General features: G+C 44.9%; 1 protein-coding gene across 6 annotated transcripts; it reads left to right on the top strand.

The window, feature by feature from the left end:
* The first annotated feature begins 1,351 nt into the window (after positions 1 to 1,351).
* Positions 1,352 to 55,169, top strand: RRM2B (ribonucleotide reductase regulatory TP53 inducible subunit M2B). 6 transcript variants are annotated; one of them, XM_039526113.1, is made up of 9 exons: positions 1,352 to 1,644; positions 14,841 to 14,996; positions 20,082 to 20,198; positions 22,460 to 22,593; positions 23,661 to 23,755; positions 28,358 to 28,494; positions 32,718 to 32,822; positions 33,474 to 33,587; positions 39,067 to 41,635. In XM_039526113.1, exons 1-9 carry the CDS (start codon positions 1,477 to 1,479, stop codon positions 39,346 to 39,348), a joined length of 1,308 nt encoding a protein of 435 aa, XP_039382047.1. In that variant the 5' UTR covers positions 1,352 to 1,476; the 3' UTR covers positions 39,349 to 41,635. The 6 variants fall into 6 exon arrangements, with proteins under 6 accessions (XP_039382047.1, XP_039382051.1, XP_039382048.1 ...); XM_039526117.1 differs by lacking the exon at positions 39,067 to 41,635 and adding an exon at positions 54,555 to 55,169 and having other exon boundaries at positions 1,354 to 1,644; XM_039526114.1 differs by having other exon boundaries at positions 1,360 to 1,644; positions 28,358 to 28,491.
* Positions 55,170 to 121,896: the final 66,727 nt, after the last annotated feature.

The following is a 121,896-nucleotide window of genomic DNA, read 5'->3' as shown; positions in this document are numbered from 1 at the left end:
GTAGGAGTGCAGGAAGGGGTGCAGTCTCCAGCTGGGGTTGCGGGCTCTGGGGTGGGGCTAGGGATGAGAGGTTTGGGGTGCAGGCGAATGCTCTGGGCTGAGATTGAGGGGTCTGGAGGGCATGAGGGGGGATCAGGGCTGGGGCAGAGGGTTGGGGCGTGTGGAGAGGCTCAGGGGTGCAGGTTCCGAGCGGAGTTTAAGCAGTTCCTGGAAGCAGCAGCATGTCCCTTCTCCGGCTCCTATGTGGAGGCACGGCCAGGCGGCTGTGCATGCTGCTCCATCCGCAGGCACTGCCCCTGCAGCTCCCATTGGAGTGCTGGAAGGGGCCCATTGGAGCACAGAGGAGCTGGAGCGAAGCCATGCCACAGCTTCTGGGAGCCATGTGGTGTGGCCTGCGCTCCGCCTGGAGCGCCGGAGTGGGTGTGGCTTCCAGGAGCTGCATGCTGTGGCTTCCAGGAGCCGCATGGAGCGGCCCCAACCTTGCACCCCAGCTGGAGTGCCGGATTGGAGCAAGCCCCAGACCCCGCTCCCCAGCAGGAGCTTGTGGGCCATAGTTTGCCCACCCCTGCTCTAAAGGCTCAGAAACAGAATGGCAAAGTAAGAGAAACCCACATGTATGTATTTCACTTTCATAACTGTTGTATGTATAACTCATGATTTTTGAATACTTGTGGTTGTCAGTCTAGCTCATGGTTGTATAACTATATTGTATGTTGTATAACTATAAAAATACAGTTGATATTTGCCTAGAAGTATTTCATTCAAGATAGTATAGGGCCAGGTTTTTAAAGATATTTAGGCAACTAATTTTCAAAAGTATCTACTAGGTACTTTCCCTCTTTAAAAATCTGGCCTGTGGTGAACATGTGGGATGCAGGTTCTACACAGACACGGTGACGTGAAAAAGCACTAGGCTGCTGGAAAAAGAGACAAAATGACAGCTGCTGAAGGCAATCGCCTGGAGTGGATCAAAGGAAGCTGGAGAAGTTTTGACACCAAACCAGGCAATCACTCTGCCATGCTGCCACACGACCCCAAAGAACAAACGTGTACGAGAAAGAACAAAATTTTAAGACTTACAACCAGCAGGGGCTCTGCTAGCACCACTGTCCGAGCTGACTGCTGGAGCTACTAGCAGCCTTTCAGGTGGCCAAGGCTGATGTACCCAGCTAACGCAGGCCAATGCTGCGGTGCTCAGCAAGTGACCTCGAGGCGGGCCTCTCCCCTTGCAGCTGTGCCAGGCCCAGCCAGGGCAGGCACCGCAGAGCCACGCCTGCCCGCGGCAGGAGGCCTTATACAGCCATGGGCCTGGCAGGCGCTTGTCGCTTTTGGTGGGGGGAGGGGGTGCTTCACCCGCCCCCTCAGGCCCCTTCGCGCCTCTGCCCCGCCCCCGCGAACAGCCGGGGACAGACTCCCCCCCTGAGGGAGGGCAGCGGCTTCAGCCGAGCTCACTGAGCATGCTCCGTCGGAACGCGCATGCTCCGTACCAACAGAGCAGCCGCGCCGTTTGTAACGTTCCAGCGGCTCCGCAGCGCCGGTCGAGCGTGTCCCTCCGGCCCGTGGCGCAGCCCCGCTTGGCCGCCGCGCGCTATGGGCGAGCGCCGGGGCCGCGCTCCGCCGCAGGAGGCCGTAGGGCCGGAGCGGGTAAGCGCTGCGGCGGCGCCTGGCCCTGTCGCGGTCACGGGCCCAGCTGGCTCGCGCTGCCCTCGGGGCGGGGAGCGCGCTGCGGCCGGCCGGCCCCTGGCAGCCTGGCTGGGGGGGCCTCGGGCTCAGCCCTGACTCCGGCGCGGCGGGGCCAGGCTACCGGGGGCGGGCAGCGCGGTGCGGCAGGTGCTCGGCGAGCGGGAACGGAGGCGCCGGTTCTTTATTCGCCCGGCCGCTGGGGCCGACGGCGGGTCAGCATCTGTCTCAAGTGCGGCTCTTCGGAGGCTGGCGAGCGGGGCGCGAGCCGGGGCTTCGGGCGGGGGCTTCTGAAGCCCCAGTTTGTGGAGCTATGAGCTTGGTTAGACTCGCATGGCGCCCTCCCCGCTCAGCCTCGGGTTGTGATTGTGAAGAGACGCTGGAAAATGGGCACTGGAAGGCAGCTATGAAAACCCCAGGCCCTGGGGCTGTACCAAGTCTCATTGGCTTAAACACGCTCTCGGGACTTTTGGCAGTGCTATGGTCCTAGTAGCCAATGGGCGCTCCTGCTCTCGGGGTTTGTCTACACTTAAAATGCCACAACAGGGCAGCTGCAGCGCTTCAGTGAAGACAACACCTGCTGGCGGGAGAGGTACTCAGCCTCCCTGAGACTGAGAGCCAGGACAAGCCCGCCTGTTGCCATAGCACTGTCTGCACCAGAGGTTAGATCGGCATAACTGCATCGCTCAGGCTGTAGATTTTTCACCGTAGTTATACCAATATATTGTTGCTAATGTAGACTGAGCGTTAGTTACTACTTTTTTTCTTTTGCAGCCACATCTTCCTGGATTTATGTGTGTGTGTGTGTGTGTGTGTTTGTGTTTTAATGTAGTTCTCTTCTCCGTTGTGTGAATGACTCCCAAGGACAACAGATGTACTGACACAGGGCTGTCCTCTATTGTTTCAGTGTCATTGTGAAGCATTGAAGTATTCTCTCCTTGGACCTAGTGACTTAGAGTGTTACTGGTAACAATAACTGGTAAAGTTATTCAGACAAAAGTGTGTTTTGTTTTTTAAGTTGATAGCATCTGTGTAATGAAATACACTTTTGCATAGAAAAAAGTCTAAAAAAATGGATATCAGGGCAGCTAACAAACATCCTTTGGTTTGGTCTTAGTTTGGCAAAGTTCATAATAAAACATTTTGATTTTAAAATATGGGATATCTTTGTTGATCTGAGTATGCACTCCTTGATTTCAATGGGAGTTCTGGCTACACCAGGAACATGTATCTCGTGGGGAACCATTTTGAACTCTGTGTGGCTAAATTCTAGGGAAATGTCAAATACATTTTAAGTGTTTTTGTGTATTTTTTCTTTTCTAAATTTAAATAAGGACATTTGGTTAAGCCCTTCCCTTACAGTGATGTTAAGGGGTTTGACTTAAAAAGATAGTATTTACCTATCTTCTCTTGGGAGGGTTGTGATAATTAATTTACTTGTAACGCAATCTGTAAGTGCTGGAATTCACTAGAATCCGAACAAAATCCTCCAGCAGTTGGAAGCCAAGTATATTTGGTGATGTGTCTAGATATTGATAGCTATGCAGAGATCCCAGCACAATTTGTTGGTTATTTATATTCAAGTAATGCCTAGAGGCCCCAACCAAGATCAGGATCCTGGTGTGCTAGGTACAGTACAAACACTTAAGGTATATCTACATGGCACATTGAGTCCAGGCTCTGATCAGGTTTGAGCCCAAGCCCCCCTTCTGTCCACAACAATTCAGTCTGACTTGGATCAGCAAGCACTCTGGTCTTGGGGTTCTAGGATCCTGCTGGGGGAGTCAGAGCATGAGTCCTGCTCTATCTCAGATCCAAGCCTTCTCATTTTGCAGTGTGGATGCAAGTCAAACTGCAGATCAAAATCAAAAGGTCTGTGTAGTGCAGTATGGATGAGTTAGCATGGCTTTGATACCTTTATTAAATCCAAAGGCCCATACAATTGCTCTAACCGTGGCTAAAACACCTAAGTAATAAGCAGTTTATTACACCTAAACAGTAACAAAACATTTATAAGCATTTGATCAAGATACTTACAAACAGGTTAAGCCAAGAGGTTATTAGTAAAGCTCAGATTTTGTCACGGATATTTTTAGTAAAAATCGGACTGGTCACAGGCAATAAATAAAAATTCACAGAAGCCCGTGACCGGTCCATGATTTTTACTAAAAATATCCCTGACAAAATGAGGAGGGTTCATCACCTATAGTGGCTGTGCTGCGGGGCCCAATCCCCACCCTAGTGGATGGGCAGCTGCAGGGGTCTGCCTGCTGTCCCCCTCGGCTGGGCTGCTGGGGGTCCCCCTGCTGCGGTTGGGCTGTTGAGGTGGGAGGCTCCTGCCAACTGCTGTGGCTGTGTGCGGGGATCAGCCATCTGAGGTGAGTGGGAGCTCTGGGGGACCCTGAGGGAGCTCCGATGTCCTCCTGCTGCCCAGCAGCCAGGAGCTGCTGGGGTCCAACAGCAGCAGCTGAGAGCTGTGGGGCTGCCTGCTGACAGCGGTCCAGCCTGGGGGCAGAAAATGTCAGAGAGCTCTCTGGAAGTCACAGATTCCATGACTTCTGTGACATAATCACAGCCCTACTGATTAGACCCATGTTGGTTGGCTCCACTGCGGTCATGCAGGTATTAGCAGTAAACCCTCTAAGAGTTTTTCCTTATGCTCTTTAACAAACAAGTGATGTCATTGCCAATTACTGACTTCAGCTGAAAGCCTATTTGAGACAGTTCACCCTTATTTCTAGTCTTAATTCAGATCATCTTTACAACTGCCTTTCTTCCCAAGGCCTTTCCTTTCCTCCTTGCTGCTCAATAGTTTTTTCATTGCACTTGGGTTCACATAGATTTTAACACAGGTGTACAGGTTGGGATTGGCCATGTTGACTCATTTGAAAACAGACTATTTTTGTTTTATTTAAAACCATCTCCAGTCACCTCTGTGGGTCAGAGGCCTTCTTTTTAGACACTTCCCCTTATCTCATTAGTAAAACTAAGATTATGTCACGGATTCCATGACTCCCAGAGACTTCTGAAACATTTTCTGCTTCAGCCCCAGTGTGGTGGGGCTGGAAGTATCAACTGCAGCAGGGCTCAGGCTCTCATCCCACTGTCAGCCCCATTTTGTCAGTTATTTTTAGTAAAACCCAGAGACGGTTCATGGGCTTCTGTGAATTTTTGTTTGTTTCCTGTGACCTATCCCAGACTTTTACTAAAAGTAATTGTGACAAAATGTTAACCTTACTCATTAGTTATTCTTTCAACCAGACATCCTCCCTACTTTATTACTTCTGGCCTTGTAACTTCTTATTTTCAAGGCTTTCCTTGTGCTTGCTAGTCAGGGCCTTTCTTTACAACACACACACGTCCTTAATCAAACTCTAATTCTTTAATTTCATATTTATCCTACACAGGATTAGAACCTAGGTCCTCTGAATCCCAGTCATTACCTTAGTCACAGGACCGTCCTGACACCAAGCAAGCAGCTGAGCTCCCTGCTTCTTTCAGTAGAAGGCCATTGGTAACTGGAAAATCATCCTCATTTTAGCAGATAAGGCCCTTGTCATAGTCTTAAAGGTGCTGAGGGAAATCTGAAAAAGAAGTACTTATTGTCCCAATGCTAGTCTCCATGATGCCAATGATAAAATGTTACTGTTTCCACTGTTTTGGAATGTCTTTCCTATCTTCTTTTCCCACTCTGGGGTTTGCTTTGAGATCTCCATCATTTTCCAGGTTACTTCCCTCTTGTATATGCCCCCTGTACCGAAGCTAGGTGGGTGGGGAGTTGTGGGATGAATGAGTGGAAGACAGTGAGGGGTAGGTTAGTTATTGCATGTTCACTCCTGCAGGCTGTCCTTACATTGGAGGATGTTACCCTGAGGTGAGTCCCCAGAAGACATAGAAGGATATTGTTAAAAAAGACAATGGGCAAACTGGGAAAATAAGCTGCACCTCTGTTTGCCAGGATGGTGCCTTTTAGCTAGTGCCGGAGAAGAAGGGAAACACTAGCTATATGGATAGCCCTGAGAGAGCTGCTTTGCCTTACAATGTGCATGCTAACATAGAGCATGCTCGGACTGAAATTCTCGTTTATGAACACCTGTAGATCAGCAGAGTGCACTGCAAAATAAAGTTTTTCAATAATTGGTTTGGACACACAGCATTACCAGTGTTGAGGAAATGATTTAAAATGCCTTGCAATCTCTAGACAGAGAAGGTGGGTGAAGTAATATCTTGCACCTTGCAATCTCTGCATTGTGGAAAGCCTCTGTAGGCTGATTTTTGGCAATGTACCTCCATAAAATGTAATGTACCTAATGTGACCCTACACTCCATATTCTTCATAGAGTTATGATTATGAATATGGCATAACTAAGATATGTTTTGTGCAAGATGGGTCCTGTGAGGCATCATTGAAAAGGTTATGATTTACTGACTGTAATTCAATTTGTATGCATGTATCATTTCTGTTTCTGAAGTTAGAAGTACTAACTATATAATAATTACAACTGAGTTTTCACCTGGAAAACACCCACCAGACAGTATGCAATGAGCCTGAATGGGCCATTAGGAAGGACAATAGGACTTTGAAGATACTAATCTCCCTCCTTCCCAAGAAGTTTCCTGGGATGCTGCTTTGACACTGCAGGGTCATGTGATCATGTCACCTGGTACAGGATACCATCTTAAAATGCTGATACTTATCCATGGAAAGCGGTTGGGGGGTCAAACTAGAAAACAAGATTCCCACCATATGCAAATCCTCTTTAAGACTGGGAAATGAATTAATCAGGGCTCTTCTCCACTGCCTCATTGTCCAAGAAGTAAGACTGCTGAAAACACCTGAAGGATCAAAGGAACTAAGGTGGGGGAGGCAGGGGCTGAACCCAGGTGAGAAAGGTCAGCCTGTAAAAGGAATTCTTGGAGATTTAAGCTGCAAGCAGTGCAGTTTACCTTCAAGAAACTCTGCAACCTGCTTGAAACAACATTTAAGGTGAGAAATTATTTGTAGCCAGTATTCCTTAGGGTGTGTCTATGCTGGCAGAGTTACAGTACTGGCAGTTACAGCACCGCTCAAAGAGAGCTGAAGGAAAACCGCTGTTGTGTGTTCACACTGTCAGCTGCCTGCGCAATAGCGTGTTCACACTTACTGCACTTGCAGCGGTATTTGGAGCGGTGCACTCTGGGCAGATATCTCACAGAGCATCTCTTCCTCTTCTGCTGTTAAGAGTTGTGGGAAGGCAGAGGGGGTCGCAGGGCATCCTGGCTCCTGTCCCAATGCCCTGTGATGCTTTGCTTCGCATTCCAGTAGTCCCTGTGCTTCAATCCACATTTGGTGCCATCTTTCAGTGTTTTGCATACTGCACACTCTGCCTCTTCGGTCTGCAGGAATGGATTACGCATTGTTGACCAGTATGCTGCTATCTCTGACTAACACGTCATAAGTGACAGTGGAGTTATTCCTTAAACTACAAAGACAGGAGTGTGACATTGATCTTGCCATGCGTAGCAGCTATGACACAAGATTGCTTGTGGCATTCACGGAGGTGCTGACCACAGTGAAACACCGCTTTTGGGCTCGGGAAACAAGCACTGAGTGGTGGGATCACATTGTGATGCACGTCTGGGATGACAAGCAGTGGCTGCAGAACTTTCGGAAGAGGAAAGCCACATTCATGGGACTGTGTGATGAGCTCGCCCCAGCCCTGTGGCGCAAGGACACAAGAATGAGAGCTGCCCTGCAGTTGGAGAAGTGTGTGGCGATTGCACTGTGGAAGCTGGCTACTCCAGTCTGCTACCAAATGGTCGCTAACCAGTTTGGAGTGGGAAAGTCGACTGTTGGACTTGTGTTGACGGAAGTGTGCAGGGCCATTAATCGCATCCTGCTCTGAAAGACTATGACTCTGGGCAACGTGCATGGCATTGTGGATGGGTTTGCAGAAATGGGCTTCCCTAGCTGCAGAGGGGCGATAGATGGCCTGCATATTCCAATTCTGGCACCAGACCACCTAGCCACCGAGTACATTAATCGCAAGGGGTATTTCTCTGTGGTTCTCCAGTCGCTTGTGGATCACTGTGGGCATTTCACGGACATTAACGCAGGCTGGTCTGGAAAGGTACACGACGCATGCATTTTTTGGAACACTGGCCTGTTCAGGAAGTTGCAAGCAGGGAGTTTCTTCCCAGACCAGGAGATCACCGTAGGTGAAATAGAAATGCCAGTTCTGATCCTGCCTACCCCTTAATGCCATGGCTTATGAAGCCATACATGGGGACCTTGACAGCAGCAAGGAGGATTCAACAGTCTGAACAAGTGCAGTACGACTGTTGAGTGTGCTTTTGGCCATTTAAAGGCCCACTAGCGCTGCCTGTATAGGAGGCTGGACCTGGCCGATGACAATATTCCTATGTTTATAGGTGCGTGCTGTACACTCCATAATATTTGTAAAGGGAAGGGTGAAAGCTTCACTCAGGGCTGGACCATTGACTCTCAGTGCCTGGAGGCTGAATTCGAACAGCCAGAGACCAGGGCTATTAGAGGCAAGCAGTGCGGGGCCATAAAGGATCAGAGATGCCTTGAAGCAGGAATTTAAAGCTGAAAGCCACTAATATTTGTTGCTATGCTTGGGAGTGCAGTGCTTGTAATGCTAGGAGGTGATTATGATTGGTGCAGACGATGCACTGTGAAGGTTTAAGAAAATTTCCTGTTGCTTTGCAGGCTCTGTTTGCTTTCAATTAATGGAATAAAGATTGCTTTCAAACCAACACAATTCTTTTATTAAAAAACAACAACCGGAGGAGAGAGACAAAAAACAAAAATCAGCACTGAGGGGGATGGAGGAAGGGAAGGTCCCAGGAGGAGGTGGGGTCCCGGGACGGTTAAATATTTGTGTATGTCCAGGTATCATATGCAACCTTGTCCTTTGGAGTACAGTGCAGCGGGTACTGTACTTCAGCAGGGCTAAACTGAAGAGGGACGGGTGTTGAGTGCAGTGGGTAGTGGGAGGCCACAGTGCTGGACTGTGATGGGGCAGGAGTGGAATGCTGCAGGTACAGACTGGAGCCAGGAAGTTGATAAGAGTGTGTTGGCGGTGTCTTGGGGGGCATGGGAAAGAGTTTTGCGGCTGCAGGGGATGGCAGGCATGGAGCAGCTTGGTTTGCAGTGCTAGTAGTGCTTGGAGCGTGTCCGCTTGGCGCTCCATAATATTTAAGAGCTGCTCCATGGTTTCATTCTGGTGCACTGCATTCTACTTTTGGTCTCTCTTCTTGCTGTCCTGCCACTCCTTCAATTCCTATTTTTCAGCTGCAGAGTGCATCATGACCTCACATTGAAAGTTCTCCTTAGTTCTTTGTGGCCCCTTTCTAATTGTGCACAGCCGTTCAGCTGGCGATAACAAAGATGGAGACTGGGCTCCCAAGGTCATAATCTGTGAAGCCAAAACGCAACATTTTACAGAAGCAGTATTGTTTGCAACACACAGACCACTGATCTAGTGATTTAAAACACAGCCACTATTCACATACCTGTCCCAAACTGGCTGACCCCAAGCAAGCACACATGAGCCACAAGACCCCCAAAATGGTAAGTAGCTGCAGGGGCCGGGGAAATCTGTGTTCCCAGACCCTACTGTACACTGGGCACATGGCTCTTGGGGCCCCACATTTTCCACAGGCTGTGTTCATTATAGAAGATATCTCTGTGCTGAGGGTGAGCAGGGAATCAACAGAGGGTCTTCTCCAAGACTGTGGATTCCACCCTGGCCCTTATGCGGCTCGCCTGTGTGCAGCAATGGTGTGTGCCCCCTCCAGTGATGGCAACGTGGCACGGGAAAGTTACACTTAATGGGGTTAAGAAACAAAGCAGCTCTGCCAAAGAACCTGCGGCAGCGGATTGCCCAGTATCTTCATGAGAGTTTCCTGGAGATCTCTGAGGGAGATTCCTGTGACGTGAGGGAGTCAATCAACAGCCTGTTCTGCCACTCAGACTAGGCATGTGGTGGTACGCGCATCATACAGACACAAGCCTGCTTTCTGCAACCCTTCTGCCCCCAACAACTCACTTCAGCGATTCCAAAAATCAAAGCCACTTACCAGGGGCCTCCTCTCCTGTTTACGCTTCGCCAAGCTCCGACAGCTGTGACTGGCTAGCGTCCTCTGGGGTAGAGAAGAGTTCCTGGCTGCACTCATCTCTGGCCTCTGAGTTGTCCTCCTCCTCCTCCGGGTCCCCCTCCCGCTCCATATCCTCGTCCAAGATTTCATCCTCCTGGCTTGGTCCACTCTCGACTGGCACGCGAGCCAGTGAAGTATCCATAGTGGAGGTGCTATCGCCACCGAGTATCACGTCCAGCTCTCTGTTGAACCGGCAGCTCATGGGTGCAGCAGTAGAGCGGTGGTTTGCCTCTTGCGCCTTGTGGTAGGCATTCTGCAGTTCTTCTTCGAGTGCTTGCTCATATCGATTCCAATTAGGAGGGTGTGTGTGTGTGCGCCGCTAGAACGATCCTCAGAGAATTTTTACCCTAGCAACACCTGGTGGGTCAGCTGTGGAGCCCCTTGGAGTGGCGCTTTAATGGTGCTGGATATATACCCCAGCCGACCCAGTGCCCCCTCAGTTCCTTCTTACTGCCTATGACAGTCGTTGCAACTGTGGAGTGTGGCATAGCTGTCCTCCACTCTCCCTAGCTTTTGCTTTCCGGTTTTAGATAGTTGTTCTAGTTGTTATAGTTGTATAGTTAGTATAGTGCAGTAGTTGTTATAGTGTAAGGTTTGTAATTAAATTTAGCGGGTTGGAAGGGGTCCTCCCCCTCCCTCCCTGCCTGCCACCCGGGCTCATACCCAAGGCTCTGGGTTTTAAACCGTGTTGAGCCTGCTCAAAGCCTATGCCAATGGGAGACCACCACGACCCTTGTTTAAAGTGTTTCGGGGAATCTCACCAGACGGACAAGTGTAGGATCTTTAAGGCGTTCAGACCTCAAACCAAAAAGGAGCAGGACTTTAGGCTCAAGTAGCTCCTTATGGAGGCGGCCCTTAGCCCGGATCGCCCATCAGCATGCCAAGTTCCGTCACCGAGTGCATTGGTGTGCAGTGCCCCGGCGGCAGCTTCAGGTCTACACTGCGGGGAGACTCGGATAGAGGCCCGCAGCACCGGACTTCTCCAGCACCACATCCAGTGCAAGTGACTCGGCGCCGTTCCCTGTCTCCAGGCCAGAAAAGACAGCGTAAACTGGAGGTGACTGCCTCTCAGTAACAGGCGCCGGCACCGCCTTTGCCAACCTCGGAGTCCCGTCCGGCTCCGGAGCGACCGAGAGTACAAGCGCCGATATCGGCACCGTTGACTCCAGCATCAAGGGAGGAGCCATTGAGTCTGGCGCATACTGGCTCCCCGATGGAACCGTGGTTGAGCCCCGGCTTCCTTCGATGCTGGAGAGATTTGCAACAGCGAGAGACTTCATTGCCCTCACAGAGCCGGCACCAGTGCAGACTATGGCACCGCCTCCGACTCGTGTGGTACAGTCTAGGGGCAAGCCAACCCTAATATGTCCACCATCTCCTACCATGGAAACACAGCACCGCTCCTGATCCCTGAGTAGGTCCCGATCCTGATGCCACCCGCAATCTTGACACCGTTCCCTCTCACGGCGCTGGTCATAGTCGCGGCTCTGGTTGTACTCGTGGCACCGAGCTGCCTCACGGCAGGGCTCCGGGCCGTGGTATCGTTCGGACTCCCGACATCGCTCCCGGCACTGGTCAGAGCACCGATCTCCTTCCCAGAGCTGATCCTGGCACCGCTCTTGCAGGCGGTTATCGTCACAATCCAGATCTGGATCCTGGTACCGGTTCAGTCGTCGACGCTGGTCTCGATCCCGGTACTGCTCCCCAGCGCCTCACCGGCACCGCTCTGCAGCGACCCGGTACCGGTCTGCACCGCACCCCAGAGAGTCGATACAGATACGTTCTGCACCACGTTGGCCCTCGCACTCCGCCTCACGGTCATCACAATCTAAGGCCGCCTCGTGATCAGCCTACCCCGCTCCAAGCCAGGGCGAGGGTAATATGGGTCAATGGCAAGATGAAGGCCAAGACCCCAATCAGGAGCTTGCACAATGGTCCTTCTGGACCTCGTGGGCTTACCACCAAGCCCAAGGGGTTCCATTGGAGGCCTCCTGCTTAGCCCATTCAGAACCCTGGGTACCAGAAGCCACCATAAGTCGTCCTCCGGGGGGTATGGAAGCGTCTGCACCTACTCGAGCGCAGGCCCCAGACCCCAGTGTAGCAGATCCTGGGCAACAGGACCCCTCACAACATGATCTGCCACAGGATCCCCTGACTCCTGTGGCATCTTCCTCATCCTCTCCAGATGAGGCAGTGGCGGGGACAACCACGTCGGGTCCTCCCCTGATAGACCTTTGTGCCCACCAAGACATTTTACATAGGGTGGCACGTAATATGGACCTACAAGTGGAGGAGGTAGTGGAGCTGGAGGACCCAGTGGTGGACATCCTTTCAGCGGAGGCCCCGTCCCGAGTGGCATTGCCCATCATCCGCACTATCCAGACCAACGCCAAGACAATCTGGCAGACCCCTGCCTCTATCCCAACGACGGCCAGAGAAGTGGAGAAGAAATACTTTGTCCCCTCCAAGGAGTATGAGTATCTTTATACTCACCCTCAGCCGTGTTCACTAGTGGTGTCCTCAGTGAACGGCATGGTCAACAAGCTCCAGTGCCCAAATCAAAAGACGCCAGGCGTCTCGATTTATTTGGGCGCTAGATTTACTCAGCGGGAGGTCTTCAGCTCAGTATTGCAAACCAACAAGCGCTCCTGAGCCGTTATGACCATAACTCGTGGAACTCCACAGTGAAATTTAAGGAGTTAATTCCGCGGGAGTCCAGGGATGAGTTTGGGGCCTTAGTGGAAGAGGGGAAAAAAGGTGGCTAGGACCTCCTTACAGGCCTCCTTAGATGCGGCAGACTCTGCGGCTAGGACCCTGGCATTGGGCATAGCCATGCGACACATCTCCTGGCTGCAGGCATCTGGCCTACTGCCAGAACTACAACAAACCCTGCAGGACCTGCCATTTGATGGGCAGGGCCTGTTCTCAGACAAAACAGACTCTAGACTACAGAGCCTGAAAGATTCCAGGGCTATCATGTGCTCCCTGGGAATGCACACCCTGGTTACCCAGCGCAAGCCCATTATGCTACAGCCTCAATGGTTCTAACCCCTCCCTCCCCCGCCCTCATCCAAGTCAGGACTTTTATAGTAGACGCGGACGAGGTGTCCCTACTTGTGTGTAAGCAACAAAGAATCCTGTGGCACCTTATAGACTAATCTATACTATACTAATCTATACTAGTCTATAAGATGCCACAGGATTCTTTGTTGCTTTTACAGATCCAGACTAACACGGCTACCCCTCTGATACTCTACTTGTGTGTGTGTGCAGTAAGACAGGGTGAGTGAGCCCAGGCTGGTGGAATGGGCAGGCTCATTGGGACCCCAGCACAGCAGATGGCACTGCGAAGGGGGGGGGGTCCAACCCATCACACCTAAATCTCAGTGCATTGGTAAAACTATGATGCAAAGTAAAATTTTTGCTGCTTCGTTGGTTCCTGTATCTGCTGCTACTGTAAATGTGCTTGCGATGCAATGTGTTTGATCTTTTTTGATCCCTGTGATACTGATGATTGTGGGATTTTATACTTAAGGGAAATAAAACTTTATAGCTTTAAGTCTCTTGTGGGTGGCATTTTGAGCGGGGCAGGGCAGCGTTTAAAGGTTGAGCAGGCTGAGAGGGGCTCCCAGCTCCATTCAACATTGTAGTGGACAGCCAGTACCAGAAAATGTTGTTTATATCCCCCTGTACAGTTTTATTCTGTTACACTATGTAATACTTCCTGGTAGAGTTCTCCACCACAGCAGTTACAGGGTGGCTGTCCATATGGGGTTTTTGTATAATATCCAAATCCTCTGGGTCAGGTGTCATTGTTTCCAAAAATGCTGTCCAATGGCTCATTGTATGGGCAAGGTGGTAGGAGCATTACCAGTGGTCCTGTTCTTATCCCTTGTCTTCAGGTACTTTTGCCAGAGCTCCTTTGCTTTGATATGGCACTGGAACTAAGTCTGGGAGTGTCCCTCGCAGTCATTTGCTTTGACAATGGCTTTTAGATGTTTGCATTCTGGTGACTCTCTTATGCAGATAGAACTGGATGTGCAGCTCTCCAAAGAGGGCAGTCAAGTCCAGAAGCTCTGCAGGGCTCCACGCAAAAGCACCAAAGTGCATGACTGCTATAATGGGAATATGAGCCTGGGAGTGTGAACTCACTACTTCCTGGTATCAAATAGGGGCACACCTGGCTACCCATCAGCATTTAAATAGGAGGATGACATCCAGTGAAGATGAAATCCGAGCAGTCGAAGGCACACAGGTACACAGACAGGTTGATGCAGGTATAAAGCATTGCAGTCTGGTAGCAGTGGGAGGACTGCCAGAATTGGAGTAGTTAGGAATGCATCCACACAAACTCTAAAGTGGTGGGAGGAGGGGAACCTCAATGTAAAGTTTTTCCTGTTCCAAACAGGGTTAATTACTGCAATCTGAGATGCCGAATAATGTACTTAAAAACAGTAAGTGTGGACATAAGGACTTTAATGAGAGCAAACCAGAGCTAATCAGGTGCAACATCCCTGCTTGGACAAGCCCTGAGTAACTCTGCTAGACACAAACTGGTAGTGGGTTATGTGATCTTGCATCTGTATGTGCATTCAGTTCAATGTTGTTTGCTCCATGAATCTTGACAATGCAAGTTGGGTTTCTCCATCATACTGCACAGAGACTTTTGCAGTGAAGAATCAGACATTTCCTGACATTGTTGCATCTAGTACAAGGCAAACTTCTGGTGGTGTTACTTATTAATTTACAGCACTCAAAATTGTTCTAGGTAGAGCCAGGCAGAAAGACAAAGCAATAAGCTATGGCAAGCAATAGTAGGGATGGCAAACGGAAGAGCAAGGGTTACAGCAGATGATCCTGCGGTTACTTGGTTCAGGCATGTGCATATCTCAGTGGGTTAATTCAAAGAAATTTTTTATCTTTCCTCAGTTTAATTATTTTAAAAAGGAAGTAAGTGGTGGAGTAATAACACTGAAATGACACTGCTTTTTCTTTAGGGTTTCCCTTCAGATGCCATTGAAAATGACTTTAAACCAAATGAAGAGCCTCTTCTCAGAAAAAATCCTCGTAGATTTGTCATCTTCCCGCTCCAATACCCAGATATATGGAACATGTATAAAAAGGCACAAGCTTCCTTCTGGACAGCAGAAGAGGTGAGTGTGATGTTCTATTCGGGACACTCAGAATTGTAAGCTATGATGTGATCTCTCTGCCTCAGCAAGTCTCAGCCTTGTTGATTAGATTGTCAACTCCCTGCCACTCCAGTCTGTCCTTGAGCCTCTGCTGGTCTAAACCTTGCCCACGCAATTAATAGTTAGTGAACCCCAGAGACGTCTCACTGTGATGCTCACAGAAATTATTAAGTTCGCTGCCTTCAAAAAGAGAATGTACACACCAGCCTGTTAGGTTATCTGAAGACTCACACTTCCCTTTAACATACGCCACTGATATTGTTTTGTAATAAAACAAGAATGAGTTTATTAATAAAGAACAGAGATGTAAGTGATTCAAGTGGGGTTCACAGGGATCTGCTCTGGGTCCAATGTTGTTGAACATATTTATTAATGACTTGGATATAAGTAGAGAGAGCATACTGATCAAGTTTGCAGATGAGACAAAGTTTGAGGGGGGGGGAGGGGGTTGCCAATACTTTGGAGGATAGAGCTAAAATTCAGAAGTATCTTGATAAATTGGAGAACTGGGCTATAAACAAAATGAAAATCAACAGAGGCAAATGTAAGGTGCTGCACTTGGGGAAGAAAAAAAAATGCATAAATACAGAATGGGGGAAAATTGACTTGGCAGCAGCACTGCTGAGAAGGAGCTGGAAGTTGTGGTGGGTCACAGTGTTGCCGGCCCAAAAGGCCTGAGGCAGCAAACAGTGGTTCGTTGCCCGGTGTGCGTCGCACTAATTATCACACCAGGGAGGAGAATGCAGAAAAAGTTTATTTGAGCCCAAGTACGGTGCAAAGGGAGATATTACAATCTCAAATCCTGCACACAGATGCAAGCTGTGTGTCTCTTCTTATACATGACTTCAACAAGGCATCCTCATTACCCCCATTGCCCACTCACCCCCCTTCTACCTTCTAGTCCCCTCCCATATAATAGGCATATTGTATAGCCTGCAATTACATCAAACAGGTTAAATCATCCTTGAGAGCAAACAATTTATCTCGTAACTTTTCAAGGCTGTTACCTTGGTTTACTTCTGAATTTATTACTTTGCCCCCCCCTCCCCTCTTTCTAAACTAAACACAAGTAGTAAAAAGGGGCCCTATCTTCTGGTGTCTTACACTGATAAGGAGCAGTTACACATTCCATTCTCAATTCTGACCTGGGAGTTCAACTAAAGTTTAATATGGAAGCACTCTGGACAAGCATAAAATAACTTTGGTCCATTCAGGCCTGGTACAGAAAAGCTTCATTAATACTGTGGTTTTCTACCCTCCTGAATTATCTAGGGATATGCCTAATGGCACCAACAACAGCCTCAACATGAGTCAGAAATGCAATGCTCTTGCAAAAAAAGCACATGCAATTTTAGGTTGCATTAACAGAGGCATAGAGTGCAAGTCATGGGAGGTGATAGTTCCACTCTACTCAGCACTGGGTAGGCCTCAGCTGGAGTACTGACTGCCTCAGGAGGTTGTAGAAGCTTCTTCACTGGAGGTTTTCAAAAGCAGGCTGGATAGTCATCTGTCTTGGATGGTTTAGACACAACAAATCATGCATCTTGGCCAGGGGTTAGACTAGATGACTCTTGTGGTCCCTTCTAACCCTATGATTCTATGGTACTAAGCAAGAGAAAAAGACAGGTATGATTGCAGACAAAACAAAAATAACACATGCTTTCTAGTGTCTAAAGTTTAACAGATTACAATCTTGGTCTGAGGCAATTTCTCATCTATTGTCAGGTTCCGGAGACTTCAGTCCACACGGCTGAAGGATCCATCTTTCACAGATTCCAAGAGCTTTGGTCTCTTGTCCCTTACATGATGGATTAATGGCTTTTTGTTACCCTTATATTTCCTGAAGTCCATTGTCTCTGTCTCAAGAGCCAGGAAGTCTTTCTGGAATGCAGAGTTGGTCCCCTGGCTTGCTCACTAAACTCTCTCCTCCATGGTTGTTAGCTTGATAGCTTTGTTTACCTTTTGTATAAATGTGCTCTTAGTGTCCTCTGCCTGTAATCAGCTGGTCAGACAGGTAAATGTACATTTCTTTATATAAGGCAGGCATGGTTTGTGCACTGCCTTCCAAACACGTTTTAAGAATGTATTTCTAGTACACATATATAACTCATTGTACACAACCCATACATATGATCAGTTTAAATATTATACCTTAGAAGACAACTTTTAGATACATACTATGATAACTCTGTGATGGGGTTAGTGAGTGTGTCAGGCCTGATATGCATTGCAGTGTGGTGGGCCCTCTGCCAGTGTGCATTGAGGTGTCTTAGGGACACAGTGAGTATTATGGTCCAGTGGACAAGGCCCACAGTTCAGGAGTCAGGAGAGCTGACTTTTATTGCAGGCTCTGCAGTTGATTTGCTGCATGTGGCCTTTGATGGCACACTTTTACTCTCTGTGCTTCAGTTTCCTCAGTTGTAAAATGCTTTGAGATATGTGGATGAAAATGCTCTATTGAAGTGCTAGGCACTATTATTTATATTTTCAGGCAGATGATTATAAACGGTGACAGCTGTTAAAGATGCATGTAGTTTACTCCAAGTTGCATTGGCTAAGTACTCCTTCCTACCTAATGATACTCCTTAGCTCTAAGTTAACATGTTTAATTCTCATTGGAGGTTTGGATAGATAGCCCTGGACAATGATATCTTATATCTATTACAAACCGAAGGTTGTGGCAGTGCAGGCTTCTCTACGTTCCTCTGCCTACTGCGCCAGAGGAATTACCTAAAGAAGTAGGAGGATTGTCCAGGTTCCATGTTTGTTCAGTCTTTGGACTCTTGATCAGACTACAACAAGGGTGCCCATTATGTTGGTGGCCTTTGTGATTTAGATCTGACTGCTGGGAAATGGACTGAAAGTACTGACTCATTTCAAATAGGCCAGCGGACAATCTTGAATAGGAATGATTTTTGGTTTCTACTGGACCAGTCTTACAGCCATTGAAATTAATAGTAGTTTTAGCTATTCTGTTTCTTCTGAGGATGCAGATTTGGGCCATGGGTTGTATTTGAACTAGTGACCAGAGATGAAATGCTCTCATATCATAAGAACAGCCGTTCTAGGTCAGACCAAAGGTCCATCTAGCCCGGTATCCTGTCTTCCGAAAGTGGCCAAAGCGAATGTTCCTTTAAATTTTTTCCATCCATGTGCAGAATGAATTTTGTTATGTGCATCAATATTGAGGTAATGTGCAGATGTACGCCACCCGTAGAAACAAAAAACCTAGATAGAGCATATGTTTTTAAAAAGTTACCATAGGGATAATTACTCCATCCAGGACAGGTTAGGCATTTCATTACTCAAAGAATTAAATTTCAGCATAAGAGAGAAATAAAATTATGAAATGCATAGACTAGTCAAACTAAAATAACAGCACTTTGAAAGAATAAAATTACAGAGAAAATATGTGCATTGCGGGAAATACCAAGAATTAACAACAACAACACAAGTATGTGTTGGGAGGGGAGTGTGAAAGAGAGAGAGAGAGAGACACACACAGAGACGGGTATATATGTGTATGTGTGTGTGCTCGCTCACCAGAAAGCTGGTTGTTAAGACTGTAGCAGCTGCCAGCAGCTCTCCTGCTCCTGAGCCCTGTTCTTCCCTCTTCCCCCCTCTGTGGAGATGGGGTACATGGGTGGGACGGGGGGAAGAGACTGTGTGTATATGTGTGAGAGAGAGAGGTGGCTGCTGGGGAAATCTCTGTATATCTGTATATACTGTAATCCAGTATATCTTTTTTGAGATGGGCTGACCAGATCTACATGCAGTATTCAAGGTGTGGGCCTCCCATGGATTTATATAGAGGCAATATGATATTTTCTGTCTTATTATCTATCCCTTTCCTAATGATTCCCAACATTCTGTTTGCTTTTTTGACTGCCACTGCACGTTGAGTGGATATTTTCAGAGAACTATCCACAATGACTCCAAGATCTTTCTTGAGTGGTAACAACTAATTTAGACCCCATCATTTTATAATGTATAGTTGAGATTATGTATTCCAGCGTGCATTACTTTGCATTTATCAAGACTGAATATCACTTGCCATTTTGTTGCCCAGTCACCCAGTTTTGTGAGGTCCCTTTGTAATGCTTTGCAGTCTGCTTTGGATTTAATTGTCCTACCAGTTCCTCCCACACACTGGCATCTTAGCACCAGTGCCCTGCCTGACTGAATTGGGAATCTAACTGTAAGAATAAAGTTTTTGGTGTCTCATTGGTTTTCACATCTGGCACTAACTGCTCCCGTGGTTTAAAAAGAAAAATACAACCCCTGCTAAGGAAGCTGCGGTTTCTACCCCAGACAGAATTCAGTCTTTATAGAAGAGTAGATACGTATTGCTTCTTATTGTCCAACAGTAGCCTTGTGGGAGAAATTGGATGTCACACAAAGAAAATCCTTGTCATTTTAAAGGCTCGTTGCAAAATGCTATCTTTAATTGGAAATATCATTAAAGACACATTGGAAAGGATCTCTGTTTTTTGACACACATTGAGGTTTTGAAATCCTGCCGCTTTACAGTGCAGGAAGGTTTTTTCATTTACAGTGTTGTATGGTTCAATATATAAAGTCATTTTCCATTTCTATAGTGTCTTTCATCCTAAAGTGCTCCACAGACTGATGGAAAGCGGTATGTAAAAGTAAATTATTTTACTCTCCCATTAGAAATATCTTTGCGGACACACTATAGTATCAGACATCTAGTGGTCATTCTAGTGACTCTAAATGGTGTGCATATTCTCTGAGTTTCCAAAGATCTGTATTTGTGGAGGTGGGGGAGGAAGGGGAGGTGTAATTTATAAGCTGCAAAGCAATTAAATTATGTTAAGGTGGCAGACACACTACTGTACTTTATTGCTTCCACTGTGTTTGATTTTAAATTCAATTACAAATGTAATAAAATTATCTAAACATTCAAGTTTGGTCTGAAATAACTTCCAGCATCACTGATTTGCTTAAGCTTCTTCTATTTTTCTTCATGAGTTATCAACATTAAAGGACAATAATATTGTATTTTTCTTTCTTTTTTACCATAAGGTTGATTTATCAAAGGACTTCCCTCACTGGAACAAGCTGAAATCAGAAGAAAAATACTTCATCTCTCATGTCCTGGCTTTTTTTGCAGCCAGCGATGGAATTGTAAATGAAAATTTGGTAAGGCACCTTTCCAATGAGCCCATTTCTCACGAGTTACCATTCATCTGGCTAGCAAAGACTCTTCATTTCAATTTTGACTTAACAATAAAGAGTCACATGATTATATTTACTAGTTGCATTTTGTCTCTTCCACATAATCTCAGTTTTGCTTAGACATCTTTTTAAGGGGTACAATCCCAAAGGTTTTATGAAATGTGCCGCCTCCCTCAATGTGGAGGAAGATATGCACAACTTCTTGCCCTACCAGTTAGAAATTACATAAACTGGGTTATATTACAAACAAGAAATAAGTTTATTAACTACAAAAGGTGAATTTTAAGTGAATATAAGAGATGACAGAATAAAGCAGATTACTGACCAAATAAAGCAAAGTAGGCAGGCTAAGCTCAATATACTTAAGAAACAGGTTACAAAATGTAAATTCTCACCCTAAATGTTATAATGTTATTTTAGGCAGGTTGCAAAGTTTCTGTGGTTCAGAGTTCCAGTTACATTCCTTTTCAGACTGGACGTCTGCCTCAGTCTGGACACCCCCCCGCTTTCCCTTCAGGTGGCTTTAGCAGTCTGTCTGTCTTAAGCAGACAGATCATGGAGAGGAGGAGTTCTGTTTGCCTTCCTCCCCACCCTTAAATAGGATTTAGATAAGGCGGAAATCCCTTGCTTCCCAAACTTGACCCCCCCTTCCCTTCCAGTGGAAAGTTACAAGAAGTCCCAGGTAATGTTTAGTATCAGGTGACAAGACCACCTGACTCTGTAGTATCACAGTGTCCATGAGTCAGTGGCAGTATGGAGGGTCCGCAGGAAGGCCAAACCTTTTCACAGTCGATTGTCCTCGCTGATGGGCCATCCGCCCTGTCTGGCTTTTCCATTGTTGTACCTGAAGTGTTAGCAGTGGGCGTCACCCAAAGTAGCATAATTGAAATACAGATACTTAGGCTTTGGCTACACTTGCACTTCAAAGCGCTGCCGCGGCAGCACTTTGAAGCACTAAGTGTAGTCAAAGCGCCAGCGCTGGGAGAGAGCTCTCCCAGCGCTGTCCCTACTCCACCTCCCTGTGGGGAATAACGTACAGTGCTGGGAGCCGCGCTCCCAGCGCTGGGGCTTTGACCACACTGGCGCTTTGCAGCGCCGCAATTTGCAGCGCTGGAGAGGGTGTGTCTTCACACCCTGCTGCAGCGCTGCAAATTTGCAAGTGTAGCCAAGGCCGTAGTCAGTATTCCTAACTTCAGATACAGAAATGATACAGACATACAAATTAGATAATCACATTCAGTAAATTATAACCTTTCCAATGATATCTTACAAGACCCATCTTGCATAAAGTATATCTCAGTTGTGTCATATTCATATCATAAGCATATTTTCATAAAGAATATAGAGTGAAACGTCACAAGGCTCACACCAGTATAGTCTGAAGGATTCCAACCAGTCCGTTCCTGGAAATAATCTTTAAGTCCTCCCTTCTAGTAGACTGTGTTCATTTTTGGCTCTTTAGGAATGGAAGATAGGAGTGAACTTCTCCAGTGGTGTCATCAGTGTTGCTCTTTGAGTTGGTTAAAATCATACTATCGCCCTCTAGCATAGCACTTTTTAAAAGAATATAGGGGATACTACCATGCCCTGTCCAGTGTTCCTTATCTCAGTAAAACCGATTCTAAGGACCTATGTTTACTAAGGTGACTTGTTGGGGATATCTCTGAATCTACCAGGTCTACAAGGAAGTGATGCATCTCCCCTTTCTGATGATATGGATTTGCCATTTGTAGTTGCACTGGACTGCAAGATATCTGACCTTAAACCATCAGTGGTGTAGGCCTGAAAATGGCCCATCCTGGACCTTGTGAATGTATAACTTCTGGTCACACATCTAGGGAACACATTATAGTATGGGGTGAGGTTGGAGAAAGACACACACTTTCTCTATGACTTAGAGATTTTGTGAAGTACTGGTTCATTTTATTTAATATCAAACCAAAATCCTGAGTGTTTGTGTAATGTGAAGTTTTCAGTGTTGCAGTATTCTGTTGTATAATTTCAGTACATATACAGCATACCTCTTAATTACAGTTTTATAAGCTATATAGACAGCAGCTTTATTTAACTTTCTCAAAGGATAACTCCACAGTCTGCTAGCATGTTTGTGAAATGTTTCAATCCAACTGCCCTCCACAGCAGGGAGGTTGTTTTTGTTCATCTCAGGGCTTGAAAAATATTCTCTCAGGTAGTGCTAATACCCTAACTGGCACTTTTCTTGGTAGGTGGTGCGATTCAGCCAGGAAGTGCAAATTCCAGAGGCTCGCTGTTTCTATGGATTTCAGATTCTAATTGAGAATGTTCACTCGGAGATGTACAGTTTGCTAATAGACACTTACATCAAAAATCCCAAGAAACGGTAATTCTCAAAGTTGTCACAAAGCCATTGAACATATTACTTCAGTACTGGCTGTGCAGTCTAGAGGGCTAGTCATGTAGCATATGCCAATATCACCTGCCTTCTTTTCCATACTGACTCGCTGGGTGGCCTTAGGAAAATCACTTAACACTTCCTGCTCTGTATTCCTCATCTATAAAATGGAGTAATAATAATACTTACTACACAGGAGTGTTGTGAGGGTTAGTTAATATTTGTACAGTGCAATATAATTGATAGATTGAAACAGTTCGGTTATGGATCGTTCTAGGAATTTAATGCTATTTACTGATCTGGGTTTGGTAATAAATGCTATATCACTTTATTTGCATACAACTTGTTTGTTGCTAATATGTCAACAAGAGAATCTAGTTTAAATATTAACAGTAATAACAATAGCAAAAAGTTAGTCTGTGGCTGCAGATGTGTGCAGATACCATGGTGCTATAGTGAGGGTTATGCAGAGCTGCATTTCCAGGGAAGCATCTTGCACTGGGGAAGCTCAGTATCTCCTGGAACTCCAAGTTACGTGGGTGGTGGGGAGATGGCTGCTATGTCATCTTGTAAACTTATGTCCTTACAACCTTTGGGGGTACTTAGTACAGTTAGCTGTGCTAGCCAGAATCAGGAGTTGTATTCCACAGGGGCTGAAATTGTGCCCAGCTCCTGTGTGGGGTCTGCAAGAGGAGCCGGGAGGGGGAGTCTCCCCTGAGCAGGAACTGGCCACTATCTGGCTTATAGTGTGAGATGCACCATACTCTAGTGGATAGGCTACTGATTTGGTAGTTGAGAAACCTGGGTTCTATTCTTGGCTCTGCCACATACCTGCAGTGTGAGCTTGGATAAGTCACTTTCCCTCTCTCTGTCTGTTTGCCCTTGTAGCTTTTGTCTGTTAGACTGTAAAAATTTTGGGGCAAGGACTGTCTCTTACTCCGTGTTTGTATAGTGTCTAGCACAGTGGGGTCCCAATCTCAGCTGGGGTCTCTAGGTACTAATATAACACAATAAATTATAAGTGTTTGTAATATTACCTTTGTTTCATTCTATAGAGAATTTTTATTTAATGCAATTGAAACAATGCCTTGTGTCAAGAAGAAAGCAGATTGGGCCCTGAAGTGGATAGCAGACAGAGACTCAACTTTTGGTATGTAGCTTTTTAATTAGGTGATTCCATTATATATGGCTCAGATAAACAAAGGGTAACTTTCTGGATCTGAGCTGCAACCTTCCAGAGCAGAATTTCTCCAAAGTTTAAGGGTTATGTGTATCTTGAGTTTCAAATCTAACACTGATGTCTAAAAAAGAAAAATTCAGAGCAGTGCATAGATCTTAATCCTGAGCTAATGACGTGTGCCAATGTCAAGGCCAAGTGGGGATCATAGGTGTAAAAATTCCCGGGGGGTTCTTGTGTTATGAATAAGGCATAAAAAGGCAATTATGACTTTAACATGGGTTCAGATAATACTCTGGGTGTGTGAGCATGTCCAAGCACCTCTCCCCTCCCACTAAAAATGAAATCATCTTACTGCAAGAAGTTGTTTGATTCAGTAGTGTAGACACTCTTGTTTTGGGGGAAGAGAAGTGAGGTGCAGGTTACGTTGTGTATTTGAGGGGGAAAGAGGGATCATCCCAAGTAAAGTTTTTCTTTGGTAAAATTCAGACAATTATTGGTGGCTTTGCTGAAAATATTTCAGTGGGATCATTGAGAACTGTTAGTCAAGTTCCAAATGTCAGTTGTGGGGGGAACAGTTTCCTTTACTGCAATCTGCTGGTAGAGTTGCCTTGGCCAGATATAATGTAGTTATTTATACCTTATTTTCCTTTTAGTGGCTCTGGCAACTTGTATTGTCTATACATTTTTTTCACTTTTTACCAGACACATTGCCAGATGTTTGTTGTGTAGATGTTTCACTAGCTCTGACATTGTCAGGTGATTGCTCAGTATGTTTATTCTAAAGTAAAGCAGGACCCTCTTGTTTCTTCTGCATACAAAGTGATTGCTAGGGGGTGAAAAGAACCCATTAGCCCAACTGCATTATGGTTTTTTCAGGCGCATTCAGAAATAGACACTCCTGATTTGAGATTTCCAATGAGCATATTAAGAACTTTGTTACATATTTCAGTATGCAAGAGCCAGCCAGTAGACATTCAGCAAGAAATTTTGCTATATGGGTTTTAATATCAGGTATTGCATTTAATTGTTAACTTTATGGACATTTATTTTTTTAGGATTGTCTGGTATGTTTTTAGAGTTGTCAAGTATATTTCTTATGCGTGAACTACAATAATACAGTAAATATGCTATTTGTCTTTTAATGCTTTTCTCCATATGACCTCCCCTAAATAAACCAGCAGATGGCACCTGCATTCCATTCACTGGAGTAGAAAAATAAATGTCCTTTTCTTAAAATGATCTGTGTGTGGCACAGGAGGCAAAGGTGCAAGAGTTTAATGCACAGACCTTGCACCTCTGGAGACCTGGATATTTATCTATATACATCAGCAGGATGCTTTAAAATACAATATTCATTTCTATGGAAGCAGGGCTTTGGTGGGGAGACGTGAAGGCACTGGGGCGTAGAGTGTGAGGAAGAGAGGCCAAGTAAGGGATGGCCCAAGGTGGAGTGAAGAAGAGAGGGCAGCAGCAATGAGAGGCAGCAGGAGTGAATTTGGGGACATAGAACTGGAAGGGATCTCCTGGATCATAGGGTCCCCTCCCCTGCTATCACAGAGAACTCTGTTATATAATCCTGTTCATAAATTTATCATCTTGAATTAGAGATGTAAGAGTTTAACTCGTTAACCAATAAGCTTGATGCTTATCAATTTTCTGTTAATGATTAAACTCCGCCTGGGGTCCTTCCCGGCTGCCGCCCCGTGTGCCCAGGACTCTGCTGCCACTTGGCATCCCTGCACACTCAGCATCCTGGCTGCCGCCTGGCATCCCAGCACACCCAGGTCCCTCCAGGTTGTCGGCCCTGTGCCTGGGGTCTGTCCCAGCAGCCGGGAGGCACCCTGGGCGCAGGGGCGGTTATAGGGTTACTGTTTTTACACATTATTTACATCCCTATCTTGAATCTAATGGGATTGTCTGCCCCCACTACTCCTATTGGGAAGATTTTCCAAAACCTCATTCTTCAGATGTTTAGAAACCTTCTAATTTCTAGCCTAAACTTAATAGAGCCAGGCCATAGAGATCACAACTTCACTAGCCTGCACCACAATAGCTCTGATGTTGAGGTGCAGGTGCAGATTCCATTCCCTGATATTGATGTATTGTGGTGTGTACCTTTCTAACTTCCAGTACACACCCTTCACGAAGGCCACTAGTACCTAGGCTAATGGCAAGTGCTTTCTGTCTCCTTGGCAGTCTGGCAGGGACGCTGTAGGACTCAGTTCTCTGACTGCTTGCTTTAAGTAGAGGAAGCTCCATAATTGGGACTCACTTAATACAAGGCTGGCTGAAGCACTAGAAGAGGTAGTGCAAGGAATTTCACAGTGGTGGGCGATGGGGCTAGATGACTTAATAGGTTTCACAAGAGAATAATTGGTAACCCCAGACCGAGGGCTCAGCTCTGGTTTCTTATGCATGACACAGTATGGTCTAGTTGGCCCTCCTCACCTGAGGTTTCTACACTGACTTTACTGATCTTAGTAGTGCAGAAACACCGATTATTTTGCTTATTTAGACAAGCTGCTATTTAATCTGCAGTGAAAGAGCCCTGCCCTGGGACACTTTCCAGAGAACTTGGTAAGACTTTTATGATTAAATCTTAGGAGAGCAATGCCATGAGGAATATTATTGTATATATTTTTGGCTGGAAGGGAATGTGAGGAGGAAAGTTTGGGTCTATCCTATGTGGAAAACAAGTTGAGTCATCATGCCATCTAGTTTATGCACAGAATGTGTTACAAATACATTATTGTGATTAAAAGGGTATTCAAGACTCGTCGTAGACCCTCTTCCTTTAGCCGTTCCCCCATTGCTTGCTGCAGGGTGATGGCTCCATTACAAAAAATATTCCACCTCTGTTGTGCCTTTTACCCCCTATACGCTCCACTGATTGGTTTGCAAGGCAGTTTGATTACTAGAATTGTGCAGGTTGTCCTTATCATGAGCTTTCCTCACGGGAGTCCATAATCACCCTGCTCTGCATTCCCCTTGCAGGGACCTTGGTGGACCTCCCCAAGTCACTTCCATTGTTTGTCTTTCTGGTTCCTTCACTTCACTGTTGGAAAGAGAAAACTGTTGAAAGGAGTTGACTAGTTAAAAGAATAACTCTTCTTGCACAGCAAACTAAACCTATGTGCTAAAAAAGCAGTGGAACCATTTCAGATGAATGGCTGCTGAAGAGATTAGCCTGTTTGGCCATCATAAGCATTAAGTAATAGAAAAGGAATATTTGCACTTCCGTTGTACCAAATGCAAATGTATTTCCTAAAATGGAGCATTTATAAGTGAGCATATCTAAAAGGTTAGACAAGGAATACAAAATTTTCTGCATTCAAGTTATGTACTAAGAATTTTTCTGTGTTAGACTTCAAAAATCTCAGCCCAGTGATTATGAATTCCGTTAGTGTTAGTTGTAACAACTCTAATTGTGAATACATCTGCTGATAATGTGGATGTCAAAGTACAGTGCCTTATAGGATTTCACCATTAATTCAGTTCTGATTAGGTCTTTTTAAGATTAAAGTGTTCTGGTGAATTTTGAACATAACAGATCATTAAGTATTGCTGTATTTGCTTTTGAGATTATCCTAAATCTCCTGCACTTGTGTAGATTTTTTTTCTGGGTAAATGCCTTTAAGCCTCTCAGCGTATGGGTTTACATGCACAGCTATAACTCCTTGGGCTGTGAACTTGTTAAATCTCAGAGGCTGAACAGGCTTAGGCTAGTCATTACCTGGATGACAGATCTCCAAGAAGCACTCCTAGTGTTGCAGGAAGTGGTGCTGGGGATTCAGTAGGTGGCACTCTTCTCTGCAGTTAACACCAATAGTCTTTGTGGAGTCTGTGGCTACTTGGCAGTGGGAGGTGCTGTCATTAGGCTAAGGCATAAAACAGGTTCAGATCACTTGTGGTCATTAAAGATTTTCAGCTATTTTTGCAAGAGTCAGAATAATAATGCTCCAACTTCCTAGATGGAAGAAGCTGTAGAAAGCAGAGTACTTTACAAATCTTAATGAATTGCATCCTGTCTTGCCTCTATCAGGTAGGAGACTACTTTTCCATTTATGTAGGAACCTGAGACCCAGACAAGTTAGGCTCACAAGGAAGACTGCATCTCCCAATCTTGTCAACTAGTCACAATGACCTTCTACTAAGAGGAATGGGGGTATTAGGCCTGATGTCCTGGCCAGATTAGGCCTGATATCCTGACCAGATTTCAGTTTGGGTAATTAAATTCTTCCTTCCGAAATGCTCCTTTTACTTTCAATTGGATGTGCTATTTTTCCTCTCTTCCTGGTCTAAACTGTTGTGTGTTGAACACTATTTTTAATAGCTGTCCTATTTCACCCCAAATGTGACTCCATTTCATTGGTGGGTAAATGATGATGTGTGCACGTACATGCATGCTGTGGGATCCTATGTGATGAAATATAAAATATGGTACCTAAGGGGATGATGATTTAGTGTAGTTCAGTATCAATGTGTCTAATGTAAGCTGCACACCTGACAAACTAGAAGCAAATTTGATTTTTCTGAATCTTAATTTCCAGTGTATTGTGTTGTATTAAACAGGGGAGAGAGTGGTTGCCTTTGCCGCAGTGGAAGGGATCTTCTTCTCAGGTTCTTTTGCTGCTATATTTTGGCTGAAGAAGAGGGGTCTGATGCCTGGACTGACATTCTCCAATGAGCTCATTAGCCGAGATGAGGTAATATGTGGAATGTTATATTTGTTTGGGGGTAGAATGTTCCTCTAGCTGAGAGTAGTGGGTGGCTGGGCTCTCAGTGAATCCCCAGGCCAGAGGAAGAGGCACAATTTTTTCTGCATGTTCCCCTCTCCCTCTAGAGCTGCTGCCCACACACACTTTGAGCAGAGCCTTATAGCCATGCCAATACGGGCAATACTTCATCCACCTCTGTCAGCAGCTTTGGGAGAGGAAAGGGAGAATTGCATCAGGTGCTGAAGAGGTGGAGTTTCACTGGGGAAAAGGGAGAAAGCAGGTAAGTGGATGCAGAAGCTGGGGAGCGCAAACACCAGTGAAGAAAGGGGAAATCCAGGAGAGCAGCAAGAGTGAGTTGCTGGCAAGATGGAGCTGTTTTGACACGTTACTGCTGATGGGGCTGGAAGAGGGCAAAGGCCTGAGTCAGTTCTCTGAAACCCAGCCTACCCTGACAAACATAGTAGGATTCTTCCAGAGCTTGTCACGTGGACAGGTGCAGCATCTTGACTAGGGTAAGGAACTGGTTGACCTGTCCATTAACTTTAAGCCACACCCACAGTATCCTCTCACACGTTCAGCCATAGGTTGGCTGAGGCAGTTACGCAGGCAGTGGATGGTGGCAGCATCAGTAAAAACCGTCCTCTCTGCTGGTGGGCACCCTTTCACAGTGCAGCACATAGCCCTGAGTCTGCAAACTTTGACATTATTGGGAACTGCAGGAGCACTGAAATCCTGTGTGAGATTAGGCTATTTTTAGAACACGTTTTAGGGAGAAGGGGTAGGAACAGAGTTGAGAAATAAATTACCACTGGGGAGGTGTTAAGTGAATGTAGGAGAGCTTAAATACCACCTTGTTCCTAGGCAAGAATAATCAGCATCCTGAATAAAGCTATTCACCTAAATCGTATTAAAAGGAAAAGAAATAAGATGGAAAAAAATCCTAATTCACAGTGTGAGCAAGGAATGAACTGGAGACACATGGCACAAGAAACAAAGTGACGGTGAATAATGGGAGAGAGCAGACTTGAGCCAGCACAGTGCTCAGCTTCCAGCACTGAGGGCAGCAGAAGTCAAATAGCCAGCAGAGAGCAGCAGGTGTGCACATGTCCTGGACTGCGCTGCCAGCCAGGGTAGCCACATACACGGGATTCTACAGTGCAGCCTGTGCCCCCTAGCTTTACAGTGGAGGTGCAGCCTGCTCACCCTAGGGTCCTAGTGTGTATATGAATGCAGTTGGCTTTGCACTGGCTTCTACCACAGCACTCAGGTAGTGGATGGTACAGGTTGCCTTGTCCCCTTCTGTAGCTCTTTCCAGGTACAGAACACAGTACTTGCACAGGGCCTTCGGCAGTGCTTGGTTCAGTGTAGGGGGTATTTCTACTGAAGTAGCTGACCTTGTTCCCCTTCTTGTTCCTCTAGTAACGTACAGTAAATATATCTTCTGGAGCGGAACAACTGCTGTTCTGTCTTACTGACACTGTTGGTGGGGAACATTTTTTAACTTAAACTATTTCTTAAGAAATTAAAAAGTACGGTGGCTTCTAATATTTGTAAGGGTGCACCTGCCAGTATCTTTCTGGTATTGAATATACCAATCACTGTAGTAACATGTATCCTCCTACTCCCTCCTCACCCCATCTTGTAGTGACGGCTCCTCATGGGCGGGGCCCTGCACAGTTAAGGTGCTGTTAGAAAACATATATCAAGTTTAAAATCTGGAGCACTAAAATCTGGAGTAGAACCTGAAGGACAGATTAATTTGCAAGATAAACATAGCAATGGTTGAATCTACTGGCATTGGCTTAAAATGGTAAAGGATTCCATCACAAGGGAAAATAGCCAGTAGCTCTCATTTACTCTAATGTAGAAGGAAGCTATATTATAAATAAAGCAATGTATGGCTCAGGCTTGAGGCAACTTTAATGCTTTGGAAAATAAATTCTACTTCATGTCCACTAATAAGATGCAGTTTCATTTTCTATTCCTGGAAGTCATTGTAACCTTTTTCATGCAATCATGTGTGTGGTTTTCAGTAGAAGTTTTCTATAAAACTCACTTTCAGGTTAATGTGATGTAGGATGCTAAATACAATAAGTCCAACTGCCCTTTCGTGGTATGTCATTCAGCACTAAAAACCCCACCATTTTCCAGTTCAGTTTCCAATGGCATAATTGTAACTAAATAGATAGTTATTGCAATAAAAGTACAAAATTCACAAGGCACCTGTATTGAGAGAGGCTCAGCACAAAACTAAAATGATAAAACACAATATAAAATCCTGTAAAGAAAAGAAAATTTAAATTGTTTTCTGATGAACCTGGTTAGATAGATTGTGGGCACCACCTAATGCATGGTTATTCTATCCAGTTCTCCTTTATTTTTATTCTTAATGTCCTTGATGAAATCTTGTGGCAACGAGACGTACACACTAACTGAATGTTGCATGAAAAAATATTTTTCAGTTTTAGATTTGATCCCAGTAATGGAACTTGTTTTGTTAAATTAACCTCCTCCTTTCTACAAGAGCTTGGAGGGCACGTGAGAGAAGAAAAAATCTTAATACAGTAACTCCTCGCTTAACATTGTAATCCCGTTCCTGAAAAATTTGACTTTAAGCGAAACGATGTTAAGCGATTCCAGTTTCCCCATAAGAATTAATGTAAATGGGGGGCGGGGGTGAAGTTCCAGGGAAATTTTTTTCACCAGACAAAAGACTATATTTTATTTTTATATATAGATTTAAATCACTAGTCAGGAAGACTTGATTTAATCATGGATTTCTAGATAAAAGTGCATTCTTGTTGGTTGTTATAACCTTAATACATATTCCTCACAACTCAGAGATAGATGTAGGTTTCACTTATAGAAGGTACACATTATATTTTTAAATGCATCTAAAATGATAGTACCATAGAGTAACAACTATATTTTTTGCTCAAACATGAGAATTCAAGAATAGTCCAGAAGGAAGACAGGCAGTCCTTAAGACAGAAGAATGAAATAAAGTTTACCAACCTGAAGATCCTGTTCTTTTCCATGTTCTTTTCATCATCTTCAACGCAGCTTCCTCCTGAGAAGGAACACTTCTCATGATGTTTCATTCAGGCAACCAGGCCTTGCACACATGCCTGTCTTACTCACAGGTAGCGGAACTTCATTAAAATATTCCCAAACTGGGTCTCTTTTACTGCCTTCTGCCATTATAGGTTTTCCCTTCTAGTAAGAGAATGTTATGGTAGATCTCAAATCAATGAAGGCTACACTCAGAAAGACCTCAGGACTTCTGGAATATGTTGCTCAAACAGTTTCACTTTTGTTTCTACTGCTGGTCCCTCCCTTCTCACATTTATCTCCAGACTTCTCCTTGTCCAGATATATTTTGCTCCCAACAATCTTCTATCCATTGAACTTTTTGAAACTTTCCACTTTTAGAGAGAGGTTCATAGAATAGAATAGAATATCAGGGCTGGAAGGGACCTCAGGCGGTCATCTAGTCCAACCCCCTGCTCAAAGCAGTAAGGGATTGACTCTGTGTACACAAATCTGCTGAGGGACAATAGGGTTGAGGTCTGTTATTTCTCACCTATATATAGTATTTATGTATTTAAAAACATTTTTGCTGTTAACAAGCATGTTATCTCTGGAGCTACAAATCCACAGTTTGAGAACTACAAAACTAAGCATCTCTGATGGTATCTTCTAGACTGAGCACTGAGTCCCATTGGGTAGATAGAAAGATTAACCTAAATAATATATACAGAAGCCCTTGGAGCTCCATAAGATTGGGTCCCTATTCCATGAACTATTGGAACTCATTTACAAACTTTTCCTTAATTTTACATGAATATATTGTCTCATAGTATAGAATTAGAATTTATAATCCCTATTCCATGATAGCTATCTTTGAGCTATAATGTATCTTATTTATATTTATAATTTATATTTATTTATTTATTTTTTATATTTATAAAAATATAGTAATTAAAACTATCTTTAGATAGTTTTTTCCTCAAAAAGCATTTTATCAAAATAATCCAATTTAAATAAAATCTGATTTAAAAAAAAATCATTGATTTTTATCCACCCTGATTGCCATGAAGCAGGAAGTTAGGAAGCTTATTCCTCTCAGAGAGACAATTATCAGTACAAGGTTTTAAATAGCAAATCACGAGGGGCAGGAGAAACTAAACTTCTTTCATTCTTTTGTATTTCAGGGTCTGCACTGTGACTTTGCTTGCCTAATATTTCATCATTTAGTGAACAAGCCTTCAGAAGAGCGGGTCAAGGAGATCATTGTTAATGCAGTTGAAATTGAGCAGGTGAGCAGACAAGACTGATTGGTACAGTGTCACTGATGGCACAAGAGTATTTTCATGTGTAAAGACGGTGATGCTGTAGTAGAATTTCTGGAATTCCTAATAAATGACTGGTCCACACATGTGAACCACTGTAAAATTCCAACACACCACCTACAATCAACCTCTTGGTACTCTTGCTTGTCACAGAATAGAAGGCAGAGATGATTTTTGATGGTACTAGCCAAGTGAGTAGTAAAAGCTAAAGCCAGCACAGGTGGGTTTTCTCTTTCATGTTCAGTCACATTTACCTACAGGTAAGATTTTTTTTTGTTGCTACACATAGGATCTGATCCGTCTCCCATTTAATTCAGTGGCAAAACGTCCATTGATTGTTAGTGAGAATTGGATCTGTCACATAGTAAAAACACCAGTGAAAATTCTCACTGACTCTTTCACAAAATAAATATTAAATATAGAAAGTTGCAAAGAGCTGATCAAAACAGGAGACATTTGCTGTGTTTCTTGTGATGCAAGTTATTTAAGTTGTAAACAACCTCTGAGTCTGATTTCATAGAAACATCACAAACATCTACCACCACCAAGTAGATACTATTTGTTCCCCTTAAGTTGCACTGTCTCTTCTTTAAATGTCACTGTTGTGTTTTACTCCAGGAGTTTTTAACAGAGGCTTTACCAGTAGGGCTGATTGGAATTAATTGCACTTTGATGAAACGGTACATTGAATTTGTGGCAGACCGGTTACTGACAGAACTTGGGTTCTCTAAGGTAAGAAAGTTGAGAGGTGACACTTCCAAGAAATATTGGCCTGTTAAAATGGCCAAGCAAAGTTGTTTGTGTGCTGCACTAATTCACCACAGGTGTGAATATCACACCTATGCTGTACTTATGAATTCTGCTGTATCTCACACAGACAACAATGTCAATATACAGATTTCATTATTTGGAACAGATGAAATCATTGTTTCTATGGCCAGGGTTGCCCTGTAATTACAACTTGGATTTAAATTGGAAGTGTTTGTTGCATTCAGGTGTTCTGATTCTACAAAGCTATAATGAAGTAGAGTCATTTATATTCATTGCACAAGGTTAACAGATTAGCATGCCCATCTCTTGGGTGATCAATATAACGCTGAATTTGCTTAGATGGAAGCAAGTGACCTTTGAAAAATACTGTTACTCTGAGGAAAACAGATCTATTAATAATGCTGACCGGAGAACTTCCTGAGGATAAACCCTTTAATTACACATAGAAAGAAGTGAACCTCTGAAAATAAGTTAAGAGTTGCGTAGAGTTTTTTGTGCTGGTACAAACCCCAAGTAAAAAAACATTAATCGATATATAGGGTAGAGTGGCTTTCTCAGGGTGTGAAAAGTAAACGTTTATATTGCACTGCTTTAGTGGGGTGAGAGCCAAGTCTATTCTAATATCTTGTTTTCTGAGATATTTCATGCTCCCTTGCTGAGTGCTGGTTGCCAAGGTTGGTGGGTTGAGGAGGGGAGAACCAGTCTAGATATTACCTATGAGAAGCTGGAGAATTCTTGCTTTATTTTTACTAAGGGAAGTTACCAGTAAGTGGGTGCTGCTGCTTCGAGTGCTGGTCCCTATGTGAATTCCACACATGGTCACGCATGTGCTTCCAGCGCCTGAGATGGGATATTTGTAGTAAGTAGCGTCTGTTGGTCCTCACATTTGCAGTTGCTCTCCTCATGCTTCAAACTGAGGGCATAAAGGGTGGCACGGACCAATGCCTCTCTAATTCTTTCTTACCACTGCCTGGTTTGAATTCTTTGTGTCCACGTTGATCTTCCTCTGCTTACAATATCTGTGATTATATATTGTAAGTAGTTTTTAGTAAGTTTAGACCTAGTGTTTAAGTGTGTTAGTATTTTCATAGCTAGTATAGTTTTAGTTCTCCGGAGCTTCTCCCCATGGAAAAGGACTATGCCAAGAGTCCCAGAGTTTAAGAACTGTATTTCCTGCCCTGGTTCCTTCTGCTTCATCACTGAACACTGGCGCTTCCTTTACTGACTTGGGGAGGCTCACCGCCAAGTGCAGCATCGGCCGCAGTTTCCCTCTTCAAACCTGTGAGGGATGAGAGCTCCATCTGTGGAAGCATCTCATGGAGCTGGCCATAAGACCCCAGTTGGATGCAGACTGGGGAGAACCTCGGTATAGTGGCCTTGTTGCGAGTTGTGCCCCTGCTGAGTACAAGCTCTGGACTAGGGGTCGAAACAATTAAGCCTAATAAACTTCTCATAAGAGTAGGGAACATAAGTGTAGGCATAAGGAGAGATCTCTATCCAGATTTGCATCTATGAAAAAGGATCCCTTCCCGTGTTGGTCTAAGTCAGGTAAGTCCTTATTCACTGGTCCTTAGGGATTAGGTCTGCACAAACCTGTCCAAGAAGGAAAGATGCAAAGGAAGAAGGATCTAACAGTTCTGGTTCCAACTCCTTCCCACAGGACAGATTGGCCCTGTCTGGGAGCTTTACACTGTACACCTGGGAGTCAGTGATTCCGGCACACTCTGAGTTCAAGAGCATTGGAGGCCCGCCCCCAGATCCATCGGTCCCCACCTCAGAGACTCCTTGAACTCCAGAAAGAACTGAAACCTTTACCTCTCTGGAACGTATTTTTGCTCAGCTCTATTCACAATCTCCTCTGCTGTTGGGCCCGGTCCTTTTTAGAGACATTTCAGTGTCAGGAAAAAACACCTTGAGGAAAAGAGGAACGTCCCCCACTGCATCCACAAGTTAGAGAATTCTTCCATTGGTGCCTCTGGCACCACGGGTAGAACAGGAACCCACCTTTTCATCGGATAAATCGAGTGCTCCAGGGGATCTTTCTCCCTAAGGGTGACAAGCCCGCACAGAACTGCTGCTGGCTCTGGGGTTGGGGCACAGACAGGGGAAAGGGAGACATGACCCTGAAAAGTTTGGGGACCACTTTTCTAGACCCATCACCCCAGCCAGTCATGAGGCACGAATCATGGTTTTGCTCTTCTTAGTTCTCCACAGAGGTCAAGAATACCACTGAGGATTTGCCTTTTGAGTATAATCTCTTCAGTAAGGTTAGCCCTCTGGCTACACTATGCTCTCTTAAGGACTCTAGAACAACTCTCTGCTTCCTGGAGATTTATACCCTGGCCCTGAAGAGAGAGCACCACAAGCAAACCTGCAGCCCCAAACCTCCCCCCCACCCTGGCACTTTATCACCAGTGTCCTCACAAATCACCTCACAAATGACAGAGGGTTCAAAGATCCAGGTATACAACTTCCTCTGACTCTGCAACCACTGTCTACCCTCACCCATTATCAAAGGGTTTCATTGAGAATCACATGCTGATATTGATGCCATGCTATACTGCCCCGCAGACATTTCATGGCTGCTACCCACTTCAAACACAACTGGAGGGCAATAACAGACAAGTGGGTATTAGAGATCATCCATGACAGTTACGCAATATAGTTTGTCTCACCTCCCTATCACAAATCATCTTCTCAGGGACCACTCTCACAAGAAGCTCCTTCATCAGGAGGTGAACTTTGTCCTTCAGAGAGGCACAATAGAACAGGTGCTATCCCAACATCGAGGGAAGAGGGTCTACTCCCCATATTTCATAGTTCCCAAGAAATATGGAGGATGGAGCCCAATTCTCGATCTATGCCAATTAAATGTCTTTATTCACAAATCAAAATTCACGTGGTAATACTGACATCAGTAATTCCCTCTCTGGAGAAGAACGCATAGTTTGCAGCCCATAATCATAGAGGCATCCCTCATAAGATGGGGAGTCCATATGGACAGTCACACTGCACAATGCACATAGTTCCCATGTGAGGCCAGAATGCATATAAATGTACTGGAGAGGAGGGCAGTTCACCTTGCCTGTAATGCATTCCTCCCCCTCATATGGTTCCATCATATCCAGCTAGTGTCAGACAACATGATTGACTGTCTTTTGTGTAAACAGGCTGGAGCGAGATCTCTTCCTCTGTGTATAGAGGCAGTGAATTTATGAGACTGGTGCATCAAGAAGAGCATCTTGCTGTTGGTGACATACTAGCCAGGTGTGCAGAAGACTGGCAGAAAATCTCAGCAGGCACTTCTCTGCAGACCATGAGTGAGAAATACACAATTCTGTCTTGACTGAAATCTTCACCCAGTGGGAAACACCATCTTGGGACCTGTTCGCCTCCCAGACAAACAAGAAATTCAATCTTTACAGTTGCAGAGCAGCATTAGGCTGAGACTCCAAGGGCGATGCCCTTCTGTTATCCTCAACTGACCATCTAAGGTACCGGTATGTCTTTCCTCCCATCCCCCACTATCTCAAGTTTTATAGAAAATTTGCCACAACAGGGCCGAGGTTATCCTCATCGTATCCAATTGGCCCAGACATTTTTGCTTCTGGACCTCCTATGAATGTCATCCCATCCTCCTACCTATATACGATCTTTTCTGGATCAGGAGAAGGGCAGGATCAGAGCTTGCAACCCAGACCCTCTTCATCTCATGGCCTGGTATTTGGATCATCATCATACCTGAAACATTCATATTCAGAGGCCATCTGAACTATTCTTAGTCACACCAGAAAAATCTCCACTAGAAAATGCTCGCTAGCTAAATGGAGGCATTTCTCTATCTAGTCACAATGGAAACAGCATTCAGAGGGAGGGATAGCTCAATGGTTTGAGCATTGGCCTGCTAAACCCAGGGTTATGAGTTCAATCCTTGAGGGGGCCACTTAGGGATCTGGGGCAAAAATTGGTCCTGCTAGTGAAGATAGGGGGCTGGACTCAATGACCTTTTAAGGTCTATTCCAGTTCTAGGAGATTGGTATATCTCCTATTATTTTATTTTATTTTATTTTATTTTATTTTATTTTATTTTATTTTATTTAGCATTCACCAGAATTAGCAGGAATCACTGCCATTTTAGAACATCTCCAGTCCCTCAAAATGTCAGGTTTTTCCATTGGCTAGCTGAAAGTCCACCTGGCAGCAGTCAGTGCCTTCCTCATCCAGCGAAAAGCCACACTATCTTTACTCACCCTGCCACAATTTGATTCCTCAAAGGACTTATTAGGACCTTCCCACCAGTGACAGTACCCACACTACATGGAACCTCAGCTTGGTACTCTCAGCTCTTACCTTCAAAATGATGGTCATATGTTCCATGTTATGCCTTTCCATGAAGGTTGCCGCCTTATTTGCCATCGAGTCAGCCAGATAGGTGAATGAATGGGGCGCACTCATGTCTGACCTACCATATATCACAGAGAAAGTCTCTCAATTTCAGAGTTTCACATGAACCAACTTACCCATATTATTCCCAAAACCTCATGTTTTCAGCCAAAAAAAAAAGAGAGAGAGACTGCACTCCCTGAATGTCAAATAGGCCTCGGTCTTTTATCTGCAAAGAACGAAACTGAATGGGAAAACTCCAAGAATATTTGTCGCCATAACAGAGTGCTCACAAGGACAAATGTTATTGACCCAGTGACTCATTAAGTGGATCTCTGGATGCATTATTCTGTCTCATCAGTTGGCACATGTAACTCACCCAGACAAATATGAGGGCCTACTTTACGAGAGCACAAGCAATCTCAGTGGTATCTCTTTGAGCTGTATCAGTGCTGGACATTTGTAAAGTTGTGGCTGGATCCCCAGGTAGCCGATTTACAAAGCATTTTGCTCTAGGCCAGGCTTCCATGGCAGATGCAGCTGTGGGCATAGTAGTGTTACAGATATCCGTACCAACTGCATCCTCACACTTTCCTCCTGTTTGAATACTGCTTACCAGTCACTTGTGTGGAATATATATAGGGACCCGCACTTGAAGAAGAAATGGAAGTTACTTACCTTTAACTGGAGGTTCTTTGAGATGTGTGGTCCCTATCTGCATTCCACTGCCCGCTCGCTTTCCCCTCTGCTTCGGATGTTATCTAATTCATGGTAAGAGAAGGCACTGGAAAGGTGTCTGTCCATGCCACCCTTTCTGCCCTGGGTTTGAAGCATAAGGAGAGCAACTGTGCATGCATGTACCAACGGACACTGCTTGCTACAGATCTCCAGTTTCAGGCACATGGAGCACACGCGTACCCATGTGTGGAATACACATGGGGATCACACATCTCGAAGAACCCACAGTTACAGGTAAGTAACATCATTTTGTGGATTATTCATGTGGGAATTCAGAGGAGCATCATGTTGTCATTTCAGGAACTCCAATTTAATAAAGTTTGCTTTCAGGTCTTTCAAGCAGAAAACCCTTTTGATTTCATGGAGAATATTTCACTGGAAGGAAAAACAAACTTCTTTGAGAAGCGGGTTTCAGAGTATCAGCGCTTTGCAGTTATGGCAGAAACAACGGACAATGTTTTCACTCTGGATGCAGATTTCTAATCTCTCTTCAGAGAGCATCTTGACTTTTTCCCCCTCCCCCATCTCACTTCTTGGGAAGTTTTATGTATTTCTTCTGAAGTCTATTAGGATTTTTTTTCTGGCTTCCTACTTTGTGTGAAGTTATAAATTTACACTTGAATAGACTGTAATTTAGCAATACAATATAACCTATAGTGTAAATATCTTTTTGCATTGCACCCTGTAAAAAGGTCCTCTTAGAAATTCATGCAGCTTCTTAAAGGAATATACTATAAAGAACTTGTTTGACACACGTTGTTGTGATATTTGGATAAAACTGGATGGGTGACTTTTTTTTTAAATGGCTGCAATAAATGTTTTACTGTGCTTTAGTTAAGTTAATTATTTCTTAATTTGCATCTGTGCCTCACTTTGCAGTATTTTAATCTTGAACCCAGATGAGGTAACACTGCATGTAAATATGTTCCTATAAACTCTTCTGACAACGGTTTTAAAATGTAAATTCGTGAATCTAGACCAGTGCTTCCCCTTTGTCCCTGTGATAGAGCACGCTTCTCCACTGCTTCAAAAACATGAGTAGAGGAAGGAGTGGTGTGTGTTTAGTGGGGTATACAGTATGATTATGGTACGATCTTATCAGATCAAGTGATACAATTTGCTTGGATTTCCCTGTTAACCTGCGATCTAGCTCAAGCAGCATTCATGACATGTGCCAAACCTGGCCTATCAGTAATAGCAGCAAGCGTTCAAGGGAAAATATCCTTCATATAAGATTTGATTTGTAATATTATAAATCAGGTGGATCTATATTTAAAATTTGAGCCTGTAACGAGACAGAGAAGGAAAAAGTCTTCGGTGCTGTTCGAATCACAACCTACTTTATTGTTAAATCCAGTTGCTGCTACTTACATGTGTCTTAACAGTAAGCAGACTTACAGCAGCTTTAACCCCTTATTGCATTGGGGTTGTGATCAGCATCTGACACTGAAATATCAATTTCTACATCTGCTGGGTATTCTATACACTCTCATCCTTCTGAATTTCCCCAGTATATTTGTAATGTAAGATGGTGTATCGTTCTGATTTTTTCCCCTTGAGGTGTATTTTTTTACTTGAGCCTTATACCATTGAGAACCCAGATACTATGGTGATGGTCATCTGTAGAATAGCATGTTCAATGTGCAACATCACAGCATTACAATAGAATTTTCAGACCATAGATAGTCACAATATACTACAGTGTGTTTAAATTATTCTGTCAACACTGTAGTACATTGTGACTATCAACCCCTAACTAGTGAGTGCTGCATAAATGGTGATGTGTGATCTGTAGTACAATCTAGCGTGTGTGTGTATTTTAGTTGTTTATATCACAGGCAACTGCTACAGTATAGGAACAAATTGAAAGGATGATTTTATAATTTGACATAGTGACATTTGGTGTAGAAGGAATAACAGTAACAATCCAGCCCAGATTGGCAGTGACAAAGTACAACAGAACCCCATTTATCTGATTTAATTGGGACATGGGGCCAGATTGGAAAACTCAGATAATCCAAATAATGGGTAAGTATGAGACTGCAGCACCATCTAGCAGCCACAGGAGAGATCTCCTGCTTCTGGAACTGTGTGGCCTGGTTGTTCACTTAATAGGAGAGCCAGATAATGGAGGGTCAGATAAACAGGGTTCTACTGTAGTTACCATCTGAATTATGTGAAGTAAGTCAGGCATGTCAGTCTAGTTCCTGGTGGACAGGTGTCCACATCACAAAAATAAGAATTGGCTCCCCCTTGTTCAGAGTCTGAGCAAAGAGGTCAAGGATTTAGTAGGCATGGAAGTAGAACTACTCTTTCTCCTAGAGATGGCTTGTCCAGTCTGGAGGGAGACACATTGGTGGTGCATTGAGGGAAAGCTTGCACTTATGACTGTACTTGTACCTGTTCTTTGATTAAATAGAGAACTACAGATTCTGGAGCTCTCAATCTAGCATGTTTCATGAGCAGTACATTCACGTGGAAGGAGAAAATGTTACAACCTGAATGTGACCTATTTGGGGAAAGGCAACCTCTTTTCTGCTTGTATCATCTCAGCTTGGTGGTATGAGGAGATTTTTTTTTAAGCATTTATCCAGTGTTATAATTTAAATTAAGATACTTGATGTTTAGTCCAGGCTATTCACTGATTTGTATATGGATTTGCTCAGGTCCCTTAGATAAACATAAAATATCAAAGTCCTGTTACAATCTTTATTCAAGTCGTGTGTGAAATATTTGTATAATTTCGGTAACATGGTTCAAAAGATGGTCCTGGCCATGCCAGACTTCCTAAAGAAATGGACGGGGAAATGTCTATGGCTTGCTAGTTCCTTGTTTTATTGCAAAGCCTAAAATGATTTAAATAAACCATGTCTGGACAATGTAATCTAGTGTCTTTGGAGTTCTCGTTTTATTTGGTAGAGGGAAGCTTGGCCTCCATACCTTGGCTCACGATAGGAAACAGAATATGCACTCCCCACTTTTTCTCAGAATCATTCTGTCATGCGGGGCAGGGTTTGCTCTCTGTGCATCTAGCAAGGGGTTTTATCCCTTAAAACCTATGGATGTCCCAAAAGCTTTGCAGAGCTTTGGATGCTCACTGCCAGGGGGTGAGGATTCTTGGAAATCTACCAAGAGCTTCTCCCTCAGCCCCTTAGAGCCAAAGAACCCCATCCCACTGATCAGGGCCGGATTAATTTTTTGTGGGCCTGGCGCCAAACATATTTGTGGGCCCTCCTGGGGAATGAAGAGACCGGGGGCAAGAGCACAGCGGGCAGGGTATATTTGATTTAAGTCATGATTTAAATCACTAGTTAGGAAGACTAGATTTAATCATGGGTTTCTACATAAAAGTCCATTCTTGGTGGTGGTTATAACCTGAAAACATATTCTTCACAACTCAGATATAGATTTATCTGAGGGGGGAGGGATAGCTCAGTGGTTTGAGCATTGGCCTGCTAAACCCAGGGTTGAGAGTTCAATCCTTGAGGGTGCCATTTGGGGATTGGTCCTGCTTTGAGCAGGGGGTTGGACTAGCTGATCTCTTGAGGTCCCTTCCAACCCTAATGATTTAAGTTTCATTTTTAGAAGGTACAAACTATACATTTTTAAACTGTGATTTATTTTGAAAACTTTTCAGATTAGTTTTACAGCTATATCAGAAAATGAATGATTGTTTGGTTATTTCATTTACCAAAGATAATTGAAGCAGATAGTTCACCTCCCAATGACTTCATAAATATCTCCAGTTCAACAGGTTAATCATTAATATTTGGGGGATTTTTTTTGCCAGGCTGTATTAGGAAGAGAACATCACCAGACAAACACTTAAATTGTTTTATGTAACTAAAACGGTAACATTAAGTATTCTGGATTTTTTTCTTCAACAGCAAACATAATATTTTAACAAAAAAAACATGTCCCTCACTTCTCACATTTATCTCCAGACTTCTCCTTGTCCAGATCTGTTCTGCCCCCAACAATCTTCTATTCATTGAACTTTTTGAAACTTTTCACTTTTAAAGAGAGGTAAGGGGTTGACCCTGTGTACATAAATTTGCAGAGGGACAATAGAGTTGAGGTCTGTTATTTCTCACTTCTATACATTAATTATTTATTTAAAACATTTTGCTGTTAACAAGCATGTTACCTCTGGAAAGACAAATCCACAGTTTGAGAACTGCAAAACTAAGCATCTCTGATGGTATCTTCTAGACTGAGCACTGAGTCCCATTGGGTAGATAGAAAAATTAACCTAAATAATCTATACAGAAGTCTGTGGAATCCCATAAGATTGGGTCCCTAAGCCTGTAGAACTGATGAATGAAATTGTTTTTAATTGTTCACTTTATTAATGTAACTTCATAAGTAAAGTTTTATGAATGAAACAACATTCATTCATAAAACCAGTTACCCCAATAACTGGCTAATTGACAATTAAGATGTTTGTTAAGAGCCATAGCTGTTCAGGCAGTTGCCCATGTAAGTTTCACTGTCAATCTAATTCCTGCTTAAATCACTGAGACTTACACTGTTTCAGTATTGTAACTTCTGTTCACTGTTTGCCATTCACAACACTTGTCTACTTCTGTTCACTCTTTGCCATATTGTAATTCAAACTCCATTTTACAACGCTTACTCCAGTTTGTAAAAGCTTGCTGCAACCTTCATTTCTGCAAAACACGCTGTAATCTTATTAGTTTAGTTTAGATGTGTGAATGAGGTATGTATGGATGATGGAATCTACTAGCCAGCCTGTCCTGATGAAACAGAGTTCAAACACCAACGGCTGAAGATGCAGACAACAGCCCTAACAAAGTAAGAAGAGTCCACCCTAAAAAGAAAAGAACAAAGCCAGGTCCGAGGCTAAAAGTCACGTCTGCAATTGATGAGTGATCAATCACACCGAACCCAGAGGCAGCATGACACAGCAAGACCTATAGACTCTGGATTCAAACTAAAGCCTACGAAAAGGATGGATGAGATGGAAGACTTGGAAAGGTAACGTTCTGCTCCCAACATGGGACGGCAGACCCAGCCTTTCCTTGTGCTCGCCTTTCCTGGCCAGTTAGCCGCCACGAGCTACGAACCCAAGCTGCAAAATCAAGCCACGGACTCAAGCTATGTTCAGGACTGGTAACTATACAGCAGCTGCAGAACATCGTGTGTGTGTATAAGTATTAATGTATTAGCTAGTGGTTATAGATCAAATTATCATAATAAATGTGACATCTTTGCCTTGCCCCCTGAAACGATCCTGTGTAGTTCTGTCTGCATAACAAGCCATGGACTATTAGAACTCATTTACAAAACTTTTCTTAAACATTACATGAATATATTGTCTCATACTATAGAATCAGAACTTATAATCCCTATTCCATGATACATTATATCTTAAGTAAAACTATCTTTTTAAGTCGGATTTTCGAGGGGAAAAAAACTCTTTAAATTAAAAAAATCTGATTTTTTTTTTAAAGTCATTGATTTTTATCCACCCTGACAGCTGGGCATGGTGGTGGTGGGGGGAGGATTGGTCCCCAGCTGGAGCGAGAGAGGGGTCAGGGGTGAGATGAACACAGTGGGGTATGCAGGAAGGATTAGTCCCTGCTGACTGGAGCAAGGCAGGGGCTGGGGGCAAAAACATAGTGGGGCAGGAGCTAGGGTTGGTCGTTGGAGCAAGGGAGGGGCCGGGAGTAAACTGCAAGCGCAGCAGGGCTGGGGAGGGGGTAAACAGGATCCCCCCCTCACCCCTGCCCACATAGAGCGGGTACCTCCCTGGTTCTAGCCCATTCTCTTCGCCTCTCTCTGCACCGAGCTGAGGGTGGGGGTGCAGGGTCTGGGAGGGAGTTAGGGTGCAGGAACAAGCTGGGGGTTGGGGTGCGGGGTCTGGCCAGGAGCTAGAATGAGGGAGGGGCTCAGTGGTGCAGGAGGTTGAGGTGTGGAATGCTTACCTGGGGCAGCTCCCATTCGGTGCGAGGGGTGCAGGTGGGAATGTGGGGGGAGGGTGCAAGAGCTCCCGTTTGGTGCTCAGGGTGGGGGGAGATGGGGGGGTGCAGGAGTCGGCATGTGGTGTGTGGAGGCTGGGTATTTGTGGGGGGGTGCAGGAGTCAGGATTGGGGATTGGAAGTGTGTGAGGGGGTGCAGAAGTCAGGACATGGGGTGTGGGGGGCTGGGTATGTGTGGAGGTGCAGGACTCAGGGCTGGGGTTGTGCAGGAGTCAGGTCAGGGGGCTGGGAGTTTGTGAGGGGGTCCAGGGGTTGGGGCTGGGGAGGTGGGGGTGCTCCCAGCCCCCTGCCCTGAGCGGTTCACAGCAGGGGGCTGGAGGGGGTATGCCCTGATTCCACCCTCTTTCCCAAGGCCCTGCCCCTGCTTCTTCTCCAGTTCTTCCTCTCTCTCCTGAAAGTTATTAAATGTTCAATGCCAAGGAACAGATGGGGTAGACGACTGAATTTTCCACGGCTTCCCTCACAAAATATATCACCACTTTGCCTTTAGTAATTATCCTTTTGAGGGGAAAACCGGGCACTTCTCTCTTTTTGCAAAGTCCTGTGACCTCTTTCAGCTAAAGAAAACTTGTGAGTGCTGGTGATGCAATAGCTCTTTACCGCTTTCCCCATTATAGCAGTGGGGGATGAGTAAAGGTGGGGGTGCAGTGTTAAGGCCCCCCTAACCCCCAATGCCTGCACACTTGACAGGACAGCAGCTGCTGTTGGAAGGGGCATTTCTCTCACTAGTGTTAAGCCGCCCAATGCTCCCAGGACTTGGAGGGACAGCGTGGCTGCTACTCTAGCCCAGGCTGGAGCTGGGAGGAAGGACACGGGTGCTGCTGTGCAAGGTCCCCCGCCCCCATTAGGAGTTGGAGCAAGGACGGGGCACCAGGGGCAAGGAGTGGAGAAGTGGAAAGGGGGGGCAGAGGGGGCCCTGGGCCAGGTAGGAGGTGCAGCGGGAGGACGACAGGGAAGATGATCTGGGAAAAGGGGGCAGCCTGTTTAAAAAAAAAATCATTTCCTTCCAGAGAAGCAGCTGCGGCGGGGACTCGCCCTGCCTGGGGTCCAGGTGGCAGCAGCTGCTGCTCCTCTGCCCTCCCCCTCCCCCGGCAAACAGCTGATCGGGAGCAGGGCGAGAGAGTGAGAGGAGGAGGGGTGAGTATGCAACACGCTGGAGGAAGAGGCAGGGGAGGGGGATCTTTGCTGCTGGCTGCTGTGGAACAGCAGGACAGAGCCCCAGGCACAGCCAGCACCAAGCTTCGTGGAGAAGAGAGGCCGTGCGGGGCCCTTTTGGGGCGTGGGCCTGGCGCTATGGCACCAGTGGCTCCATGGTAAATCTGGTATTGCCACTGATCTCTGTGGTGTTTGGGGCCAGGGAGAGAATGCAGTAGAGCCATTGCTCCCCCAGCATCTATATGAGTGTCTGGGCTTCTTGGGCACAGCATGTTACCCTCATTACTACCTAGTGGAGGGTGGTAATGTTACTCACTGTTTGTTTCCTACTAGGAGTATTTGACAGAGTCTCTGTAGCAGAGTCTTTAGGGCTCCAGAGCTGATAAGTCTGCACTAGATTCCTTTAGGTACCCACATTCCTTTTCATATTTTGTTCTCCCTGCAACCATTGATAGCTATTGAACAAACCCCTGCCCTCAGTAACCTGTCCCTTATATGTCTCTGGGAATTGGCCTTTGAGATAATGAAACATTGTGACGTTATTGACATAAACTGTGACTGTATAGATCATTGTTGCAACCAGGGTCCTATTGGTTGCACCAGGTCTTGTACAGAGGAGGCCAAGTGGGGTGTCTATGGGAAGGTTGTAGTTCGCTGGTTATGATTGTTCTCTCTCTGTGTGTATCATTTTTGTATTCGAAGTTATGAATATTGGCTATGTATTTGTTTGATTCTAAGTAGCCTCAGTGAAGCATTTGGTCAGCTTCTGAGAAAGGACTATTTTCAGTAAGTGCCCAATCAAGAAACACTTATCTGACCGTGGACTTTGGGAGATGCCAATCCACATCTGAGCTTTCCTGGGAACGTTCAAACTAACATGTAAACAATGCCATTGCCCTGCAAAAAGCTGAATCATTCATAGACATGTGGCTTGCCCAGGTGACTGCAAACTCCATCTTGTTGAGGGGATTTTACACAGGAGAACAAAGGGGTTTCCACCCACAAGAGAGAGACTATATAAGGCCCTGGAAACCCCTCCATTTTGTCTTCAGCTGGCTCAAAAGATAGCCTCTCCACTCCAAAGAGATGCCTGAAAAAAACTGGAACAAAGGACAGTAACTACGGGAGTGTGAGTGATTGCTGGATCCAGACTAGGAAGGAGCCTAGTCTGTGAAAGAAGCTTATTGAAACATCTGTGAGGGTGAGATTTACCTGCATTTAGGGGGGAGGGATAGCTCAGTGGTTTGAGAATTGGCCTGCTAAACCCAGGGTTGTGAGTTCAATCCTTGAGGGGGCCACTTAGGGATCTGGGGCAAAAATTGGTCCTGCTAGTAAAGGCAAGGGGCTGGACTCAATGACCTTTCAAGGTCCCTTCCAGTTCTAGGAGATTGGTATATCTCCTATTATTACCTTTACCTTCTTACTGTATTAGGCTTAAACTTGGGTGTTTTTGGTTTATTTTGCTTGGTAATTTACTTTGTTCTGCCTGTTATTACTTGGAACGACTTAAATCCTACTTTTTATACTTAGGAAAATCACTTTTTGCTTATTAATTGACCCAGAGCAAGTAATTAATTCCTGGGGAGCAAACAGCTGTGCATATCTATCAGTGTTATAGAGGGCAGAATGTATGAGTTTACTCCAGGGATGGCCAACCTGAGCCTGAGAAGGAGCCAGAATTTACCAATGTACATTGCCAAAGAGCCACAGTAATACATTAGCAGCCCCCCATCAATTCTCCCCCCACTCCCCGTTCCCAGCACCTCCCATCCACCGGCAGCCCCGCCAATCAGCGCTTTCCCCTCCCTCCCTCCCGCACCTCCCAATCAGCTGTTTCATGGTGTGCAGGAGGCTCTGGGGGAGGGGGAGCGAGGGCCTGGCAGGCTCAGGGGAGGGGGTGGGAAGGGATGGAGTGGGGGGGCAGGGCCTGTAGCAGAGCCAGGGGCTGAGCAGTGGGCACCCCCCGGCACATTGGAAAGTTGATACCTGTATCTCCAGCCTGTGCCTATACAAGAAGCCACATATTAACTTCTGAAGAGCTGCATGTGGCTCCAGAGCCACAGGTTGGCCACCCTGGTTTACCCTGTATAAGCTTTATACAGAGTAAAATGGATTTATTTGGGGTTTGGATCCCATTGGGAACTGGGTATCTGGGTGGTGGAGACAGAAGGACTTCTTAAGCTGTTTTCAGTTAAGCCTGCAGCTTTTGGGGGATGTGGTTCAGACTTGGGTCTGTGTCTGTAGCAGGCTAGTGTGTCTGGCTCCACAAGACAGGGTACTGAAGTCCCAAGCTGCCAGGGAAAACGGGCTTAGAGGTAGTTTTAGCACCAAGGGGGTTTCTGTGACCCAACCCGTCACAAACATATTCTCCCAATTTTGTATATACATGTATGTAAAACCTGTTTAATATTATTGAAAACTACCTGAGTGCATGGAGAGGAGACTGGATCCCAAGATCACTCATTAACCCTGGTTCCATAAGTCCCTGTGGCACTTATGGTACATTCACTTTTCTGTTTGTGTAGGAGGCAAGATTACTGCAGAGCCTAGTTCTTCTACATTGCAGTGCATACACCTCTGCTTGCCAGTGAGTCAGTTATGGATTTTTTTTTGACATTTTGAAAGCCTCTAAAACTGAAAACAAGGTTTTTGCCTTTTACATACCCAAATCTTCTCACTTTCACAAAGAAATGTTCACTTTTTTCCAACTCTTCTGAATTTGAAAGCTAAAAAGGAGTGGGACAATAAGTTCTTCTAGTGTGTGTGGTAGTCTGCTGAACTATCCATAGAGAGCATATTATTGACGTTAAAGATCCAGTAGCATTGGCCCATCAGAGCCATTCCAGGTTCCAGCTGGATCTCTAGACAGTGTGTTGTCAACCAAAAGAACACTCCCAAGACAGCAAGATGTTATAGACTGCTGACCTGAAATCAGTAATCCTCCTGGTATCTGTGGCTATTCGCTGGTTCAGTTTATCTTGCTAATGTACACTTCTTTGCCCTGTTGATTAATTTCTAGATCTGTGACTGGTAAGGAGGAAAGGAACAAGAGGTTAAATTTAGGCCAGTTATAGGAATTTGATCAGTCATAATGTAAGATGATTTTTTAAATGTCCCTGTATGCAATAATGGAGAGAATTTGTGAAGGTGCAGGGCCTTGTTCTCTTGTGTGTGTAGAAAACCCTGGAAAGGGAAGCCTCAGATTGGATACAGCAGTGATGAATCAATATGGTGCCTAGACAGCTCGTTCAGCCACTTTTGCTCTGATGCAAGTTCCCTTGCAGCAGGTGTGGGTGACAGCAGAATGAAGCAGTGCCTAGACCCACCACAGCCACACACACAATCCACATACTGCAACACAACAGTTTATCCCTGCCATGCTGCCATTACGTGGGCTGCTGTCCTCTGCTGTATGTTAAATGCATGGAACACAGTCTTTCTGCACACTGTCTTTCCGTACTGTGCAGCAGGCAGGATCATTTGGTCTTTAGTTACTGTTGCATTGTATTTTACAGTATGAACTAATGACCCAGAAGTGACACATTAAAGCCAAATAAATTATCACTGACAGGAGCTAAGGGCTTAATAACAGCATGTTCCACAGAGGGATTGAATTGGTTTTCAAGAGTGTTTGTATTGGTGACCATTTTAAACTATGTTTGAAACAACAGCATTTTTAATATAGCTGAAAGAGCACCGGAGGTTATTTTAATTAGGTACGGAGCAATGTGTCTAGTTCCCTTCGATTGCCACCATGTTATAGATTAACCTTCCCCAGTTACTTGTAAGATAAAGCAGTAAATTTATCATTATATGTATTATAATGGTGCCCATTGGCCCTAATCCAGTATCATGGCTCCATAGTACTGTGCCTTATGCACACAACAGGAAGATGGTTCCTAACCCAATTTGTGCTGCTACACTGTGTTGTCTTTATTTGTTTTAAAGCTTTAACAGAGAATCAGGATTTTAAGCATATACAGCTGCAATTCTAAGGTGTGCTGTATCCTCTGTGAATGCAGTGTGACAGGACTTCCTGACAAAACACTCCAGTTTCCTTGTGTCATGCTATCAGATTTTCCTGCTTTTGCACATTATTAGACTACCTGTCTGGCATCCTTGACAATTGCTCCCCAGCCTCCACTAGATGCTGTGTTCTTTCTGGCCCTTCTTCATATGTTCAGCCAATGAATTATGTTCAGTTTTTCCTTGTGGTGGAGCACTTGAGCTAGTAAATAAAATATTGCTGTCTCAGTCAGTAAGAGTCTCTGGGTTAGTGCTCATGTAGGGAGAGAAGCATTTAATAGTCTAATAAAAAGTTAAGTTAGAAGTAGTTCAGGGTTCGGGTTTTTTTAAAAGCAAATTGAGCATCTTAAAGTGTGACCAAAAGGACTGGTGTTTGCTTTTGACCCTAAGAGTAGAGTGAAAAGTGATGTTGGAAACTTTATCAGTTAAGGAAGTTCATTCCAGCCCTGGCAAATTTGCATGAGAAAGGAGGTGTAGAAAGTCATGAAACAAAACACGAAGTCAGTACTAATCAACACAGCACATAAACCTTTTGGTATTAAGAAATGCTATTTTATGATTAACAACTGTAGGTCACAACAGTGTTTGTTACTGAACTGTCATCACCAATCATATTGCTTTACATGAAATGGCTATTGAACAATCAAATAATTTTCTACTTGCATCACATGTTGTGCAGTGCTAGTAATATATGAGTAATAAAACTCAAGATGTCAAAGCACAAATCACGGTATCAACCAAAAGATACAAATGATGTTAATTGTATCCTTCCTTGTGTTCTGCATCTTGACACAGTGGGAAGGTGTGGGGTGTGTGTGTATGCCAGTGAAGCTGAGGGCTATGCCTGTGGGAGTTCTAACTCCTGGTAGGACCACCCACACAGAGGTCAGAGGGTAGACACCAGATGAAAAGCCTATGGGTCCTCCAGGTTGAGGGTTGAGCAGTAGGCCAACAACCTGTCCTCATAAACCGGTTAAGTTATAGAAACACAACAAAGTTGCCATTTTGGCAAACAGCATGGTGTAAAGGAATGGTGAAGCTTTGTTCATTCTCTAAGTAACATCTGAGAACACAGGAAAGATTCAGATCAGACTTATTGTATATGCTAGCCATAAACCAAGCAACCCACCATTTCTAATTTAAAGTCCCATCTACTATATGTCGATCTTTACTCCTTCCATGCCCAGAGCAAACCTGGTCCCACTCAAGTTGCCTGCTGCCCATTCCTCAGGCAGGAGACCCAGTGCAGTGCCAGGGATCAACAGGTGGTAATTCCAGTGATGAAGTCCTTATGCTTTGGAGTTACATGCCATGACAACTGCTGGGGTGAAATTTTTATATACATGAAAATTTCAGCACTGAAGCTTATTCCTACTGCATTTGTGTCAAGTGCTAGGACCTGGGCAGAGATGCAGAGTTATTTGGCTGAATCGCCCAGCCAGATCATTATATTATTTTTTGACCAACAAGTATAAAAGGAATTTAATGTCTGTCTGAGGCAGAGGAAATAGGAGCTGGACATAGGAATCCTGCAGGGAGAAACCCTAGGAATAGCCAAGGTAAGGTAAGGGAAGAATCTTAACGTAAACTTGTTTCAGTTTAGAATAAAGGCAAACTCCAGGATGGGGGTAAAATTGTACCATATCCAGTGTGTGTTTGCTGCTAGGAAGAGTAACACCATTTTCAGTTTGGTTGGGAGAGAGAAAAGTCACTGTTCAGCCTACTAATGTGTAAATGGAGAAGCTATTCTATCAACTCCCACAACATTACCAGTAACAAAGAGTAAATATAGATGACAAGCTCAGTCTGCAAAAGTTAGTTTCAGATAGCATGACGACAGAGTCAGGAATACTGTATTTTGCCCTTTCAAGTGAAATAAAGCAGGCAATAGGAGCACTGCTAATAGAATTAGGATGATGGAGAATGCTGTAGTAGAGAAACCAAGAGCAAATATCAAGTCCGTCTGGAAAGCTCAGTTGTCAATGATCCTTATTTATGTTGAATCCACTTCAGTAGTTTAATGTACATCAGTGTAGTCTTTGTCCCTTACGGGCTACTGTTTCTCAGCAGGTACCATATGCAGTTTAATTGGCTACAATATTGTTGCTGATATATTTGCATTGACAAATTTTTCTCCAGTTTCTATCAGTTTCTTTTGTTCTAAATAATTTGGTTATTGTCAACATGGGAAAAACGTCAACATCTGTTTTCTTTCAGGCCAAAGCAAAAACTCACTTGTTCTGTTGTGGTCGTTTGCAAATGAAGCACAAGATGCGAAGTGTTGTAGTTCTTGCGAGATGTTACCTGTGAATGATCATATCATATTGGTATATAGAGCCCATCATTAGAGAATCTCCAATCACTCTGCAAATACTAATTTTATCAATTCTTAACTCCCTAACGCCACTGTGAGATAAATAAATATTCCTATTTTACAGAGGGGGTGTCAGGAATCGGGGCCTGCAACAGAGCTAATCTCCAGGCAGCCTCTGCAGTACAGGTGACCTGCAGCAAGCTGCCTGATTGGCTGCAGGGGCCAGCAGGCTGGATCTTAAGCCAGCAACAGCAGTAGCTTGTTGGCTTCTCAACGCTCGTGCCCAGCACTGTGCCTGCTCCTGTGTTACCTTGTTCCTCCTGCTTCTGCTTTAAAAACTAACTGGAGTTTTCTAACCCTTCCAAAGCTTGGACTGAGGACATAGTTTTGTTTGCCCTGAGCATCCTCAACTGCTATTTTCACCACTTCTGTTCCCTTCCACCCCTCTCAGCCTTGTGACTTTTGGATAGTAGGGGCTGTGGCAAGGTCTCTCCACTGAAACAGTGTGAATTATAGGTGCCATAACTAGGCAGCCATTTCTTTTGGCTAAAGTTATAGATAAATTATTCTATGAGAGAACTCCATGGTTCAAATGTTCTTAGGGTTAATTGTCTTCCTGAACTATTGAAATGCTGTTGCTCTAGCTGGAAAGCTGTGGCAGAAAGGAGCCAGGCTTGATTAGCAGACCTGTAGTCTCGTCCTCTGGTACAAGAACACTAGTTGTTTCTACGATATGACAGGAAGGGGCACGTTCTTAAAAAGAGGAGGCTTGAGGTGCATACAAAAACAACTAGCACTAAGAGTCTGTCAGACTCAGTGTTGCCGCGAAAGGTTTTACTGAGGCTCATTAGGCTTGGATAGATTCCATTTTCTGACTGTCTGTCCATAGGGGATGGCCTGTAGAATTATGTAGGAAATGATAAATGTTTTCTATGTCTTTTTAACTATGCGGTAGAATTTACAGAATTAAATCCCTTCTATTAGATCATTTAAAAACCTCTAAAAAGGATATTATTCTCCACTACACTCTAGGTTTTAGTGTAGTTTTTATAAAACCTCATTACAGCTCTATAGAATTATATTGGTTCAGTGCCTGTTAAATTAAGTTTTCCAGAAGGGTGTGTGATAGAGTGTGCACTCCACACTAGCCCTGATGGCGTTAACGAGGGCCTGAGAAGGCCAGTTGGGTTATCTGGAGTCACCTGCAAGAGGGAAGGCCAGAGTTAATTAAGAGAGAAGCCCAGCTGGGACAGCACTGTAAAGCCAGGAGCCTGAAAACAGAAGAAAGCTGCAGTCACTCCTTGTGATGAGGGAGGTCATCAGGGACAAGGAGGAAGTCCAGGGTGAGAGTTAAGGCCTGAGATCCTGTCTGTGAGTATGGAGTCTAGCAAGAGGCTAGGAGGGGGTGAAGTAACCATGGGGAGTAGAGTAGGCTTCCATGGTAAACCCAGAAATAGACAAGTGAGGACAGAAAGCTGTGTAGGAAGGAACTCAGGGAAAAAGCACTAGGGACAGGGATTGAGCAGACCTGGATTGCTGGTGATAGGGTCCCGGAACTTGGTTTAGCAGACACACCTGGGTTCCCCTGACAGCCACTGGTATAGTGGCACAGAGCTTCGAGCCAGGGCTGAACATTGTCCAGAGCAGGCCATTCACAGGGGAAATTCTTCCCTGCCCATCTCTAGCCATTTTAAATCCATTTTGCACTGTAGGATTTAGCAGATGGGAGAATCCAGCCATTGGGCCTGATTCTCCTTGTGCACATAGTAATTCTAAGCCAGTGCATCTCCTTTAATTCCAGTGGAGCGATTTCTGATTCATCTCAGTACAAGCAAGAGGAGAATCAGATGTACCGAGTGCAAGGTGGGAGTGTCTCTTCCTTCTCTTAGGTCAGAAGGCTGCCTGGAAAGCAGGGATTTGGAGAGAATTTCTCTTTCGAGTTCTGGGCTAAGATAAAAAGAAACTTGGGTTGGGGGAAAGCATGATGAGAAAATGAGCCTTTTGTGGGCTTCCTGGAGAGGGAAAGTTAGAAAACAAAAGGGAATTTTCTTTGAGACGTGTCTCGGGTAAGGAATTTTCTTCAGCATAGTTAGTTAGCTGTGGCTGTGAGTTGGCTTGAATTAATCTGATATATGTTAGTGAGTGGAGGAGTGAATTTATTCTAAAAGCAGTTTGGTAAAGAAGTTCAATCCTTGGTTGCAAATTGGACAGAGGGGGGAAAAATAGAGCTACTGATGAGCTAAACTGAATTTAAAATAGTGGTGCAGCCTGTGTTTGATTAATAGATATTTACAAAATGTTCATTTACAGATAGACTGAGACTATCACTGTGTGTCAAGCCTCCTCATTTCCCAGGACCAGGACAGCAAAAGGAAGTCTTCAGGGAATCCCAAAGTCCAGCAGGGAACTTGGAAGTCTACAAGCAGCTACCAACAATTTCAAGGCTTGCAGGGTCAGATCCAATATAAAATTATTCCCATTATGTAAAGCAAATGCCTTTGGAGAGGAATATAAATGCTATGAAGCATTTTGAGCTCTGCATTCTTTATTAGAGGCTGAACTGAGACAATGAATTAGAAATAAGAGGCATATTACAGAAATGAACTTCAACCAGTTCAAGACATCTTAAATAGAACAGGTTATAAAAGGTGGTGGTGTTTCTGCACTATAATAGGAAATATTCCTGCCATTTGATGAGAGACTTACTCATCTTTTATTGATTCCTTGAGTGCTTAAGAGGTAAAGAGTTAAACAATAGCTTAATAGGCTGCCTATAGTCTTGAATGTGCTTACTGAGCAGTTCCACCCCTCGTTCGTATTACGTGAAGCAGAGGATATTTTTATTTGTACAACCCCTCCTTAAGTTGTTTCATTCATTATAATGGTGTTGTTTCCCGTGTTTACTCATGCAATACGTTAATGGAACTGTTTGTAGGTAGTTTGGCTTTAACATGTATTAGACATTAATAAAAATGTATAGGTCACATTTTCAGCTAAACACTCTGGAGGAGACTTTTCCCAATTCATTTCTAGGTGACTTGGTTTCCTTGGAAACCCACTTCCTCCAGCTACATTTTCATGGCTGACCTTTACTCTGGTGAAATCTACTTCACCCTTTCAACCTTACCTCATTCTCATATCTAAGAATCTGTCCTCCCAAGTCTCATACACAATATATATTTTGTGGAGGCAACAAAGAAGCCTTTTATGTGTTACCCCATCTTTAACTGGCTTTTGGCCTTCTAGGTGCACAGAAGTCTTTGGGCCAAAGATGCAGTTTGCCATGATAAGCCCTTACAGTGCAGGTTAGCAGTGATGTTGACAAAATGCCGGGATGCTCTAGGTTCTACTGCATGTTGATCCTGTGTTGGCTGGTTCCCCCTGGGGACACTGACAACAGCCTTTCATTGCCACAGTCTGCTGAGGAGGGGAGTGTGTGCAAAACAGCACTGGAGGTCTGGCATAGAATCATAAAATGTAGGGCTGGGAGGGAGCGCAAGAGGTCATCAAGTCCTTGCTTTGAGGCAGGACAGGTGTTTGTCCAACCTGTTCTTAAAAACTTCCAGTGATGGGGACTCCACAGCCTCCCTTGGATACCTATTCCAGAGCTTAATTATGCTTATAGTTAGAAAGCTTTTCCTAATATCTAATCTAAATCTGCCTTGCTGCAGATTAAACCCATTAATTCTTGTTCTACCATCAGTGGACATGAAGAACAATTGGTCCTCATCTTGTTTGTAACACCCCTTAACATGTTTGAAGACTGTTATCGGGTCCACCCAAGTCGTCTTTTCTCAAGACTCAACATGCCCAGTTTTTTAAACTTTTCCTCAAAGGTCAGGTTTTATAAACCTTTTATTATTTCTGTTGCTCTTCTCTGGACTCTCTCCAGTTTGTCCACGTCTTTCCTGGAGAGTGGTGCCCAGAACTGGATACAGTACTCCAGCTGAGGCCTCACCAGCACCAGTAGAGTGGGGCAGTTGCCTCCCATGTCTTACATAGGACACTTCTGTTAATATTCCCCAGAATATTAGCCATTTTCGCAACTGAATCACATTGACTCTCATTCAATTTGTGATCCACTATAAGCCCCAGATCCTTTTTCAACAGTACTACCACCTGGCCAGTTATTCCCCATTTTGTAGTTGTGCATTTGATTTTTTCCCCCTTCCTTTGCACTTATCTTTATTAAATTTCATCATGTTGATTTCAGACCAATTCTCCCATTTAAGGTGCAGTTGAAATCAAATCCTGTCCTCAAAAGTGCTTGCAACTCCTCCAGGTTGGTGTTATCTACATATTTTATAAGCATATTCTCCACTCCATTATCCAAGTTAATAATGAAAATATTGAATAGTACTGAACGCAGGACTGTGGAACCCCACTAGATGCACCCTCCCAGTTTGACTGCAAGCCACTGATAACTACTCTGAGTACTGTTTTTCCCCCAGCAGTGCATGCACCTTACAGTAGTTGCATCTAGACCACATTTCCCTAGTTTGCTTATGAGAATGTCACGTGAGACACTATCAAAAGCCTTACTAGAATCAAGATCTATCACTTCTATTGCTTTACCTACTCCCATCCATTAGGCCAGTAACTTTGTCAAAGAAGGAAATTAGGTTGGTGTGGCGTGATATATTCTTGACAAATCCATGCTGGCTATTCCTAATAACCCTATTATCCTGTGGGTGCTTACAAACTGATTGTTTAATAATTTGTTCCAGTATTTTTCCAGGTATCAAAGTTAGGCTGACCGGTCTATAATTCCTTGTGTCCTCTTTGATGATCCAAGAACAGGGTCAGCATAGAAATATCAACTGCTTGAAGGGTTGACCCAGAAGGAGGGAAGAAAGGCAGTTAACAAGGTGAGTCCTTGATGGAAGAGCCCAGAGCTTTTAGAGGAAAAGAGGCCCCACCCATTAGGCTGCCAGAGTCTCCTCTGCAATTATCCTTACAGAATGGCCGGGGCTCATTGTGACTTAAGAGCTTTTGTATGGACGGCAGGCCCATTATTCTTCCTAAGATGGTTGGAAGAAAAACCATGAGGGAGATGGTAAGTCAGCAGGTCTTTTACATCCCTCTCCATCTCTCCACTGTGAGTTTCCTTGCTGGACGTAGTCCTTGAGGAAACACCATATGAATTTTGATAGAACAGTGACTGTGAGTTGTTCTCACATTTGCAGCCTTTAACGTGTTCCTGGAGTTGGGGGCAAGAGGTGGCACTTAATGTCCCTGGCACATTAGTTGGGTGATTTCCTTTTCATGGGCCCCCAACGACGTGGGCAATGTGAGGCATTGCTGGGCCATTTCTTAGTTTCCTGGACAGGCTCAGTGTTCCACAAGGATGGGACCATTATTGCTTATTTATATATTGAACTGGACACTGACACAGGAAGCTTGGATTCCTAAGGACAAGGTCATTGCACTAAGGGAACATATGGCAAGATTAAAAAAGGAGGCCAAGGTAATGTGGAAGAAAAGCTACCCTCTCGTGTTTCCTTGTGCACAGTGGTTGTGCACCGTATTTCCTCCTCATTTCTTCCACTGCTTTTTTACAGTCACACCCACTGCTTCATCTAACTACATTTTTTTTGAGGGCAGGCTAGGGCACCTTATTTGGTTTCCTTTTCTCATCATAACTCTTTGTGTGTCAACCAGCCTTCTGTGCCATTGTATGCTGTAGGGCAACATACAGCCCTTAGGAAATATATGATGATAAAATCATCATCACTGATGTCATCAGTCACTGGGTTTGCTTTAATGCTTTATTTACTGTATCCTGTATCCCATCATGGTGTCATTTCCCTAACTCACTGCCACAGGCTACTAGTCCAACAAAAAACTCAGTCAAAATACATAGGGGAAATTTTGTGCACAGTTGCTGAGCTATTGTAGAAGATGTCATGCTAGAAATTTGGCTAATTACTGTATCTGTTTTCAGGAGGAATTCATTAGGCAGAGATCCATCTGCATAATTATGAAATAACTATTTTTTTCATCCTGTCCTTAATCTCTTCACTTTCATTTCTTCTATTGGCTGATTTCATTGTCCTCCAGCTCATTAGACTGGCAAGCTTTAAGAAACAGATCTTCATGACAGGTAGGTTTTTCCAAGCTCTTCCAAACCCACTCTTTGGCTATTGATAGTACTTATGAACATGTCCTCAATGCCACTGTACTTAGCAATATATCATCTTTCTCTCCTGCATCTGTTCTATGTAAGTGGAAACATTAACATATGCTGGCTGGATTACAAAATCCAAATGATACCACACGAAGCAGGAGCAACTGCCAAGCAGAGAGCAGTTGTTGCCACTTTGATTTTCTTTCTGTCACAGCTGTTAATCTCTTCCAGTTTTGGTGCTGTTGCTAAGCATAGCTCTGAATTAAGGGGATCTAGGCCGTCTCAAGCCAACAAAAAATAGGCTAATTTTTGCCTAGGAAAAGGAGAAAATGTCTTTTCAGATCATTTACCACTCTAGGTAATAAACTGGAAAGACTGTTAGGTTACCGCAGTTGTATGTGCTTCAGCAACACTTTTTTTAATAGACATGTACAATAAATCAGACTCATGGAAATGTAGGACTGGAAGGGACATCAAGAGTCACTGTACCTTCCCTAAACTGTTGTACAGTATAATGTGTTTAGCCTACGGGCAAAGCACTTTCCATATTCTTCCAGAGGGAATGAAATATCACACACTATGGGTCAGATCCTCAGCTGATTGATGGGCACCACAGAATTCAGTAGAGCATTGATTTACATAAGCAGAGGACATGGGCCATCCATTACTGGCATGTTGCAACCAGGGTCGGGAGGAGCATGTCCTCTCTCCACTTTTCATGTCCTCTCTCCAGTGATGAGCTGCCAAAATATTAACAACAGGTTCCCTCCTCCTCACCCCATGAGGGGGTCGTGGCTGCCCCCCCTGGGACTCCTGCCCCATCCAACCCCCCACATTCCTTGACACCCCCCTGGGACCCCTGCCCCGTCCAACCCCCCCATTCTCTCTGTCCCCGACTACCCCTGAAACCCCTGCCCCTGACTGCCCCCCACCGCCCCATCCAACCCCTGCTCCTTCCTGACTGCCCCCCTGGGGCCCTTGCCCCCATTCAATCCCCCTGTTCCCTGCCCTCTGACCGCTCCACCCCTATCCACCCCTCATAACCCCCCAAACTCTCCTGCCCTCTTCCAACACCCCTTCCCTGCCCCCTGCCTGGAGCTGCTGGGCCAGGCCAGGGGCGCTCAGCCAGGACCAGGAGCCGGGCTGGAGCCGGGGGCGCTCGGTTGAGACTGGGCTGGGGCTGGGAGCGCTCGGCCGGGGGTGCCAGGCCGGAGGGAGCCGCTTGGCCAGGACCAGGAGCCGGGTCAGAGGGAGCCGCTCGGCCGGGCCGGGCTGGGCCGGGCCGGCCGCACTTCCCCTTCCCCCACACCCCAGTTTACCTGCGTGCCTCCTGCTTGTTTCAGGCTTCCCGCGAACATCTGATTGGCGGGAAGCAGGGGAGGGAGAGGAGAAGGGGGGTGGAGCATTCAGGGGAGGAGAGGGAAGTGAGCTGGGGCTGGGGCGGAGTGGACAGCTGCCGAAGCTTTTGTTAAATAAAGCCCTTATAGAACTGGTTGTCCTGGAACAACCGGTTCTAAAAGGGCTTCTAAATTTAACAACCGGTTCCTGCGAACCAGCTCCAGCTCACCACTGCCTCTCTCCCCTACTACCAGCCCTTGCCCCCTCTGACACCCCCCGGGAAGTAGATGTTGAGGGGAATTTTAGGACTAGGCATAATTTCCACTATGTTAGAAGTGTTGCAACCAAACCACAGCACCCAGCAGTATGTCAAAGTGCTATAAAATGTATGTCCCTGACAGTTGTTTATAAAACCAAGGACTGTTAAGATGGCCTTTATTTGCAGACTGAATTCAATATGAAATGTAAAGTATTGCTGCAAACTAAGGTGTAGGTGTGTGATGCTATTTCTTAAAGCAGAACAGTGAAGCTATTGCCTTCTCTGATCAGTTGTATGCCCAGAGCAGGCCCATGAGAGTGCAGGCTATGGAAGCGAAGGAGTGGGAGGGCTAGTGCTAGCAAAGATTTCCGTAAAATTGGTCAAATGGATTCAGTTATTTCTGTGGTCATTCTGGAGACCATATCTGGAGCTGTGGCAGCCAGCCAGCTCAGCTGTTAATTCTATAACAAAAACAAAATACAAGACTTGAGCACACACAATGCCATAATCAAATTCAGTGGTAGCTAACGCCCATTGTGGCACACTAATCTCAAATTGTCATAACAAAGCAAGGTGCCACATCAGCTGCTGCCAATCCTTTTTGCCTAAATATACCCAGGGAAAACCCTGGCTGGAAGACAGTGGGAAAGGATACAAATGGTAATTTTGGAGCAGGGGGAGTTAGTGGTCCACCTCTTCGCCTACAGCTTGTTGGGATAAGTTTTTTCCTCTTTGTTTTTTCCCCCCATATAATTTGACTGTTTAGATTCAGGGGTTAGTGTATATAAACTCTGGCGCCTATATCATGATGACAGAGAAACACATGGCCCAACTTTGTGCGATTTCTGTTGAAGTCAAGGGATTTGATTCTTCTCTGACTTACTACAATTGTATGGTGGTGTATTCTAGTGATTTCAGTGGCGTTACTCCTGACGGAGGTGGTGTTAACATGTGTGCAGGTGCTGGAAGGGATATGCAGAATGTTTTTGAATAGCTCCACTCTTTCTTTCAGAGACATATGGGACAGAAGTTTTGTGTAGCTGCGTATGTGTCCTGAAGACTCTTACGTGGCATCCCATTCTGTCACTCCTCATATTCAGCATGCACACGGTATCCACACCAATGCTGAAATAATTAAATTTTACACACAATCATAGAAATGTAGGGCTGGAAGAGACCTCGAGGTCATCTAGTCAGATGCTTTTAAAATCTTTAATAACAAATAATATAAAAGGGCACAGAGATCCCTTTCCTACTGGTCCCATGTACATAATAGGTATGTGAACATCTGTCATGCCCATGACATGGTGAGACAAATATCCTACTCATGCACAGTAAGGCATCAGAATCCCATTTTGGGCAACCAAGTCTAAAGCCATAAGGCCTCAATTCATCCCTGCGCTGCTGTCAGTGGATTGGGAGTGTACTCCAGGGGATCCTAGGTTGCGGGTTGCTGTATAGGGGAGCCATGACTCCATAGCATCCTTTTCCTCCCAAACATAATAGCAGGAGTGGGTGCAATGGAATTTTAGGAGCAGAAAAAGGGTATTATGCCTGGCATTATCCTCTGTTGGCCCCATGGCTATTCCAGTGGATACCATCTGCAGCTGCCACTATGCAGCAGGGAAGGAAATGAAGAACCAGAGCTTTTCACAGAAAAGCTTGGCCCTTCATGGACTGGAAGTGCTGTTCCCTAAATCTTAGGGATCCACATGATGGAGAGGCTGCACCCGGAGCCTTTTGCACAGCTCCCCTGGCCCCTCTTGAGGGGAAGATTTGATAGAGAATCATGAGGTGAGCCTCACTGAGTTACTGGACCGCCTCCTCACTTCCCAGGGGGTATTTCCATGGCAGGGTAGCAACTTGCAAGCAAATTACCATGTTGGGAGGGTTTTCTTAAATCTGTTGATTGGGTCTCCATAGGACTGGGCAATGCTGTGAAGCACAAACATACGTTTCCTCCTGAAAATTGACTGTATCACCCATGGTTTTTCTCCGTAGTTAGATGCATGACGACCTAGGACTATGCAAGTAATGAATGGACTAGTCACTAAATGAATGTGATTGTTTGTGCTGAACTATAAATAGACAGAAGTAGTACAAATGGGAAAGTACCTGAGATGTTACCCAATTGGTTTCATTACTCTGTTAGTTTGGCATATTTCTTGGGCTGGTGTTAATGAAAGGGGAATATTGCCTCAGGAAAATGCAGGGCCATCAGTGAGACATCTGTAATAAACACTAGGATGCAGTGTGGGCTAAGAATATTTAAGGGAGATATATTCTGTGCTATGACCAGGTCTGTTGGGATCAATGTATATTACTTACTAGCTTTTTATTTAAATATCGTATAGCAGGGAGGAGGAAGGGTGACTCTTAGGATTTCCTATTTGGGGATACAAATTTCCTATAACACAGTTGCTCAGCAGCAGCCTGTTGGCTTGATTGGAAGTGCCAATATATACTGTCAATCTCATATCAATGATTTATTCATTTTTCACATTGCTGTTAAGTAGACTTGGATACCTCCGTTCTGGAGGGCTACATCTAGCTGCTCAGGAGTGGAATTAATATTTTTCAACTTCTGCTTTATGAGGACAATACAATTAAGTTGTATTTTGAAACTGGGAAAAAATAATGAGTCTGTGTCTCTCGCTCCTCCAGCTCTTTAATAAGGTTTCTGCTTCAGATCCAGTTATAGACCTTTTACAAAATCATCGCTGTGTGTGTCTTTGTATGCAGTAGTAGTGTAACAGTGTTGGTTTCAGGACATTAGAGAAACAAAGTGGGTGAGGTAATCTCTTTTATTGGACAAATTTTTGAGCTACAAAGAGCTCTTTTTTCAGACCTGTGTAAGCTCTAAAGCTTGTCTGTCTCACCAACAGAAGTTGGTCCAATAAATTATATTATCTCAACCACTTTTTCTGTCTAGATTAGAATAATCATAAAGTGGCCTATTTCAATTTACACCTTTCTGTTAGTAGCTTTTCCTGCTACACCTCTTCCAAATCCTCAGCACACCAGCAACACCAGTATAATTTCCTGGTGTAAATTACACCTTGACCAATCAATTTAGTGTAACATATAAACTGAGAAAGCCAGAAGGTTAAATTACATCAAGTTAGCCTCCCTTAGATTCACTCAGACTCATCTCTAAACTTATTTCTGCATCTCTGGGAAACCCAGGAAGCATGGGTGGCTCCAGGCACCAGCACAGCAAGCGCATGCCTGGGGCGGCAAGCCGCGGGGTGCAGTCTGCCGGTTGCCATGAGGGCGGCAGTCAGGTGGCCTTCAGCAGCATGCCTGCGGGAGGTCCGCCAGTCCCGCAGTTTCGGCGGTAATTCGGCAGCGGGTACGCCGAAGGCGTGGGACCAGCAGACCTCCCGCAGGCATGCTGCCAAATCTGCGTTACCAGCGGACCTCCCGCAGTCACGCCACCAAAAGTCACCTGACTGCTGTGCTTGGGGCAGCAAAATACATAGAGCCGCCCCTGCCAGGAAGGAATAAGGGCCATATTCCAGCTTTGGGTACATACATCAGTGGGAGCCCTCTGATAGGCTGTCTGAAGCCAGGACTTTACAGATATATAGTTAACTCTGAACCTGTAAATCTCATGGATTTGCCAGCATGCCTGTGTTGTTCACTACTTAAACATGGAGAGAGTTTTTTTCAGTATTGTGTTTTAGAAATGTTTAAGCTGGTGACTATACCATAACGATCTCATTTTAAAGAGTCAGGTGGCAAAGCTTTCTCACCCTTCATAAAAGTAGCAAAAGAGAGGAACCCTTGTAGATGTTCCACAGATGTTTCTCAAGTAAATAGTTCCATGAGATCTGTGGATAGTAAATACAGTGTCCAAATAGACACAGCTACTCCACAGGGATCAAGTTAGAACTACCAGAATCAGAACTCTTTGACTTGGTTACTTCTCTCTGCCCCTACAGTAATAAACAAATCTAGGTTTCAGCAACACCTAACTCTAGGCAATATGGAGGCAAATAATTGCTAGTCCTACATACCAGGATAGATTTTGATTATTGAAAAGAAGGTCAAGAGGTGAATTGATCATGGTTTCTAAGTATCTACAGAGGGAAAAGATACGACACTAGAGAGCTCTTTAATCAAGCAGGAAAAGGCATAATGAGATCCAAGAGCTGGAAGTTGAAATGAGACAAACTCAACTGGGAAATAAGTGCAGTTTTTGAAGTGAGAGTAATGACCCACTGGAATAGCATACTAAGGCATGTCTTTTCATTTCAGGTCTTTAAATCAAGGCTGGATGTCTTTCTAAAAAAAAATCCCATAGTTTAACCACAGGTTATTGGACATGTGAGAATTACTGGATGGAATTCTGTGGGCTGGGTTATGTAGGAGGTCAGACTCGATCACAGTGGTCCTTTCTGGCTTTAAAATTTATGAATCTATGAAGAGAAACTTTCATAAACAGAGCCTCACAATGTTGTTAAGGATGCCTCAACTAAGATCTCAGAAATGGAGTGAAAACTCCCCAACAGCAAGTCAACTTTAAAAGGTGCTTGGTCCTGAATGCACTCTAACTGCCAGTAGATTGTACCTAAAAGGAATAATTGTCTGCTATATATGTCCTGGCTATCCATAGGAGACAGATAATTGCTAATGAGACACATTATCTTTCACACAAAGTCAAGAATGCTTTTCAAGCACCCTCCCTACCCCACTCCAAAAAAAAAAAAAAGTAAAATCCCTTATCTTGCGTTGCTGCATATAAAAGATTCTATATGGAATAACTGTTCAAAATATCATTTCACAAGGCGATTACTAGAAATGGATTAGTTGACTAGAAAATAAGATTTTTATAATCCTTTAGTAATTTGTTGTTTTGACCTTTTGCATTTAATTTTTTAAATTGTAGGTGGCAAATGTTGGACAGGTGGGATGACGATGAGTGATGCAGGAATTTATAGTAGTGGGGAACTGGTTGAATCCTTTAACTGATCACTTCCGGATTAAGGGTCTGTGATTCTAATTCATGCTTATGCCCCTTTATACTGCTTTTGCAGCCTACAGAGGGGGTGGCCTTAGCATGGGTGTCATGTAAATTTAGTCTCATTTTAAGGCTTCTTTATATTATCAGACCAGTGTAAAGGGGTCTTAGTGTAAATGAAAATCAGGCCCTTAATCTTTGGGTTTTTTTATGTTGTCTCAGAGACACAATTCCTTCCCTGGATTGCTCCTAGGGCAGCTCCTGTCGGCTAGAAGCAATGTCTCAATCTGGGTTAGGGTGGAAGGATAGCTTAGTGGTTTGAGTGTTGGCCTGCTAAACCCAGGGTTGTGGGTTCAATCCTGAAGGGGGGCTATTGAGGGAACTGGGGTAAAACCCAGTCTGGGGATTGGTCCTGCTTTGAGCAGGGGGTTGGACTAGATGACCTCCTGAGGTCCCTTCCAACCCAGATATGCTATGAATCTGGCCCTTAATAAATAACATCTTTTTTTAAGTTCAATATCTGTATTTTATTAAATTTTACAGAACTGCATGTACTGTATTACAAGACAGAATTGCATTAGTGATACATAATTTCATTTCTGGTCAGACTTCAAATAATTTCCATATTCCTGTGAAACTAATCTCAAGTCACTGTGCTTTATCTTCCACACTATCTGTCTTTCTGAGATGTAATATAAAAACACTCCTCACACAAAACACAGGCCATACAGAGTATTAGTTAATAAAGTATAGCAACAGACCATTCACTTACTTGCACAAGAATAAAATGCACTCTTCATTTAGACTGATGCTAATGCTCGTTTATATTCTTCCTTTCATCCCAAAAGGATCCTGATGTAGTTTACAAACTGATATAAATACTCTTTATTGGCATAACTGCATCCACTGAAACATAGTGGCTTAGGTGAAATGTGGCAACTCATTAACAAGTGCACAGAAATACTACTCAACTTTACATTTGAAACTTCCAGGAGAGGCTAAATAGGCAGGATTACCCAAATTGGATCTTGGTTGTGACAGGTTAAACCCAGTCATCTACCACTCTTACGTAGATTTCTCTGGAAATGTTAACAATGCCACATAATTAAAAGATGGCAACACTAATATTCCTGTGGCTCCTAACACCACGTTGAAGAGCTGATTCAGTACTGATTTAAAGGATGGAATGCCACAACGGAGGAGTTTGTTCAGGAAATTATACCAGTAGAATTCCCTGTGTGGACATTCTTACTCTAGAATAAGAGTGGCTGCTTTCAGTTTAGCTTGAATCATAGACTGTCAGGGTTGGAAGGGACCTCAGAAGTTCATCTAGTCCAATCCCCTGCTCAAAACAGGACCAATTCCCAACTAAATCATCCCAGCCTGGGCTTTGTCAAGCCTGACCTTAAAAACCTCTAAGGAAGGAGATTCCACCACCTCCCTAGGTAACCCATTCCAGTGCTTCACCACCCTCCTAGCGAAAAAGTTTTTCCTAATATTCAACCTAAACCTCCCACACTGCAACTTGAGACCATTACTTTTTGTTCTATCATCTGGTACCACTGAGAACAGTCTAGATCCATCCTCTTTGGAACCCCCCTCAGCCCCCATCATATTGTATGTATAGTTAGGGTTTTTTCCAAATGTGCATTACTTTACATTTATCCACATTACATTTCATTTGCCATTTTGTTGCCCAATCACTTAGTTTTGTGAGATCTTTTTGAAGTTCTTCACAGTTTGCTTTGGTCTTAACTATCTTGAGCAGTTTAGTATCATCTGCAAACTTTGCCACGTCACTGTTTACCCCTTTCTCCAGATCATTTATGAATAAATTGAATAGGATTGGTCCTAAGACTGACTCTTGGTTGTCCCTCTCCATTCTGAAAATTTACCCTTTGTTCCCTGTCTTTTAACCAGTTCTCAGTCCATGAAAGGATCTTCACTCTTATCTTAGTTTACATAAGAGCCTTTGGTGGGGGACCTTGTCAAAGGCTTTCTGGAAATCTAAGTACACTATGTCCACTGGTTCCCCCTTGTCCACATGTTTGTTTGACCCCTTCAAAGAACTCTAATAGATTAGTAAGACATGATTTCCCTTTACAGAAACCAAGTTGACTTTTGCACAACAAGTTATGCTGTTCTACGTGTCTGACAATTTTATTATTTACTATTGTTTCAACTAATTTGCCCGGTACTGACATTAGACTTACCGGTCTGTAATTGCCGGGATCACCTCTAGAGCCCTTTTTAAATATTGGCATTACGTTAGCTATCTTCCAGTCATTGGGTACAGAAGCCAATTTAAAGGACAGTTTACAAACCATAGTTAGTGCCGCAATTTCATATTTGAGTTCTTTCAGAACTCTTGGGTGTATGCCATCTGGTCCCGGTGACTTGTTACTGTTAAGTTTATCAATTAATTCCAAAACCACCTCTAGTGACACTTCAATCTGTGACAGTTCCTCAGATTTGTCACCTATAAAGGACAGCTCAGGTTTGGGAATCTCCCTAACATCCTCAGCCGTGAAGAGTGAAGCAAAGAATTCATTTAGTTTCTCCGCAATGACTTATCTTTAAGCGCGTCTTTTGTATTTCGATTGTCCAGGGGCTCACTGGCTGTTTAGCAGGCTTCCTGCTTCTGATATACTTAAAAACATTACCACCTTTTGAGTTTTTGGCTAGCTATTCTTCAAACTCCTTTTTGGCATTTCTTATTACATTTTTGCACTTAATTTGTCAGTGTTTATGCCCCTTTCTATTCATCTCACTAGGATTTGACTTCCACTTTTTAAAAGATGCCTTTTTATCTCTCACTGCTTCTTTTACATGGTTGTTAAGCCACGGTGGCTCTTTAGTTCTTTCACTGTGTTTTTTAATTTGGGGTATACGTTTAAGTTGAGCCTCTATTATGGTGTCTTTGAGACGTGTCCATGCAGCTTGTAGGGATTTTTCTCTAGTCACTGTACCTTTTAATTTCTGTTTAACTAACCCTCTCATTTTTGCATAATTCCCCTTTCTGAAATTAAATGCCAGTGTTGAGCTGTTGAGTTGTTCTTCCCACCACAGGAATGTTAAATGTTGTCATATTATGGTCACTATTTCCAAGCAGTCCTGTAGAGTTACCTCTTGGACCAGCTTCTGCGCTCCACTTAAGACTAAATTGAGAATTGCCTCTCCCCTTATGGGTTCCTGTACCAGCTGCTCCAAAAAGCAGTCATTTAAAGTATCGAGAAATTTTGTCTCTGCATTTCGTCCTGAGGTGACATATACCCAGTCAGTGTGGGGATAATTGAAATCCCCTACTATTATCAAGTTCTTTATTTTGATAGCCTCTCTAATCCCCCTTAGCATTTCATCATCACTATCACTGTCCTGGTCAGGTGGTCGATAATAGATCCCTACTGTTATATTCTTATTAGAGCATAGAATTACTATCCATAGAGATTCTGTGGAACATGTGGATTCATTTAAAATTTTTACTTCGATTCTACATTCTTTCACATATGGTGCTACTCTCTCCACCACCCCCGCACAACCTGTTCTGTCCTTCCAATATATTTTGTACCCCGGAATGATTGTGTCCCATTGATTTTCCCCTCTCCACCAGGTTTCTGTGATGCCTATTATATCAATATCCTCCTTTATCACGAGGCACTCTAGTTCACCCATCTTATTATTTAGACTTCTAGCATCTGTGTACAAGCCCTTTAAAAACTTGTCACTGTTTATTTGTCTGCCCTTTTCTGATGTGTCAGATTCTTTTCTATGTGAATGTTTCTCATCTGATCTGGCCCATACTTTATCCACTTCCATCCTTTTCTCCTGACTATAACCTGGAGATTCTCTATCAATAGACTCTCCTCTAAGAGAAGTCTCTGTCCGATCCACGTGCTCTGCTGCAGCAGTCAGCTTTCCCCATCTCTTAGTTTAAAGACTGCTCTGCAATCTTTTTTAATATTAAGTGCCAGCAGTCTGGATCCACTTTGGTTCAGGTGGAGCACATCCTTCCTGTATAGACTCCCCCATCCCAAAAGTTTCCCTAGTTTTTAATAAATCTTAACCCCTCCTCTCTACACCATTGTCTCATCCACACATTGAGACTCTGAAGCTCTGCCTGCCTACCTGGCCCTGCGCGTGGAACTGGAAGCATTTCTGAGAATGCTACCATAGAGGTCCTGGATTTGTCTTTCCTAGCAGTCTAAATTTGGTCTCCAGGCTGTCTCTCCTACCCTTCCCTATGTCATTGGTATCTACATATACCACGGCCACCGGCTCCTCCCCAGCACTACACATAAGTCTATCTAGATGCCTCGAGAGCTCTGCAACCTTTGCACCAGGCAGGCAAGTCACCATACGGTTCTCCCGGTCATCACAAACCCAGCTATCTATGTTTCTAATGATCAAATCTCACATTACTAACACTTGCCTTTTCCTAATGACTGGAGTTCCCTCCCCCGGAGAGGTAACCTCAGTGCAAGAGGATACCCCAGCATCTGGAAGGAGGGTCCCAACTATGGGAAGGTTTCCCTCTGCTCCCATTGACTGCTCTCCTTCCCTGAGCCTTTCATCCTCCTTAACAGTGCAGGGGCTGTCTGACTGGAGGTGGGACAATTCTACAGTGTCCTGGAAAGCCTCAACATACCTCTCTGCCTCCCTTGGCTCCTCCAGTTCCGCCACCCTGGCCTCCAAAGCGCATACTTGGTCTCTGAGGGCCAGGAGCTCCTTGCACTGAATGCACACATGCTCCCTGCCCACAGGACAGGTAATCATACATGCTGCACTTGGCACAATAAACTGGATAGCCCCCAATCTGCTGCTGGGCTTCTGTCTGCATTCTCTCCTACAGCTACCTAGGTTAATGATAGGGTTTTTGTTTAAATCAAGAAGATTTGATTATAGTTAAAGGTTTTAAAGAATGGCAAGTGTACCTTGCCCCCTTCCCACTCCCCTTCCAAACTCCCTCTGGAACTCCCTGTTAGCGGCCCCTGGTCACAAAGCTCCCTGGTTGCTTGCTCACTGCTTTATAAGGCCCTGACCTTCCTGATAGCCCTGCCCTCTGACTAAGGCTCAGCCAATGAACAGAGGCTTCTAGATTTCAAACCTTGGTTAGGCGCTCACAGCTTCCAACAGCCGGCCACAGCACATGGTCCTTCAAACAAACAGACACCCACAAGCTCAGCACACAGCAAGTAACCCACAAACACACACAGGGGCGGCTCTACAAATCAGGCTGCCCCAAGCAGCGCGGAGCGCTGCGCCGCCCTTCCCCCCCCCGCCTCCCCGGGTCCCTCTCCGCCGGCCGCCTGGGGGGGGGAGGGTGAGGCGTTGAGCTCCGCTCGGCCGGCGCCGCGCACGGTCGGGGCCACCGGGCCCGGAGGGAGCCGCCGCCCGGCGCCGCCCGCGGCCGAGCCCGGGGACCTGCCGACCACGCAGGCATGCGCGCCGCGGCGCTGCGCGCCGGTCCGCCGCTGCCGCCGCCGGGCCGCCGGCGACCATGCACCGGCCTCAAACGAGCGCCCCCAGGATGCCGCCTGCCGCCTGGCTGGTGGCCGCCGCCCCCTGCCCCCGCCCTGTGAACACACACTACAGACAGCCATTTACCCCAAGGGTCCCATATTTGCTCCTTCTTCACCTAGAGAACTCCGTCTCGAAACTCCCTGTTAGCGGCCCCTGTTTGCAAAGCCAAAGCGAACTTTTCCTTAATCCAGACTTCCTATCCCACAATGGGATCTTAACCTAGTACTGAAAGGACTGACCAGACCGCTATTTGAATCCATGGCTACTTGTCCTTTAACTCACCTCATGATGATCCTATTCTCAATCCAGAAGAAAGGTTTAAAGTTGAATGTTTCCATTGTATTTTGGATGTAGCTATAACTTCCATTGAAGAAAGATTTTTATCAGTTGCATTGTCATTGTGAAACTTTTGAATTTTATACGATATTGGGAATATTAAAAATCAGTTTTCTAAAGAAGACCTCATGAAGCACTGATTTAGCTCTCAGTGCGGATAATGCTGCTGACATTGATGAAGTAGAATTGTATGATGAATTAATAGCTTTATCTGAGCTAATAAGTCCTAAAACTTGTCCTCTAAAAGTATTAGAATTTATAGCAAGAAATGATTTTTTCACTCCAAACACTGCTACAGCATTACACATTCTTTTAACATTACCAGTATCAGTGGCTTCTGGTGAGCGCAGTTTCTCAAAATTGAAATTACTAAAAAATTATTTGACCATGTCTCAAAATAGTTTGTCAGGACTCGCATTAATTTCAATTGAAAGTACCATTGCAAAAAATTTAGATTTCACTGAATTATTAAAAGACTATGCAAGTATAAAAACCAGAAAAATTCAGTTCATATAAATTCTTTTAATTTATGAGAAACTGAGCGCACCGGAAGACTAACGTTTTTCATTGCAGTGTATAGTTGAACCTAAATTGTTTGTAATTGTGATTTTGTTAAAATTAAATGAGTACACTAGTAGGAAATTGTTATATTTCACTAACTAAAACTTCTTTTTTCATTTTTTTTAATTTTAAAGAGTCAAACAAAAACATTGCAAAGTGCAAACGTGTAAAAGCCAAAAAAAAGGGTGGGGGGGGGCAGCCAAAATTTTTTTTGCTTGAGGCAGCAAAAAACCTAGAACCGGCCCTGCTCACCATTGCAGTAATGATGGTTCAAGATGTGTCCCCCTACGGTTACTCCATGACCCACCCTCTTGCCCTCTACTTCGGAGTTCTTATCAATGACTCTGTGGCAGAGAAGGAACTGAGAAGGCTTCGCCTGTGCAGCGCTGCTTAGCCTTGTGGCAAAGCTTGAGGGGGCAGTGCATGCACGGGTTGAATGGACACTGCTACCAAAGTTCTCTGATCAGCAGCACAGGGATACAGAGACACCTACAGTGGCGTACCTGTTGACATAAAAAGCTTTTTAACTGCCTTGATCCTGTATAAGAAATACAGCACCCAGGACAGAGACATGCAACCACACATACAGCTGTAAACAGCTAAAGAGGGGCAGAAAACATGAAAATCACCTCTCCCATTAACATAAAGGTGGGGACAGTGTCAATGCTTTAACTTGCATAAAAATGTAATTAGTTTGAGATTTAAGGCTTTTAATAAGTAATGAAAATGGAGGATTCAGATTAAATTGAGCAATAGCAGACAAGAGATTGGGGTGAAATAAAGTTCAGCAAGGAAGGGCGAGTTCACTTCAAAATACCTTGAGGGAAGGGTCAGGAGGAAGTTCAGCTCGAATGACAGCTAAAGCTGATTGGCTGAGCAGGTATAACCCCACAGGGTGGAATTGAAGAAGCAACCAATCAGAGAAGGCCAGAAATCGTATATAAGGCAGAGAGCTGGCAGGCTTGGGTGTGGGAGAGCAGTGGCTGGAGGAGACTGGAGAAGGAGCAGAAGATCAAAGCAAAGCATTGAGCAGAGCACAGCAGCAGCAACAAGCAAAGAACTTACAGTGCAGAAGGACCCTGAGACGTATCAGAGAGATTTAGAGAAGGAAAGTATAATAATTTTAATATACTAAAGGTATGTCTGGGTATGATTGTAAATAAAGCTGGATGCCTGCATGTGAATGGATTTTTACCCCACCTATCCTGTGAGTGTCTGATCACCACTCAGGATTTTATTGTTAGAACTTAATGTTCTTTAAGGTATAACATTATAATGTTGCTTTATGCATGTGTGTAACAATGCTCGTTCTGGTGGGACCCAACTGAGAGTGCCAATTCAGGACAAATTGCTTAAAACAGGGCAGTTACAGCCCAAGCCTGGGGTTTTTCCACCTCTAAGGCAAACCAAACCAGCCACACAAAGAGGACTTTGGTCTCACCCCACTGGCTAACCACAAGTCACACAGGCAATTCCCTTAGATGCTCCAGTTTCCCAGTATCATCACCAGTGCCATTCGTTATGGGGACAAATGGTTATGAAAACCAATACCCCAGAAAAAGAAAAAAAGGTTCTCTCAATCCCAAAGGACCAAGCCCCAGACCCAGTTCAATATACAAATCAGATCTTACCCACAAATCACGCTGTTGCCAATCCTTTAGAATTTAAAATCTAAAGGTTTATTCATAGAAGGAAAAAATATAGATGAGAGCTAGAATTGGTTAAATGGAATCTATTACATACAGTAATGGCAAAGTTCTTAGTTCAATCTCGTAACAATGATAGAATTAACTGCAGGTTTAAATCAAGTCTCTGGAGTACATCCTCAGCTGGTATGGGTCATCAGTCCTTTGTGTAGAGCTTCTGTTTGTAGCAAAGTCCCTCCAGAGGTAAGAAGCAGGATTGAAGACAAGGTGGAGATGAGACATCAGCCTTTTATAGTCTTTTTGAGGTGTAAGAACACCTTTTTGTTCTTACTGTGGAAAATTACAGCAAAATGGAGTCTGGAGTCAAATGGGCAACTCCCTGCATACTTTGCTGAGTCAAAAGGCATATCTGCCGTCTCTCAATGGGTCAGTTGTATAGCTGATGTTCCTTAATGGGCCATCAAGCAGGCTAGGCAGAGCTGACACCAGCTTGTCTGGGGTGTCACTAGAAGCATAGCATAAGTTTGAAATACAGACAGTATAGAGCCAATATTCATAACTTCAACTACAAAAATGATACACATATATAGACAGCATAATCATAACCAGCAAACCGTAACCTTGTCTTAGATACCTTATTTGACCTCCCTTATACCAGATTTGTTGCCGCTACAGGACTTTGGTTGCAACAATGATCTATACGGTCCCAGTTTATGTCCATAACGTCACAATATGTATAGGAAATGTGTTACACTATTAAATCTAGTACAATGTATTACAGTTTCATACATATGTGTAAGGGGGTCAATATGTACCATATTATGCAACATTGTATCTGCTATATGGTCTGTGTAGTCTATTGCGTTGCCTTAGTACATGATTTCTAAATGCAATACCATTGTGTTATGCTATGTGTCATGTATTACAGTGTATTCTTTCTTGATGATTTAGGGTATTGTAACTGATCATTTTCTTTGAATACATTTTGTGTTTTTGAAGAATTCCTGGTTCAGTGTCAATCCTTCGAGTGGAAGGCTGTATACTGTATCACCCCCAGCCCTTCCACACAGCTGTCTCCGCTGTCTCTCCTGTCTGGGGTCTGTACCGCCCTACCAGAGGAGCTGCCGGCATGGGGTGCTGGCAGCCCCACGTTCTGCTCCTTTCACCGCTGTGGTTCCTGGGAGAGCCCTGAGGTTCAGTGGATAACAGTTTCTATCCACAGATATCTGCATCTGCTCATAGAAATTTGTATATGCTCAGGACTCTGTCATGGACTATTTTTGTGTAATGTGCTAGGTGTCATAGCCGTTCCAGTACGCACTTCGTGCAGTGTTTTAGGGCAGCTGTGCAAGACTAGTCTGCGGCCTAGTTCCTCTTGTTATCCTCGTAAGGATATTGGAAGAGTGTGCTGGCACATGTATCTAATTGCTAAAATAAGTCCCTTGTACATGTTGTCTTGTGTATTGTGTTGTGTTGATGTCAGTTAGGGTGAGGTGCTATGGGGATAGGTGGTAAATGACTGGGGGTGTTGGGTCAGCGGTTACCATGTGGGGTTAGAATATTTAGGTGTGGGGCGGAGGCTGCAGCCACAGTTTAAGTTGAGTTTTGGAGTTGGGACTTAAGGTGACAGAGAGTAGACGGCTGCAGCGCTGACATGTTCTGCCCTGATATAGTTTATCAGATCAGATCCAGTATTTAGGTGTGTCATGTGTGCCTCTGTAAGGAACAAGCGAGACACAGCCGGCATTATCTGTATCATCTCTCTGTGTGTAAGTTGCACTTGATTTAGAATCCTAATGGTCATGGTAAGGCATCTATGTGGCTGTTGCATGGCATGAAAATAAAAATCTGGGCAATGAGTGAAATTGAAGATGATCAAATTGACAGAGCATATTTAGCTAGCTAGTTTTTTAAAGTAGTTAAGGGTCGATCACAATGTCAGTGCAACAAATGTTAATAAAAATGTTCAAGCATAAAGCAGAGGATGGATGTGGAGAAAGGGCCTCTTAAAAAAACAAACAACGAATGAGTCACTGATACCACACGAAGCCAAGTCTACAGCCTGAGGAGGGTGAGAGGTCTGCTGAATCAAGGGGTAAGCCTACTGATGAAAAGCAATACCCAGCTGTGTGGTTGAGGGTTCAATTTGACAAATTCCAAAGGAAAAACTATTGGCTCTTTGCTTCCAATGGAAAGCTAGGGTGTAGAACGTGTAGCGATGCTTCCAATTTTAAGCTTCTCTCTGCTTGAGGCTTGAATATCACTTCTCAATGGACTGAATGTCAGATTTCATCTTTTGGGCAAAAGAAACAGAGCTCACATCACTTGGGGAAAAAAATTAAACACAAAAAGTCAGCTGCTCACACTGAAGCTACAAAAATCAGCTAAGAAAGACATTCTGATAAATATCAGTGCAAAAAGTGAAGCAGCAGCATTTGAAACCACTGCTCGTGTGTTCAGGATGGCTTACTACATTGCAAAAATGAATCAGCCGTATACTGACCACGAGAGTTTGTTTGACCTGCAATAAGTGAATGGGGCTGAGATGGGGCGATTGCTTCAAAGCAGAACTGTCTGCGGTGATATCGGAGCATGAGCCGGCCCTGGCTGCAACAATGCTACTCTAGCAAGAATTTCAATGGAAAAATCATAATTATGGCCAGTATTTTTGTACCATTAATAGCTCAGTGGTTTGAGCATTGGCTTGCTAAACCCAAGCTTGTGAGTTCAATCCTTGAGGGGGCCATCTGGGGAACTGGGGTAAAAATCTGGGGATTGGTCCTGCTTTGAGCAGGGGGTTGGACTAGATGACCTCCTGAGGTCCCTTCCAACCATGATATTCTATGATTCTATGTCTCTGCAGAAATGAAGAAAAAAAATGGTCTTAGATAATTGAGACCAAATCCAAGATCACTGTACTAGTTGACGAAGCTACTACTCTTGCTTGAAAATCAACTACTTATTTTTTGTAAAAGCCAGTGTTTTGATGATGTTATGAATTCAGTACTGTTTCCTCTGGATTTGATTGAGTTAGACAACTCATTGGCAGGGGCGGCTCTAGCCATTTCACTGCCCCAAGCACGGCAGCACGCCGCGGGGGGCGCTCTGCTGGTCGTCGGTCCCGCGGCTCCGGTGGACCTCCCGCAGACGTGCCTGCGGATGCTCCCCTGAAGCCACGGGACCAGCGGACCCTCCACAGGCACGCCTGCGGGAGGTCCACCGGAGCCGCCTCCTGGCGACCGGCAGAGCGCCCCAAGCACGCGCTTGGCGTGCTGGGGCCTGGAGCCGCCCCTGCGCATTGGCTCAGAACATAAAGAGACAAATGTTTACTACGCTATGGATTCACTATGGAATTACTGACCAAGGCCTTTGTCAGTTTTTGCAGTGATGGTGCAAATGTCATGCTAGGAGTCAAAGCTGGGGTGGGCAAACTCCTACAGAAAGGCTTCCCAAATCTCATTCTGTAGCATTGCCTTAACCATAGACTTGAACTGGCTGTTGATCAAGCACTGGATATTACTGGGGCATTTTTAAATAGCTTGTACTCACTTTACAGCCAGTCGCCAAAAAACGCCCGTAAGCTCAGTGCACATGCCAACAAACTGCATATCGTACTTTAAAAAAACGGGAAGAGTTTTCAGTGTATGATGGGTAGCTTCAATGTGGAGAGTTTCAATGCAGTCTGGCAGACTTACCCAGCATTAGCTAAACATTTCGAGGAAGCTTCACAAAACCAGTCAAGAGATAGAAGGGAATGAGCGAAACTCCAAGGTCTCCGTTCAAAACTGTGCTTGGTCAACTTTGTGAAAAATATGCTGGATGTTCTAACGCAGCTCATGAATTTGTCTGAACTCTTACAAGACTGAGAACTGACGATCCCAAAAGCAGACAACCTGATTGAAATGTATTTGCAGAGAATCAAGAGCCTGCATAGAATCCCTGGGTTGTACACTGAACAGGAACAGCATGCCGAAGAGGCTATGCAGTTCAAGAACACAAAATTGACAGGCATTAGGAAAAGTCCCACAATTAAGCTGTGACAATTCAGTCAGGCTGTTGTTGACAACATGAGGTGCAAGTTATTCACCACCACTGCTAACAAGGCTAATCAAAGCCCAGCAGAAAGCAGTGAAACTGCTTACCACAACCAGAGTGTTGCCCCCAGCCCTGTCCTCCGGTGGGGCTGTACAGACCTCAGACAGGATACATAGCTGTGTGTAAGGGCTGGGGGTGGTACAGCCACGCCGGAGGAGCTGCTGGCGCAGGGCACTGGTTCCTGGAAGTGGCAGTCCCACGTTCTGCTCCTTTCACCACTGCAGTTCCCAGGAGAGCCCTGCAGGCCAGTGGATACCTGCATCCGTGGGTATAAATTTGTATCCGCACAGGGCTCTAGTCACGGAACATTTTGTGTGTGTGTGTGGGAGGGGGGGAAATCGGTACTGTACTGGTAAGAGTTAAAATCTACTTGCACCACTGCTACTTACCTATTGAAGTGGGCCAAATTGATAGTTGTTTTACAGTTATAGGCAGGCCACTATTGGGGTGTTGGGTCCAAATTTTGGGGTAACAACAAGGGGACAAACATCTCGAAGAACTATAGTTACTGCACAAGGTAAATAACTTCCTCTTTCAGACCAAGTAGAACTAGAACATTTATAATGCTTTTTGTGAAAGTCACTTAAAAGGTTTAACAGGTTGTCTGCAGTAGCCAAATAAAGGTCATATGCAACAGCTGTAAGAAATAGCTCTGATATGCTACTGTACATATCAAAATGTGTCAAGTTAGGACTTTAAATGCCACTGAATTATATCTGCATGTTGTGAAACAGGAGAAAATATGAACAGATTAAAATTTTTAAAAATACAGCAGTTCTCTTGCATATTTATTTTTGGTGGGCAAGAATTATGTATTTCAGCAGTTTTGCTCCTAAGTTGTATTGTACAACTTTAATATCCATAAGTATGAAGAGAAGAACCTGAATTCACAGACCTAAACTTCCTATAACCTAAAGCAGGTTCCTCAAAGCTCCCACCCCAGCTGATGTGAGTTTTTTTATATTGAAGCGTATCCTTTCCAAAGCACAGCTATGAAATACAGAACTCAGGCGTACAGTACTTTGCTAGACTACCAAGCCTGTTCCATCCAGCGTGGATTCTTTTAAGAGAAGAGCCCGTGATGGTGTTCTGATGATCAGGTTGCAACACAGGCATCTCCTATAGGTAGGTATTTACCCTTTCACCTCCTGGAATCCATAAACCAAATTCACACACCCTCAATGCAAACAACCTTCTTACACCAAGGATGAATGTGGCACTTTATAGCTAATAACTCTAGCAGATGGAACCAGCTTTTCAAGGAATTGCTACAGAAACCTTGCTGTTTCATTTTCATAAGGGAACAGAAAGGGAAGCGTGAGGGGTCAGAGTAACTTAAAAATACAGATTAATTTCCCAAGTTATTTTTGCCAATGCTACTGCATGAATCAAACAGGAAGGAAGAGGAAAAGCAGTGAGAATGAGAAAATAATCAAAGAGGAAAGAAGAAAAAAAAATTAGAAATAGAAAAGACAGAAATAAGAATACGGTCACTAGTAATGGAAAATGACAACCAGATTCTAATCTCAGTAACATTGCTGTAAAGGCAGTGGAGTTACTCTAGATTTATATTATTGGAACTAAGATCAGAAACTGACCTATGGAGTTTACGAACCAAGAATAGTGTAGCATTTGAGTTTGTGTGTGTGTGTCATGTCAGCAAAATAAGAAAAAAAACAATGAAAATGGGGGAAATCTTTTCTTAAAGGAAAATTAATTCAATTTTCATACTGTTCATGCTTTGTAAGTCAGCTGTCTCTAGCTCATATTAACATATGTTTCAGGTGTTCATGTCACTGAGAAGAGTAACATCATGTCCCTCAAGTTATGTTGCTTATGCTGTCGTCTTCTAGTTTTGACAGTAGGTGAGTTCTTATTCATCCATGGCAATATTTTAAATGGCCTCTGTTTTGTGCCCATGCATCCATTTGAGTGTAAATGGGTATCTACACATACATAATTATCAGTTTTGTGTCTAACTTACAATTTGCACATGAGAATACCCATTGGCATGTATAAACGGAGGTCTTTGCATGCATAAGACTCAGACCTTTTGGGAATTTGGCCACAAGAGTCCTGCAAAATAAGCAGGTGTGAGGATTAGAATCTATTCCATGGATCTTGTCCAACTGTAACAATTCTGTGGTCCTCTAAAGAACATATAGTATTAATTTTCTAGCAATGACCAGGGTTTTGCTTTAGGCTAAAAAAAATAAAAAAAATTCAAAGGTGTGGAATAGACCAAGAAAAGATAAACCATCAGTGACTAAAACAATAAACTGTGAAAGAGGCAAGAAAATTACACCTTGTATCACAAGGGAAATAACATGGTAGAAAAGAAAATTATATAAAAGCAAGAGGAAAAACTCCAAACACAAAGTGGGATTATTACCACAATTTGCAAATAAATAGTCTACACCTCAGTCTTGAGACAGTGTACTCAGCCAGAAAGCCTATAATTATGGGGTGGGGGCTGCCCAAGATCTGCTGCCATCTTTTAGTCATAAATCTGCTCTGGTTGTATTGATAAGATGACATTCACTGGAATAACTCTGAAATTAGAACTCATGGGGAGGGTTACAAATTGTTCTAAATAGCCAAAGATTGTATGTGTTAAGCTGTATAGTAGTGAATGCCAAACAAATCTTTATGATGAGTTTCGGTCAAGTTGTCTGCCACGGGAGGATAACTTTGCATAAAGGGCAGCTTTGTACCGAAAAGCCTTAATCATAAGAAGAGACTGGGCCAAATTCTGTTCTCAATACACTGCTGGCTCACTGTATTGTAGAACATGACTAATCATTAACATTGCAGCGTGGCAGTGTGAATCAGAATGCTGGTGTCCAGCAGCTGTTCTTTTCATGCTCATCAGGTAGTCCTTTCCCTGTAACTGCACAAGCATTGAGTAAACCTGCTGTAGCCAGCACTTGGTGGTGTATAGAACACATTTTATGAAGCCCTGTGAGACCTATCTTGCATTATGTTCCACAACAACTACCATTGTTTGACCTTTCTTGTCTCAAGGGCTGGACTCCACTTTGTATAAGCATGTCACAAATAGTTATTTATTTAAAATAATCACCACCACAGAGATATCCAGTTTCCTCTTCCCTGTGATTAACACTTTTCAGGTAGTTCTGGATGACCTGCCAGAAACCCCGTTGTCCTTGGGAAGTTTACCCATTCCAGTTTGGATCCTTAAGGTTTGAAGGAGAGTGATCTTGGGTATTTGCTTTTTACAGTCTTACTTAACCTCAGTTGCCATAAATCTTTTGCAGACATTTTGTTTGGTTTAATCCCTTGTACTGATTTATAAAAATGGTGAATTAGTTTTTCTAATGAAGGGACAAGGAGGTGAGAGCACAGCTCAGCATAGCAGCAGCCAACTTACAAAGTGACATCCTTGAAATGGATTAATGCTCCTTTTTAACTTATCGGTTGTGGCTGACAAGGTTCTGTTTCTGGTGTGCACGATCCTAGGAACTGTCCAAGGTGTTCTCATCAAGGCTGAGCTCTATGCTGCACCTACAGGCAGTTGTGGGCCAACTTCTGCTTGCCTGACGTATCTGAGTGGACTCACGGCCGAGCGATTGCCTAAAGCAAGGAGGATTTGGCCCTGTTTTAGCAGGAGTAAAAATTCTTCCTCTCGGTTTTGGTTTATTCTGAATTGTAAGGCACTGCCAATGTGCAAGAATGTTCTCTTTCTTGCGCCCTATAAATATCTCGCTCTGTCTTTTTATGGTAATACAAATAAGGCATAAATCAGTGCAGTACCCTCATGTACCACTGACATCCTGGAAGATAAGTGGCCACCATGCCACTTGATCTTTACGCAGCACAAATACAGTGTTGCAAAGTTCATAAGCTTAAAGTGAAAAGTGATACGCAGCTCTGGAAATTCAGGGGAACTGATCATGAATTAATGAGTGCTGCTGTGTGGCTGCTAAGCTAATCCTGCCTAGTAGCAGGGTGTATAGCAGCAGTGAGGAAGAGGCAGGAGGAGGCAGCGCTTGGCACTGTGGGGGAAAAACAGGATGCTACTTGTCCTAGGGACCAGTGTTATATTAAGGTCCAATAGATGACAAGCCACAAGGCTAGAAATGAATAGTTATATATGGTGCCATTGTGACACTTCCCAGGGAGTACCCAAGGGAATGGGGCACCTTGCTACCACCTGCCCATAGCATGAAGCAGCATTGTCTGTGCCTGCTGGGTGTCAGCTCCCCAACTCCACAGGCAACACAAGCAATGCCCCTGTAGACCTCACAGGCCCAGTTGTGTCTCTATTGGTTAGTGATAGGCACATGCTAACCCTTCAGATCTCCAAGTGTTTCCCTGGAGTGTGCAGCCCCTGTTCCACTGGACACATGCTGTATTCACAGATTTGCCAGTTCCAAAGAAGCAGTATATCCCAACTTACCATTTCCATCATGGATCACCATGCCACTTAACACACAGAACTTAGATATGTTTATAGTGAAAACAAGTAAAAGTTTATTTAACAAAATACAGAGATTCAAGTAATGCAGGTAGAAGTATTGGAAGCAAATTGTTACATATAAAATCATAAGCTGCCTTCTAGAACCTAGACTTATTTAACTTGATATTTTCTTGTCTTATAGAAGAATGTTCACCCAAAGTCCTTCCAGCATTTTACAGCCAAGCTTGGTTGTGACCTTCCGCTCATGAGACAAGTCATATTGTCAGCTTGCCTCCTCGGTGGAAAATCCTGGGTGTCAGTTTGCACCCCCAGACATATCAGAACAATCCACTGTCATTATACATAAGCAGTGCACACACACACACACACACACACACACACACAGAGTTGCTTTTTCCTATATACCTCTTTCTTGTAGATTTCACAATCTCTTAATCAGCATCTGACTCAGTATGCAAATAGAGATACACTGGGACACACAATACACAGGGAGATACTGTCTGCTACCCCCCGTCTGAAAGGAAGCTCTCCAAGACATGTCACCTCCTGGTTACCTTCCTTAAGAACATAATTTTCAGTATAGGCACATAACTCCTTAGATATCTGTACATACATTTTGCAATTATTATGACGACCAGTGGGCTACTGGCTCTTGCTAGAGCAGCCTCACAATAACTCACTAAGAAGTGACGTATGCATATATCCAACCCAGGGGATCCCTTTAAAACTATATGCACTCCCTGTGCCCTCTGCCAGTTGGCACCAAGAGGTTCCTCAGTTACAGCCATTCCAGATTCCCAATTCTCAGCTGCCTAGTAGGTTGTCAACATCCCAAGACCAGTCCAGGATAGAAATGCCAGCTTTCCAGTGCTAGCCAGCATTCATTTTTAGCCCTAGTGGCTAGTGAGATTTTTGGTGCAGCCTCCCATTACTAATGGTATAATAAGCAACCTTGGTATGGGGGACAGGGTGTGACTTGTTCTAAGAACCAGAAAGAAAAGTAGAAAATTAAACTGGGGGAGGATACAAAACAAATTACAAAAAAAAAGAAAAAAGGAGGTTTTTTGTATAACTCACCATGACCTGACTTTGGGCCTGATCCTAAGAGACAGAGCACCTTGCAGCTCGAGTTGGCTCCTGCCCCCCAAGCCGTGATGCACCAAGAGGAGAGGGGCTTCCGAAGCCCTCTGCTAAAATCCTACCAACAAAATGAAGGATGGGTTGGGGTGATTTTTGAGGGAGTTCACTCCCTCTGGACTCTACTGAGTCACCTAATTCAGAGATGACTCATCCCTGGGTTTCATAGAATTGTTCTGAGCAGAGAAATATTTTACCTTTGAAGCTGCACCAAGTGTTGGGTATTTTTCAAAACTCTTCCTGGGGTAGTCTCCCTGTACAAGGTCTCCATCCAGCTTACTTTCCCCAAGCTGATCACTTCTCCGGGTCTATCAATACTCACTCAGTATATTTTTCAGGAACACAGCGTAAACATTTCCAGCTGGGTGCACTTAACACAAAAGTTTGTTCACCGAGTGTTTTGTATGAGTCATTTTGTTTACACAGGGAAACAGATTCCTCCATCTCTCATCTTCTCATTTCCCAGTTGATCGCAATCTCTGGCAGGGCAGCTGCTGCTAAAGCAGGCTCCTTGCCTGCCCTGGCCCCACATTGCTCCCATGAAGCAGCCAGCTGCGGGGGCAGTGCTTGCAGAGAGGGTCAGCATGCAGAGCCAGGTGCCCCCCCTCCGCAGGGGCTGCAGGGGTGTGTTGGCCCCTTCTGAGAGTGATGTGGGGCCAGGGTAGGCAGGGAGCCTGCCTTAGTGGCAGCCACACTGCACCACCGACTGGCAGCCGCTGGAGGTAAGTGCTGCCCAGGGGGAGGCTGCACCCCAAGTCCCAGCCCTGAGCCACCTCCCAGAGCCAGCACCCCAACCCCCCCACCTGCACCCCCATCCCATAGCCACCTCCCAGAGCCAGCACCCCATGCCCACTCCTGCATCCCCACCTATAGCCACCTCCCAGAGCCAGCACCCCATGCCCCCTCCTGCACCCCAAGCCACAGCCCTGACCCCCACCCCAGAGCCAGCACCTTGTACCCCCTCCTTCACCCCAACACTCTGCCCCAGCCCAGAGCCCCATCCTGTACCCAAATGCCCTCCCAGAGCTTGCACCCCTCATCCCCTCCTGCACCCCAACCCCCTGCCCCAGGCTCAGCCCAGAGCCCTCTTCCACACTGCAAACCCCTCGGCCCCAGCCCAGAGCCTGTACCCCTCCCGAACCCAACCCCTTACCCCAGCCTGGGGGAAGTGAATGAGGGTGGGGGAGAGCAGGGGGCAGGGGATGGAGTGAGCAGGGCAGGGCTTTGGGGAAGGGGCGGGGTAGATCCTGGGTTGCCCTTAAATTCAGAAAGTGATCCTAGGTGTAAAAAACGGTTAGAGACCACTGCTCTAGAGAGAGTTAGAACTTCTACTTCTACTACCCCCAGAAAACTTTGGGTACTTAATAAATAGTCATAATTTCCAACTTCCCCCCAAACCAATTTTTGGCTGTAGAGGCATTCAGAAAAGTTGTAATTATTTTATGTAATGGTGAAGCATTTTTACACCCTCTTCAGATTCAAGTTATTGAACCAGCTTTGAGCAACTCTTTGTGCAGAGACCATGCCTAGAAAATTTCAGTGCAGAACTTCAAAGTTTCTAAAAGTTATAGGTCGCTGAAAACAGGGGATTAGATAGAAACATTTATGTAACCTGAATATTAGTGGATAGCCATTCCTGTTAAAATGCATCTGATTTCCACCAACCAAGGCTTTGATTCAGCTCCCATTGAAGGCAATGAAAAGACATCTCCTTTGACTTCAGTTGAGGCTAGATTCCAACCCCAGGATAGATTGTGTCTCTCACACCCCACCTCTAGAACCTGCTTTTCCTGTACAATAATGCATGTTACAATTGCCACCACATTATGGAGAGCGCGCTATGCAGAGATATATTGCTGTACCATCCAACACTAAATTAGGCCTAGTCGCAGCCTGTGCTGGCATCTCTGATGGAAACAGCTATCAATTCTGTGAGCATGCATGGCATAAATCTGCTGGGTGTGCATTTGACAATGACTTTGTTTTGTCATTTCTTGGGACACTATTGAAAATGACATTTATTGTAATGAGTTTGTCCTGGTGTACGTAATTAGAAACACTGTGCTTTAATTAAGAGTTTGTTTTCCAGCCTGTTGGGCTCTATTTTGATAAGACTTTGTCATGTAAATCCTAAATGAAGTTGAAGTAGAACACTGCATGAGATGCCTGCTGGGTAATGATTAAAGACAATGTGAGGTAGGCTCTCAAAAGGGCAGATGTCTTTTTGCATATTAGTTATTTACCCCATGCTTTTATGTATTTCCTATTACATTATCATTAGTGTGGAGTCTGCACTTCTGTTACTGAATAATCACCGATGCTAAATGGCTTTACACAAAAACAGTAAGTTCATTTTTTACCTTTGAAGATCATTCTCCATAGTCATCCTCTTCCCCCGATATACTCTATGCATGTATGAGTGTTACACATATATCAGTCAGCATAAAATAATGCTGTACATGCTCAGTTTAATAGTTGTTCCTCCCTCTATGTGCAAACTTCAAATGCTGTCTTAAATGTATTGAGGAATGGAGTTGGAGGCATAGCCAACACAAGGGAGACAGACATGGACATGTCGTGGATAATTAGGCTAGAAAGTAAACTGTTTACAATGGCTATAGTAGATGAAAGCTCCCCAGAAATCCATAACAGCCCAGAGACCAAAGCACATTTTTAAAAAAAGCCACACAAAAAGATAAGATTAAACAACACGACTTCTTAACCTCTAACCTGAAGGCCATGGTGCTCCCATTTTGTTTGGGTGACATCTCTGGAACCTGCGAGATAGCTAATGCAGAGACTCATGCATGGCTGGATCCTGCAGTGTGCTGTGCTCCCTCCACAAGGCACTCAGCACCTCACAGAATCGTTCCCCTAGTCTGGATGAGGATTTTTACAGCAATTCCAACAGACATGAAAGTTATATTTAGCAGTGTGCTGCAATAGCCAAAAAGACAAAAAGTACAATATGCTGTCCAGAGATATCGCAGAATTAAATTGATACCATTCTAGTCACTCTCTCTCTAGTATGATCCACAGACCGCCACATTCCACACCCACATTCTACAGACAGTGCTAGCCAGGGCCCCACCACCTCTGGGACAGATTCAACCCTCAGCCAGTCTCCTCTCCAGTTATAAGAAAAGTCTTGCATATTACTCTTCACCTGTGGTCCAGAGACAACACCTAATCCTCATACTAGATTCTCTCATTCTAAGACAGGAGCTGAGAACTCTGCTGTGGAAATGACCTCTGCCCCCTAAGTCAGATCTCTGCTGTTCAGATTCTCTGGGAGCTGGTGACACTAGACTAGAGGGACTATTAATAACCTGGTAATACTATTGCCCATATTTGGGAAATGTTCTGTTTCCCCATATCTCAACTTACATTCTCTTTTTTTCCTTCTTCAAATTTCTACACAACTGCAAGACCTGCCTGACTCTTCACCTTAGGAAAGGTAAGTTAGTCTTTGGCACCAATCAACTCAGCACCAAACAAATTAAAACTGATATTAAAAGACCACATGCCCAGATATGTGAATGCAGTGCTATGCCTTTAGAGAAAAGCCTCTTGGAATCCACAGTCCCTTGCAGGGAGGATGGATCACCTTAGCAGCAGCAGAACATATACCATTACCATAGAGAGATTAAACTAATTATTGAAATATTGTCAATAAAAATATGCTGGATTATGTCAATGAAGTTAGGCCAAAAATATTCAAAACCAGATGTCTAATGTTGGTTACCTAAATCCATATTTAGCCACCTAAGTGACCTCATTTTCTGAGGTGCTGAGCAAATGAAGCCGCCATTGACTTTAGCTACTGATCTCTAAAGTCAAATTTGGTGAATGTTACTGTTGATGACAAGACTGAAACCAACTGACTCATTGCATGACTTTAATCAGTCAGCTAACGACAAGAAATAGTTTGATGTGTGTAACAATTTAAAGGTGAGCAACTCATTTGATTCTGGAGTCTAAAACACCAGTTCAAATGCAGAATAGGAGAAACAGGAAACAAAAAGGATCTTGCTGAGAGAATGACTAAGTATAACTATGTATGGAAACCACACATATGAGGTTGTTGTTGACTTACATGTGTATTAGGACATTGACCTTTAGCAGAATGCAAAAATAATTTTTCCATTAAGCTGTAACAACTCACAAAACCTTATGCCATAGTTTTAGCATAGAATGAGAGACTTAACTATGTTAGCAGAGAGTGAAGGTTAAAAGAAGTCGGTGGGGATGAAAACCTGCACCTTTAATGCAGGCAAGAAGAATTACATAATACCATCACCTTCCTATGTGACGCTGAAGATCAAAGTGCCTGTCTTTTTACTGATATTTAATTAACAGAGTGGTTTATCTTTACAGTGACAATTTATAATGCACATACTGCGTGTAATAGAATATCAGGGTTGGAAGAGACCTCTGGAGGTCATCTAGTCCAACCCCCTGCTTAAAGCAGGACCAATCTCCAGACAGATTTTTGCCCTAGATCCCTAAATGGCCCCTTCAAGGATTGAACTCACAACCCTGGGGTTAGCAGGCCAATGCTCAAACCACCAATCCATTTATACCTACATATGTAAATATTGGGTAGCTCAAATAATAAACAGCAATAACATTTATAAAATGACATCTTGATTCAGTAATAATAAAACAATATTTTGCATTTTATTTTTACTTTGTATTTGAGGATCTTGGTGATTTTAAAGCCCTATGAGCACCACTGGGAAAGGTAAATGTAATGCCCATATTACAAATGGGCAAACTGAGACACAGCAAGTCTCAGGTAAAGTTGGAACCAAAGCCCCAGGAGCTCTGTATGTTGGGGTGGGATTTGAAAAAACACTCAGTTCTGGTCTGACTCTGCTTCCACTGAAGTCAAGTGCTCATCTCTGCTTGCACTGATGTCCACACAATTGTATTCAGTGGGAACAGAGCTAGGCCAATACTGAGGGTTTGGAAAATCTCACTCAGAGTCCCTTGCTTTAACCATTGGAATCCATTTCCTCCTAGTGTAGGTGACAGAATTCATTTTATTTTTCCCAGGACAGGTAGACACTAATTAAACAGGGGAAGCATTTTACCCTTTATGCAATAACCTTTGAGGAATTGCAAACTGACTTCTGTGGGATTACATCTTGGAAGAATTTGCCCCAATGGTGTTTGGTATTGTAAGCATGCAGCAAGGGATGGGCTCCACCTAAGTAGGGAAGGAAGTAGACTTCTAGGAGGGAGGCTGGCTCATCTGATTAAAAGAGCTTTAAACTAGACACTGGGGAGGGGGTCGAGGAGGGTCCTGGTGCTCTCCATGCTTTTCACACTGGGGAGTGAGGACAAACAGATAGATAATATATAGGGGGGGGGGGGGCAGGGGAAGAGTGGGGAAGGGGGACAGATTCATATGCTACAACTGTACTGTGTACTGTCCCTACCGAGTTTGGTAAAAAAGAAAAGAGAGAGAAAACACAGGAAAAAAAATTAGTTTGTTTGTGCGGTAATAGCTTAGGTAAAAATAACAAATGGGTGAGGTGGGGAACCGGGAACCGGGGGAAAAACAGGAAACAAGGAATAACAGTGGATGGGGTGGAGGGTAGGTATGGTACAGGTATATGCTGTTGGGTGCTGTGTAGAAAAAGGGCAAAGGAGGAGGAGGGGGAGGGAGGGAGACTGTGTAATAATAAATGATGAAAAATAATGATGAATATGGAATGATACAATCTGTTTGGGCAATCTATCTGGGGGGGGGGGAAATTAAGGGAGAAAAGGGAAAACTATCATCCAGGATCCAGGATAAGTGTGGGATTCTAGCTTAGAGACGATCGAGAGAGCTTTTTTAATGTTTTTAGGGAGGTTTTTAATTTTAGGAACTGAAACTCTCTGGGGACTTTTTGATTTATGGGGACTAACTAAACGGATATAATATATAATAATATGCTAGCTATAATAATAGCTTAATAGCTCTTCTACCAAATGATGATGGCTGAACTTGAATTCCTTGGGGATGTTTTTAGATTTGATTTTTGATTTTTGAGACCTTTTTTTTTTGATGTGAGTTGAGGACCCTGACCTCAAGTGATCATGAGCTAATTCAACAAAAAATCAATGGGAGAGGATAATCAATAATTCATCTAAGATGTGTGGGGAGACAAAAAATTAATTTTTTATTAAATTTTTAGGGGCTAGTTTTTTTAGGGGATATTCAATAATATATTAAGAGATAAGGCAGATGATGCTGGGGGTTATTGGGAAGTTTCAGGGGTTGAGAGGAGGCATGTTGTTGAAGGGGGGGAAAAGGTCAGGAGTGAGCAGAGAGAGAGAGAGTTTAGAGAGAGGAAGCAGCAGGGGCCAGAGAGGCTAAGCAGAAAAGAGGAAGGAGGAAGCAAAAAGAAAAATGGAGCAAGGAGGAAAGGAAAATGGGAGGGATCAGCAGCAAAAAGGGGAAAGAAGGGGAGGAGCAGATGGGAAAAGCTGGGAGAAAAGGAAATGAAAAAATAGCAACAAAATTTTAGCCAAATAAATAGGAAAAAAAAAAAGAAGAAGAAAAAAAGAAAGAAAAAAGAAAAAAAAAAGGAGAAAAGGATAAAAATGGTGGAGATTAGGGATAATCTTATATCTGATGGAATATCTGATGAAATGAGGCTAATGAAGGTCTTAAGGAATAGTGATGGAGGGACCGATGGAAGATAAGATAGAATGAAGATATGAAGAGAACTGGGGTAGGAAGCTTAACTAGAAACAAAGCCGAAAAAACTGGAACTAAATCTGATAAAATCGGGGGGGCGGATAATCTTCATCCTAGAATATCTATAGAATATAAATAAATTTCTATCTTATAAATTATGATAAAGAATAAATAATTAATTTCTAAGGATTACTAGGGAAATGTAGAAATTAAATTCAAAAAATAGAAAAAGTAAGAAGGGGAAAATCTGGTCTGGGATCTGTAGTATGCAAAGTCATGCAAAAAAGTGAAAAAAAAAATGAGAAAGAGAAAAGAGAGAATGGTTCATGGCATGAGGCATGATGGATTGGCAAAATGATTTGATTCTCACATATTTTGAGAAAGTAAGATCTTTTTAGAACTTTGAAGATTTTTGAGATTTGAAGACAAGGAATTTTTTGATCTATGATATAAATCTGGTGGATCTCATATATCTGTTAAAATCATAGTGAATATTACTGAAGAAATTGAGATGTAATAAGGAGGAGTTAAAATCCAGAGTGTTAAGGGGGGGGAGGAAGGGGAGGTTAAGGAGGTAGGAGGGGGGGGAGGGTAGGGTTGGTTGGGAGGGTTATTGTTGGACGTTGGGTGGTTTTATTTATGATTAATTTGGTTTGGGTTTTTTTTGGGCTGAGGGAAGAAATTGTGTGGAGTGGGCAAGAGTAGGGTGGATTGTAGTTGGGGGGAGGATCAATTTGGAAATAGGGAGATTAGAGAGATGGAAAGATATGATTAGTATAAGTGTATGAAGTAGTAAGAAGGTAGTGTAATATTATGAAGTAGTGAAAGTATAAAGTAGGAGTTTTAGGAAAGCATTAGAGGGAAGTTGGAAGAAACGACGTGGAGGTGGAGGGCAGGAGAGGAGGAGGAGGAGGAGAGGAGGGGAGAGGGCATGATTAATGATGTAGGGCAATGCAATGTATGTGTGGATGGGATGTAAAAAGGCAGGGTGCGTAGGTTGCAGGGTAAGGGTAGTATTAGAAGGAGTTTACTAGTAGGGATATAGGAAGTATAATTAGGATTATATGTTTTTCATTTGAGGTGTGTGTTCTAGTATTGGAATCCCATGTTTCCAAAAAGAAAGGAGGAAGAAGAACAGGAACAAAGAGGGCCATGGAGAAGGGTTTGAGAGGAGGGCAAATGAAGGATAAAGAAGAAAGAAGGAGAAGGAGAAGAGGAGAATGAATTATGAGGGATATATGGAGACAAGGAGAGAGAAGAGAGAGCTTACACTCCAGGGGATATCAGGAGGAAGAGAAAGAGTGAGGAAAGGAATGATTTCAACAGTGTGAGAGTGAGAATGTAGTAGGGTAAAGTCAGAAAAAATGGTGCAGTACTGGAACAGTCTAGAACACTCAGGGGAGGGAAGGAGTGGAAGTGAGAGGAAATTAGGATGGAGGGAGGAAGAATAGGATACTAGGATGGAGGGGAGTCATAAGATGGAATGTGATGTATGATGGGGGTTGGAGGATTAGTCAATGAGTTGCCTTTTTTCAGAGGGTTTGGTTGGAGTCTTTTTCAGAGGTTTGGCTGGGAGACTTGGTCGGGTTCGGCCTCTTTCGAAGGGGGGCCTTTGGGAATTTCCAGGAAGGTTGGAATTTTTTCCAGGGCTATTGCTCAGTGGGGGGGGTGGTTCATGGGGGGGGGAAGCATGGCTAGGAGGTGGGGTGGAATGGGTGACTATGGATGTGTGGCTCAGGATTCTATGATTCTCTGGTCCTGTCTGATGATCATTTTGGGATGTCTGATCTTCTATGACTCATCCCTGCAGCACCTCCTGCTGGTGACTTCCAGGAATTAGCTCATTCCAGCTCCAGAGAGCCCTCTGCAGGCCAGTGATCTGCCTTACCTGTGGCCCCATGTCCCTCCCAGGACCCCAGTGCCCCATTTACCTGGGGCACTGCCCCCTGGCAGTAACCCCTCCCAGCCTCAGGGTCTCCCCCTCCCAGGGGAACCCCCACCCACTATCCCCACTTCACCTCAGTGTCAGGCTACTGCCAGTCCTCATCTAGCCCCCACTCACTGGGGTAGACTGCAGTGTAAGCCACTCATCACAGGCAAAGGGGGTTCACACCTGCTGCCTCTGGCTAGCCGTGGGCCCCCTGCAACCCAGTACCTAATAGGCCTTACCAGGCCTGCAGCCTGGGGCTTTCCTAGGCTGGAGTTTCCCAGCTCCCTTGGCCTTTCCCCAGCCCTGATCCAGTCAGGTAGCCTGTCTCTAGCACCCTGCAGCCAGGCCCTTCTCCCTCTACAGGCAGAGGGAGACTGCCTGGACCACTGGCTCACAGCCTTTTATAGGGGCCAGCTGGGCCTGATTGGGGCATGGCCCCAGCTGAGCCTACTTTCCTCCAATCAGCCCAGGCTTCTTGCTCCAACCACTGCCCTCCCCTGGGCTGTTTCAAGCCCCACAGGGCAGGAGCGGGTAATCACTCTGCTACAGGTGTGAGTTGCAGTAAGAAGCAGGCTTGATAAAATAACCACAGCAATTAGTACTGTGCACTGAGCTGTTTTCTATGGAGCAAAGGCGCAGTAGTGTAAAAGTGTTTACAAGTTAGCGTAAAACACACAGGGTTAAATTGTGGCATTGGGTCTCAGCATGAGCTCTAAAGCCATCTCTTAGGGAGCCCCAAGGTCTCCTGAGGTATGTCTACACTGTGGCTGGGAGCGAGCCTCCCAGTTTGGATAGACCGGCTCACGCTAGTGCGCTTGAGCTTGCACGCTAAAAATGTCTCATCACCTTCACTGAGAGTGCCACAAACACTCCTCTCTCCAGCTGGAAGGCCCTTGTGGCGGTTACAGAAAAGTGCCTCCTTACTGTCCCAGATGGGGCACTGCTGTACCTTAGGAGCAGTCATTGCACTCAAGGGAGTGCAAAGACTGCAACTGTGGCCAGTCCCTGCACAGAGGGGAGGGGTTCCGAAGGAAGGGAATGTCTTTGCACCATTCTTGTGCACCCATGCAAAGGCCACCCACCATCTGGCTTCAAGGGGGGGAGGGGGTTGGTGGTGTGAGGAGCTGCTGTATTGCCAATTTAGAGAGCATAGCTGTATTTTAATAATGCTAATGCTAATGAAAGCCATTTCCTGATGGGCCTGAAAGTGCTGTGATAGCAGATAGTGAAAAGGGGGCAGGAGAAGGTAGGAAGCATGTGAAATGGGAGAAACAAACAAATGAACAAACTTTGATGCCTGTGATCCTACAGCCCTTACTCTGCATGTTTCTAGGACTGCTTGTGTTTCTGGGCACAATAGTGCGATTTAGCCTCTGTGCTGCAGTGGGGACAGTGGATAGCTATGAGGTCTTTGAGAGGAACAATTTCTTTGTGAATTCTTTCCAGTGGGTGAGGGGAGAACATTTTCTATGACAATTGTTTGGGGGGTGCAGCATACACCCTCCTCTATGGCCAGGCATCTCTACTGGGAGTTCATGAAGTGAGAGGGCCATTGACCTATCTCCTTTCCTTCCCACTTCTTTTGGGGGGGGGGGTCTTTTGTCTTAGGAAGTGCATATGAAGTCCACTCCACTGGATGGAGTGAGCAGTCCTGTGCACCAGGGATTGCAGGGACTGCAATAGTGCCCAGCTGCTGTACAGCGGGCAGGGAGGATTCCTTGTTCTCTGCCCTAAGTGGGTGGGAGTACTCGAGTGAGTACCGCCTACAGGACCCTACACTTCTAACCAGCATGAGCCAAGTGCATATGTTTTTAACCAGCAGAAAAGTGAATTCCCAGGCCAGGAAAAAGCAAAGAATAATTGTAGGAAATGTGTTCAGTAACGGTAACAGCCAATAAAGAAATAACCTAGGACCTTTTGAAATAATATTTGTTTTCTGCAGCTGGCAAGTGATCTGAAGAAAAACAAATCTTATATAATTACTGCCTAGTAGGTGAAAGTTTTCTCATAACTCTGCCTTGGTGCAAATTAGTTGCAATTTACTTTCCCTTCAGCTTCTGAGCTTGATAAATATAACCAAACTGAAAGGGCAGCTATTAAAAGCAAACCTCAGCCATACACAAAAAAGTGCCATTTTCATTATTGAACTGCAGAAAATTACAAGTTATTTTATTAGTACTTTTAGGGTTACATGCAACGCTGTGTTGTTAATGTTAACCTGGTCTTACATCCCCACGTTACCTTACTGCTTGTTCAGTGAGATGATGTGAAATACTTTCCACAGCACTTCTTCCTACACAGATTTATTCTATCAGCACTGTAAAAATGCTGATATGTATATTTACATTAATAGCTCACCGGTGTGTGTCGGTACGATTACATAATGTTAAATGACAAATGGAAGTCTTAATCACTTAAAAAAAATAAAAAATAAAAAGCTTTGACCTGTCATGTAATAAGGAGCTTCAACTTTAAAATCTTTATACTATTTTCATTCTTTAAACTCATCATTGTATTTTAAATTTACTGTCATTATTTGAGTTATTTTGTACAATAAAATTAATAATTAATACATGTATGTCACTTTCTATCTGAAGAGCTTTAGAACTTACATTGTGACTTCCAGTCTTGTTCCCTGCTCTAACAAGTTTACCTATGCTGGTAAAATGCTGTCATCCTCCAATCACAAAATCAAACAAACAAGTACTAACAACAAGTAAGGGCTTGTCTACACAGGGAGACTGAGTGGCATAATTATTCCAGAATAACTATTCTGCTATAACTATTCCAGAATCTCCCCATGTGGACATTCTATTCCAGAATATAAGTGACTTTATTCTAGAATAAATTCTTTGCTCATAAAGTCATCCTGGAATAGCTAAATTATACTATGGGCTTGTCTACACTACAAAATTGGTTCAAATTTATTGAAGTCGACTTGTAGCCTCCAATTTTACAAAATTGATGGTGTATGTCCACACTATGTACATTTCGTCGGTGGAATGCATCCCCACTACCATGGGGATGCGCTCCGTGACTCACAGAGCGATGCACTGTGGGCAGCTATCCCACAGTTCCTGCTCCTGATTGGAATTCTGGGTTAGGCTCCCAATTCCTGATGAGACAAAAACATTTTTGTGTGGTGTTTTGGGTACATATCATCAGCCTCCCATGATGCACTTGGCTCCTATCCCCCTCTCTTCCTGAAAGCAATGGCAAACAATCATTTTCACACCTAAGCCTGGGTTATTTGTGCAGACGCCATAGCACAGTAAGCATGGACCATGCTCAGCTGTACGCTGTTGTTGTGAGCGTCACAAACACCTCAGGCATCGTCCTGCAGTATTTGCAGAGCATAACCAGGAGCAGCCACGCGGAAGAATGTGATGCCATGCAAATAGCTCTGCTGGAAGCCATGGAACAGAGCAATTTGCACATACTGGCAGCAGCATCCAGGGTTGTTGACACAGTGGAACATTGCTTCTGGGCCAGGGTAACAAGCACAGACTGGTTGGACCACATCGTGATGCAGGTATGGGATGAGGAGCAGTGGCTGCATATCTTTCGAATGCATATGGCCACTTTCATGGAATTTTGCGAATTGCTTTCCTGAATCCTGAAGCACAGAAATACCAAAAAGAGACCTGCTCTGACAGTTCAGAAGCGAGTGGTGAGAGCCCTGTGGAAGCTTGCAACACCAGATTGCTACTGGTCAATTGGGAATCAGTTTGGAGTGGGTAAATCTACCGTGGGGGCTGCAGTGATCCAAGTAGCCAGGGCAATCAATTCACTTCTGCTAAGAAGGATAGTGACTCTGGGAAACATGTAGGACATAGTGGATGGCTTTGCCGCAATGGGGTTCCCTAACTGTGGTGGGGTGACAGATGGAACGCACATCCCTATCTTGGCACCGGACCACCTTGCCAGAGTACATAAACTGGAAGGGCTACTTCCCAAATGGTGTTGCAAGCGCTAGTGTATCACAAGGGCTGTTTCCCCGACACCAGTGTGGGATGTTCGGGAAAGGTACATGACGCATGCATCTTTAGGAACTCTGGTCTCTTCAGAAAGCTGCAAGAAGGAACTTTCTTCCCAGACCAGAAAATTACCATTGGTGATGTTGAAATGCCAATCGTTATCCTTGGAGACCCAGCCTACCCCTTGCTCCTGTGGCTCATGAGGCCGTACACAAGCAGCCTGGACAGCATTAAGAAGCAGTTTAACCAGAGGCTGAGCAAGTGCAGAATGGTGGTAGAATGTGCCTTTGGATGTCTAAAGGGGCACTGGCGCAGTTTACTCACTAGGTTAGACCTCAGCGAAAGCAATATTCCTATTGTTGTTGCTGCTTGCTATGTTCTACATAATATCTGTGAAAGTAAGGGGGGAAAGTTTCTGGTGGGGTGGGGGGTTGAGGCATATCGCCTGGCTGCGAATTATGAGCAGCCAGACACCAGGGAAATAAAAAGAGCACATCGAGGCTCACTGCATCTCTGAGAGGCTTTGAAAACCAGTTTCATGAATGATCCAACACTGATGTGACAGTTCTGTGTGTTGTTCCTTACCAACCTGCCCCCTTTTTCACATGTACTTCCCTGTAAACTAAACCCCCAGCAGCCACAGTGAATAAAGAGCCTCTTGTACTCAGTTCATGCATGTTTATGATGCTAATAAACACTGAACAGAGACACCAATGAATAGCAATGATAACCAGATAAGGGCGTGATAACACAGGGAGGGAGGAGCAAGGACACATAGCTTATTACAATTGCACTGTCTAGCAATCAAAGCTGTGGGAATGTGAGCTTTCTGCTCCATGAACCATCCCCTGTAGTTGAGTTCAAGGGATAACAGAACTCCCCGCCACCCCACATTCTAGGACGTCTGGGAGAGGAGGATATGAAACTTGGTGAGGAGGGCAGCTGGCTGATCATTGGGTGCTGTGAGCCTCTAAGGTCTATCTGCCTTTCCTGCACCTCAGCCAGATGCCTCAACAAGTCTGTTTGCTCCCCATAAGCCGCAACATCTCCTCTTGCATGTTAGCTCTTGTTCCCTGCTTGCTTTCCTGCACTCTTGGTCAATGCACATGGTCTCTGAGAGTGTGAGTGTCCATGCATGGAGCTGGGCCCTGTCAGCCTTGGAGGAATGCATCAAATCACAGAACATGTCATCCCTTGTCCACTTTTTTTGCTTTCTAATCTGGGACAGCCTTTGTACTGGAGTGAAGGAAGCACCCAGAGAACATGTTGTAGCTGCAAGGAAAAGCATACATTGTTGAAAACAAAAGGTTAACTGTTGCAATGAATGAAACAATTCACAGCAGTAACTACATTCCCTGAGGTACTCGGCCAAATTTTATATTATAAAAGAAGAGCCTGCCAGGAAGGTACAACACATGTGTAAGCAGAGTCAGGATGAGCTCTACCCTGACATCTGGTGGTGAATTGTGGCGAGTTGTGGAAAAGAACTTCAGGGGCTGATCTTGTTTGCATAGGCACACCCACCCTGCCTAGCATGAGCCCACATCAGCCCAAATGGTCACTTTGGCTACTGTGGAATCCCCAGTTTCTCTGTTACCGGGGCAGGAAGAATAAAGTGTTGTTACCCTGATTATGTGAATCAAGGACAATGGAACTGTTTTATTACAGAGGGACTCGTCATCAACTAAGTAGCACTCGCTAGACAAGGGACATGGGTTCCAAAAACCCAGAGAATTGAGAGGCTGGGGATTGATATTTGTACCTGATGGGTTGGGCCCCTTTTGAGGGTCTGAAATACTACTTGCATCTTCTCTCTCTACTGTGGAATATCAGAGCTAATTTTAATTCTGTTAAGAGTCTAGTTACAAGCTGCTGAGCTGAATTCACTGTAAGATGATAGTTCACCACCACTGAGGCTCCCCTACTACAAGCTGAAATCACTAAAGAGCTTAAGATTACTAAGAGCTGAAATCACTGAGTGCTGTCGGAGGGCCTGAAGATATGTTGCTGGGTGGTGAACAGAGCAGTTTGTGGGATGACTGGAGTGGCTCACGGGACAGCTGGTGGAGTGGAGCGGCTGGCTGAGTGGCTTGCAGTGAAGGCTGCAGCAGAACCCCATGGAGCGGCAGGGCAGTTGGCCTGGGACCATGTAAGGTGCCCCTTAACAACACTGTGTGCCCCCGCCCCTACCAGGCTGGGAGGTAAAACTCTGCAGATAAACTTTTGAACTCTGGGGCTGCACTGACCCTGGACAGAGACTTTTGGGTTGTTGGACTTTTGGGTGATTTTTGGGTTGCTGGACTCAAGAGACTTTTGGGGTGTTGGACTTTTGGTGATTTTTTGGGTTGCTGGACTTAAGACCCTGAGGGGAAAAATATACTGCCAAACTTACTTGGGGGTGGGTCTTTTGCTCATGGTTTGTGTTATGAATCCTGTTTGTGGTGTTTCCCCAACATAATGCCACATTATTTCCCTCCTTTATTTAGAGGATTTTGCTACACTCAGACTCTGTGCTTGCGAGAGGGAAAGTATTGCCTCTTAGAGGGGCCCTGGGGTGGTGGTGATGGTGGTATGTAATTGTCCCAGGTCTCTGGGTGGGGGTTCAAGCTGGTTTTTCATTGTGTTATTGAAACAGAACCCCTATATACTGAACCCAACCCTTGTTGCTGCCCACTCAGATGGGCAGAAGGGTTACACATGGCAGAGTGCTGGGCAGCAGATTTCGGTTTGTATGCATGCTAAGCACACACGAAAGGGTAGGCGGTGTGAGGGCACACCCGGGGAAATTTTTTACTGTGGAAACTCTTGGCACATAAACAAGCTTTCCCAGGGAGCACCCTTTGCGTGGCTGCACTGCCTGCCACTGTATCCCAATTGTTTACCTCAAATTAAACGGTAACCACAATTTCATTTAACCCCTGTACTGTTATTACAAGTGTGCACTCACCAGAGGTGCCTGCCCCACCATCACAGTCCTGCACCAGTGGATCCTGGGAGGGGATTGGCTCCAGAGTTAGGAAAAGGTCCTGGCTGTTGCGGGGGATGCTGCTGCTCATTTTCCTCCTCCTCAACAATGTCCTCCTCGTTGTTGCCTGTGGCTGCCTGGGTCCCCTGGGAGCAGTGGGGAGCTGGAGCCGGTTCCCACCGGTTCGTGGGAACTGGTTGTTAAATTTAGAAGCCCGTTTTGCGGGACAACCAGTTTGAAAAGAGCTTTTAAATTTAACAAAAGCTCTAGCAGCTCCCTGCCCTTCCCCCAGCCCCAGCTCACCTCACTCCACCTCTGCCTCCTCTTCTGAATGCTCCTCCAGCTTCTCCTCCCCCTCCCCAGCTTCCCGCAAATCAGCTGTTCGTGCAGGAAGCCTGGGAAGGCTGAGAAGGAAGCAGCGGCTTCCCCCAGGTGAGCTGTGGTGGGGGCGCGAGCGGGAGGAGGGCTCCAGGCGCTGCAGGGCTCTGGCCTGGCCCCCAAAGGCGTGGCTCCTGCCCAGCTCCCGGGGTCCGGCCCCGACCTTGGCCGGGCGGTGCGGCTCCTGCCCGGCTCCCGGGGTCCGGCCCCGACCTTGGCCAGGTGGCGCGGCTCCTGCCCAGCTCCCGGGGTCCAGCCCTGACCTCGGCCGGGCGGTGCGGCTCCTGCCCAGCTCCCGGGGTCCGGCCCCGACCTCGGCCAGGCGGCGCGGCTCCTGCCCGGCTCCTGGGCCCGGTCCCGGCCAAGCGCCCTGGCTCCGGTCCCAGCCCTGGCCCGGCCTGGCCCCCACCTCCAGGCAGCGCGGTAAGGGGGCAGGGAGTAGGGAGGGGGCGTTGGGGGGGGTGGATTAGTGTCGGGGCAGTCAGAGGGCAGGGAACAGGGGGATTGAACGGGGGCAAGGGTCCTGGGGGGGCCGTCCGGACGGAGCCGGGGTTGGATGGGGCGGCGGGGGGCAGTCAGGGATTCCAGGGACAGTCAGGGGACAGAGAGAAGGGGTGGTTGGATGGGGCAGGGGTCCCGGGGGGGCTGTCAAGGAACGTGTGGGGTTGGATGGGGCAGGATTCCCGGGGGGGGCATGACCCCCTCGTGGGGTGAGGAGGAGGGAACCGGTTGTTAATATTTTGGCAGCTCATCACTGCCTGGGAGGTATCCACGGAGAGTGTTGGGACTGGTGGGGTCCCCGCCTAGACTTGCATGCAGCTGCTTATAGAAGCGGCATGTCTGTGGCTCAGCACCAGAGAGACTATTTGCCTCCCTTGTCTTCTGAACGCTTGCCTGAGCTCCTTTATTTTCACACGGCATTGCTGTGTGTCCCTGGTGTAGCCTCCCCCCGTGCGATTTTGGCACAGATGTCAGCATTTCTTCTGCTGGTTCGAAGCTCTGCCTGCACAGACTCTTCTCCCCACACAACAATCAGATCCAGTGTCTCCTGTGTGCTCCATGCTGGAGCACTCTTGCATACCTGGGCACCCATGATGGTCAGCTCTAGTGGTGAGCTCTCCAGGCTGATCAAACAGGAAATGAAATTCAAAAGTTCCCAGGGGTTTTTCCTATTTGCCTGTCTGAAATGCAGTGGAGTTGAAAGTGCTGTCCAGAGCAGACACATTAGAGCACTCTAGGACACCTCCTGAAAGCCAAACAAGTCATAATACACTGTGCTGTGTCTACACTTCCCCTAATTTGACCTGGGAAAATCAAATCTAGCACTACACCTCTTGTTGAGATGGAGTACAGGTGTTGATTTTAAAAGCCCTTTAGGTTGGGAGGAAGGGCTCTGTAGTGTAGACAAGCACATTGTAAATTCGACCCAATGTGGGGAATGTCAATCTAACAATGTAGTGTAGGCTACCCCTAAAATAGTTATTCTAGAATAGCTATGCTGGTCATTTTCCACTATGTGAATAAATTGCAAAATAGACACTTCCCCTTGCACTCCCAGTGTGCTCTGTTTTCTATTTTGATTTGAATACCCATCAGAACAGGGGCAGTTCTAAGCACACAGGTAACAAATAATACTGAAAAATATTGAAGTATCTGGCTGTAATAGAAGTTGTGGAGAAATATTAGACTTAATTGATTAATGACCTGAAGGTGAATTTAATATGCATTCTGGGGATGTGAAAGTGATCATAACACTCCAAAAATAGTTTTCTAGTGGGTGGGATATTGAAGAACAAATTAATTCCAGATTTTGTATTTGGTGTCTCTTTTCTCCTGGTGGCAACTACTCAAAAGCTACCATAATAAAGGTTAATGACTGCTCCATTGTGATCTGTTATGTGCACTTGCAAAATAATTCTAACTGCATTATTTCAGCAAAGAGGGACTTTATTTCCCCAAATCACCAATTGCATAGACAGGATTTTTTCCCCTCTTAAAATATTGTCAAGAACATTTTCCATTAAATATTTTCAGTGGAATACTGCCTAAGAAGCAAGTGGCAGATTTATGGAAGCTGGGTATCACATACAGTGTTCTCCGACTGGTTTTTGAATGTTATAATTCTTGACGTCTGATTTGTGTCCATTTATTCTTTTTATAGAATCATTGAATATCTGGGTTGGAAGAGACCTCAGGAGGTCATCTAGTCCAACCCCCTGCTCAAAGGAGGACCAATCCCCAACTAAATCATCCCAGCCAGGGCTTTGTCAAGACTGACCTTAAAAACTTCTAAGGAAGGAGATTCCACCACCTCCCTAGGTAACCCATTCCAGTGTTACACAACCCTCCTAGTGAAATTTTTTTTCCTAATATCCAACCTAAACCTCCCCCACTTCAACTTGAGACCATTACTCCTTGTTCTGTCATCTGGTACTACTAAGAACAGTCTAGATCCATCCTCTTTGGAACCCCCTTTCAAGTAGTTGAAAGCAGCTATCAAATCCCCCTTCATTCTTCTCTTCTGCAGACTAAACAATCCCAGTTCCCTCAGTCTCTCCTCATAAGTCATGTGCTCCAGCCCCCTAATCATTTTTGTTGCCCTTTGCTGGACTCTTTCCAATTTTTTCACATCCTTCTTGTAGTGTGGGGCCCAAAACTGGACACAGTACTCCAGATGAGGCCTCACCAATGTCGAATAGAGGGGAATGATCACATCCCTTGATCTGATGGCAATGCCCCTACTTATACAGCCCAAAATGCTGTTAGCCTTCTTGGCAACAAGGGCACACTGTCGACTCATATCCAGCTTCTCATCCACTGTAACCCCTAGGTCCTTTTCTGCAGAACTGCTGCCCAGCCAGTCGGTCCCCAGCTTGTAGCAGTGCATGGGATTCTTCCATCCTAAGTGCAGGACTCTGCACTTGTCCTTGTTGAACCTCATCAGATTTCTTTTGGCCCAATCCTCTAATTTGTCTAGGTCCCTCTGTATCCTATCCCTACCCTCCAGCATATCTACCACTCCTCCGAGTTTAGTGTCATCTGCAAACTTGTTGATGGTGCAGTCCATGCCATCCTCTAGATCATTAATGAAGTTATTGAACAAAACCGGCCCCTGGACCGACCTTTGGGGCACTCAGTTTGACACCGGCTGCCAACTAGACATGGAGCCATTGATCACCACCCATTGAGCTCGACGGTCTAGCCAGCTTTCTATGCAGCTTATAGTCCATTCATCCAGCCCATACCTCTTTAACTTGCTGGCGTAGAGACTGTCCAGTTTGGTCAATGTACATGGCAGAAGGGCATTGCTGGCACATGATGGCATATATCACATTGGTAGATGTGCAGGTGAACGAGCCTCTGATGGTGTAGCTGATGTGATTAGGTCCTATGATGGTGTCCCTTGAATAGATATGTGGACAGAGTTGGTAGGTTCCTGGGTTAGTGTTTTTGTTGTGTGGTGTGTGGTTGCTGGTGAGTATTTGCTTCACGTTGGGGGGCTGTCTGTAAGCGAGGACTGGCCTGTCTCCAAGCTCTGTGAGAGTGAGGGATTGTCCTTCAGGATAGGTTGTAGATCCTTGATGATGTGCTGGAGAGGTTTTAGTTGGGGGCTGATGGTTGACGGCTAGTGGCGTTCTGTTACTTTCTTTGTTGGGCCTTGTGGCGGGGCGATGACTCACTGGCGTGGCACCTCCTGCTGGTTGTCCAGGGAATTAGCTCTTTTCCAGCTCTGGAGCACCCTCTGCCAGCTGATGTCTCATCTGCCGCTGGCCCTATGTCCCTCCCAGACCCCGGTGACCTTTGCCCAGGGGTTCTGCCCACTGCAGCAACCCACAATATGGGTCTTCCCACCCAGGGGAACCTCCAACCCCCTATCCTCACCTTGCCTCAGTGGCTACTGCCAGTCACCATCTAGCCCCCGCTCACTGGGGCCTACTGCAGTCTGTAAACCACTCATCATCGGCAAGGGGGGTTGGACCAGCTGCCTCTGCCTATTCCTGGGCTGCAGAATAGTACCCTTTTTGTGGGCCCTTAACTCGGTCTGCAGCCTGGGGCTTAGCTAGGCTGGAGCTCCCCTGCTCCCTCTGTCCTTCCCCAGCACTGCTCCACCCTAGGTACCCTTCTCAGCTTCCCAGGCAGCCAGGTCCTTCTCTCTCTGAAAGCTAGAGAATGTCCTCTACAGCCTCTGGCCCTCAGCCCTCTTATAGGGCCAGCTGTGGTCTGACTGGGGCATGGCCTCACCTGTGGCTGCTTCCCCAATCAGCCTTTCTTTTCCCCTCTGCAGCCCTCTCCAGGGCTCCTTTAACCCCTTCAGGGCCGGAGTGGGGTGACCACCCCGCTACAGGCCTGCCCTGTATTAGATGACTTCTGGGTATTCTTCTGGCTCTTTCAATCTGTTTCTTCACTTCAGCAGGTGGGTATTGTAGTTTTAAGAATGCTTGATAGAGATCTTGTAGGTGTTTGTCTCTGTCTGAGGGATCGGAGCAAATGAGGTTGTATCTTAGAGCTTGGCTGTAGACAATGGATCGAGTGGTGTGGTCTGGATGAAAGCTGGAGGCATGTAGGTAAGTATAGCGGTCAGTAGGTTTCCAGTATAGGGTGGTGTTTATGTGACCATCTCTTATTAGCACTGTAATGTCCAAGAAGTGGATCTCTTGTGTGGACTGGTCCAGGCTAAGGTTGATGGTGGGATGGAAATTGTTGAAATCATGGTGGAATTCCTCAAGGGCTTCTTTTCCCTGTGTCCAGATGCTGAAGATGTCATCAATGTAGTGCAAGTAGAATAGGGGCATTAGGGGAAGCGTTGTTCTAAGTCAGCCATAAAAATGTTGGCATACTGTGGGGCCATGAGGGTACCCATAGCAGTGCCACTGACTTGAAGCTCAGGGGCTGAAACTCTGGAGACCCAGTGAGGGGCTGTGGGGACCCTCTGAACACGGGATACAGGCTAGAACTGGTTGGAATTTTTCTTATTTCTCATTTTTCAGTGAAACTGTTAGTCAAAATTTCCACTTCCTACTGAAGCTCTGCTGAAACTCCCTGGGGCTCCCTTCAAGTGGGCCCCATCGCAGGGTTTGCTGAGACTCTGCTAGGCCGTCTGCTAGGCTGTTCCCCAGAGAAGTCCCGGGCCCGGTGTCCCAGCTCCCAGGGGTGGCGGGAGGATGGAGAGGGGCCCATCTGAACCGCGGTTGCGGGCGCTCTAGTGGGGATGGGCGAGCTGCAGGAACTCCAGCCCTATTCCCTGCCACTGCGGGAGCGGGACGTGCAGCCCCACGCTGCCTGGCATCAGCCGTGCCACCCGGACACCCGCCGCCTCCTCCCGTGGCCCCGCCTACAGTGTCAGGCCCGTTGAGCGCGACTCCACCTCTCTCCTGCCTTGAGGCAGCCGCTGAGCTGGTAAGCGCTCTAAGTGCCTTGCCAGTGTGGACACCTCAGGAGTTAGGGTGCCTGGGGCTGATTTAATGTGCTCTAACTTGCAAGTGTAGCCAAGGCCTTACAGCTGCAAATGCACCGCTGTAATGCTTAGTGAAGACACCACTACACCAACAGGAGAACTTCTTCCATCAGCTTAGGTACTCCACCATCCCGAGAGGCAGTAGCTGGTCACTACATAGCAACATAGTAAGCAAACTGAAAACTGATGGACCAACGGGACTATTTGTTGCATAAAGGAAGCAAGATTTTGGCTCGTTGTTAGGGATTCAGAGATTAAAGAAAAACATAAGCTTTTAAGTCTTCACTTTCAAAAAAGTCCAAGTTGAGCAAGTCTCTCTTTTTGCCATGTGCACTAGGTGCTATAAATTAAGAGAGATAATATTACTTAGTAACATATTTGTACTCCCTTCAGTCTCTGTGCTTCCAGTGTCAATGGGTATGTCTATATGGCAAAAAACCCTCCCATGGTAGTGAGTCTCAGAGCCTGGGTCTACAGTCCTGCACCCACAGGACTCATGCCATATGTAGACATTCTGGCTTGAGCTGGACCTCAGGCTCTGAAGCCCACCCACTCCCTGTGCCTCACAGCCCAAGCTTCAGCCTGAGTTCCCTTCCCCAAGGGCTGCCAATGCTCCTTTAAACTCTACCTCCACCATGAGATCCATGCCTTGCTCTTGCCTTTAGCAAGCTGCACAACACCCTCATTAACTGTGACATAAAATTGGACCCTGGGTTGGTGATTATGTCTGTAGGGATTCCAACTCAGGCAAATGCTTTCACAAGCTCTGCAGTGATGATTGACGCCTTTGTGCATTGGAGGAGATCACCTCAGCGTAGCATGTGGTATAGTCCATGGTCACCAAAATATAATGGTATCCTGCTGCACTCTTTTCCAGTGGACCTATTAAGTCCATTCCTACCCATTTGAATCGGGACCTCACCATGGAGAGAGACATTAGAGGAGCCTTAGGGACCTTTCTTGAGCTTGTCCGCTGACATTCGGGGCATGAAGCACAATAGTCCTGCACATTCTTGTGGATGCCAGGTTCACCCTTTCAAGCATTTTCTCCTGCCTGAGTTGCCCTCCAAGAGGTATCATATGGGCCATCTTATCAGCTCCCTTCAGGATCACTTGGGGACAAGGAGTTGCATCCTGACCTCCCCAATCTGAGCGTCCTTCATGGCTCAGTATATATTTTTTGTCCTTGAAATACGAAGTGTGACCATTGCTTTACTAGCCACTATTCCCTTACTTCATCACTGACTGCACATAGGCTCGGTTCAGCCTCAAATTGTTTTGTTGTTCTTTGACTAAATCAACTTGGCTCAAGAACAAGTCGGTGTCAGGGAGTGTGATATGTGTGTCATTGGCTTGAGTCGCCATGGGGCATAGCTCATCAGTAGGGGTGGGGGCCTTTAACTGGGGATGCGGACATCCCTTTCCCTGGCTCATTGTCCCCCCCCAGCCCAGCTATTCCCTTGGGTTCTCCTATCGTCCTGTCCACAGCGTTCCCTCTTTCTTTCTCTGGGGACTTCCCTCTCTCTGCCTTTAGCAATTCCTGAAAGAACTTCCAGTCCCATCCAACTGTTATGCAGTAGGCCAGGTTTGTGGCTACCTTCCAGTGGGCTATATTATTATTATTTTATTATTATTATTATTCCTGCAGGTTCGGTATTATTAAGTGCATCCATTTCATGGGAAAGAGATGCACATCCTTGTGCATGCACTGTAGAAATATGATATTTGAGCGGCTCTCGCTAAACCCCGGCCAAACATTCTCTGACCACCATGTGACTACACCCCAAGTCTACTAAGGTTTAGATCCTGACACCATTAACCTGCACTGAAACCACCAATTTCTTTGGTCCCATCTTGTGGGCTCTGGCTTCTGCCACCCAGACCCACCTGTAATTATAGTCCATGTATGGGCAATGTAATTGGAAGTGGCCTGGTTGCCTGCATGTGAAGCAGTTGCTGGGCAGTGAAGAGTCGTTGGCTGCTTGTGCTCCCACATTTGACAGTGTGTCTGCAGAGGAGCCTCTTGCTGGGCTGGAAACTTCCTCCTGTCGCAACTCACCATGAGAGTAAAGTACTGAGCATGGTCTCTGCTCACTGGGCCACCCTAGTCCTCGGTTTTATAGCTGGGTTCTTCAAGTGCTTGTTCATGTCCATTCCGTTGTAGTGTGCGTGCTCACCACATTCACTGGGGCCGGAAGTTTTTCTCTCAGCGGTATCCGTAGGGGAATGACTCTGGTGCCCTCTGGAGTGGTGCACATATGCGCCAATATAAGGGGCGCTGCCGGCTCCCCCCTCCGTCAGTTCCTTTTTGCCAGAACTCCAATAGAGGGGAAGGAGGGCGGGTCCTGGAATGGATATGAACAACACATCTCGAAGAACTACAGTTACGAAAGGTTGATAACCATTTTTCCTTTGAGTGCTTGCTCATGTCCATTCCTCTGGAAGGTCACTCGAAATGCTTTGGGCTTGTCGTCTGGACCTACTTTTGTCATTTCAAAGGGAGGATTGGAGCAGAGTTGGGGTTAACTGCCCTAACTGGTGGGTTAGATGGTATGTTTTGGGATTGCAGAGGCGTCACCACCTGTTGCAACAGCTGTTACTGCTGCTCCCTGTGTTGCATGGCCAACTCCCTAATCAACTGCGGCTGCTGCAGCTGTTGATGCAGAGCCTGTTGCTGCTGGTTGTGTTCCTGGCTGCTGCAACAACTGGGTCTGTTGCTGTTTTTGCTGTTGTCAATTTTCCACTACCCATCTTAGCAACTTGTCATCTCCATGGCCCTCTTCATTCTCTCTACCCCACCTTTTTCTGGGTCCCTTCAGGTCCAAGTGCGTTGTCCACATTCTCCACTAATTTTTGTAGTGTGCCAAGCTGAAAGCCAGCTGGCCTAGTAGTCAGGCCATAGCTTTCCAGTCTCTATCAGTCTCTCTGTTCTGGAGGGGGCCCTGCTAGGTCATATACAGCAGCCCTCAGCCCCTCCTGTGTATTCCATCTTCTCCCCTTGGGCTTTGTCGTGACAGAGGGAAGAGGGGGAGCAAGGTAGGGGGACCTGGATCCTTCCATTCCACCAGATCGTGACTCAGGGCCCTAAATGAGTGTTGCAGTGTCCTGACCAGACCACCCACTGGTCTACCACAAGTTTCATTCTCCCCAGGTCTCTTCCTCCTGGGTTGGAGCTCCTCCCTTTGGGGTGTGGTCACAGTCTTAGTAGTAGCAATTTAGTCTGTCCAGGGTGATAACATCCTGCTTTTCAGGGCCTCTCATGGGTTCCCACCTCCAGAGGGGGTGCATCTGGATCACTGTTTCTGGAGTAGGCATAGTCACTGTGACACTCTGTACCCCAAAGCGACACCCTGGCACCCCCATATTTACCATGGTGATATGATTATGATATGTTTTGTACAAAGTATGCCTTGTGAAGTATCATTCTAAAAGTCTAGATCTGTTGAACATTAATATACTGTTGGATTATATGTGCTGTCATTGTATGTGAAGTTATGAAGTTTTGCTATGTGTGTGTTACTGAAATATTTTGTGAAGTTGGAAACACCCACAACCAGCCTTTCAGGTACAACAATGGAGAAGCCAGATAGCGTTGATGGCCCATTAAGGGGAATCCACACTACCAAGGACTATCCCAGGAACTGTTTACAATGGAGACTAGTCAGAGATAGCACACAGACAATGGACACTGCTTGACTCATATCCTAGCAAAGGATTTTTCCAGCAAGCTGGAAGAAGCTATAAAAGAGGGGAAGTAACATCATCACTTGGTCTCTCTCCCCCAACAACTCAACATCTGGAAACGGGTCTGCAGAACAAAGACTGAACTGCGGAGGTGGGCCAAGGTTGGAAAGGAGAATCCCAGCTTGTGTATTAAGGAACTATACCATCAGGGCAAGAAGGTACAGCTCCTAGGCTGGGGAGCTGGGGGGAATTGACTGGAGCCTCTCTATTGTTGGTTCATGAGTGCCTGGTAAAAGAATTCATGTAACTCAGCTGGGTGCATCCCTGCCTGTGGATGGCTGTGTAAATGCAGTACCTGGAGAGGTTTACAGCTTGTCACAGCATCACAGTGAGAAAGGGAGCCCAGGCTGGTATGCCAGAGGGCTCAGCAGTACCCCAGTTCCAGGTTGCACTTTGGGGAACCCATCACAGTTACTCTGTCCACAGCTCCAGGCATCAACCGTACTTTCTGGTGCAGCCTATAGCTTCTTTGCTCCCTTCTCCTGGGCTGCCAATGTCCTTTTAAACTGTCCTGCCACCTGCAGGATGCCCATAGCTGCTGAGGGGCAGGGCCTTCCTAGCCCAATATTGATCATGCTTTCCTCTGGTTTAGTGTGAGGTCTGTAAATCCCTCACAGGGCCCCACTGTAAATGCACATGCAACTCATGTGTGACAGAGCAGTATCCATCAGAGCCGCTCATGTGCCCTGTGCCTCCTAATGCTTCCGTGCACGGGCATGAGGGGTGGGGCAACTGTGAGCCTCCATTAGTTCCCTCTTAGCATCCATGGTAGGAAGGTGGAGCCTAGCGAGCATCCAGCCCACTAGTCTTCTTAGAGATGTCAACTCAGAAAACTTTACAGCAGGGTGAGGTGCTTTGCACCAACTGCCACACCTTGTGACAGACTGTAAACCTTCAGGGTTCAAACCCTGTCTGTCATAGGACGGACTGATCCTCATCAAAGATGGACATTGTCTACCCAGAGGGGAGTCACTTTCCAGATAAATGCTCTGTGTGTTTTCTTCTTGAGGACTTGCAAATCCTGGGATGCTCAGCTCAAGTTACGTTTGCTAGGGCACTCCGTGAGGTGATCATAACTACCAGAGTGAGGCTGGAAAAGCCAGCATTGACCAGTGCTCCCTTGAGCACACATCATATCCCAGGATCAGAAAATGAAAAGAAGGTGCCAGGCATTGGCGACTTTGATGCTGACAAACTCAACACCAAGAACATTGGCACTGACAGCCTTGGCACTGGTTGTTTTGGCACTGGCAGCCCCAGTGCTGGCATCCCAGGCTATAAAGCTGGCAACTATGCCCCTGCAGAGGGGTGATGCCAAAACTCAGAGCTGAAAGGAGCTCAAGAATAGCTGCAAGCAGAAGGGAAAGTCCTGGAAAGAGGACATAAAACACTAATCCTCCAAGGACAGAGCCAACTCCTCACCCAAAACTGCACTGGTATATAGGAAAAGAGACCTGGTAGGGTACCCCTGGTACCAGTACCCATGATTGAGCCTGGTAATGGCCTGAAATACACCCTGGAGAAATTGATGTCTCTTCTGGAGACATTCTCCGAGCCCAGACAATGACTGGCACTGAAGCTGGCAGCAGTATCACAAAAGGCATTGCTATTTGAAGAAGAAATGTACTCCTCTTCTTCATCATTGACCTACTTCTTTTCCTTTACCTTCAGAGAACCATCCCAGGTTGGGCATCAGGTTGCTCTCGTTTAGGGCTCTGCCTCAGATGAGGAGTCAGTGGCACTGGGCTGGCCAGCCTCAACTAGGCTGGACCCTCTACTGTGGCATGTTGCCTGTATTGACCTTACCGTGGACCGTTGTCAGGTGTATTCAGGAGCAGATCCCCCTTTCACTCATCCAGGAAGAGGAGGAGATCCTGTTCTCCAGTTGTGTTGTTAGCCACGCCACCCACCTGAGGCCAGATGTTGGTTCCTTTGAGCAGGAGATGATGGAGGAACAGCAATGACCCCCTTCTGCACCCAAGGAGTCATCCTGATTGGCAGATGAGGCCATGGAACTAGCCCCCATACTGGCAATTGATGACTTCAAGGCATTCCAGGACCTCCTGTCCCGTATTGCAGAGACCCTGGCCATTGAGACTACATTCATACAGGAGTAGTCCTACAAGCCTTTTGGTATGTTAAGCTCTTGACTCTGGCCAGGACAACCCTCCCCATCAGTGAGGGGAACCTAGAGCCAGCCAAAGGACTTTAACAAACTCTGGCCACTCTCCTGCCCACCTCAAAATGAGTGGAAAAGAGATACCAGGTGCCCCCAAAGGGCTTTGACCACTTCTGTGCCCACCCAAACCCAGAGTCTCTGCTTGTTTCAGCAGAGCAGAAAAGTAACAGGTCCACAAAGGACATGCCTAAGGATAATGAGCCTAAGTTGGACCTCTTTGGATGCTGTGACGCATGACCAGAAAGGGTTAAACATCCTGCAAAATAAATAACCCTCAAAAGACATGTAAGGAGATAATGTTTGGGTTTTTGTGGATTTACATATATATGAGTAGAGTCAACAATGTAATCCATAGTCCCTGTCTATGTTGTATTCTGTTAATTCAGAGATCAAAAGAACATCATAGCATTTAAATGAATTGTAAACAAGGGTATCTCTGTATTCATCTCTCTTTGAAATGTACAGCAGATCATCTGTGAATGGTGGAGGAACAAGCCAATTGCTTTATGTTAATTTGTATAGCTAAGTACCGGTGATGGACCTCCTTCAAAGTCATCCTAATTAACTTTTGTTGCCGGAGGAACTCCCAACTTGTCAAAGAGGACATGAAATTGTATAAAAGATCATTGGGTCCTGATTCTGTCATCTCAGATCTGCTTAAGGTTTCACAAAAACAATGGGGAGTCCGGTGGCACCTTAAAGACTAACAGATTTATTTGGGCGTAAGCTTTCATGGGTAATAAACCCCACTTCTTCAGATGCATGGAGTGAAAATGACAGATACAGGCATAAATGTACTGGCACATGAAGAAAAGGGAGTTACCTTACAACTGGAGAACCAGTGTTGACAAGGCCAATTCAGTCAGGGTGGATGTGGTCCACTCCCAATAACTGATGAGGAGGTGTCAATACCAAGAGAGGAAAAATTGCTTTATATGAAGAGTGCAGGAAATACATTTCTATATTGTAGTTTAAATGAATTACTCAACGTTCTGTATTAATATAGGTCCTTTCATGGATTGAGAACTAGTTAAAAGACAGGGAACAAAGGGTAGGAATTGATGGTAAATTCTCAGAATGGAGAGGGGTAGCTAGTGGTGTTCCCCAAGGGTCAGTCCTAGGACCAATCCTATTCAATTTATTCATAAATGATCTGGAGAAAGGGGTAAACAGTGAGGTGGCAAAGTTTGCAGATGATACTAAACTGCTCAAGATAGTTAAGACCAAAGCAGACTGTGAAGAACTTAAAAAAGATCTCACAAAACTAAGTGGATTGGGCAACAAAATGGCAAATGAAATGTAATGTGGATAAATATAAAGTAATGCACATTGGAAAAAATAACCCCAACTATACATACAATATGATGGGGGCTAATTTAGCTACAACAAATCAGGAAAAAGATCTTGGAATCATCGTGGATAGTTCTCTGAAGATGTCCACGCAGTGTGCAGAGGCAGTCGAAAAAGCAAACAGGATGTTAGGAATCATTAAAAAGGGGATAGAGAATAAGACTGAGAATATATTATTGCCCTTATATAAATCCATGGTACGCCCACACCTCGAATACTGTGTACAGATGTGGTCTCCTCACCTCAAAAAAGATATATTGGCACTAGAAAAGGTTCAGAAAAGGGCAACTAAAATGATTAGGGGTTTGGAGAAGGTCCCATATGAGGAAAGATTAAAGAGACTAGGACTCTTCAGCTTGGAAAAGAGGAGACTAAGGGGAGATATGATAGAGGTATATAAAATCATGAGTCATGTGGAGAAAGTGGATAAGGAAAAGTTATTTACTTATTCCCATAATACAAGAACTAGGGGTCACTGAATGAAATTAATAGGCAGCAGGTTTAAAACAAATAAAAGGAAGTTCTTCTTCACGCAGCGCACAGTCAACTTGTGGAACTCCTTACCTGAGGAGGTTGTGAAGGTTAGGCCTATAACAGCATTTAAAAGAGAACTGGATAAATTCATGGTGGTTAAATCCATAAATGGCTATTAGCCAGGACGGGTAAGGAATGGTGTCCCTAGCCTCTGTTCGTCAGAGGATGGAGATGGATGGCAGGAGAGAGATCACTTGATCATTGCCTGTTAGGTTCACTCCCTCTGGGGCACCTGGCATTGGCCACTGTCCGTAGACAGATACTGGGCTAGATGGACCTTTGGTCTGACCCGGTACGGCCGTTCTTATGTTATGTTATGCCAAGTAAGAAATCTATTAGTCAAAAAAAAAAAAACCCCACATGTTCTGAATCCTTTTTTCTGTCTGTATTGTTAGGACATATTTACTGACAGGTATTTTGAAATAAATTACAAAAATAATTGAAACTGGCATGATTATATTGTATTTTGACAAATAAAATATGCAGAATTTTGCGGATTTTTAAAATGCGCACAGAATTTTTTATTTTTTAACACGGAGTTCTCCCAGGAGTAAACAAAGAAGTATATCCTATGCTGTACCAGATCATACCAGTGATCTATGCACTTTTGAATGCAGACTGTGAATGGCTAGCACCAGATGTCAGAGAGGAAGATGAACACTCATAATAGGCCATTATGGAATAACAAGTTGTGATGGGGTGTGGTCATCACACTCATCCTGAAAGGGTTAATATAGGCCAGATGGGCCAGTTCATCTATGAGGCTGCAAACCAGGGGAGATTTAGGATGAGAGGAAAGCCTAATTAAGGGAATTTCACCTGTGTAGACACAGGGGGAGGGATAGCTCAGTGGTTTGAGCATTGGTATGCTAAACCCAGGGTTGTGAGTTCAATCCTTGAGGGGGCCATTTATGGAACTGGGGGTAAAAATCTGTCTGGGGATTGGTCTCCCCTTTGAGTAGGGGATTGGACTAGATGCTCTCCAGAGGTCCCTTCCAACCATGATATTCTATGATTCAGGTGGGGCTTCTGTAAAACCAGGGAGCTAGTAGCAGAAAGAGACTGCAAGGAAGTGGCTGCTGTCATGTCCCTTGGCCCAAGGGAGAGTAGGGATTTGGACCCAAGAGGAGGGATTTGTCAGGCAGACCCTGAGGAAAGGGGTTTGGTTATAAGGGTGGAGAAGGCAAGGTAATAAGTAGCACAGGGGAGTGGCAACAAGGTTTGTAGTTGCCCAGACCTTTGCTGCTGAAGATAAGGCCCTGGACTGGAACTCAGAGTAGAGGGTGGGCCTGGGTTTCCCTGCTGGCCAATGAGTGAGTGGCACAATCTGGGTAGTGAACTTGGAAGTTGCCTGGGACCATGCATTCCAGCCACTGAGGGAGTGGCCCAGCCAGGGCAATGGACTTAAGGACTGCCTTGAATGGTGAGGAAGATGTTGATATTACCCCAGAAGGGGAGGACTCTTGTAAATTGGCTGGAGGGCTAGGCCATGAAGATAAGGTGCTGCAGCTCCTGCAGACTTTGAAAGCAAAATGACAAGCCAAGGAACTGCAAGAAGAGGCCACCAGGCTGAAAGAGCTAATCCCTAAAGCAGCCAGGAGGAGGCAGTGGTGAGTAGAGGTCTCCATGACACCAATCCATAAAAGAATTTTCTGCCTAACCTTAGGAAATCAGTGATTTGAACTGGTTTTATTTTATTCCTGGAGTGTTTGCTTACCAGTAAACAAATTACACTTTAATACATACTTAGCAAACAAAAGTATCATCATTGTCTTCCACCTTAGTTGCACTTATTGGGCCAAATTCTGTGCTGATTTATACCCTGTGCATTCAGTGTGAATGCATGATGTGCGTGAGCCAGCATAGAATTTGACCCAGTATATATAAAAAAGTAAAATTTAAATAAACAAACAAACCTTGTAAAATTGATTAGGATGCTGCTATATTTTCATAGGTTTTAAGAGCATAACCACACTTTAAGATAAAACTTTACCTTCATGGAACCCTCAGCATAAAGGCTTTCCTTAAAACTTTCACTTCAGAGAAATATCTACATTAAGGTTAAAGTTTTACATTACCTATAAGAAAAGTTTAAAGGTGCCAGTAAGGCGTGATTTTAATTAAGTGGGGGTTGTAGGCCTGTGGGAATGGAGTTGGACAAGGAGGAGCATGCCACTAGGGGTGTGTAAAAATATTTAGCAGCTGGGAAGGTGCTCATTGTGCTTGTTGTAATGGAGACCTGAAATGATCTGGGCTATGGAGCGATTTGTGTTGAGGGTTTCTGTAGCCAGAGCTACCCCCTCAATATGAGTTTTCCCTCTTGCTATAATTTGGTCTTCCAGTCTCTTCCCCTACACACTGTGACACCCTCTTCCTTCCCCACATTTTCATTTTCAGCACCTCCTCATGCTCCCTTCCTTATTTTCAAAATAAAATGTTGTCTCACATATGTCTGTGCTGGTACATAGTCAACATAGCTGGACTCCATGTTATCTTTGAAAATAAAGATAAGGAAGAAGGAGGTTGCAACATGGGGGTGGACTGGATTGCAGATCTCAGGACTATTGCAGGATGCCCTGTCTTCCTTGCAGGCCTACAGTTGGCTCTTGATAATCTGATATGTCAGTGATCCAAGTGTTCCTTTGTAATCTGAGCTCCAAATAAGTGTGTGAAGACAAAGGAAGACAGATTGAACAGCACTATTGGCAAAATACTGACTATTGAATCTTTGAATGTGATGTTATTGAATGTCCATGTAAAAAACAAACCATGGAGTATTACTGGCTAATGTTACTGTATACGTGTGTGCAAATCTTGACTCTTTGCCAATTTAGGAAGCATGCCAAATTGGATTCTCCTAGAAAAGCAGAATGATTTTTGGTTTACTTACTAGTCATAATAAACAAGGAATTATCACCTTCTACTTGATATTGACATTGAAACCTGGTAGTTCCAAGTAAAACAAATAGTAATAGTAGTTTGAATACCTGCTTAACCTGATTTGTTATCCATTCCCTTTGTTATTTAATTAAGTCCTTGACTGAACTCCTGTTATGTTCTTTTCTACAGTATCTCTCCCACTGCATTGATTTTTTTATGAAAATTAACCTGTGTTTCTATGCTATATGGTACACTGAGTTCTCCTGAGTAGCGCTGGGCACCCTCAACTGCCACGGCTTTAATAAGATTTGAAGGCATTCTTCCCCTTACAGGAATGGGCCCTTACTGAATAATGATTTTTTTTAATGCAATGGAGCAATTTCCACAGAGAGTTCTGCATCATTGATTAGGTATTCTAACTCCATAATAGAGTTTGCAATATTAATACAAAATTTCATGAAACTAAGAATTCTCTTTTTAAACAACTGCTGCAGTAGGTTTTGTAGTATTATCATAGAATCATAGACTTTAAGGTCAGAAGGGACCATTATGATCTGACCTCCTGCACAACGCAGGCCACAGAATCTCACCCACCAACTCCTGTATCAAACCTGTGTCTGAGCCATTGAAGTCCTCAAATCATGGTTTAAAGACTTCAGGATACAGAGACTCTTCCAGCAAATGACCCGTGCCCCTCGCTGCAGAGGAAGGTGAAAACCCCCCAGGGCCTCTGCCAATCTGCCCTGGAGGAAAATTCCTTCCCAACCCCAAATATGGTGATCAGCTAAACCCTGAGCATGTGGGCAAGACTCACCAGCCAGACACCCAGGAAAGAATTCTCTGTAGTAACTCAGATCCCACCCCATCTAACATCCCACCACGAGCCATTGGGCATATTTACCGCTAATAGTCAAAGACCAATTAATTGTCAAAATTAGGCTATCCCATTATACCATCCCTTCCATAAACTTATCAAGCTTAGTCTTGAAGCCAGATATGTCTTTTGCCCCCACTACTCCCCTTGGAAGGCTGTTCCAGAACTTCACTCTTTTGATGGTTAGAAACCTTCGTCTAATTTCAAGTCTAAACTTCCTGATGGTCAGTTTATATCCATGTGTTCTTCTGTCCACATTGGTACTGAGCTTAAATAATTCCTCTCCCTTCCTGGTATTTATTCCTCTGATATATTTATTGAGGGCAATCATATCTCCCCTCAGCCTTCTTTTGGTTAGGCTAAACAAGCCAAGGTCTTTGAGTCTCCTTTCCATAAGACAGGTTTTCCATTCCTCAGATCATCTTAGTAGTCCTTCTCTGTACCTGTTCCAGTTTGAATTCATCCTTCTTAAACATGGGAGACCAGAACTGTACATAGTATTCCAGATGAGGTCTCACTAGTGCCTTGTATAACGGTACTAACACCTCCTTATCTCTACTGGAAATACCTCGCCTGATGCATCCTGAGACTGTATTAGCTTTTTTCATGGCCATATCACATAGGCAGCTCATAATCATCCTGTGATCAACCAATACTCTGAGGCCCTTCTCCTGCTCTGTTACTTCCAACTGATGCGTCCCCAGCTTATAACAATAATTCTTGTTATTAATCCCTAAATGCATGACCTTGCACTTTTCACTATTAAATTTCATCCTATTACTAATTACTCCAGTTTACAAGGTCATCCACATCTTCCTGGTCCTTCTCTGTATTGGCAATACCTCCCAGCTTCGTGTCATCTGCAAACTTTATTAGCACATTCCCACTTTTTGTGCCAAGGTCAGTAATAAAAAGATTAAATAAGATTGGTCCCAAAACCGATCCCTGAGGAACTCCACTAGTAACCTCTCTCCAGCCTGACAGTTCACCTTTCAGTACGACCCGTTGTAGTCTCCCCTTTAACCAGTTCCTTATCCACCTTTCAATTTTCATATTGGTCCCCTTCTTTTCCAATTTAGCTAATAATTCCCCATGTGGAACCGTATCAAATGCCTTACTGAAATCGAGGTAAATTAGATCCACTGCATTTCCTTTGTCTAAAAAAAATCGGTTACCTTCTCAAAGAAGGAGATCAGTCTGGTTTGGCACAATCTACCTTTTGTAAAACATGTTGTATTTTGTCCCAATTACCATTGACCTCAATGTCCTTAACTACTTTCTCTTTCAATTTTTTTCCCAAGACCTTGCATACTACAGATGTCAAACTAACAGGCCTGTAGTTGCCTGGATCACTTTTTCCCCCTATGTTAGCAGTTCTCCAGTCATACTGTACAACCCCTGAGTTTACAGATTCATTAAAAATTCTTGCTAGTGGGCTTGCAATTTCATGTGCCAGTTCCTTTAATATTCTTGGATGAAGATTATCTGGGCCCCCCGATTTAGTCCCATTAAGCTGTTCGAGTTTGGCTTCTACCTCGGATGTCGTAACATCTGCCTCCATATCCTCATTCCCATTTGTCGCCCTACCATTAACCCTAAACTCCTCATTAGCCTCATTAAAGACTAAGGCAAAGTATTTCTTTAGATATTGGGCCATGCCTAGATTATCCTTAACCTCCACTCCATCCTCCATGTTTAGTGGTCCCACTTCTTTCTTGGTTTTCTTTTTATTTATATGGCTATAGAACCTTTTACTATTGGTTTTAATTCCCTTTGCAAGGTCCAACTCTACATGGCTTTTGGCCTTTCTCAATTTATCCCTACATGTTCTGACCTCAATAAGGTAGCTTTCCTTGCTGATTACTCCCTTCTGCTTTTTCTTAATCCCCTCTCTGAGATGCTTGCTCATCCAGCTTGGTCTACAACTCCTGCCTATGAATTTTCCCCCCTTTCTTGGGATGCAGGCTTCTGATAGTTTCTGCAACTTTGACTTGAAGTAATTCCAGGCCTCCTCCACCTTTAGATCCCCAAGTTCTTCAGTCCAATCCACTTCCCTAACTAATTTCCTTAATTTTTTAAAGTTAGCCCTTTTGAAATAAAAAACCCTAGTCACAGATCTATTTTTGTTTATCCTTCCATTTAGTTTAAACTGAATTAGCTCATGATTGCTCGAACCAAGGTTGTTCCCTACAACCATTTCTTCTATGAGGTCCTCACTACTCACCAAAACCAAATCTAAAATGGCATCCCCTCTTGTTGGTTCAGCAAGTACTTGGTGAAGGAATCCATCAGCTATCGCATCTAGGAAAATCTGAGCCCTATTACTATCACTAGCACTTGTCCTCCAGTCTATATCTGGGTAGTTAAAGTCTCCCATGACCACACAATTCCCATTAGTATTTACTTCATTAAAAACATTAAAAGGGTCTCTATCCATATCCAAATCAGATCCCGGCAGTCTGTAGCACACCCCAAGCGCTATCCCAGGGGAGGCTCTAGTAGCTTTCTTCCCCAATGTGATTTTTGCCCAGATAGACTCTGTCTTATCCATTCCATCCCTTCTTATTCTTTACAGTCTACCTCATGATTGATATACAATGCTACTCCACCACCTTTACCTTTATCTCTGTCTTTCCTAAACAGCACATACCCTTCAATATCTGTACTCCAGTCATGACTACTATTCCACCATGTTTCTGTTATCCCTATAATATCTGGTTTCACTTCCTGCACCAGTAACTCTAGTTCCTCCATTTTGTTACCTAGGCTCCTTGCATTGGTGTACAAACATCTTAATTTTTGCTGTTTGGCTTCACTCACATTCTTTACCCGATTAGGCCCAGACATTCTACCATCAGTATCACCTATTAGACTGGTATCTACACTACCCTTCCTCCGTTTGTCCATTCTCCTACCCACGGCTGTATCCTTTCTTACTTCATTTTTTCCCCTCTCAATGTTAAAATCCGGCGTGGAGATTACCTGGACATCTCCCAACCATCTCCCCCCAATTCCTAGGTTAAAGCTCTCTTAATCAGTTGTGCCAGCCTCCATTCTAGAAGTCTATTTCCCTCCCTACTCAGAGAACAATCCTGAGAGAACAGTCCTCTGTCCATGAATGCCTCCCAGTGGCCATACATCCCCTCTTCTTATAGGACTAGCTGCTCTTTTCTTCTTCCTTGCCCTCTCAGCTTCAGCGACCACCTGCTGTGCCCCTTCTTCATTTTCCAATTCTGCAAACCTGTCCCTGAGCTCTATTTCTCCTTCACTAGCCCATCTTTTCCTCTGCCTGATTCTCTTAGTCACATGCTTCTGTAACCCTTCTGCCCCTCTAAGTTGGCAGCAACAAGGGCCGGGTTCAGAATCCAGGGGTTCCGTTTCAATAACGCAATGCAAAACCGGCTCGAGCCCCCACCCAGTGACCTGGGACAATTACATACCACCCCCCCGGGCGCCTCTAGGAGGCAATACTTCCCCACTCGCAAGCACAGAGTCCGAGTGTAGCAAAATCCTTTTAATAAAGGAGGGAAACAATGCGGCATCATGTTGGAGAGACACCACAAACAGGACTATACACAAACCATAAGCAAAAAACCCACCTCCAAGTACATTTGGCACTGTCCTTTCCCTCTTAGGGTCTGAAGTCCAATCACCCCAAAGTCCAACAACCCAAGAGTCTCTGTCTCTGGTCAGTGCCACCCCAGAGTTCAAAAGTTTATCTGCAGAGTTTTACCCCCCCAGCCTGGGTGGAAATGGTGGGGGGGGGCACACGCAGGGTGTTAAGGGACACCTTACGTGGGCCAGGGCCGACTACCCTGCTTCTCCGTGGAGTTCTGCTGTAGCCTTCACCAAGACTGGCTCCACTCCATCAGCTGTGCCACTCCTCCAGCCAACCCCTGAACCGCATCAGCCGTCGACGCGAACCGCTCCACACTGCTCACTGTTCCACAGGCTGCGCCAACATGCTGCAGGCTGCTCCGCTCTGCCAGCTGCTTAGCGATCGATCTTCAGGCTCCCCCACTCAGTGATCTCAGCTCAGTAAGCTTAGCTCTTTTAGTGATTTCAGCTCTTAGTGGTTTCAACTTGTAGTAGAGGAGCCCCAGTGCCACCTTGGCCCAACGTGAATTCAGGTCAGCAGCCTCCAGGTGGACTCCTAAAGGATTCAAAATTAGCTCTGCTCTTTAACAGTGGAGAGAGGAGGATGTGCAATTGGTGTTCCAGGCCCTCAAAAGGGGCCCATACCATCAGGTACACACACCAGTCCCCAGCCTCTCTCTCTTCACGGGGTTTTGGAACCCATGTCCCTTGTCTAGCAAGTACTCTTTAATGTAGGTTGAGTCATTTCTGTCATAAAGCAGTCTCATAGTTCCTCATTCACATAATTAAGGTAACAGCCCTTTTTTTTCCTTCCTGCCCCAATAACAAAGAAATTGGGGATTCCACAGTGTGAAAATAACCATCCCATGCTGCTGTGTGTTATGCTAAGTGGAGTGGGTTTACCAATGCAAATGCACATTCCTAAAATTCCTTTGCCCACTCCTCATAATGTACCACCAGATGTCAGGGTAGATCTCATCCTGACTCTGCTTACACTTCCACCGTCCACTTTCCTCACCCAGCAGTCTTCCCTCAGAGTTCTTTGGTCCTGTTTCCATCTGCAAGTCTGAGCTTTTCCATTCAGACTCCTCATGTCTTTGCTCCATCATCTGCTTGAAGCCCCTTCTAAATTCAACCAGAGTTTCCACCTGCATCTCCAGTCCTCAAATCTTTTCTTCCATCAGCTCTATCAGGCGGCACTTCATGCAGATGAAACTTTTATCAGGTACCCGCTTCAGGATCATGAACATGCCGCAGCTTCCACATCCAGTCATCTTCATTGTGTCTTCCACTGCTTGGGTCACTACAGCTTCTGCCTCTGTGTCTGTCATAGGCTTCCCTCCTAAATCCTGTAAATCTGGGAAACACAAACCAAACCAAAACACCACCACCCACAGCAAAACAAACCCCCAACAAGCACCAAGACACTGCTAGAACACCGCACACTCCCTTCAATAGCCTGTGTGTTCCTCAGCCTGCCTCTCTTAGGGCTAGTCTACACTTACCTGCCAGGTCGACACGGTGAGTTCGACTTCTCGGAGTTCGAACTATCGCGTCTAATCTGGACGCGATAGTTCGAACTCCCCGCGCGCTCCGGTCGACTCCGGTACTCCACCACTGCAAACGGCGGTGGCGGAGTCGACCTTGGAGCCACGGACTTCGATCCCGCGGCGTCTGGACGGGTAAGTAGTTCGAACTAGGGTACTTCGAATTCAGCTACGCTATTCACGTAGCTGAACTTGCGTACCCTAGTTCGACCCCCGCCCTTAGTGTAGACCTGCCCTTAGTCTTTCCCCAAACTCCCCTGTTTACAGTTCTGTTTGCTGGCTCCTGTGCTGCTGCAGCTGTTTATGCTGCTGCCTGACTGGCTGGCTACCTTTATAGGACCCCTAGTCAGAGAAGCCCCGCCCCTCAGCTTCTCTCCCAGCACACTGGCTCTGCCAGCCTCCACACATACAAATACAGCTACAAATACAAATAGCTACAAATACCTTCTCCTCCAACAAAAGTCCCACTCAAACTCCCCTGTTTACAGCTCTGTTTGCTGGCTCCTGTGCCACTGCAGCTGTATAATTATAATGTAAAAGCTCTGACTGGAGCTAATTTATGTGGGATGTTGACAGTACTGTAGTCCTAATACTCTAACTCTCTTCAGCCCAGATTTGAATATAAGAAAAATTTCAAGCTGCAATTGTACCTTGATGGCTTCAAACCTCCCTCCTTGGTCTCAGAAGGGAGGTGAAACACTGTTAGGATTCCTACGTGTGGCTGACATCCCTGTAAAGGTGAAAAAGCTTTTCTCAGCATGAGTTCCATAGAGCAGCTAAGTTCAAGACAAAATGGAGTTTACTTTCAGAAATATGCAAACAAGAGTCTCAGTTTTTCTCTTTCTGAAATAAGCAGTGAAACTCCCACTGATTTTCATGGGACAGGTTCAGGCCCATGACAATTACAATTCTATGCATCTGAGGACATGAACAATATCTGGAAATGGCATGTGAAGTCCCATGCAATGCCTGTAAATGTAGATGATCTGAATTAGGCTTGCCCAAACAGATACATTGCATCTTACATAGCGGGGTGTAATTGTGACTTTTTGCTTCCTAAAATCTGATAAAAGGAAAAACATAAAATGTTTTTGGGATATTTTAGATTTTGATATTATATATAGA

Source organism: Mauremys reevesii, linkage group 2 (genome assembly GCF_016161935.1).
Source record: "Mauremys reevesii isolate NIE-2019 linkage group 2, ASM1616193v1, whole genome shotgun sequence".
Classification (NCBI taxonomy): Eukaryota; Metazoa; Chordata; order Testudines; family Geoemydidae; genus Mauremys; species Mauremys reevesii.
Note: the sequence above shows the minus strand (reverse complement) of the source record. Positions and strands in the feature narration are given on the sequence as shown.

Bases quoted from the DNA above. Each gene is read 5' to 3' on its own strand.
- RRM2B (XM_039526113.1), top strand. From the start codon at position 1,477: ATGCTCCGTACCAACAGAGCAGCCGCGCCGTTTGTAACGTTCCAGCGG. The intron at 20,199-22,459 runs GTAAGGCACCTT...TTTTCTTGGTAG, and splicing joins GAATTGTAAATGAAAATTTG to GTGGTGCGATTCAGCCAGGA. The intron at 32,823-33,473 runs GTGAGCAGACAA...GTTTTACTCCAG, and splicing joins ATGCAGTTGAAATTGAGCAG to GAGTTTTTAACAGAGGCTTT.